The sequence below is a fragment of the Urocampus carinirostris genome, chromosome 3 (assembly GCF_059441175.1).
Source record: "Urocampus carinirostris isolate Australia breed hairy pipefish chromosome 3, RoL_Ucar_1.0, whole genome shotgun sequence".
In the NCBI taxonomy this organism is placed as follows: Eukaryota; Metazoa; Chordata; class Actinopteri; order Syngnathiformes; family Syngnathidae; genus Urocampus; species Urocampus carinirostris.
The window spans coordinates 63,919,601-64,053,614 of record NC_142351.1 but is presented as its reverse complement, the minus strand read 5'-3'; the positions used below and the strand labels follow the sequence as shown (position 1 = coordinate 64,053,614).

Sequence of the window (134,014 nt, the reverse complement as noted above, 5' to 3'; positions counted from 1 at the left end):
TATTACATGGCCCATAATAAATACCCATAACTAATTCTTAATTATTGCACTAATACATACTTTATAGTGGCCTGTTTAGGTGTAGCATTCACCTGTCCTCTTGGGGGTGACCATAGGGGGCAGTGACGCCTCATAGGACAATGCCATATGAACTAATGCAAGCTGCTGTTAATCACGACAGAAATGCAATGGCAAAGTAAAACCACCAGAGAGAAGTGTAGGCATCATATTCAAACAGACTTGTTGAGCAACAATTTCAATCATTAACAAGCACTTCAACATAAATTCAAGGATTTCAAGCACCCGTACGAACCATGCGTGTATGAACTGGGTGATAATTTGTTTGCACCTACATTTTGCTGTAATGATTTTTGAAAAATAAAAGAAAACAAAAACGAAACAAAAAACATTGTATGCTTTATGTTTTTATGATTTTATTACAACACTAATATGTTGAACACAAAGAAATACATAGTGGTCAAGCTAGGCATGGATACATTTATAATTATAGCTTGTTTTCTTAAAAAGTGTCCCTGAATGTTTTTACTTTTCGAACATTTTACCAACAAAGCTTATCTTTTAAAAACGTTTTGTTCATAAACACACTCATCTATACTATATGAAGTTAATAATGCTATCATAATATCAATAACATACATAATTATTATTATTATTATTGATTTTCCCCATAGATCCCCTCTCCAACCTGATGGGGTGGAACATTTTTTAAGGTTACTAGTTGTAGCTTTTTAAGCTGAAACATTTGTAAGTAGAGTGTTTTGTATTAAAATGGTTCGACGATGTGTTTGCGGCGCTTGTAACTTTGATCAGAGGTATCCTGAACAATTGGTAGAGGTTCATCCCTTTTCCTCAGCCAAAAACTAATTTGGGGAAGTCATACCTGTCAACCTGTACGTTTTTGCCGTACAAAGTACGTTTATTATACATTTTGAGACGTGTACGACGTACAAGAAAATCTGTACGGAAAAACGCAAATTTGTCAATCATGAGTACCATCCAGTATGCACCGACTATCACGAAACGGCAAATCAATCAAGTCTAATGAGTTCGCCGCGGTAGTTTTTATCTCGGTATCGTTTTTTCGTTGCAAATGAAGCAAGCGGTTTGATGCTACTGTGCGCATGCGTCTGCCGCTGTAGTGCCTAGTTTTGACTCCCCTGCAAAATCCCCCCGCCCCTCGCGTGAACGCGCATTCTGCTGCGCTTCCGACAATAAAGATCATATTCTATATTATAAGCTTATAAAAACAATAAAGCTATTGTCGGATGCGCAGCAGAATGCGCGTTCACGCAAGGGGGGATGATTTTGCAGGGGAGTCGAAATTAGGCACTACACCGGAAGACTCCTCAACAGCTGCAGAAGTGATTTTTGCCATTTCATCGCAGAGCACAATATACCTCCAACTGTTGCCGATCACTTCACAAGGCTTATGAAAAACATGTTTACCAGTCACAAGGCTGCAACGGTTTGTATTTTCTGTCCCTGTTAAATAGTCTGTTTGAAATTTAAAATACAAGCATCAATGGTTGATATTGTGGTTTGGTTTACAAAATAGAAATGCCAACTCACTTTTTCCTCCCAAAAATAGCTTTATTTACAAATTTAAATTTAAAGTGTCATTAATGGATATTTTAGTTATGCTGATAACAATGGTTCCCGATCTTTTAACTTTTTTGATTGTATTTTTAATTATTAAGAATATGTACAGAATGATATACCGAAACACATGTACAATATAACATGTTAAACTACATAAATAAACACGTTTGAAAAAAAATACATAGTGTAAGATTTTTTTGTATTTTGTAAGGGAAAATACGACAGTTTGTAAGGGCATGGAGCCGTGGAGGTTGACAGGTATGGGAAGTGTTTGAAATGGATAAAGGCATGCGGGCTTCCTCACGGTCAACTAAACGTGCAGAGGATGTCATGGTTGCCACGGCGCCCAATTGGCCCCGCCCGTGTGTGTCACGGTTGCCATGGTGCCCAATTTGCCCCGCCCGTGTGGTGCCAGCTGCGGCTCGTTGAGAGATTGACTTTCTGTTTGTATAAAGCTCAGTGCTCTCTTGCTTTAGTGTCAGCCCGTCAAACGAATTTCTGTCCCACAATACGTGGGTTCTGACTCGGTCCTGTTTTCCGGTCCGGTATTGTTCCAGTTTATTTTTGTACTGTTTAATTTCGGGTTTCAGTTTTGTTTCAGTCTGTTTTTGTCCTGTCTTCTTATTTTCTCCAGTTTTTGTTCCCGTCTAATTTCTCCTGTTAATTTTCGATATCCTGATTCGTTATCTATCCTGTCTGTCAGTTTCTGTCCTGTATTGACCTCATCTGTCCAATATCAACTCGGGCAATTGGAATCGGTCTTGTCGGTCACTGGCTTCCGCTCTTTGCACACCAGACCGGCTACCTAACGTGCATGACTCCCCATTTCCCGTAAAATAAAGGCTTGTGTGAGAACGTCGCACGATTGGGTCCTGTATCTGTTCTGGTTCTGACAGAGGATTGATGGGAACCGGAACAAAGTTATTTGTTCCACAGCAAGTGTTTTATTTTCATTAAACCAAATTTTACGCTGCTGTTGGGTGAGTTATAACATCAGCCTCATAGCATGACGTGTAGCTCCTCCCGGCCACGTTAATTTGGTATATTACCGTGAAATATAAATCTGACCTCACCTTAAAGAATTCCGCAAAGGGTTCGTTCTGTCATCGGTTATGCACTTATAAAGTTATCTGCAAAGACAGCATAAAGAAAACGGTGCTTATTTTATAGTATTAGATACGCCAAGAAATAAGAGTGATGTGAGATATCTAAAAGTCATGAAGGTATGTTAGAAAGGAAAACAATAAAGCAGGGGTCCTCAAATCCAAATCTTAAAGGTCCACAACCTTTTTTTCAAACATGCATGGGTCCATTGCAAGGCAAGTCAACAAAAGTATAGTTGGTTCCCCTTTTGTCCAAACACATAATTCGGCATTTCTTATGCCACCACAGAGGTGTTTGTCACATAATCAGCCAGTACTTCAGTGTGTCTTGTGGTTGATAAATCTGAGAGAGGGATTTGTTTAATTTTTGTCATTTTCTCCTTTTCTTTTCCTTCGAACATTGCTGCCATTACCTCAGTCATACACTCTTATATTATTTCTCCATCGGAGAAAGGCTTCTTATGTTTGGCAAATACCCACGACCCTCTGAGTGAGCACTCCATTGCTGGACTGTTGATATGACTGCTTCAACCGGTCAATTTTTCGCCTTTTCAGGTCTGAATTAAGAGGAAACTTATTTTCAAGAGCCGTGCTTTTTAACATAATGGCGCTTTACATTTTCAGTTTTTATTATAGCAACCTTCTTTAAGGGTATTAAGCACATTGGTTTTGTACTTGCAGGTGGCAAATGGAAGCATATTTGTCAACAAGTAACTGGTGTCGTGTGAGACTGACATTTACCATCTATTTTGCAGATTAGGTAAAAGAACAACAAAGCCAAAAGAAAAAAAAAAAATATAAAACAAATGTGTAACACCAGCTGGAGCTAGATCATCCACCTGGGTCTCGTTACACAGGACCATAGGGGGAAATCAAATCAGAGAGATAAGAGGGTGCAAGTCCATGCACACATTTATCGAGTTTGAGTGCCTTGAATTAAAGTGAAATATCAAAGTACTTTTAAAATTATTTTATATTCTATTTTATATTTGCCAATTTTAGAGAAAACATAGGATGAGAGAATGATGCAGACACAAAATGTTGACACAGAGAATCAGCTATACATGACAATGCATTTTCTCCCCAAAATGCATTTAGCACCACAGCAATCAGTCATGCCCGGAGCTGTCTTTCCTGCACAACTGCAACACATTACCCGAGTTCCATTCCGAGCGAAAGAAGGTTGACCCCGGCAGGTGTTACAGCAACAATAAAAGAAAAAGGAGCTCAAATGAAGAGGTAGGCGTACACGCAAGACTGGAGGCAGGGCAGAAGACCAGACATGCCGGCTTTACAGCGTGCGTAAAAGAGATCCCCGCAGGCCAGACAACTAAATAACGTTTAAAAGATGACAGAACTGTTCCAACAGGAAGGGGGAAAGGTGGAGAGTGCAGGGAGTGGGAGAACATGCAGGTGGATGCCGCTCCACTGTGTTTTGCATGTGTTTGCAGAGACTCCCTTCCTTCTCTTTGAACTGTCAGAATATTTGCTCAAAGGGCTTTGCCGTAAATAGAGCGCACATAAAGCGCAGCATATTTAAAATGACACTAGACAGAGGGAGCAAAAACAGACATTCCAACACAAAAGCGGAAGAAAAGAGCGAGCGGGAGACCGGGAGACGGCGGAGAATGGCTCTGAAAGAGGTTTTGTGGGGCCGCAACAAAGGAGCCTCAGAAAACACGGTGACATAGGAATGTTAATTAATTAATGAGAAACTACTGAGCCTCGGAGAATGGGAAAGAAGGGAGGAATGGATTGGCAAGGACGAGGCTTGGAGGTACAGGAATAACAAACTTACACAATTCTCTCGATTTTCAAGATTCATCGGTTCCATAACCAGTGTTGGGCACGTTGCGGTAAAAAAAATAATTAGTTATACTTACTCACTACTTCTTCCAAAAGGTCACTGAGTTGGTACCTGAATTACTATATAGTGAAAGTAACTAGTTACAAGGAAAGTTACAATTCCCCTTAAAAAAGGAGTTGTTGTTTGTCAAAGGATTTGAAATATTCTGAGCAGTATTCAAGCCAGTTGAATAGGGGGCGGCAGTAGCTCAGGAGGTAGAGCGATCGTTTTAGGATTAAGGGATCCCAGTTCGAATCCCGGCTTGTCCGTGTTACATGTCGAAGTGTCCTTGGGTAAGACATTGAACCCCCAATTACCCCCAATAAGCAGGTTAGCCTTACATGGCTGCACAGATCACGGCCGCTATTGGGAAATGTGAAGCACACTGTAAAGCGCTTTGGGAAGTCATTGACTTGAAAAGCGCTATATAAATGCAGATCATTTCAAAAAACAGATAGGTAGTTGTGCTATAGAACCTTGTAATATGTGTTGTACCCCACCAGCAACAGATTCATCGTATCCTTGAAGTGCAACGAAAATAAACACCAAAACAATATAATAAAATAACAATCACCAGCAAAGATTACTATGTGAGTTTAATTGATAAGGATGCCTCCTGGACGCCTCCCTCGGGAGGTGTTCCTGGCATGTCCCACCGGCAGGAGGCCCCGGGGGCGACCCAGGACACGCTGGAGAGACTATGTCTCTAGGCTGGCCTGGGAACGCCTCGGGATCCCGTCGGATGAGCTGGAGGAGGTGGCTGGGGATAGCGACGTCTGGGCTTTTAAGGCTGCTGCCCCCGCGACCCGACCCCGGATAAGCGGAAGACAATGGATGGATGGATGAATATTATTGGCTCGCTACATCCTGGTTTGACTCACAGCAGTGTGTACACAGATTATAAATTACGTCAGATTAGCTGATTCACAGCACAGGAAATATAATTATAATATTTACAAATTTATAAATAAGACAAAATACCAACATTTTGTAACCTTTTTATGCTCAACAAATTAAAAGTCAGACAGAATCCCCCAAAATGCATATTGACTAATCAATCGCACAAGCACATTTTATTTCACTGTGACGTTTGATGCCAATTTAAATATGCTACTTAAGATCTGTCTCCCGCAGTAATTTAAGAGTATTGAGGCTCATTTTTGTCCTAAATAATCGTTTCAAAACCAGGTGTGAGCAAAGTTCTTTGGTAAAAGTGTCACAAAATACTGCAGACGAGGATACTTACGTATTTACCTTTAGTACAGACCACCCTGGGCGGGAAGGAGTACACATGTCCTGTCCTGTGTATAGCTAAGGGATTATCTTGCGATTTACAGCCAAAACGGGGTCAGTTGGTGTGACACCTTGACTGTAAACTGTTGTCTAAATTGTATCCGATATATACTGGACTAAACCCCTAGGCAGTCAGATTCCTTCTGGCTTTGAACGTGTGATGATTGGCTGTGAAAGTAACAATATGTTAAGCATTTGCACCTGTTACTTATAATTTTATCTCAGAGTCATAAGTACTTGTGAACAGAGCCATATATGGCTCGCAAGCCATAGGTTCCCTAGCACTTGCCCAATAACTCTAACCCCCTAACCCTAACCCTAACCCTCCAACCCTAACCCAAACCCTACCTATAACCCTAATTCTAAAACCCTAACCCTCTAACGATCTAGCCCTACCACTAACCCTAACCCTTTCTAACCCAACCTTTTACCGTGACCAATACATTGCTCTAATAGTTTGAAAGTCCCTCTTTTAGATGATACTTCGAAAACATCAAGTCAAGTCAAGTCATGTTTATTTGTATCAAAGAGTCTCAAAGGCTGCACAGACCACAGATTATTGCAAACCACTGACTATTTTTACACCATTGTCTTATCTAAAACCTACATGAGGGCAAGGAAAAACTCAAAAACCTCAACATGAGGAAAATGAAAAAACCTTAAGAAGGGAGCGCACGTGAGGTAATCCCTCGTCCAGGATGACGAGGCTGCAATGGATGTTCCAAGATCAAATGATACACTGTCACAAGCCAGATACGGAGAAAGGACCCAATAGCGTTCGTTTAACTCAGTTTTATTGAAAAAGAGAGCAGTGTTTGCTTCCACAATCCGATGAACGTCGGACACGGGTAGCAGATGGCAGAAACGCGGATGTGGCACTTCCGTGTCGAGCGGGGATGGTCGTGGGTGGCAGGAAAACTAGTCGGTAGCCGGGACAGGGAAGCAAGGGCGGTAATCGAGTCCAGAAAAAAGGTCGGCAACAAGTACAGGCAGGAAACAGGGCAAAACAGTTCGATGGCCGGGACGGAAGAGCAGGGCAGACACGGGTCCAGAAACAGGTCGGAAACAAGTAACAGGCAGGAGAAAACAGAGCAGGAGATTTTCGGAGGGTATGGTGCTTGCCTAGCAAAAGCGTAGGCCCGCTGGACGGTCTGACGCTGGTAACAGGGAGCCGGGGGGTTTAAAAAGTGGCAAAGAGCCAATTAGCGACCAGGGCTGTTGGCGCCAACGGGGTAGCCGCAGGTGCCCCGAATCAGTAATCTTGACATACACAGATATTGTCAACATAAAATATAGTTTATTCACATACTATAGAATAGAAGTGTGTTTTAAGCTTAGATTTGAACATTTCCACTGAAATTGCAGATCGAATCTCAGGGGGAAGAGCATTCCACAGCACCGGGACCTGAATGGAACCTGTGGATCTCTTCTTGGCTCTTGGGATAAATAGTACACCAACATTTTCCAGAGCGAAGGCTCCGAAACATAGGTGGAAATTAAATCTGAAAGATATGAAGGAGCAAGTCCAAGCATGATTTTGTATACTACCAACAGAACCTTAAAATCACATCTTAAGCCAACAGGAATATTTTAATGTTTTTGAGTGAAGGTTACATGACGAAATTTCACCCAATAATTAGAATGACCCAAAAACTTTGACCTGTATCTATTTTTTCTGTTAGATTTTGTGTATAGGTACTAGAATACAATTTATGTGTCTTGTAAAATGCTCTAAAAGAAAAAAAAGAAAAAAGTATGGCATTCATGATTTTGTCTTTAGAAAGAGTTAACCTAGCTTTACATGCATGAACTGTATCTGCATGCAATATACATTCAATTTTCTTTTTTAAACAAATCAAAGTTTGTTTTGGAACATCTCCTTTTTGTAACCGGCAAGACTCTTCTCAGAAATATAGGCTGCTTCCTGACACAATTGTGCAAGTCCTCATACAGCAGATGACATTTGAGGGTCACAACAGCACTTATGTTGTAACAAAGAAGCAAATCATTATCCCAATTACTCCCGTCATCTCACTCATTTTTTTTGCACTTTTTTTCTTTTTAAATTGAGGAGATGTGCCTGTACAACTCGTTTGTAAAAAATAATGTTTTAATAACAGTTATAACAACAGGAATTTGTCTGCATATAGACAAGATGTGTGCAAACTTGTTGACTTCTTAAAGGAAGAAAAAAAAATGCAAATTTTGTTAAAATGATCTACCAATACAGTCTTCTAGAGATGCAGTAACTGATTAGCACAAAGGGCTACCCGTTCGATTTCTGAAATAACTAATCATTTTATTACTATGTTGTTACTATGTTAGGCGTATGTTATAAACAGGTTTTAATTAACAAAAGAAATGTTAAAACAGGCTCAGTAAACTCCTAAAACCTCTGCTTTATGCAAGGCATTGCTGTCTAACATGTGGCCCGCGGGCCAGTTCAGGCCCATTGGCAAATTGATTTCCGTCCCGCGAGACAAGGCTGATGAAATATAAATAAATATATACATATATACAGACAGATAGATAGATATATAGATAGATAAATAGATAGATAGATATACAGTGTCTGAAACTCATTCGAAAAAGTAACCGGACACCAGGGCAGACAACTCTGAAAAGTTGCCTGCCCAGCCATAAAGTTGCCTGCTTCATTTTTGATAACTTGAAACACAATAAGACTACTAATCGCAAAAAAAACATTGTTGCAAAGTATTAAGGATTGATAATCAGAATATATATCAGAACAACATTTTAAAATTAAGTCTATTATAAATCTACTTATACCATTCATTGCATCTAAAAGCCATGTGAACTCCTCTTTCCACGATGCTTTTAATGTACGTTTACGTTTTGTAGCGTCATAAATGTTGTTAGCTTCTTTTGAATATTTCTTCTGGGGCTGAGGTTTTGGCTTGATTCCTAACCACTTGTCCATTTTTTTGTGTTCTCTGTTTATCTACTTTGGAAAATGATATGCAAATGCACGACCCTAAAAGGCTCGGGAAAGTCCGGAAGCACAAAGTTATTCGATGCAGGCTTCTAATTGGCTGCCGAGTATGCAAATTGCCAAACAAACTGAAATTTCCGAACCGAACGAAAATTTCAAAATCAGAATAAAGCAAACGTTTGATTTGAAATAAAATCTGTCTGTTTTGTTTTTTTTTCCTTGAAAAAGTTGTCGGCCACTCGGGCGGAGACTTTTTGTAAGTTGTGCGCCCGACGTAAAGATGCACTCACCGGGCGTCCGGCAGACGGTATTTCAGACGCTGATATATATATATATATATATATATATATATATATATATATATATATTATATATATATATATATATATATATATATACATTTGTTATTTAACTGCTTGTCTAATACTTATCCTTTATCAGCACTACATTTAATAAAATGCATTGAAAAATACTATAGGAAAAGCACAGAACTAATTACAGGACATTGGATTTTTGTGGCAAAACACTTTTTTAAATTCTAGGCAAACTTTTTAAGCACTTTCAAGGCCAATTTTCATTTTTTCCAGTACCTTCAAAGAAGGATGCGCTCATCAAAAACCGTTTTTTTTTTTATCGTTGACTTGGATGACAAAAATACATCGTTATCTTGCTGCTAGCACATACTTCTTGGTATAGTGAGCTGTTCCTATCTATGATGTATGATCTTTTTGACATGAATTCTGACATTCTGCTTCAACAATAAAGGGCAGCTTGGCTACGTCACACTTGTTTACAAACACGGAAAGGGCTCTATAGGTGTTGGGGAATTATTAAGATCAGTACGGAAGACAAAAAAAAAAAAAGAAAGTATTGTATGAGTAATGAGCCAAATTTGGATTCATTTTAATCACATTGATTGCTCTGAAGCACAGTGCATTCAATCTTCTAATCTTGCTGATCTTTTGTTTACTGTTTTACTTACGGTACGTTAACTATTTTTGCATGTTTTATCCATGTCTGAATTGGTTATAACAGAATTGTCAATGGTTAATTTTCTTGGATTTTATCATTTTTCTATAGCACTGAAGAGTTAATATTTACCTTTTTTCCATTGTTTTGCATTTTCCATTTGTTTTATTGTTTGAGTTTGAATCTGTTCAGTGTGTAAGAAGCTAAAATTGCTTTGTATTTTACCAGTTTTTTTCTGTGAATATTTTATCCCTGCAAAACACAAATTACTATTGAGTAAATAATATGGTGGTGCATTGAGTTTTACTATTATTAATAATATATTATTTCAAAAAACTCACATGGACTCCATCCATCCATCCATTATCTGCACCGCTTATCCTCAGTAGGGTCGCGGGAATGCTGGAGCCCATCCCAGCTATCTTCGGGCAGTGGGCAGGGGACACCCTGAACTGGTTGCCAGTTAATCGCAGGGCAAACAGAGACAGACAACCATCCACTCACTCATTTACACCTAGGGACAACTTGAACCGGCCAATTAACCTGAAATGCATGTTTTTGGAATGTGGGAGGAAACCGGTGTGCCCAGAGGAAACCCACGCAAGCACGGGGAGAACATGCAAAGTCCACACAGGAGGTTCGATCTTATGACCTCAGAACTGTGCCGCACACGTGTTAACTACTGCGCCGCCATGCTGTCCCCACATGGACTCAAAAAAAAAAAGAATTCTAAGGAGCTGTTTGGGAGCCAAAGAGATGGTTTTCTAAATAGAACTGTTCTCTTGAGTGTGACCAGTAGGAGGCAGTGACACTTCACATGAAAATGCTATCATAACAAGCTACTAAAGCAGTGGTGTTGGCGAAATTTTTACACACTTTTCTAAAATAATGGCATGGCACTGGCGACATATTAAAACACTTTCAAGGACTTCACCCAAAATTCAAGTGTTTTCCTGACCTTAAAAAAAACATTAACATTCAACCATATTCAATGATTTTAAGCACCCGTCTGAACGGTGGGTGGTAGTGCACAAGGGCACGCCGGGGACAAGCGTGAAACGCAATAGTCTTGGACTTGTAGTCGATGTCATAATAATAAATAAACAACTGATTTATGATCTTGTTGAATGCCACCAAGCGTGCGTGTCATTAAACAATTACTGTTCATTTAACGCTCTTTTGAATTTAGGTGCAAGGCAGCCGCTAATTACCTTTATGATTTTTCCGTCAACTCTCAAATATTGTTGGAGGGCTGTCCGGTATTGTTTTCTTTCCTCTGCTTGTATTTACTGAAATGCCAAACAAAAACAAAGTGAAAAAAGTAAAAACAGAAGCTTTGCTTGTAAACTCTATGTTCAGGTTACACGAATGCGCCAGAGCATCCGTGAAAGTCTCAATGTAGTTCCGGTTGTACCGATATGTGTCACCGATTGTGCAGGTTGGGTTGGATGATGTAGACCAGGGATGGCGAACACGCATGCGGCTCCCTGCCTCATCATATTTTCTATATACTGTGGCTCTTTACCTAGTTTCAAGTTTAGTTTTTTTTTGTGTGTATTGAGGGTGGACACTTTCCTTGAAATCAACACAAGAACAATACTTGTTGCGACCACAACTAATGGCATTTTCACTTTAGGATGCATTTCGGACCTTCTTTATTGCATTTCCTCGCTATATGAAATAAACAACAAATTACTTGCGTGGCCAAAATCCATGCAGTGTTCGTGCATGTAGAGTTATGCCTCTATGATGCCTATATGCTTATGGTTGACGTAATATAAAATGCTTTACTCCAGTTTGTGTCACAGCAGGAAGAAAATACCGATATGCTATCGGCGCAACTACCTCTCATGATGCCTTTCTTTTCCTTCAGTTCAGAATCTTGTGTGCTTCGGAAAGACTTTGCAATATAATACAGTGGAATTAGAATTAGAAATGTATTGTCATTGATTTTAACGTCATGAAACATTGTATGCAACAAGATTAGACATGGCACTCCAGGATAAAACATGTAATAAAAAGACTTAAGTGTAAGAAAACATAAAAGACTAACAGAATGAATGGACAAAACAGTAAATACAACAGAGTGCTTGGAAAAACTGGCCTTAGTTGTAAAAAGATTGATGCAATGGAGAATAATTGTGCATTGTAACAATAGTGCAATGTAAATAAGTGCAATAACATTTAGCAGCAGTAATTAAAAAAAAGTGCAAAAGTGTATGTATTTTACTGTATTTTACTGAGTTATGGGATCCAAGACTTGCAGTGATGCTAAAGAGGGAAGCAAAAATCACAGTAAGCATGGAAACAAAGTTTGCGATCATCAAGGAAAAGGAGAAAAATCCAAGAAAGACACGCAAAATAATGTGGTGGTAAAAAATAAAAGATTGGGATAACAATTAGAAATAAGGAAGTGGTTAATGCAAGAAAATGTTCTCACAAGTGTAAGTTATACTCTCACTTTAATATATAATCTGTTATCCTAGCCCCTGCCCCCTCTGGATTCACCTGCAACTCCACTCGACCAGTTCAAGTCATATTACACCAAAGGGGAAATAGTATTGCATTTGGCTTTTACAAGTATAATTATTTAATCCCATACACATAAATGACAACTAAGTGGTACTTCCCATACCCTTTTTGTATTTTACCTTTCTATCTGGCGTACTGGGGGTTTGTAGCTAGTTATCATAGGTTTTCTTTATTACTTTGCAATACTTACCTCAGAAACGATTCATGTCATATCCGGAGGGTTTACTGGAGTACTTTTTCTTATTATTTTTTGTCCGTAGAGCTGTATTAAAAAGGCCTGTAGGCTGTATGTGGCCGTGAGCCACTGTTGCTCATTCCCTATCATTGAAATCCACCTGCACGTACTTTTTAATAAGCTCCTTTCTGTGCTGCACTAATTATATTTTCCATGTGTTAGCACACATGCCGTCAAATGATCTGCTCTTCCACAAGTCCAAAATCCCAACAGAAACTTGAGAAGGTGCGACTTACAGGACCCCACAATCGGATCTTTCCAGTGTGGGGGCTGCCTAAGTGTCAGAATGTCAATTTCCTCTGAGCAAACCCACTCAGATTCCTCTCATCTAACTTGGACGCTCTCTCTCATTTCTATTCATGAGGTCTCCTCTTGTCTCACACCAAATTATACCACCCGCCCTATTTGTCCCCCACCTCTACCCAAACAGTCGTTCCCTTCACATCGAGCCTCCAAACAAAATAAAACGGGCTGAGAAAAAAAAGTGAGAGTTTTGGACTCACGGGCCCCTCCTACCTCCTAGAGATGCTCCGGCCCATCCCTAAATTCTGAGCCAATGAGAGGAGCTCATCTGCCACTCTTGCGCTCCTTCTTCAATAGGTAAAGAGTGGGAGGCAGAAAGCGCCAGATATATTTACAAGAGAGAAAAGGGAAGACGGCGTTCTTTTGTTTTGGGGGTCTGTGATGAGCAATGGGAAGGGATTTCAAGTGGGAGAGTCAGAAGATCAATAGGAATTAAGAGGTTGTGACTTCGCAAAGTGTGGAATTCTGGAAAAAAACAATTTTGATGAAATATTTGATCAGGATCCACCATAAAAAAAGAAAAGAAAATTCAGATTCCCCCCTACAACTGCTATAACAGAGACCAGAAGAAAGTTTGCAGCAGGAGATTGGTTGCAGAAGAAGACAGTTGGACTCTCCAACATGTTGCCCGTCCTCCTTCTCCTCTGTGTCGTGGATGGATCTGGATCGTCCACACCTGGACTCAATGACCAGGACAAGCAAGATGCCATTGCCAAGCCATGCTCGTTGCCATGCCAGTGTGAGCAAGACGCTATCTTCATGGTGGTGGACTGCTCAGAGTCAGGCTTATCGTTCGTGCCGACAGATATGAGTCCTCTTACCACTTATCTGTAAGTACAATATGCTAGATACACAATAATTCCCTGTTTCATTATCTTTTTGATAACATGTGAAAAGAAAAGTCAGAAGCATTCAATTGTTGTTGATAAAATAAATGTTGAGCTGCTAAGAAAGGAAAAATGGACGTCCTTTTTCAGTGGGTACGTTTACACAAAGTCAATATTTAGATGTATGCAAAGCCATGTAAACATGCACGGACATCAGATTCAGGTCTTAGTTCGACTTAGAGTATTCTGATTGAAAAGGTTGGGTTAGTCCAGGGGTGGCGAACAAGTTTGACACAAAGAGCCGAGATTTTTAACTATGAGAGTCAAGCGCCACACCACGCGCTGACCTGCCATGACAGACAGACACAAAGAAAACACACACAATTAGAAACATATTATTTCTCATAACACACTCCTCTCCTTACAATCCAACATGTATTGTTCTTGTGTTGATTTCAAGGAAAGTGTCCACCCTCAATACACACAAAAAAACTAAACATGAAACAAGGCCAAGAGCCACAGTATATAGAAAACATGATGAGGCAAAGAGCTGCATTCTTATTGGCCAAGAGACGCATGCGGCTCTAGAGCCACGTGTTCGCCACCCCTGGGTTAGTCCTTTAATTTTCCGATTACTCGTGCATATAAATTAGGGGTGTCAAAGTCAAATGGACGGAGAGCCAAATAAAAAAAAATTGGCTACAAGCCAAAGATCAGACTAATTGAATGTTAAACTTTTTTAAGTGACACATATGCTCTAGTAAAGGAATCAGGAAACTTTTAGACCTAAAGAGCCATAAAAGAAAATTATTTTGATTGTTTTTTGGGGGAGCGCCATACCTTATATTGCAGTGGCTCAGGAGGTAGCGCGCTTGTCTTGGGATCAAGAGATTGCAGTTTCTCCTCCCTGTTACATGTCGAAGTGTCCTTGGGTAAGACACTGATTCCCTAATGCCCCCAATAAGCAGGTTAGCGCCTTACATGGCTGCACGGCCGCTATTGGGAAATGTAAAGCGCTTTGGGAAGTCTTGACTTGAAAAGCGCTATATAAATGCAGATGATTTCATTTCATTTCAAGACAAAATTCTTCAAAACCTCCAAACTGGCTCTCCAGACTAAAGCAAATTTTTCAGCACATTTAATTTCACTGATAACATGTATAGAATAAGAATAATGTCAGAGCCTGTGTCCCGTAACAACAAATATTCCACTTTAAACTTGTCTCCCCCCTAAAGTGACTTAAGGCCGTTGAGGCTCATTTTGACCTTCATTTATTTCATAATGTATGATTTCAATAAAGTGTCTCAACAGTGGACATACACTTTATAATGAACTTCCAAGTAAAGGATTCTTTAGCGGCATACAGCCAAAATGGGGTCTGTTGGTGTGACACCTTGACTGTAAACTGTAGTTAAGACTGTGCTCTTTATGTACTGAATCGAACAGCTTATGGTATTAGGTATTAGTAAGGTATTAGCGTTGCATCGACCATGCATGAACCACATACAACTATTAACTTATCAGAATTTGAATGCTACAGAGGAAATTTGCACTGGTAGCATTTTATCTTCGAGTCATATGTACTCATGAAAAGAGCCATATCTGGCCCGTGAGCCATTGATTCCCAACCCTTGGTCTAGTGGAACTAATTTGAGCTTATTGAAAACCTATTAAAAATATCCTACAATGGATAAAGCAATGTTTTCTTCTGGCTCTTTCAGTAACAAAAAATAATTCACTTAACCTAATTTTTTATTTAAATACAGTTGGGTTGAAATACAAGAAAATAAAGTGCAAACAGGGCTATACAAATAAATGTCACTTGACTTGTCATTGACGAATCAAAATTTTCTCAGTGACCGTAGAAATCCTTCCATTTGTGATGTTTATGCATTCAAGTAAAGTAAACCCTCGTTTATTGCAGGTTATGTTCCAAAAAGACCACGTGATACTTGAAATCTGTGATGTTGATGTATTTTTTTTAAACAATTGATGCATTACACAATGAAATACTTTTTTTCAGTGCAGAATTTGTTGTTGACACAAAACGTTTTTGAGAAATTTGAAATCACAAGAGAATTTGCATGTACAAAACACAGATCTGGCAAGGGTTTTTACGTATAGTATGAGTACATATTAAATGGCAAAGGTATTGATGCCCAAGTAGAGAAGAAAAGAAGAGACTGTTTAAGCCGGGGGTCGGCAACAGGCAGCTCTCGAGCCGCATGTAGCTTTTAGGTGGTATCCAGTAGTTACCTGGCGCTTTCAAGAATGTAATAATGGAAAAATATATGATATATGGTTTCTTTAGGAAGACAAACATGACTACATTTTGATGTTTTCTATATATATATATATATATATATATTATGTGGTGCCTTCTTCATAAGGCTTATATGAGGCTAAATATTTTGGCAGCTCCAAGCATTTGCTTTTTTTTTTTTGGACTCCGGTATGGCTCTATCAACATGGCTTACCAATCCCTGGGATAAGCCAATCAGAATGCAGAACAAAATTTACAATGCGAAACAGTCTTGTACCAAAACCGAGAAAATGTCTTTGCTATTCATAAATAGTAATATTTAGAATTAGAATAAAGTATCTATCTATCTATCTTTCTATCTATCTATCTATCTAGTGTAAGTCCATGCAGCTGCCAAGCCACATGTGAGCACACCTTGTAAACACACGAGACACGGCATTTGAGCACACTTTTGGAGTGAGTAAACAAGCACATTAGTTCATTGAATTGTGTGAGTAACATGAATGAAATCATCGTTTCTTTAACGTCTAAAGTTAAAATACTAAAATGATGTCTACGCAACTAGTCTCTCCTGATCAGACCTTGTCGTCGTAATACTCTCAAAAGCCACGTATATGGGGTTATTTATCTCCAAGTTTGTAGACAATTCATTGTGATAGCTTCAAAAATCCGACTTCTGCTCGCAGTCGACTTTTCTCTGCAAGTGAACGTATTCCGTGTCAGGTGTCTAAGGAGCGACTGGGGAGCAATTAAGCTGAGGTGTGAGTGATGGATAATATCCTGCACATGAGAGTACACTTGATACAGCACATAAACTTATGACTACCGTGTACCTAACATGTTAAAGTCCAAATCACAAGCAGAGTTGGCTAAATGTGTTTGACGTTTAATCAATGCTTTTATGTTTCAAGAATGCAATAATAAATACCTTCTTCAGGGAATTACGGCGTCACTTTTAAGGCGCCTTTACATGCTAACTGATCAAGGAACTGCCTTCTGTTTCCTGAATTCTTTACATGTTTAGTTACAAACGAATTACCCAGTGACATGTCTAAACCGATCAGGGGTCAAGCACGAGCGGCGTTGTCACGTAAATAAACGTTGTTTCCGCATTTAACTTTTGACATTAAAGAAGTATTTCATACGTGTCAATCATCAAAATCAAATTCAAAAAAGCACTGTGCTTGTTTGCTTTCGCTATAAAGAGTTTGGTTGCTGCGTTCCTTCTGTTTGCAAGGTGTGTTGTATTTGGTTTGCCAGAAGCATACACTTTATACTATATATGAATGGATAAAACTGTGGCATCCACAATATATAGATGAATACAGTTGTGAAATGTTCTGTAGAAATCAATCGATACACAAAAGGGGTTTTTAGCAAGTAAGTTTACCTGTTTTATTATCCTTGGAGTACAGTGCTTTGCAGCATAAAAATATCCCAGAAGAGAGAAATTACACATAAGCACATTTCTTGTGTTATGCAAAGAAGTACTCAGCAAGTTGACTGGGGATAATGGATCGCGGTCAAAACAGTGGAGTTCATTTTAGGGGGGCCATAACAGCCAGTTTCATCAGCTTGAACCGAAAAAAAAGCACTCTGCTGGCCCCTACTTCCAGCAATCGTGAACTGTGGATAATGGATCGCAGCAACAAGTGTGCATTTCTTATCAGGCTGGCCAGAATGGCATGCCTCCCGACAATTCTGATGGCGTGCCTTGTGCCATTCACCGCTTGCAGCAATGTGGGATTGGGGATAATGGTTCACAGCCGCACAGACACGGTACATTTTAGGCTTAAAGAACAGAAAAAAAGAGCCGCAGCAACATACATTTGCTGTCTTGGTCCCCGCTCTCAGCAAGTCAACAATGGCACTCCTCCTGACAAAAGTGCCTTCTGCGGTTTTACAGCGGCACGGGTGCAGTTAAGTTTAGGCAGAAACAAAGTATCTGGGTAAAAAAGGGCTGCCATGCCCACGAGAACTGTGCTCTGCCATTCCCTGTTTGCAGCAAAATGCATTCAGGAATAATGCATCGCGGCTGCACAAGTGCAGTTCATTTTAAATTTTAATACAGTTATGGCAAAAAAGGAGCTAGCTACCAGGCTTGAAAAAAAATGTTCTTTTGGTCCCTGCTTGCAACAATATGCACTTGAGAATAATGTACTGCAGCCGCATGAGTGCAGTTAACTTTTTTGAGGAAAAAATGGCAAAAATGATCAGCCAGGCCCGACAAAAATGCACTCTGTCGGCCTCGGGTGCAGCTTTATGCGCTCGGAAATGATGAATCGCAGTTGCATGAGTGCTGTTCACTTTTTTTTGCAGACGACACAGCAAAAATAGAGCTGACAACAATGCGCTTTTCCTGCAGCCGCTCGAAGCAATATGCGATTGGGGATAATGGCTCGTGAAACAGTTGTAAACTGGGGAAATCGAGGGAATACTGTACCAAAAGAAAACGCTTGCTGGACTTACTGCAATGCAACAGCCCACCATGATAATTGGCAAAGGCGATGTAGCCGTTTCCAATAGGGACTGTCAAAGTGAGAGCAGATATAATATACAGAATGTCGAAAACTTTCTTCCGTTTTCCAGACCCTTTAAATCGCCTTTTGACACGGGTCTCTGTGGACCGATTAGAGGCATGTCTCGATAACCGATATCGAGGTGACTGAGGGAAAATCCAGGAAACTGCTATGAAGCAGTTACTCACACAAAGGGGATCACAAGATTTTATAGAGTTGGGGAGAATGGAATTCCAAAGAAAGATCAAAAGTGTCTGTCATAAACCAGGCAGGATACGATGGATAAATCTGCGTGAATGATGCCGGACTTGACATCTGTGCAGGTTGCATCCAATTTCCACATTATTTGCCGAATCCGTAGGGTCGAATCTATCCAGGAATCACTCAAAGAGACGCATCCACCTACGAGCGCTCCAGCCTTGACCTGAGACCCGTATGCTACTGTGTTTTTACCCGTGCCTAAGACGGTTACGGCGTTTTTCTCCGTCTGTGAGACCTCTTTGGGGTTTTTCTACATCTATACGACGTCTATGGCGTTTCTTTCAGTGCTTACATCAGCCATGTTTTTTTTTCTCCGTCCCTACGATGGCTTCTGCATTTCTCTCAGTCTCTACGACAGCTATGGGGTTCCGTCCCTACAAAGGCTACAGCGTTTCATCTTGCCTCTACGATGGCTAATGTGTTTTTCTCTGTGCCTACGACACCAACGGCATTTTTCTCCGTCCCTAGGTCCACTAGAACATTTCTCTCCGTCCCTACGATGGCAAAGCGTATTTTCCCATCTTTACTAAGTTTAAGGCATTTTTTCTCCTTGCTTATGACAGCTGCGGCGTTTTTCTCTGTCACCTCGACCGGCCCGCGCGCACCCAGATCGTTGGCTACCAACAGCAGAGTAATTGTTCATTTCCTCTAATTACCTAACAGTGGAACGGGACCAATTAGTGAGTATGAGGGGGTGATTTAGAACAAGATAAATAAACTTCGAGACCAACCGCACACGCCCACACGCAGTCACACCACCACAGACGATTACTGAGTAGGAGCGCCGCAAAGCATGAAGATGGCAAAGTAGGGAGAGTGCAAACAGGCCAGAAATATATGGGAGTTCAATAATACTCCCAATTCCAATATACCAATTATATGCAGCCTGCAGATTTATCCAAAGCAAATACAATAGACTCCAGGGACCCCCAGGGATACGGCATAAATAAATATGAGATGAAATAGCCGCAATACAAACACATTGTTGATTTTAATTAGTGAAAAATAGTGTATAGTCAGTATTACCTTTATACAATGTACATGTGCTGTATTTTTCAGACTACAAGGTGCATCTAAATAAAAAAAAAAAAAGTGTAAAAAATTCAAAAGTGCACTTCATAATCTGGTGCGCTTTAATGACAGGAAATATGGTATGTAAAATCGTAAATACAAAATTACAATGAAATGCTTATACATACAGTAACTATGTGTTGCTTAATCAAGTTTATTTAGTTTTGAAACTGATTTTTTTAAAAGAAATGTGTTTTATTTTATTGTCTGACTTTTTTATGCCATTGTCCCTCTTACTCTAGTATTGAGCTCGAGGGCCTTATCAAATTTCAAAACACATTTTTTGTAGAGCACTTTTCAGGCAAAAAGTGCGGTATAAAAACATAGCATATAACAAGACATTAATATTCTCACTAATATAAAAAAACGGACTTTCAGGCCCATAAGTAAAACCTCTGTTTTGTCCTGGTTAATCTGTTGGAGGTTTTCTGCCATCCACGACTTGATATTTGAAATGCAATTTAAAAGAGTATCTATAGGACTTGTGTCATCAGGGGACACAGCAATGTAGAGCTGGGTGTCATCAGCGTAACTATGGAAGTTGAATCTGTCACCTGACGACATTCCCAAGGGGAAGCATATACAGATTAAAACGTACTGGGCCTACCTAAAATTGAACATTGGGGTACCCCACATGTTATTTCATGGGTTCTGGAGGAACCATACCTACAAAGAATTGTCGGTCTGTCAAATATAAACAAAACCAGTTTAAAACACTACCAGACATGCCCAACAGGTTTCTAAATCTGTTTAATAAAATGTGGTGATCTACTGTGTCAAAGGCAGCACTGAGATCCTGTAGCTCCAGAACAGTGTGTTTATTAAAAATCTATATTATACCTGATATTATTTAAAATATTTAAAAGGGCAGTCTCTGTATTGGGGCTGCTCCTAAAACCAGACTGATATTTCTCTAAAATGCTGTTTTCTCCCAAAAACAAATTTAGCTGAATAAAAAACAATTTATCTAAAACTTTGCTTGAAAACTGTAGGTTGGACACTGGACGGTATTTATTAAAAATGCTTGAGTCTAAATTGCTCTTCTTCAGATGGGGCCTCACTACCGTCGTTATAAAGGGGGCAGGGAAAACGCCCGTTCAGAGAAAGCAGTTCACCATATTTGTTCCTCGAAGAATCCATAATATTTCCTTAAAACAGTTGTGGGAATTGGATCTAAAAGGCAGGTTGTTGGGTTGACTTGGGAGACAACTCGACCAAGAGACCTTGCATCAACCAAGGCCAATCCTTTCCAGTGTTTCCTCAGGAAAAATCAATTGTCCAGCTATTGTAGATCTTATATTCTGATAGGCTCAACCCTTTTTAATCATTTTACTTCTAGGGTAGTCTGAAAAGTCTCTACAAAGAGCATTGCCGGCTCTTGTAGTAACTTTTTAAAATCAGCTTTAGTTGAAAGTTTGAAGGTGGAGAAAATAAATTTGGGGTTATTTTTGTTTTTAGAAATAAGATTTGAGAGGCATGTTACTCTTGCCTGTTTACGGCTTTTATTGTAGGTTTTGTTGAGAGAATATTTCCCTCTGTACTGGATCATAACTTTTCTCCACCTTATTTTAGCAATCCTGCATTGTCTTTTGCGGATTCGGATAATATTGTTTCTCCATGGAGGTTTGGATTTCCTAGTTCTTGTTTATTTTAACCAGTGGAGCTACGTGATCAAGCCCTGATTTTAGATTTCTATTAAAATGATCGACAGTAAAACAGCGTGCAGGTAAGGTTATAGTCCCGAGCATTTTATAGATACAAATTCTTCATAAAGTAATATTTTGAGAGTATGCCTTATAGTCCAGAAAATATGGTATATGATTAGATAAGGTTATGCATAGAGGAAAAATTAAATTTTAGTGACCTTTGGTGACGTGACTAGAGCTGGTACAGTGGAGTTAGTTGGTGGATACAGAGAAGGGAGGAAACAGCAGATTAATATTAAAACTGATTTTAAAATTTCTACTTCTGAGGATTGTCATGCTTTTGGAAGCCTTTGTTGCTTTATTCATAATACCTGTCACAATTCTGGATTCGTTACAGCCGTAATCTTTCCCGAAAATAACGATCGGTACATTTTTTTTTAATTTCTTGATTATCTTAAGCTTTGTTTCTCTTTTCATCATGTTTTTGCTTCTCCCTTAAGCATCACTGAAACCATAGCCTAATCACAAAGAAATATAGTACAAAATATACAGTTTTGTATCACCAACGTGCAAAGTCAATGTGAAGCTGCCGACATTCTGAACTGAATGAAGGGAAATGCATTGTGGAATGTAGTTTAGCCAATAGCATATCATGATGCCGTGACACAAACAAATAACTTCCCAGCCTTTTATAGCAGACTGGACTCTTAGAAACGCATAGTTACTGGTTGTAACTCATCTTCTTACTTCTCTCTTTAGCCTAATTTCAAGTCTTGAGACCATTGGCTTAGTAAATTTAAATTAGTTTCAAGATTCTGAACCAAACGAAGAGAAAGGCAATGTGGGAAGTAGTTCGGCCAATAGCATATCGGCATTTTCATGATGGCGTGACACAAACCAATAGCTTACCAGCATTTTATGTTTCGACCAGTGGCAGATTGGCATCTTAAAATAATCCAGTTACTTTAAGGCTTATGAATATATGCCATATGATCTTATCTTCTTCCTTCTCTCTTTAGCTTAACTGCAATTCTAGTATTTACCGTATTTTCTGCACTATAAGGCGCACCTAAAAGCCTTTATTTTTTTCAAAAGCTGACCATGCGCCTTATAATACAGTGCGCCTTATATATGGATCAATATTAAGTCGCAAAGTCTTGCAACTAAGGCAAGCAGCCGCCGACTAGATTTTCCCCCGAAGGCGAAGTAGTCCGCGGTGTATGCTGGGATTTATATACCGGCTTTTCATTTCCTAACCAATGTGTCAATCATCATTTGAATCAGTCACTATTGGCTAAAGTTATTCGGAGGTAAAGGGGGCGGATCCTTTTTATCATTTACAGGCTTGCATAGGCTAAAGGGGCGAAACAAAGCCTGCAATTTGCTGAAAAAGATGAATGTGAATCACACGTTGGGTTGCACTACGGCATAGAGAAAACATTTTTTACTATTCTGTATTTGTAAATATTTTACTCTCCTGGATTTACTACACCCAAGGTTGTAAGAAGACCATGGTTACGTATCATTATTGAACGTGATGGCTGCAAGAGAACTTAGGTGAGCTATGCGACCAGCTCAGTAGCCTAGATGGTAGGGCGCCCACTCCGAGACTGGGAGGTCGCTGCTTCAAGCCTCGGCCGAGTCATACCTAAGACTAACAACATTGGTACCCATTGCCTCCCTGCTTGGCGCTCGGCATTAAGGGTTGGAATTGGGGGATTTGGTCACCTAATGACTCCCAACACAGCAGTTGGGTCTAAAAACCCGGCGCCGATCGGAGGCGACGAGTCACGTCGATAGCTTCGCGTGACAAAATGATTTCCGGTAGATATCATGTTGATGGTTGATACTGGCTGAATAATAATACCGTATTTTCCGCACTATAGGGCGCACCGGGTTATAGGGCGCACCCCCAAAAAAATAGTTTTTGGTCCTATATCTTCCATAGATAAGGCGCACCGGATTATAAGGCGCTACAATGGGAACGTCGACAAAACAGTCAGATGATTCAGTCCAACTGATTACCCCCTTAACATTCCCAAAGCTTGCAAAGAAGCAAATACGTGTCGTAGACACGTGCGGATGCGGTGTCCGTACGATGTCACTCAAATGCATCATTTCAAATATCATTCGGAAGGTTAAAGTCTTGGATTCAAGAAATGCCAAACATTTCTTAATTTCTATTTTCTTTTTCGCTCGCAACTTTACTGTGCATATGACAATAAACACTTGGAATTGAGTTTAATTCACTCAACTCATCACAGCAACATCAAGATTGTTCTAAAACAAGATACCGGGAAAATATAAAGCCGCATCGCTCACCCAAGTTCTCACGTTCAATAATGATACGCAATCATGGTCTTCTTACAACCGTGAGTGAAGTAAATCCAGGAGAGTAAATTATTTGCAAATACAGACTAATAAAACGTGTTTCTTTATGGTGTACTTTAGCAAGCTTGCTAAGCTTGCTACGCCATTGCTAAACTCGGCCAATTGCAGGGTTTGTTTTGGCCATCTAGCCAATCCGAGGCTCCGAATAAATTCAGCCAATAGCGATCGATTTAACGGATGATTGACACATCTTTTTCGGCCAATTGCAGGGTAAGTTTTGGCCCTCTAGCCAATCCGAGGCTCTGAATAACTTCAGCCAATAGCGATCGATCCAACGGATGATTGATACATCTTTTTCGGCCAATTGCAGGGTTTGTTTTGGCGCTCTAGCCAATCCGAGGCTCCAAATAACTTCAGCCAATAGTGATCGATTCAAATGATGATTGACACATTGGTTAGCCAATGAAACGCTGGTATATAAATCCCAGCATACACCGCGGACTACTCCACGTTCGGGGGAAAATCGAGTCGGCGGCTGTGGCGTAAGTTGCGAGACCTTGTGATTTAATGTTGATCCATAAATAAGACGCACTGTATTATAAGGCGCATGGTCAGCTTTTGAAAAAAATTAAGACTTTTAGGTGCGCCTTATAGTGCGGAAAATACGGTAAATAAAAATGCGGCTTTATATTTTCCCGGTATCTTGTTTTAGAACGATCTTGATGTTTCTGTGATGAGTCTATTTTTAAACTAAATTCAATTCAAAGTGTTTATTGTCATATGCACAGTAAAGAACCCCGTTTCCCTGCACAATAAAATTCTTACTTTGCTGTCCACACAGTTGCCAGCAAAAAATAAAATGGAAACTAAGAAATGTTTGGCATTTCTTGAATCCTAAGACTTTAACCTTCCGAATGATATTTGGAATAATGCATTTGAGTGATTGTTGACATCGTACAGATACTGTTTCCGTACATGTTAAGGGGGTAATAAGTTTGACTGAACTATCTGACTGTTTTGTCGATGTTCCCATTGTAGCGCCTTATAATCCGGTGCGCCTTATGTATGGAAAATATAGGACCAAAAACAATTTTTTGGGGTTGCGCCCTATAACCCGGTGCGCCTTATAGTGCGGAAAATACGGTAGTTCCTCCTACTGTTACAATAAACTTTTATTCAGTAAAAACAAGATAAAACATGGATTTGAATATTGCGCAAAAATACATGAACTATCATAACAATGTTAATTTCTAAAAGAAATCATAGGTCAGGAATTTTCGCCATGTTTGTCTGCTGTCTTGTTGCTCGCTGATGCACTAGTTTTTGTTCGCATTAGACAAAAGGGCCATCTAGTGGTAAAATATTACACACTGGTGCCTTAACAAATTCAAGTTTGTTATGAAATTCTGAACTGAACTAGGAGAAAGGAATTTCGGGAGGTGGTTCAGCCAATAGCATATTGGCATTCTCATTATGCTGATACACAAACCAATCACTTCCCACTATTTAATATTATAATGACAAATAGCTGACAGGCTTTTTAGAGATGTATGAGGCACGTAATTTGCACGATCAGACACATGAACACTTGATTGACAAGTTGATTATTTTTTGTCCAAGTTGTTACAAAATAATGTATTTATCTAGATAGTAGAGTGTGAAGAATGGCATAACAAATGCCTAAAATACATCAAATTCCATTTTAGAGGTAAGGTCAGGCCCAGAAAATTCAGTGTGACTCAACCTGGCCCGCGGGTATTAAAACGTCGCCCAGCCGAGCTTGACAAATTGTTGCATATTGCGGACTATAAGTCACAATTTTTTCATGGTTTGGCCGTGGGTGTACGTTATACTAAGGTGCAACTTATATATGTTAATTATGCATTTTTGGGGCTTGTGCAACTCCTAGTGTATCAATATTGCCAGTTTTTTTTGTACAAATCAGACAAATATAAAACAAAGGCCTGCATTCAAATCACATCTTTTCTGTAGTTGACACAACAAGAAAAATGATGTCTACAACAGCGTTCTGCAATAACTGTGAGAAAAATGTTCTTACATCTCATTTGGAAATATTATAACACAAATCTGGTTTTCAAAGTAATTAAATGTTCTGCAGGCTTTAGAGAAATGGTTTGTGGGCCAGGTCCTGTTACAGTTCCTCATTTTGCTCCAACCCATGAAACGTTACAAGATTGACTCCCAGCAATGCGTGTCGATTTTCAGGTCACAAGGCTTTGGTTGAGAACAGTCCTATATTGCGAACCTGATGCACACCAGGTTGGGAAATAGGATGACATCATCCAGTCGTGTCATCAGAGAGCCCTTCAAAGTTTGCCTCGATGTATATGCCGGAGGCCAATCAAGCTACAAGTGCCTCATCATATTCCCGGGTGTTTATTTGCACACTTGGCCGAGCCCCCGATAAACAGGTAGAAGCACGATTTAATTGTAATCACTCCAGTATCCTGTTTTCCAGGTAGACACCGGAGAGGTAAATGGTGCTGTGAGCAAATTCGAACAGAGGGGAAAAAAAAAGGAAAACTGACAGAATGTATTTCTCGGGGCGATTTACGAAATGAGCTGTCGTGAGAGACGCTAAAAAGTTCTTTGATATTTGATCAGATAAGAGCCTAAGGGTGCGTGTCTGTCTACTGGTGTGTATTTTTTGTACAGATAAAATAAGAATGGAGAGATTTGGGGGTGAGCTCAATATTTTCCTTTTCTCATGTTTGCTCATAGACAATAGCCATCTTTCTTCATGATACCAGTGTAATTGTGCAACTGTCAGAGGAAGTCTGCACTGGAATCTGGCATGATTAGGTGTTTTGTGTCCGTGGTGGGTTAGCAAACTCCTAATGGAAACTACAGCTAGTACAGTACAAGACAGATGAAAAACGTAATGTGTGTGTGCACGTACGTACAAGCGCCTGTCAAGACCACCCAGACTGTTGAGGAAATTATGTTTTCCAGCCAGTTGAAATGAAGCAGGACCATAAAATGAACAGGAGAATGAAGAGGAAAACCTTAGGCAGAAGAGAGGTGAAAATTACAGAATTTCCTCAATTTCACAGTTAATCCGTTCCATAATCATTCGTATTTAGTGAATTTCCCCAAAGTAGGTAACCTACATGCATAAATACACTTGTATACACACACAAACACGCATATATCTGTATATACATTTTTGGAGCAAACAAGCACAGCACTTTGCTTATTTGTCTTTTTTCCCTTGAACTTGAAAACAATTCATTTTGAAAGCTGCAATCAGGAAACAGAATACAGTTCTTCTGTTGGTTTGAGAAAAAGGCGCTTTTAAAGTAATCTACCTAGGACACAAAAGTCCAAACACGAAATTGGCGAGGAAAAACTGTAAAACATGTTATTTCATTTTCAGTGAATCTCTCCAACAAAGGAAATTTCATAGAATTTATTGCAGGAGAACACAATGGCACCTGTGTAGTGGGGAAAGGGAGATGTTCAGATCCACAGAAGCACTCACATACATGCAAACATTCCCATGAACTCCCAGGACTGGAAAGGGGCAGAATAGGAATCTGGGCCATGTGGGCCTTGTGAATTCGCTCAGTGTGAGGCACCCCTCATCCTAACGTCACAAGCAGCACATTCCATTCATGCGTCACTCTACTGTGACTCTAAACCAGTGCTTCAATTATTTTCAGTCATGGCCCCCCTCTTGCGCCCTCCCAAGATGGATCACATAATATTGGTGGTGACAATAGTCAAGTCAAGTAATGTTTTTTGTATAGCCCTTAATGACAAGTAAAAAGACTGTAATGACTACAGACTTTTATTCCACCATCCCCTGATCTAAAACCTACATGTGGGCAAAGAAAAACTCAAAAACCTCAGCATGAGGACATTAAGAAATCTTGAGAAGGGGCCGCACATGAGGTAATCCCCCTTCCAGGATGACCAGGCTGCATTGGATGTTGCAAGGGGATCAATAAACAATACGCAGACATCAACATGAATCATATGGTCATTCATAAGCCTTAAAGTATCAATCTGTTTTAAGCCTAGATTCAAGCAGCTCCACGGAAATTGCAGATATAATCTCAGATGGCAGAGCATTCCATAGTACCGGGGCCCAAATGAAGTCCATCTCAAACCTGCTGATTTCTTCTTGGCTCTTGAGATCACTAGTTGACCAGCATATTCTGAGTGAAGAGGAAACATAATACAATACAGACGCTCCCTTACTTATGACCATTGGCAGACGAAAAACTATGGATCTTTTTTTTTTGGGGATGACGACAAATATCCGGACATTGCTGTCAGTTAGATTTTGTAGTGTGTGCACCTTTTTCAGAGTACAGTACAGTAATGTAGTGCTTCTTTCTGTCGCTGCCGGCAATTGGCGCTGTGAGAGGTCACCCAGCATCCACCAGGAAGGGAAAAAATCTGCTTCCTCTTCCTAGTTCGTGTGTAAACATTCTATACTGTATGTCCAGTGTGCTAGGAACTTTGACATTTTTATAGTTTGATATGTCGTGCATCCATTCAATATTGTTGGTGTAAAGTGTAAAGAAGAGGCGAGCCGTTTTTTTTTTTTTTTTTTTAAGGAATGTGGAATAAGAAAGCTTGATGCGGTTGAGAAAATGGTTGGATCGCTTTTTATCGGCCACTTTCTCCCACGGAGGAGGACGTCGCCTAACCCCTAAACCTCATCTTCCTATAGTAAGTTTTTCTTTATTTATCTTTATAGAGCATATTATTTTATGAAATTTTTATTTTTTAGTAAAAAACAATACAGGTTACTTACAAAAGCCTTAAACATACTTATATAAATCTTAAACACACATTCCATACAAAATATAGCACTGAAGCAACTTACCAACAAAATCATCTTACGAACGATAGTCCAGAACCTCGTTCGTAATTAGGGCAGCGTCTGTACAATACAATACAATGATTGCTTGGCATTGGTAGTAACACGTCACCTGCGTCCATGCCAAATCTACGCCTTTCGGGGCATTTTCGCTAAAGGAACTCAAGCGTCTTATCAGCGTTGTAAAGTCTTTAGGTAGCAGCTTTATTGGTTCATCTCCCTCCATGGTTGCAGTGAAGAACTGCGTATGCTAACGTCAAACTTCCGTGTCTTAGCTTTCGGGAGGAGACTTTTGCTTGGCTCCTCACCCCGTCGCTTTTCATCAGTCTCCACCTTCATGCTTAATATTTTTTTCATGGCGCCTGCTCCACTTCGTGTCTACACTTCATACTCAATGATTATACTCTTCTATATGAACTGCGTGGAGGCTAAATGTAAACAAAACAGTCTGCCAATGAGAACACAACTGCACCCTGGTGTAGTAGAGGTGCAATTGCACTTTATTCCGGAAAACACAAAAGAAAAAAAGGTCCCCGAAGTCAAACGTGCCTGCACCCTCCTTGATGGAGCCTTGGGCGTCCCCAGGGGTCTCCGACCCAGTATTTGAGAACCTCTGCTCTAAACAAACAAGAAAAGCCTTTAGTGTTGGGGATGTCACCTAATAAACTTCAATAGTTTAACACCAGACCGTCATTATTTGGGGTTGTGAGGTTTGGCCAAATGCACAATTGAATCAGACTACAGTTGAACCCCGGGTTACGGCGTCCCTACTTTACGATGCTTTTATGTTACAATGTGTAATAGACATTTTTCAGCCTCTCGTTAAAGCATTGTCCCCATCATACAACATCGACAACATATCATTTTGCGTGCCCCAAAACACAAAATTTGTGGTATTAGTACGTTACATCTTTACGATTTCTGTCTGCAACTGGTCGACTGTAAAAAAAGTTGGTGGTCTGCTATTGGTTTCCTTCACAACGTCTTTAAGATGCCGATATGTCATCGGCTGAACTTCCTCCCACAATGCCTTTCTCTCTGTTCGTTTAGTTTAGACTCTCATGTGCTTTGTAAATACTTTACGATACAATACTGCATTTTTACTGTATATACCGTATTTTCCGCACAATAAGGCGCAGCGGGTTATAGGGCGCACCCCGAAAAAATCGTTTTTGGTCCTATATTTGACATACATAAGACGCACCGGATTATAAGGTGCTACAATGGGAACGTCGACAAAACAGTCAGATAGTTCAGTCAAACTTATTAGCCCCTTAACATTCCCAAAGCTTGCGAAGACGCAAATACGTGTCGAGAACACGTGCGGATGCGGTGTCCGTACGATGTCACTCAAATGCATCGTTCCATCATTCGGAAGGTTAAAGTCTTGGGATTCAAGAAATGCCAACCATTCCTTAGTTTCTATTTTTGCTCGCAACTTTACTGTGGATATGACAATAAACACTTGGAATTGAGTTTAATTTAAAAATAGACACTCCATTCCATCCATTATCTGCACCGCTTATCACAGAAACATCGAGTTCAGTCTGAAACAAGATATAGGGAAAATATAAAGCCGAAGTAGCTCACCGAAGTCATTGCGTTCAATAATAATGTGCAGCCATGGTCCTCTTATATCGGTGAGTTTAGTAAATCCAAGAGAATAAAATATTTACAAATACAGAATAGTAAAAAAATGCTTTCTGTATGCCTTCAACGATGTGCTATACGCATTCAACTTTTTCGGCCAATTACAGGCTTTGTTTTACAGCTTAAGCCAATGCCAGCCTGTAAATGATAAAAAGGATCCGCCCCTTGACCTCCGAATAACTTTAGCCAATAGTGATCGATTCAAATGATGATTGACACATTGGTTAGCCAATGAAACGCCAGTAAATAAATCCCAGCATACACCGCGGACTACTTGGCGTTTGGGGGAAAATCTAGTCGGCGGCTGCAAGTTAGTTGGAAGACTGCGATTTAATATTGATCCATAAATAAGGCGCACTGTATTATAAGGCGCATGGTCAGCTTTTGAAAAAAATTAAGACTTTTAGGTGCGCCTTGTAGTGCGGAAAGTACGGTATTAGGTATGGGTTCCAAAGCTAGCAGTGATGCTAAAGTGAGCTGCAAAAACATGATAACCATGGAAAAAAAGCCTGAAATAAAAAGTAAAATCAAAAGAACGCGAAGGAACAGGGCCACAAATGGTAACCACTTGATTTAAGCAAATATTAAGGATAAGAAAGCAATTAAAGCAAGGGATTCTTGTGAAGCAGAGCTACCAAACATTGTAATTTATATTTCAGAATGTAGAAAAATAATTTTAAGGTTTTGGAATGTTTTATAATAGCATCTAAAAGCATCATTTTTAAGTTGAAAGTGGTTCTTAGACTTGAAAAGAACCAGTACTGTATATCAAACCTGTTGTTACTGCCCGTGTCCAGCAGACAGCACTACTACTCCATAAATTGGCAAGGAACAACCAATGTTGTCAATACAAAAATTGAACATTGCTTGATTTTATTCCCCCCAATTAATATTGGTAAATTTAATATTTTGTATTTTGCTATGAAATGGCAAGATAAACTATGGAAGATTAATAGTATTTGATAGCGTTTCAATCAATCAATCAATCAATCAATCAAAACATTTGTCCCCAAGGGGCAATTAAAGGCACACTGAGTAGCATACAACACCCACCCACATATATACAATGATCCAATGTTCCAATGTTTGACCGTAAAGTGGTGAAGTGCTGAAGTCGAGTACAATTACCGTAAATTCCGGACCATAGAGCGCACCTGATTATAAGCCGCACCCACCACATTTAAAGAGGAAAACCGTTTTTGTACTTACACAAGCCGCACCTGTATATAAGCCGCATGCGCCCACATCAAAAAATGTAACACAAACACAAAATTTACCCAAACCGGACATTAAGTCCCGCGTTTGAAACTGAATGTCCTTTATTAAAGTACACAGTCCAATATTCACAGCTGGCAAAATGAACGGAATATGATACTGGTACTTAAGGTTTGATGCAGACCTGCAGAGTCCGGGTCTCGTTGAAAGTAATACAAGGAAAAAAGTGTATATTTCCAAAGGTAAATGTGGGAAAAATATATATCCACTATTCTCCGCCGCGTCCACAAACACGTCTCACGTTTACTCCACTTCCCGTCAGCCCCCGTGGTTTTCGCTCTTTCTTTTTTATTCGCCCGTACAAAACATATCAGAATAAGTCTCTAAAATAAATACATTACAAAAATATACAGTTGCAAATACATATTATACATGGTTACACGTATTTACAAAGAAAGACATAACACCGAGAGAGTTTTCAAAGCTTTAATAATAATAATAATATAACTTTCATCCCAAACGGTGCCTGTGACAGGTAGCAACACGCTAGCAACACGCTGGCAACACAGTAAACGGGTCTGTTAAAAAAACATACCGTACTTGTAAAAATCACGGTAAACCGTCTTCATCTTCCTCCTTAGAACTGAAGCCATCAAAGTCGTCTTCCTCAGTGTCGGAAAGAAATGTTGTCATTTAGACGTCGTCCCACACTCCCATCCACTCCTGATTTTGTGCCCTCCTATCCGACCGGCTTTTAGGATCCCGTTGGTGATGGTGGACTTTTTGATGCTGCCCCACGCTGTCAGGATCCATTGGCAGACTTGCGAAAAATTTGCCTTTCGCATGCGGCCGGTTTTAGTGAAAGATTTCTCACCGCTATTCAAACCAAGAAGTTGCAGTCTTCCTCTGCGCATTTATTCCACCGGTCTAAATCTTACCTTTTGTACTCGAGCACCGCTGGCGGTCGTTAGAAAAAATACATAAATTGGCCGCATCACTGAATAAGCCGCAGGGTTGAACGTTTGGGAAAAAAGTAGCGGCTTATAGTCCGGAATTTACGGTAATACGACTGAATAAAATGTTTGAAAGTGAATAAGGGGCAGAACACAACTGAACACTATAGGGGGGGGGGGAGTTCAGGTGCTAAACAGTCCTGGGGATGAAGTCAGTCTTCCTCCTTTAAGTCCCGCTACTAGGGCAGCAAAGTCTTCATCTTGACGGCAGCCAAACAAAAAAATGTGTGTCGGGTCCTGGAGGATTCTGCGGGGTGATTTGGTGGTTTGTTGCTCACACAGGGTTTTGAGAGCTCTTAGAGGCTGGCCTATTATTTTGGAGCAGACTTTTACAGTGTTCATCAGGTGGTTTCTATTCTGTATACTGATGGAGTGGAATCAGGAAATGAAGGAGAAGGTGATTACACTATACATGAAGGAGTAGTAGAAGGTGGTGAGGATGTCACTACTGACCCTGAAATATTTTAGTTTTCTGAGCAGATATAGTCTTTGATGGTATTTTGTGAAGATCTCTTCAACTTTTGAAGAGAACTTCAGCATGCTGTCAAATGTGGTGCCCAGGAATTTGTACTACTTTCCCTTGGATGTTGGTGGTGACTGCCTCAGCCAGCTTCCTCTGCTTGGGGGTGAAGGTCATTATCATCTCCTTCGTTTTGTCAACTTTCAGCTCGACAGAGGAGCTCTCGCACCATTCTACAAACTTCTGTAGAGCTGAACTGTGATGTTGTGTTTGACCTGACAGCAGAGATAGGAGGACTGTGTCACCGAATCCCGAATGCCCAGGTAGTTGCCTTGCATGGCTGACGCTGCTATTGGTTAGTGTGTAAAAGGGAAAAGGGTGAAAAGCGCTTTGAGAGGTCTTCATTGACTTGAAAAGTGCCATATAACTGCAGACTATTTACATTGACTACTTACATTAACTTACCTTTGACTATGCGGCAATGTGGCTGGGAGGACCTGCAGTCATCAGTGAAGACAATTAAGAGGAGAGAGGACACAGCCTTGCGGGGAGCCAGTGGAAGTGAAGATGACGTCCGAGAAAGTGTTGTTGACCAGCACTCTATGTGACCTTTTGGTGAGAAAATCAATGATCTACAGAATGAGCTGGTGGGTCAGGTGGAAGCGGGTGATGAGTTTCTCGGCTAGGAGGTGAGGCTGCATGGTTTTGAATGCTGATGAAAAGTCTCCATACAACAGTCTGCTGTGGTACTGGGGGTATCCAAATGCCTGTGGATGGTATTGAGGATGAAAATCTTAGCGTCATCAAGCCTGATATGCGAACTGAAAAGGATCCATCAACAGGTCGGTTGCTTTGGTGATGTGACCTTATATGATCCACTCCATGGCCTTCATCGCCAGGGATGTGAGAGCCACAGGTCTTAAATCGTTGAGGACCTTGCTGGTTTCTTCTTCGGGATTGGGATAACTGTGGAGTGTTTCCATGACCCGGGGACTGTGCTGCTGGTCAACGAGCTTTGGAAAAGATGCTGGAACACACCTTCCAGCTGCTCAGCACAGAACCTTAGGGTCCGCCCACAGAGGTTGTCTGGGCCCGGAGCTGCGGTAATTTTGGTTCTCTTGAGGGCTTTCACAACCTCTTCTGTGCTGATGCCGAGGGCAGGATGAAGATGGTCGGATGTTAGTTTGGAGATTGCTGACTTGTGTTGGGCCATGTTGACTATTTCAAATCTGGTGAAGAAAGGGTTGAGGTCATTGGCGAGTGATGTGGGGTTGCTACCTGCAACCTAGTTGGGTTTGTGGCTGGTGTACACATAGTTCACTCCTGCCATGTTGAACGGAGGTTCCCCTGTGAGAAAGACTTCTCTACCTTGTTTTTATATCTCAACTTGGCAATTCTAATGGCAAGTTTGACCTCTTTGTTAACCTCCTTCTCAGCTACAGAGCCAGTGAAAAAAATATTTTTTTTCTTATTCAGAATTTCTTTCAGCTTTTCAGTCACCCAGGGTTTGTTGTTTGGATAAATAGTCACCTTTTTGACTGCAATAACATTATCCACACAGAAGGAGATGTATGCCAACGTTGTTTCCACCTACTCACAGATGCTGTATAAGGGTATAACAATCCCTGCAAGTTTTGAAATCCATTTTCATTTTAACCCGCTGCACTTCCCCTCTGCATCCACCCACTTACTGCATTGTACCAGCTACGTCAGACCAAAGGTCAATCAAGTTTCATTTCTCCTGTACACATATATTTTTTATAATGTAAAACATTTCCACATACAAAAGTATTTTTAGTTCTATTTTGTTACCAATGTTTCAAATGCATATACAATGTTATTTTTTTCTATCTGGGATAGCAGGGTTTGGCACACATTTGCCAATTACCAAAGGTTTCTTGTGATCCCCTCCTCTGAACTGATTGTTATATCCTGAAACGTTTAGTGTATTTTAAATGTTTTTTTTTTCTTTAATTGACTTGTGAACACACAACCAGATCACATAAATAACCTCCCTAAACGACATGCTAACTTGGGTTCCCTTTCAAGGCATTGCATTGAGATTATTTTTGGACAGTGCGGCCGCTGTCTCTTCTCTTCTTACTACTTCCCTTATTGTGTCCATTCTGCGTCTACCTGCCGTTTGCCCCCGAGAGACACTTAAGAGCTTTCCAGTCTGATTTCTGGAAACCGCAAGCCGGAACACTAACTGCCCGCTACTCTCTAACACCCCTCTGGCTATCAGCTAGCTATCAACTTTCTACCGGACGGAAGTGCTTGTCATGTTCTCTGTGGGAATGTAAGGAAGAGAGATGAGGAATTGCTCCTATTGTGTGCGCCAGATTCTCTGATTTTAATTAATATTTGCTTATTTTAGCAAAAACAAAAACAAAAAGAACTGAAAAAGTGAAATGGCGTAAAATATTATTTGGTTTCACTGGCATATAAAGTTTGCTCATTTATAGTGTTATTTTGGAGTAAAAAAAAGATACAAATACACAAAACATGACAAACACAATTGAAAAATATTGTAAATTCCTAAATTACTACCCAAATTAATTAACCAGTATTACCTCCTGAGCCATGATGACCACAAAAACGTTATACTGTCAATTTAGCGCTAGAAACAGTGTGTCCCGAGATTTTTTAATTAAAAAAAAAAGTGTGCTTTGACTGAAAAATGTTGTAAAACACTGCTTTATCTAATGCTAGCTTACCATCAGTGTAACGAAAGAGAATAAAGAAAAGACAATACATGAGTGAGCGCAGAGGGCAAATAAGACTTGTTACTCTGCAGCTGTCTTGAACCAGCGATACCGATTTTAGGTCAGATAGCAAGACAGATGGCCCTCAGCTGACAGTTTACAAAAACAGCTCTTTTTTTTCGTTGTTGTTTTATTTCTTATGTTTGCTTTTTCTACCTCAAACAAATAACCCCTATTGCCTATTTGCCTGTCTGCCTCTGTCTTTTTCTGACTGCTTGTCTCAGACATGATGTTTACAGTGCAATCCCGGTTGCTCGTGATAAGAATCATTCCATCAAGATAATGGCAGAATGACACGTACACCACAGTTGCATTTAGTGCCCGGCACGAGAGGATGAGATCTGCCTGTTTCAAACGGTGTAAGAGACAGTATTCCCTTGCTATATCGCAGTTCAACCTTTGATTTATTGGTGGATCGCGGACCCTCATTATTCATACGTTCCTTGGATAAATATGTACTTTTTGGAACCACGACATAATTTTCATGATTAACAGATGCCTTAACCGCCTGGATCACCCGCAATACAATCAGTAAAATGAAAGCTAGTGAGATCTTGTTCCCAATGCTGACTATACCTTTATATTGGTCCAGAGCTTTGGTCATGACCCACTCCACAAATCTGTTGAATAAAGTTGGCGAGGAAATGCAGCTACAGGTCCCTCAAAACAAGGACAAACACGTTTAGAAGCAGCGTCTTCTTCAGGGCCATCACCGGCCTAAACGAGCGCAGAAAACTGTGACCATATTGTGCAACTTTTTTTCCTTTGTTTTTTACTGCTGCTAAATAAAACAGTGAAATTAAACACTATTACACAAAACTGTGAAAATATATACCATGTACCATATTAAAGTTTTTTGTTGCTGCTAAATATTATTGCACTGCTTTTCATTGCTCTATTGTTACAATGTACTATCTTTTCTCATTTACCAATATTGCACTTATTGTAACTTAAGCTATTCTCTAAGCACTCAGTGTAAAAATGTGTTTTGCCTCATATCGTAATAGCTCATTTTTACTCTTTTTTTAAATATGTATTACAGGATTACCCTGGAGAGCTATGTCCAATCTTGTTACATTCAATGTTTGACAATGTGGATATCAGTGACAATAAAGACAACTAAATACAATCCTAGCGATTTTGTCAATGCAGATAGCCACTTTCCTGTTTGCCAGATCAAGATAACTATATCTAGTTCACCACCATTGTGTATGAGTTCTGACGGGATGTTGTTGATTCCTGGAGACTTTACGTTCTTTAGTGAGTTAATTGTTGCCTCTATTTCTACTTGGAGGTTGGGGAGGTCATTACTTTCCACTGGGCCTATATTTACAAGTGCCTTTGCAGATAAACCAATCGTCGAACGATCCTTTGTTCTCAAGGCGTTAATTGGAGCCACCTCAATTAATCGTTTTCAAGACTAGTTACATTTGAATAACCCCGTGAATATGCCGTTTGCAAACACATCGGTGCTGTGCTAGCACAGATAACGTCATCATGCAAATAGATGTTATTTCTGCATTTATCTTTTGACTTTAATTGAAGGATGATTTAATTCATGTCACTCAACAAAATCACTTCAAAAGTGTATCAATTTGTGTGTTCCTTCTGTTTAAAAGTTGTACCCATTTACAGATTTTCAAAAAGATTGATTTACTCTATAAATGAATGGATAAAAGCTGTGGCATCCACTATATGAGGGTGGATGCAACTGACATTTCTGCCGAGAGGGAAGGCAATAAAATTGAAATATCTTGGATAAATCAACAAATATACATGAAACTTTTTAGAAGAATTAGAATAGAATTTACTATTATTGTCATTCTTTGTAACCATGGACACAGAACGAAATGTCGATACGCCTGACCCGTACAGTTAAACTGTACGGGTCGATGCAGCCGCAGCCAAACAGGGCGCAGCCATTTTAGTCATTGGGTGACCAAACCCCCCAATTCCAACCCTTAATGCCGAGCGCCAAGCAGGGAGCCAATGAGTACCAATGTTGTAAGTCTTAGGTATGACTCGGCCGAGGCTTGAACCAGTCTCGGAGCGGGCGCACTACCATCTAGGCTACCGAGCTAGTAGGCCGGGATTTGCATGGGTTATGTGTTTTCTGTACTTCAAATCCCAGAGCAACCAAATACCAATAATCTTCTGTAATTTACTATGTGTCTAATTTTCTACCCTGAAAATTCTCCTATCTATTCTAAAATATTATTTTCAATATTTTGCAGCTTTATATATATATATATATATATATATATATATATATATATATATATGTATGTATATATGTATACTTACTTCACAAAAATTCACATAATACGGATGGTTATGGAATGGATTAACTGCCAAAATCAAGAAAATACCGTATTTGTGTCTTATGGCTTATAAAATAAATTAAACAATTAAAAAGGAATAAACAATGAAAGAATAAAGAATATAATTTCCTGAAAGAGACAAACAAGAAACATGTGACCATAATCTTACTCTCCTACCATTACCCAATTTGATCCTGTTACTCAAGTAAAATGATTTATAAATCTCAAGTAAAATGATTAAGCAAGACTCCCACAAACCACGCAGTGATTAAGGGAGGTCTGACGTATGGTGCTGACTTGGTTTCTTCCTGTTTTCATTGTGAGAACAAGTTGTTACTTTGAGAGTGATTTTTTTCCACATTTCAACCTCTGGTAATAAAAATATGAAGGATGGTATGCGCAAACAATTGAATTTTTGAAGCTATGAGTTAGAAATTCAGGAGTCATGTACACAGCTAAGAAGGCAACAGCATTAGAAACTGTAGCCGCTAATTAGATTCACAAATCAAAGAATGCATAAAACTTGAATCTTACCGATGCAAGTGGTACTCCGTTTCGTTCAACTGTCCAACTGTGGTCTTTGAATCAGTAGTGTCCAAACTTTTAATAAAGCGGGCCAGATTTGATTAGCTAAAAATGTATGAAGGCTGAGTATTCAGCCTGGCATTCTTTAAACACTCTTTAATTCCCCATGAAAGGTTTGCAGTACTTGGCGATTAGCGTCATGTAGCTCTCCTTTGCAGCATTTTCAATTGACTTGCGGGGTTTCGTGAAAAAGTGCTGCTGTGCCGTTAAAACAGCGCCCAGTTGCTTCAGCCTTTCAGAGCGTCCGTTTCCAATTAGCTTTCTGTTGTCAGCATGGTTCGTCTGGCAGTCCTTCTTAATATCATATTCTTTGAAAACAGCCTCTTATCCGCTTATTCCACTTATCCTGGCAGCGGTGGCCCTCACAGTCAACTTTCCTTTTTTCACTTACAGTTGCCATGTCAGAAATGGCGTGTGCCAAACCTTTTACAGGAAGCTAAGGGCAAGGTGGCCAAAATGTTAATGCAGCACCAAGGTACTGCCGTGATACGCAAGGTCTATTTTGAAGGACTTGCAAATAGTCTTTTTTTGGGCTGTATCCAGACTAAAATGCTCTGAAACCTGAGAAGTTTTTGGTACGCATACTTAGTGTTAACATTGCTGCATGTTATTGTTTGAGACAGAGACAATATTGCGAATGAGCAATTCTCAGAAGAGATTATATTCATGTGCCTCACTCTGTTGAAAATTTGTGTCTGGCGAAAATAGTCGACAATAAATTCCATTGTTGACGATTTCTATCACCGATTTTTGTCAAAAACGTCGGCTAATTGCTGCAGCCCTACAGACGACGTGAAAATGTAACCGTGATATAGAAAAGTGCAGAAAGGAGGCTACAAAGCTCGCCTCTATAGATGTTTTCCTTACGTTTTCATTTTCTTCTCCACTTCCTGGGAGGTGTAGTTTGCCCTTTGTGTCAGAAGAAACTCTTTATCAGTCCTTCTCTAATTCTCTTGTGTCACTAATTCATGGGGTCACAAAGAGCAGGGGCGTGGGTGAGGAAGTCATTCACCTGGACAGGAATTTCCACGGGGACAACTCAGATACAAAAGGGCGCAGGAAACAGATAGGCAAGAAGAAAAAGAAGAGATAATGAGGCAGAAAGGGGAGATTGTAGTATTGGGGAGAGTGACAGCCGGATGTGGGGTGGAGAAAGCGGCTGTATAGTCTCGGGTCATGTCATGAGAAATCCGTCAGTGCCCTGTGGGAAGTCTTCATGGACGAGTACAGAGTGCATAGGGCCAATGCACACTTTTAAGTCGACTTCTTGTCCTCCCACACATAAGACGGCGGGGAAAGGGGGTGAAAGGTCAAGCACTTCAGTAATGGAACAGGAAGTGTTGGAATAGTGTGAGCTCAATGACATACAACTGTGGACAGGACTGACAGGCAAGCTGTTGTGGGTCGGCAAAAAGAGCTTTAATAGTTCATTACGGTTTGATGATCTTTGGATCACATCTACTATTCATCTCTTTATGGGGTCTTTGTAAATCAAAGTTGTGAGTCATTCATTCAAGGAATACATGGTAAAAATAGTGTGTCTTCAAGGTTAATACCCAATTGTTATATAATTTTGCTCGTGCAGTATTCCGAAACCATTGTGCGGTTCGACTTTCACTTCCATGGTGCTTCGAGGATTTTTTATTACAAAGTAAAACGGACAAAATTATGCAGTCAAGTTACAAGCAACTTTCCACTCAAACCAACCGGTAAATTGTCTTGTTTTCGGATAAACCGTTTGTAGGTCTAGTGACAAACAAATATGACAGTATTCTGTTTACAAGTGCGAACCACAAACAACGTTATCATGCAAATAGACGTGGTTTACCCATTTATTTCCCCAACTTATGACATTAAATAAAGGATGATCTCATTTATGTTACCCATCAAATTCAACCACGTACCGTGCTTGTTTTTTCTTGCTTGAAAGGTGTGCTTCATTGCCCAATCCATGCGTTTACAAATTGTACTTGTTCGTGGCTTGCCCGAAGCATAGATTTACGCTATATATGGATGAATACAGCTGCCACAGTTACTGTGGGAGCAGAAAATGAAATGGAATTGTCCTGGAGAATCAACCAATACACATGAGGCTCTATAACAAGTAAGCCACAGTTGTGGGATTCTTTCTCTCTGCACCAGAAGTCCCAACGTGCTTTGCGACATAGAAACATCCAAGATAAAGGCGATGCACACACACACAAACTAATTATTTGTAACACACACACACAAACACAACAAACATATTTTATTTGTAGTACACACACACACGCACGCACAAATATGGATACTGTAATCCCTCGTTTATCACAGTTACTGGGGATGGGAACCCCTCGCAATATGCTAAAATTTGCAAAGTATACGCCACCCACTCGCATTTTAAAATAAAGCACCGTCTCAGCCCCCGCTTGTAATCGACTGCAAATAATGGATTGCAGCTGCACATGTTCTGTTAATTTTAGGTGGATAAAATATTTTATAGAAGCGTATCTGCAAGGAGTGCTTGCCTTGCGCACAGGGCCCGAGTCCTTTTTTTGCTATGCCAGCCACACTTTGCTGACTTTGACTGTCACTATGAGGTATTTGGTCAACTCCAAATCCACATTGAAAGAGGATCTTTTATCCTGAGTAATGTAACTGCTACTTAATGCAATTTTGCTCTTGTAGCTCTCAGCAATAGTCGACTGCGGATAATGGATTAAGGACAAAACAGTGCACTTCTTTTTAGGCGGGCCACAAAGGCATGCTTCAGCAGCCTGACCTAGGAAAAAAAGCGCACTGGCCCTTACTCTCAGCAATAGTAAATCGGGGATAATGGATTGCAGCCATTTAGCCCTGATTTAAAGAAAAACCCTGGCATCTAATAGCAGTTACATTACTCAAGATGAAAAAAATCCTCTTTCAATGTGGATTTAGTTGTGACCAAAGACTTCATAGTCACAGTCAAAGTCAACAAAGTGTGGCTAGCATAGCAAAAAAGGAATCAGGCCCTGTCGGCAAGGCCAGCACTTCTCGCAGATAAGCTTCTTTGAAAGAAACAAATCTTCCATTAGAAGCTGTTTGTTGCCTAAGTAACTATGTCCGAACAAAGGGTAAAGGATTTGCTGGTATGTTAAATGAATGAACAATTGAAAACTGACGGAAACATTTTTGTGACTGGGTTAGGTTATACAATAGACCCCAGGATACAACATTCATCCATTCCTACTAAATACAGTAGACCCTTAGGATTCTGTGTCCGTAACTTATGTCATTTTCACTTAACGATGGGGAATAAATTGTTTTAACTCATCCTCACTACAAATTTTCCCAAGTCTACAAAACATGAAATTTATTTGCGTATGCCTGTGCAATTTGCACGTTTCATGTCTACATATGTCTGCTATTGTTAGCGTCACGGCATCATGAAGATGCCACAAGGCTATTGCAGTCCTTTGAGACATTTTTGTGATTAAGGGCTATATAAATAAATGTGACTTGACTTGACTATTGGCTTTATTGCTTCCCACAATGTATTTCTCTCTTCATTTAGAATATGTTGTGCTTCTTAAAGACTTTGCGATTTTACCTTACGATCCCCACCTCAGAACATATTCATGTTGTATCCTGAGGGTCTACTGTATCCCCAAATAAAAAAAAAATCTCACCTTTTAATAAGGTTTGTCAAACATATGGCCCGTGAGCCGGAACCGGACATTTGAATGATTTAATCCGGCCGGCCATAAATATCCAAGTATGAAAAAAACAAGTGAGTTTTTAGAATATTTCCATAAAAAGTTTTTTTCAAATGAATACAAACCAAATGCTTCCTCTGGCCGCTAAAGGGCAGTGTTGAGTTTGCATAGCGTCATGAGTTGGTGAAGGTGTAAAACTGCATTTACCGTATTTTCCGCACTATAAGGCGTACTGGGTTATAGGGCGCACCCCGAAAAAATAGTTTTTGGTCCTATATTTGACATACATTAGATGCACCGGATTATAAGGCGCTACAATGGGAACGTCGACAAAACAGTCAGATAGTTCAGTCAAACTTATTACCCCCTTAACATTCCCAAAGCTTGCAAAGACGCAAATACGTGTCAAGAACACGTGCGGATGCGGTGTCCGTACGATGTCACCCAAATGCATCGTTCCATCATTCGGAAGGTTAAAGTCTTGGGATTCAAGAAATGCCAACCATTTATTAGTTTCTATTTTCTTTTTCGCTCGCAACTTTACTGTGCATATGACAATAAACACTTGGAATTGAGTTTAATTTAAAAATAGACACTCCATTCCATCCATTATCTGCACCGCTTATCACAGAAACATCGAGTTCAGTCTGAAACAAGATACAGGGAAAATATATAGCCGAAGTAGCTCACCGAAGTCGTTGTGTTCAATAATAATGTGCAGCCATGGTCCTCTTATATCTGTGAGTTTAGTAAATCCAGGACAATAAAATATTTACAAGTACAGAATAGTAAAAAATGCTTTCTGTATGCCGTCAACCACGTGCTATACACATTCATCTTTTTCGGCCAATTGCAGGCTTTGTTTTGCCGCTTCAGCCTATGCCAGCCTGTAAATGATAAAAAGGATCCGCTCCTTGACCTCCGAATAACTTTAGCCAATAGTGATCGATTCAACTGATGATTGACACATCTTTTTCGGCCAATTGCAGGCTTTGTTTTGCAGTTTAAGCCTATGCTAGCCTGTAAATGATAAAAAGGATCCGCCCCTTGACCTCCGAATAACTTTAGCCAATAGTGATCGATTCAAATGATGATTGACACATTGGTTAGCCAATGAAACGGCGGTAAATAAATCCCAACATACACCGCGGACTACTTGGCGTTCGGGGGAAAATCTAGTCGGCGGCTGCAAGTTAGTTGGAAGACTTTGCAACTTAATATTGATCCATAAATAAGGCGCACTGTATTATAAGGCGCATGGTCAGCTTTTGGAAAAAAAAAAAAAAGGCTTTTAGCTGCGCCTTATAGTGCGGAAAATACGGTACTCAACTGATTAAAATAAACCATTACACACATTCAATGCCAAACATGAAACACTTTTTTCCCCCATAGTTTGTGAATGTGTTGCGTTTAGAAAAGAACCCATGTCATCCGTGACTATATCCATAATAGGTTAATAATGAAAGCTGGATAATGAAAGGATAATAATGAAAAACAAAGCTAACAATCCTTTACTGATATGGCCCGCCTGAGAAAAGAAAGTCTGGAGCTGGCCGCATCGCTGCTGTCGATGCTCACATCTAAAAGAGAGCACAGTTGTATGCAAAGACACATTCCATAATATAATGTTTTTCTCTTTTCTACATTCAACTGTAATCCAAACTGTCATTGTAATTGGACTGTTTACGGCTTTCAGATAACGCCTACCCACTCTTGTAAAGCGCCGTCTGTCCGACACATTTCTCATCTATTGCTCGACACAAACACAATCCCATCTGAGGGCGTATTCACTCACCAGGGTGGTCTCTCGTGCACCTTACAACACGACTGATTGTAATACTGTTGAAGGTTTTTCAGGTGGGCCTCGGAGCATGAGGTAAGACCGCTTGTTTTGTTGTGCTTAATTATCGTTCTTGTCAAAAGAAGGATACCAGCCTGAAATGGTCCACAAAGGCGCTATGGGCACATTCACACCCACACACATAGGAGCCTTTGATCGGAAGCTTGATAACATCTGCTGACGGTGAAAAAGGAAATATGATAAATAGTGATATTGTAACTACAAGTCTTTGTAACTCCACGCTCTGGGTAAAATGGGGCCAGAGTGACACAGGATTAGAAGAGACGAAGGGGCAAAGGAGATTCTTGGAAAGATCCTCCTTAGAGCAAATACCTTCCCACAGTTACTGAATACATATTTTCATAAGGACATACTGTACAAGTATAAAAATGATATGCACATCAGTGGAAAAATGACAATGTGTGTTGACACACAAACCCACACAGCAATTCAGTATTCTTACTTTTTTTTGCTGATAATACGCGGATAAAATACAGATAACCGACGGGATACGACATGAATCCGTTCCGAAGTGGGGATAGCAAAGTGAAATGCATTGCCAATGTTTTTCGAAACCCCAAAGGGCAGGAGCAAACATTAAAAATAACAAAAAAGTATAGAACAGTGCTTCAATTATTTACTGTCACGCCTCCCCCACCGAAGAAGAAATCCTCTCGTGCCTCCCCCAAGAAGTCTGTCTCCTAATCTGTCATACTCAATTTTTATACTCTGCGCCTTATTCACAGCGTGGAGGTTAACTGTAAATAGAACACTGCCATTGAGAGCGCCACTGCCCCCTGGTGTAGTGGAGGTGGAAATAAACTTGATCCGTGGAGAGGTAAAAAAAAAAAAAAAGTTACCTTAAGTCAAACGCGTCTGCTATAGAATAGATGTGTGTTTTAAGCCTAGATTTAAACAATTCCACTGAGGTTACAGACCGAATCTCAGTGGGCAGAGCATTTCACAGCCCCGAGGCCCGAATGGAGAAAGCCCTCGAACCTGCAGATCTCTTCTTGGCTCTTGGGATCACTAGTAGATCAGCATTTTTAGAGCGAAGGCTCCGGACCTGAACATAGGAGGAAATTAAATCTGAAAGATATGAGGGAGCAAGTCCATGCATGATTTTGTATGATACCAACAGAACCTTAAAACCACATCTTAAGCTAACAGGGAGCCATTGCAGGTTAGCTAAAATCCGGGTAATGTGGTCAAACTTTCTTGTCTTAAATAAAAGCCTTGCTGCAGCACTTTGTCCCAGCTGCATGCTCTTAATTTTTCATTTCATGAGACCAGAGAGTAGTACATTACAGTAATCGAGACGGGAGGTAACAACTCAATGAGTGAGGATTTTATCCACAGTCAGTGTCATTTTTATGTACCTTTTTTAATTTTTCTTAATTCAAAAGCATGGTCTATCAAGTCAGACTGCCAGGAAACATGGTAATCCCAACAATTTCAAGCATTTTCAAGCACTTCACCCAAAACCCAAGCATTTTACTGACCTTGAAAACACAACATGAAATAAAGCATTTCGAAGGTCTTCAAGCACCCGTACAAACCTTGCACCCAAATGGTGTGCTCCTCATGGAAAATATTGACCACTTGTAAGTCGAAATACACATTAAAATAGCAATAACGTAATCACAGCCCACACCATTCTGCAGACTTAGTGGCAAACAACAAGGTGGTTAAGTCACTGACAAAAAAAAATCTCTCCACACGGACCCCCTCTTCCAACAAACATCATCCTCATTGTGCAAGATACACAACAGGAACACACAAAAATCCTCTAAAACCAGAACAGAGAAAAACCTCAGCTCTCATTAAAACCTTGCATTTACCTTGCAGAAGCTGCAAAATATTTCAGCTCTCGCTTTCTCGTTTTTCTGTTGCCGCTCGCTCGCGTCACAGCACCAGCCGACAGAATGCACATATGGTAGTCATCAATCATAATTATCATGGTTTAAAAAAGCCACAGCTGTTATTTGATTTGAAAAACAAGCCATTGCGCAGTGCCTTCCAATGATACGTCAAGTTGTCAGCGGAGGCCTTGGCCTGCACAGGAGAAACGGCTCTCTGTCTCTCTTCGGTGAGCTGGTTGGGGAGCCACGCTCAACCTTTCCCCATGACTCACTGCTGTGCCTTTATCTGAAAACATTTTCTCCACTTGAGCCGGTTTGTTCTGTCCGAGCTATGTCGCTACAATGGCCGTGCTTATGACTTCCTTAATCAGAGGCAGATAATTGGAGAGTTGTCTTCATCAGCAGTAATTCAACTTTCAATTGAATTTAACTCATTTAATGCCATAACGTATATATACGTCTTCAGAAGCATTAAAAAAACACTTTCAAGGTCAGAATTCTAGATGGTACACAGGTGTTCAAATACTTATTTGCAGCTGTATCACACAAATAAATTGTTAAAAAATTATGCATTGTGATTTCTGGATTTTTATTTTTAGTTCATCTCTCTCACAGTGGACATGCACCTACGGTTAAAATTTCAGACCCCCTCCATGGTTTCTAAGTGGGAGAAATAGCAAAGTGTGTATATATATATATATATATATATATATATATATTCATATGGATATATACATAAATGAAACACTATAAAATGTTTCACATTTTATGTTCTAATTACTTCATTGGTTTGCATCGTGCACTGCATCTCAGATAAACAATCTCTCTGCTTCTCCTTTACCTGTGCGTTAATAACATTGTGGTTTAATATGTACTCAAAGGTAAAAGAAACTTCCTAAATTAAATTTACATACTTGCAAATTCTTAAGCAATTTCAAGTTCCTAAAACCCATGATGTCCACAAAACACTCTTTACAAACAAAGGTATTTTATTGTATTTAAAAAAAAAACACACAAAAATAAAGGTTTCTAGTTTACAGATTTCACCTATCAAAGGTTGTTTTCAGAATGTTACCCCAGTGATAAATGAAAGTTCACCAATATCATTATAAATTTACCGTTTTTGTTTGGCAAGCTGGATTATCAATACTGATATGCTGTATATGACCCGCGGGCCATAGTTTGTACACCCGTGCTTTGGTGTTTGGCCATTGGTAAAAGTGTGGTGCATTTCCTCTGGTTTTAAATAAAAAACACTTATTTTAATATGAATGACTGGAACATTAGTGAATTATTAGCATGTGGTCATTAGGAAGAGCTCTAGATTGCTGGTCAAATGCTATCTGGGAGTTTTGTACCACAAAAAATAAAATAAATACAAAGCATGTGGATAGAGATCCCATGAAAAAAAATCTACAGTCAATGGGACCAGCTACACAGAGGAAGAAATACTCATACTGTCGGATTTTGGCTCCAATTTAATTGAGCCTCCATATGGGACAGATTGCAAATAAGATTTCAACTTTTTACCTATAAATTACAATTGAATCTGATCACCTCCTACACGCCTCATTACAGGTTCCACTGTTTTCATAATCAGTCAGGTTGAAGGTCTGATGTTGTAATGCGAAAGATGAAAAGCATTTCTCATGTAATTTGTAACCCTGTCATTTGCAGAAGTTAGCAGCCCTCCCCGATATTTTTTGTTCTTTTTAAATAGGCCCATTGCTACCTTTTATGGCGCATTGCCCCGGCATGTCAGTATGCATCTGCACTCTGATGCAAACCTTTGAAGCACCTTAAAAGGTATACAAACAACTCAGAGTCTCATTAAAACATAATATTGGCGTGCAAGTATTGTGTCGTAATGGTCGTGTAATTAGTGCAATGAATAGCCAACTATGTAGGCTGACAGATTGTTGTTAGAAAAACTGCTACAGTGTTTCTTTGAGTTTTGGGTTAATCCGTGGTTTAACAACACATATGAAGTGAATTTCAATGAACTATGAAGCAAATTATATATTATCAGTGTTGGGCACGTTACTTTAAAAGAGTAACTAATTTTAGTTACTCACTACTTCTTCCCAAAAGTAATTGAGCCAGTAATAGGATTACTCCATAGTAAAAGTAACTGTTTACGGGGCAAAGTAACTATTTTCATTACTTTATAAAGAAGTTAATGGGCGTCGAAAAACTTGAAGTTTTCTGGGCAGTATTCGAGTCAGTTGAATAGAGAGGAACAGATAGGTAGTTGTGTTCTAGAATCATGTAATATTTATTGCACTTCGCTAGCAACAGATTTATCCTGCACTTGAAATGCAACAAAAATAATGAGGAAACAAAATAAGAAAATATCAGCATGTACATACATGCACAAAAACGTACCCATGAAAACGTACGCACAAACCATACGTAATTGCATGCACAAAATCGGACGTAGACACACAGGGAAATGTAGGTAAACGCGCACAAAAAGTACATAAAATGCATAAAAATGACTTAATCACGCACAATAATGTATCTAAAAAAGTACAAAAAACTTACGACTTTTGACAATCAGGAACTGTAACGGCATTGGAACGGCAGAAAAAATAATTAGTTGATTTTCCCGTTACTGAAAAAATAATGCCATCACGTAATGGCGTAATAAAGGTGTTATTCCCAACACAGTTGCCCGTGTTTATTATATATACCGTAAATTCCAGACTATAAGCCAGCGACAATGAGACTGCGAGTCCGGCTGCGGGAGCGTGGGACGACGTCTATATTACACTGTTTCTTTTCGACACCGAGGAAGACGACTTTGATGGATTCAGTTCCAAGGAGGAAGATGAGGACGGTTTACCGTGATTTTTACAAGTACGGTATGCATTGCTTTAGCAAATAAAAGTACTGTGCACAGTACCGTAACCATTTTTTAATTTTACCGATCATAATGCAGAACACAATGCAAATCTGTGAAGTAACGAAACCACAAAAAGGGAACCACGTTGAAGTTTCCCTCATCTGGGATATTTTGATGCAAAGCACTGTTGGACATGTTGTACAGATACAAATGATCCACGCCAGGTGTCTCCAGCATGGTGCCCCTTAAGGACAGCTGAGGTGCCCATGGACCTGTTCTGAAGATAGATCACCAGTAGGGAGTCATTAGGATTTTCTAGTAAAATGATTTTGTTAGTGGTTCACTGAGTCTATTTAACCCTACTTCCAATAATTATTAACCTGGTAATTACACGGTAACAACTTAGTAATATAATGCTTGTTATTTTAGAAATGCATATGAAACTAAGTGTCCTTTGCGCTAATTTGAAACAACAAGCAGAATTAGAATTGTCTTTATTGTCGTTATATCAACGTTGCGAAACATTGCATGCATAGATTAGACATGGCACTCGAGGGTAAAATATGTAAAATAAAGACTTTGAAGACAAAAAAATAAAATATGAATAGGCAAAAAAAAATAATTACAAGAGCATGGTAACAATAATGCAACCCCCCCCCCCCCAAAACAGGGTATATATATATATATATATATATATATATATATATATATATATATGTATATTTGTTTTTTTTTGGCACCAACAAAAGCGAAATGAACCCAAAACGGTCGCATATATGTTTTCACAGCTACAGTATTCCCTGGATTTTTGGGGTTGATTCGTACATAACAAGTAGCTCACGGCTTGAAAAAGGTTGGAGACCCCTGATCCATGCAAACTCTTTCTAAAAATAGACTTGGTTAATTTCTCTGGGACATTTCCAATTTGTTAAGCCCCCACAGGGGAAATGCTCCAATTGTATCCATCCAAAAAATAGTGTAAGTCCATGTTTCTGGCAAGCCACGTACCATCCTTACTGGTAAACGCCCCCACAGGACACAATAATAAAGGACTCTTTTGAAGCGGGCACAAACACGCGCAATTTTTGTTGATTCTAGTGAGTGGTACCAATTAAATCATCATTTGTTTCATGTCAAAGTAAAATGCGTGAGCGGCATATAAATATGTATTCTCGTCGCTCGTGCTTGAAAAGATTACATAGGGAATTATTTGATTATATCTTTTTTTGAAAAAGATCCACTCACGGTTTCTCCAATCGCCATTCAGGAAATGAAAGGTAGTTCTCCGATTGGTTTGAGAGAGAAGGTGACTCCGTAATTTCCCCAAGTACATATCTATCTCTACAACCTATCAGTAGAAAAGAGCCACAAAGCACTAAGGCTGCTAAAGTCCCACCGTGAAATGGTGAGAGAATACTGTATTCATTACTTTACCCACTCAGGGTTTCATAATGAATAGAATAAGCCAGAGGAGCTATAAAAAAAAAAATCAACTTTATTACGATTCAAACGCTTTTCCTGGCTAAGTCTTTAAAAAATGTCGCAAAATTATCACGTGGAAAAAAAGGAAAAGCGACAATGTTGAATAGACTAATTCACATGAGCTTTTATCCTTGACAAGGTGTTGGAACACTTTGATATAAAAGACGGAAAATAAAATAGAGTTCAGTATTATTTTCACAGGCAAGATTTATCAACGGTCGAAGAACTTAACTTTTTATTGACCGGATATCATACAAGCCTCCTGGATTTTTTTTTTTTAATTTTGGCCATGAAAAAGTCAGAAATCATATTATGAGTGATTACTTTTGGCCTTTATTTACAGAAATGATTAATATCTGGCAATATCTACCATAAATATGTGTGGATACAATGTATTAACAGTCTAAAATGAAGCGCAAAACAAAAAGCAGGCATGGATTTTTCAGGATTAAAATGAAGAGGAGAGTGAAGCTGAACATGAACACATTGTAAGACAACATAAACTTAAAATACAAAAAGTTATAAATATATCACAAAAACGTTTTTGAGTCTTGCTCTCTCAGTTTTCCATATACCGTAACTATTTTTCACCATGAACAGGCATTTTATGGGCCTGTGTAGTAGCTGGTGAAGCAATTCCTGGAAACCTACATTATACACGACCCATCCGTACCCCAATTATTTGCCCCTTTGATAATCAAACTAAATAATTAATGTTCAAAGGATTCAATTTTTTTTGAATTGGTTACAAAACACTAAAAATGTTTTACAAAATGCATTAAATATTATAACCCCTTTGTATTGCCTGTGATTGGCCCGTTGCAACACGAGGATGCCTGTGAGATACGATTGTGGGAAGTCGTGGGTGTTTTGGAGAACTACAGTACTGCCCGACTTACGAACGAGATAGTTTCCGGATGATCGTTCGTAAATTGAATTTGTTTATAAGTTGCTTTAGTGCTATATTTTGTATGTTTAAGGTTTATATAAGTATGTTTAAGGCTTGAGTAAGTAACCTGTATCATTTTGTACTAAATAAGCAAATATTTCTTGAAATAATATTCTCAATAACCATGAATAAAGTTTAGTGTAACTTACTTTTGGAAGATGTGTTGAGAGATCCTCCGTGGTAAAAAAGTGGCCAAAAAAAACGTTACGACCATTTTCTCAACCGTACCAAGCTTTCTCATCCCACTTTCATTTCAAAAGAAACTGCTCGCCTCTTCTTTACACCAACCATATTGAATAGATGCAAGAGATAATAAACGATGAAAACGTCAATGTTCTGAGTGCGCTGGAAAGTCAGTACATGTAGCACTGTATGTTTACGTACAAACTAGAAAGAGCAAGCAGATTTTTTTACTTCCGGGTGGATGCTGGGTGACCTCTCATAGCGCCATACGCCAGTGGCGGCGGAAAGAAGTACTACAATAATGTCCTGATGTCGGAAAAAGGAGCACACAATTAAAAATTTAACTCACAGCAATGTCCAGATATTTTTCGACATCCCGAGAAAAATGTTCGTATCTACCGCTTTACGTTAGTCGAATGGTCGTGAGTAGGGGAGCGTTCATGCCTTAATTCAACATGATTTCTTTATATGTTCGCGTAGTTAAGGTAATTCAACTAGCGCTAAAACGGGGGCGCCGGTGCATAGAGGGTTAAGAAAAAGTCAGGATGACTTTAAGACAAACAAAAAAACTAGCATGGTGTCAAGTACAAATTCTGACTTTGACGGGCTTTCAATACTTGCTTTTCTGGTGGTCTGGCGTCATTAAAAATGGTTGGTATCATGGAGACAAAATTCTTGTCAGTGTCTTGAAGCTCCGGCGAGACCCTGAGGACTATGAAGGCAAAGAATAGGGATGACGTAACCATATTTCGCATGGTGTTTGTCAAAAGGCTCAGCATGACCCTGGAACAAGGTTAGATATGCCTTCATCTGCAGGCTGACATTGAAGTTGTCGCTGTTCAATTTCTTACTTTTGCTCACAAAGATCTGAGTATTAACCTCCTCAATGTGAGTGAACCCACCTAGGTCAACTTTAACCCTAAAAACGTAAATTTGTCAAAGCTTTACAAACATAGTGTGTCTACCTTGCATAAACCAGAAAGGTGCAATGACAGAATATGTTTAAAAACAGGTATCAAATGGAAGCAAAATCTTGGATTTCTGGAGCATTCCGGATAACCCAGTACACATGGCGTTTGAGCATCAATATGCAAATGCATGTGGTTTTCACTTTTAACATAAGAAATTAAATAAAGAATGATTTCATTAATGTCACTACCCAAAGTCATCAAAGTACTGTGCTTGTTTGCTTCAAAAGAGAGAGCTCTGATATATCTTATATCGGGGGTCTCAAACTCGATTCTCTTGAGAACCGCTTAGATCTGGGTGATGTTGGGGCGCATCAGGTTTTCCATGAGAAAATGATTAAAAAATATCTATGTTCTCAAATATTTTAAAAAAGAGGTTTCTGTACTAATTATGTTCTGAAAATAAAAATAAAAAATAATAAGAAAATAAATCCGTCTAAAGACTATGTATGTGAATCTAAAAATGTAATCATAATTCAGATTCTAATGTATGCTCTGGGCTTCTTGAAAACTATTTTATTGGAACTTCTGTGACATACAAAGAAGAAAATACAGCCAAATTGTGTGTTCTAACCATATAGAAGATAAAAAATGTTGAATACACTGCAAAAAAAAAAAAAAAAAAACAATAAAAGTTATTCGGGAGGTGAAACCATAGTCCTTTAAGCTTTAGTTCAACAACAATGATAATCTTTTCCAGTAAGAAACATCTATACAGATCTATGAAATTAAACCTATACATTAAATAGTATATTCACAAATATAAGGCCCTGTCTGTTTCAGACCATTGGTTAATATAGTGTACTCAGACGTAGCCAACTAGAAGTATGGATTTACACTATCTATGGACTAATACAACTGTGGGGGTGGAAAACAAAAAGGAAATGTCCGGGAGAAATCACCGGTACACAGAGGGCTTTTTTTAGTTTATAAACGTTAGTTAACGTGATCATTAGTCTCTGTACTACATGTGCCACTGTGCATAAAAATATCGCCGGTGAGGAAAATCGCATCTATATGAACATTAATTAGCCATGAAAATCAAAGGAATACTATATTTAGGTTGGACGACATACAGTGCATCTGGAAAGTATTCACAGCGCTTCACTTTTTCCACATTTTGTTATGTTACAGCCTCATTCCAAATTGTATTATTTTAACCTATTATCTCAAAATTCTACACAAAATACTCCATTATGACAATGTGAAAACGTTTTTTTTTTTTTTTTACTTTTTTTGAATTTATTAAAAACAGAAAACTAAAAAAATCACATTCACATAAGTATTCACAGCCTTTGCTTAATACTTTGTTGATCCACCTTTGTCAGCAAATACAGCCTCAAGTCTTTTTGAATATGATCCCAAAAGTTTAGCACACCTATCTTTAGGCAGTTTTGCCCATTCTTCTTTGCAATAAGTCTCAAGCTCAATCAGGTCGGATGGGAGACGTATGTGCACAGCCATTTTCAGATCTCTCCAGAGATGTTCGATCGGATTCAAGTCTGGACTCTGACTGGGCCACTCCAGGACATTCACGGAGTGGTTCTGAAGCCAATCTTTTGAGATCTTGGCTGTGTGCTTTGGGTCGTTGTCCTGCTGAAAAATGAACCTTCGCCCAGCCTGAGGTCAAGAGCGTTCTGGAGCAGGTTTTCATCCAGGATATCTCTATATATTGCTGCATTGATTTTTCCTTCTATCCTGACTAGTCGGCCAGTTCCTGCTGCTGAAAAACATCCCCACAGCATGATACTGCCACCACCATGCTTCACTGTAGGGATGGTATTGGCCTGGTGATGATCGGTGCCTGGTTTCCTCCAAACATGGCGCCTGGCATTCACACCAAATAGTTCAATCTTTGTCTCATCAGACCAGAGAGTTTTGTTTCTCATGGTCTGAGAGTCATTCAGGTGCTTTTTGGCAAATTCCAGACGGGCTTCCATGTTCTTTTTACTAAGGAGTGGCTTTCTTCTGGCCACTCTACCATACAGGCCTGATTGGTGGATTGCTGCAGAGATGGTTGTCCTTCTGGAAGGCTCTCCTCTCTCCACAGAGGAACGCTGGAGCTCTGACAGAGTGACCATCGGGTTCTTGGTCACCACCCTGACTAAGGCCCTTCTTCCCCGATCACTCAGTTTAGAAGGCCGGCCAGCTCTAGAAAGAGTCCTGGTGATTCCAAATGTCTTCCATTTACGAATAATGGAGTATTTTGTGTAGAATTTTGAGATAAGAGATTGAATTAATACAATTTGGAATGAGGCTGTAACATAACAAAATGTGGAAAAAGTGAAGCGCTGAGAACACTTTCCGGATGCACTGTATCAAACAAATTTACCAATCATCTCATAACCTGTATCCAATGTAGAACATAATTTCCTAAAAATAGGAAGATGAGAAAACTAGAACCATAATCTTACTTTCCAACCATTCTCCAATTTGATCCACTTACTCAAGCAAAATATTTATATATCTCAAGAAAAACGATTTATTAAATAAGACTCCCAGAAACCACGCAACCCACACAGTTATCAAGCAAGGTCTAACATACACCACTGCCTTGGTTTGATTTTCCAATTATTTTTTTTTTATGAGTAAGCAAGAATCTGTGTGGAGCATTCGTCTCTGTACTACAAGTCCCACAGTGCTTTGTGGCACAAACAATTCTCGAATGAGGGAAAGCGTATGTACCTTTGGATTACTCAAATGCGTAAAAAAAAGAAAGGACTAAACCAAACAATGAAATCTGAATACTAGCAGTCGGACTAAGACCTTAATCTGATTTATGTGCGTTTAGGCTTTATATAATTTGAATACGGATATCCCTTAGTTTTTGCCGTTAAATGGGACCAGAACCACCAGAAAAAGTGGAAAATCCATGAAGTAACGTCGCACCTTCATGAAAACCCCTAACGAGAAACTTAGTTTAAGATGACATCATTATCAACTGAAAGTATAGGACTAACAAAATAACAATTATAGATCTACAAATAATAACACTCAACACATAATGTCAGTTGAATGTATGTTTTTTTTGTCATTATAGAAATGTACAATGAAATTGGCTTCTCCTTTCAGTGTTAGAAAGCAATTTAGAGAGCAGCTGGCCTGCTGGGCGCTAGCATCGGGTGTCCTTGAATTGAGCCTTATCTCTGCAATGAATAAAATAACACTGTCCTGCATGTACAGGTTTCCCACAAACTGTAGCTCAAGGTCATTCATTTCATGGCTAGTGGACCTGCTGTTGGAAAGATACAGGGTACGCAGTAGTGGCTTAGCAGAGTTGTTAGCCGTTAGCAGTAGACTGGACCTGCAGCCAGGCTATTGCTTTTGCTTCCGAAGCCATCTCAGTCGATTCCCGGATGGAATAACAATCCACAGAGCACCGGCTGTAGTTTCTTTGCGCTCTTCTGACTTTTCTTAGAGTCCGATTTAATTGGTGAATTCCTTTCCGGTGTTACGAGACGCTAAAAGCCAGCTGTCGCTGTGCTTTCTGGTTTGTTTTAAGAGTCAGAACCGGCCCGCTTTTTGAGAGCTTACACCAACCTAACTCAGTTTTGCGCAAAATCACACCAACCCAAACAGAGCGCCTTCCCTAATCAGTCCCCGCTTTCTGCATAACACAATGCACGATACGTTGATATCAATGACAAAAAGAACAAAATCAATTCAAAATCCGGGAAGGGGATAACTGAAGTGCGAAGTAGCAAGGGGTTTCTGTACTGGCAGTGTTCCATTTCCAATTGGATTACTGCCTGCATGTAAAAACGCCCATAGTTTCATGGGAACAAGGAAAGGGACGGCTATGTATTAGAGCTTGTAGATCACAGGAAAGTCAGAGTGAGACACCTGGAAAAGAGAAAGAGTCATTGGTAAGCAGGAAATTAACTGCTCAACAAAAAAATCACCGAGAAATGTTGCTACATTTCCCTTCCTCCCCCTCTCACCTCTAGCAAACCTCTCTTCCCCTCTGAGCCTCACTCCCGACTACGTCTGATTTATCACCATATGAATTACGGCACCTCAACATATAATTTACAAGACATGACAATCTTCAAAGACCATTGATAAGGTAGCCGTTGCATTGATTAATACTTTCATTCTGTCGTTTCTCTTTCCTCTCCGCAGGGATCTAAGCATGAATAACATCAGCGAAATCCCGCCGAGAGCCTTCCACCAACTGCACCTGTTAACAGAACTGTAAGTATGGAATCATCTGGCTCATGTTCAGCTATTAACTGGTGGCTACAACTCATACGTGACAAGGAAGTCGTAGCCTGACAACGGATCTGAGCTCTCCTGCGTGACATTGATTGATGGATCCTGCCGGCCTCTAGTCACTCCTGCTGAGAAAACCGCCCGAGGAAAAACTTAGTGCACCCTTGGATGAATGCTCAAAGGAATTTGATATCCACCAGCAAAATATTTTGCTCTTAAAAGCCGGTTCCGTTTATGGCTTGAAAACCACCCTGGTGTTTTTCGGTCTTACTACATGGGCAGAACACGGACTAGTCAGTTAGACCTATGTCTGATACACAAGGAAAGTTAAGAAATTGAAGAAGCACCAATACTTTATTGGCCAAAAAAGAAGAAAAGTGCATTTTTTTGTTTCTGCCTAAAGAGGTGTCAAACTCATTGAGCTCAGGGGCCACATGGTAGAAGAGAAAAAAACTAAGAACGCTAAACAAAAAACTAAGCTGTTGCTAGAGGGTCTTTTCGGAGGCTCTCATTTAAGTTATGATTTAGGGATCGTCCTTTTTGCAAAGATAAATTTGGGTCATTTCCTGCGGCAAACTAGTTGCAAAACACTGCGTTTTTCTAGCAAAATGGAGAGCAGCTGATGTGCGTGCACAGTATTCGCTGATAACTACAGAAGAGGGCAGGACTACGCATGTTGTGACTGGTGGAGTGATTAATTGTTTGATGTTTGGCTTTACGTCTCTACATTCCCACCATCTCTATAAACACATGAATAGAAGCACGCACCTCCATTCCAATTCATGTAAAATGACTTCACTACTATTGCAAGTCTATGTTAATTCACTGTTCCCACAGTTTGAGAGGTTTTCTCATACTTAAAACCTAAAAGACATAAGTTTTGACTTTCTTTCCCCAAGCCACATACTTGTGCAGTAGTTGCTTTAGGCCCTTGTTAAAACCCAGTTGTGTGATACTGATTTGTATATTTGTCAATATTGATACATGATTTATGTTAACATGAATAAAACATAATCTCATAATGTCTAGACATTAAAAATGGTTTCTTTGCGATAAACAGTCATACACATTTAACATGAATGTACCGAAACTTTCCATTTCTCTGTAGTTTTATTACAACCCTCCATTGACCTAAAAACGTCCTTTCAGTGATAAGCCTGACTGATTCCACATTTTTCACATTAAAACATTTTGAGTTGTCCAATTAAACGAATGAATTACTGTTTGCTTCAAACACCTGCGAGCAACTGTCAGTCAAACACAGGATTAAAGGGAACTGTTGCAGATCAACAGATCAAAGATTCAAGTTTACATTTAGCACAAGTAAAACGGATTATACAATTCGTGGAATTATAAAAACTGTTGTTTTCCTTTGAATCAGGGGTTGGGAACCTTTTCCAAATCAAACACCGATATAGCAAAACATTTTCCTTTTTCTGGAGAGTCACACAATATGTTTTATTTGGGCGGCATTAGCTCAGGAGATAGAGCGCTCATCTTGGAATCAAGAGGTCACAGGTTCGATTCCCGGCTCCTCAGTGTTATATGTCAAAGTGTCCTTGGGCAAGACACAGAATCCCTAATGCCCCCGATTGCAGGTAGTTGCTTTGCATGGCTGACGCTGCTATCGGTTAGTTAGTGTGTAAAAGGGAAAAGTGTCATTGACTTGAAAAGCGCTATATAAATGCAGACCATTTACATTTAGTCAATGTTCAACAAAACCGCTAAACTCACTCTCCAGACAAAAGCTTATTCCTCGGCGCATTTTATTTCACTATGTGACATTTGACAATTTGGTCAAATCTATAAAATAATAATAATAATAATGCCAGAGACTGTTCCCCATATAAATATATCACTTAAAATGTGTCTCCCTCCCGCAGTTGCTTAAGAGTTTTAAGGCTTATTTTGACCATCATTTTTTTCAATGATTTCAAGGTGCAAACGAAGAAACAGACTTCTTTTCCTTTAGTACAGACAGCACTGGTCGAGAGACAGAAGGGAGTAGCTGCGCTCTGTGTAAAGCTTCACCTATCCCTACTGCTCACCCAATGAAATTGCTACGGGTGTTTTCCTGGCGTTTTGGGTTGTAAAGTAAAAATTGGTTCTGTGGGTTTTTATCACAAAGTGTCTCAACAGTAAACATGGATTATTTAATTTTTTTCCAAATAAAGTATTCTTGAGCGATGTAAAGTCTAAACGGGGTCTGTCGGCGTGACAGCTTGACTGTAAACTGTAGTTAAAAATGTGCCCTATATATACTGTACCATTTGGATTATCATTGCTGTTACCGCTTCATGTGCATACATTAGGCTTAGGTCAAGTCATGTTTATTTGTATGAGCCCTTAATCACAAAGAGTCTCAAAGTGCTGTACAGACCAAAGATTATTGCAAACCACAGACTATTATGACACCATCCCCTGATCTAAAAGCTACATGAGGGCAAATAATACAGATATTGTCAACATAAAATATAGATTATTCATATGCTAATGAATAAAATTATGTTTTAAGCTTGGATTTAAACATTTCCACTGATGTTGCAGATCGAATCTCAGGGGGAATAGAATTCCACAGCACCTGGGCCCGAATAGAGAACGCTCTCAAACCTGCGAATCTCTTCTTGGCTCTTGGGATCACGAGTAGACCAGCATTTTCAGAGCGAAAGCTCCAGACCGGAACGTCGGGGGAAATTAAATCTGAAAGATATGAGGGAGCAAGTCCATGCATGATTTTGTATACTACCAACAGAACCTTAAAATGACATCTTAAACTGACAGGAAGCCAATGCAGGTTAGCTAAAATCGGGGTAATGTGATCAAACTTTCTCGTCTTAGTTAAAAGCCTCGCTGCAGCATTTTGTACCAGATGAAGGTTCTTGATTTTGGACTTCGGGAGACCAGAGAGTAGTGCATTACAGTAATCGAGACGGGAGGTAACAAACGCATGAATTATAATCTCCGCATCAGACTGAGACAGCATAGGGCGAATTTTAGCAATGTTGCGAAGATGGAAAAAAGCTGTCTGTTTGAAAGGACAGACCGGGGTCAAATATGACACCTACATTTTTTCACTCTGGGTGATATTACATTTGTCAATGTTCAGGGCCATTTTTGAGAATAAGTCACGGCATTTAGATGGACCAATAACTAGCATTTCGGTCTTTTCAGAGTTAAGGCGCAAGAAGTTGAGTGACATCCATTCTTTTATCTCAGTGAGGCAGGCCTCCAAATTTCTAGTTTAGTGTCGCAGATTCCTCTATCGGAAGATATAGTTGAGTGTCATCTGCGTAGCAATGGAAACTGATATTATACTTGCGAATATCACCTAATGGAAGCATGTAAATGCTGAAAAGAAGGGGGCCAAGTACTGAACTCTGTGGAACACCACAGGGAACACTAAAAGGCTCAGATGTCATTTCACCATATTTAACACAGTGCGTCCTATCTGAGAGGTAGGATCTGAACCATGAGAGGACGGTTCCTGAGAGACCAATCAATTTTTTCAACCGTTCTAGTAAGATATTATGGTCCACAGTGTCAAAGGCAGCACTAAGGTCCAGCAGCAGCAAGAGTGATGAAGCGCCGGAGTCCATTGCCAGTAGAAGATCATTGGGGACCTTAATCAGTGCTGTCTCAGTAGAGTGGTTAGCCCTGAATCCTGATTGCATGGATTCAAAAAGATTGTTATCGGATATAAAATCATTCAGCTGCTGTGCCACAACTTTTTCAAGTACTTTAGAAAGATACGGTAGGTTTGACAAAGGTCTATGATTACATAAGCTTTCTGGATCGAGGTTGGGTCATTTCAGTAAGGTTTAATAACAGCGGGCTTAAAAACCGCTGGAACTACACCTGAGGAGAGTGATATGTTTACATTTAGAATATTTGGGTCACGTTAAAAATTAAATGACAGACAAAATTAGCATGTATTGAATTTTGTTTCCCAAGCCAGATGTTTCAATGCAAAGAGTCATAGGTTTCAGACCCCTGCTATAGAAGCTTCAGAGGGTAATGTGACCTTAAATAAATGCTAAATGCTGACCATGTGATCTTTTAAGTGTCAGCTATATTGGCTTAAAATAAATTTTGACTTTACCCCTAGGTTTCTGTGTGAGTCGGACCATGTATTTTATTATACGAACAAAGGCAAGCCATTTTGCCAGCGCATCTGGGAATTTCTAGACATCGTCTGTCATTTACACCCAGAATATTCTGTAAGTAAACCTCACAAAGCCCTGAGCTCCTCACTACCTGGAATCAAAGAAACACGCAGAAGACTGTGCTTGGTCGTTAAATCAAGTTATTTATATTGTCCAGGTCTGAATTTGCAGTTAAAATACCAGGGGGGGTTTGGGGTTTTTAAGGGTTATTGATCTATCTTCGTTATTCATTATCCGTTATCGGTCAGTTCATTATACGCTACAAAGCCTAGGAGCCGGGACACTTACTCTCAGCCAAAAGGCTAAGCTAAGGTCCTAGCCCTAAAGCCTTGTTGCGATCATTGCGAATGCACCGATCCCGGAGGTACTGCAATACCGGGCCGATGCGTGGAGTGGACAGAGCAAGCTCTTATTCCATCTCCGGAATGCAAAAATCAAAAGGCCAACAGGCCAGGTTACGCAGTGCGCGTTATGTGCGTTTGCGGGGCTACGGCGCCGTCTACGTGTGCCAATCTAGTCATGATGGTAGATATTATACAGTAGCGGTTTAGCTACATAAAATACCAGGACCTGATGACAATTGTTCTTTTTTTTTTAAATGAAATGCATATACTTTGATACTCCGTCTTAACTTCTAAAGTACTCGAAACGATTCATGGTTGTGTCTTCTCCCATTTTTGTTTGTAATTTATTATAGCGGCCACTTTAAAGTCAGGTGACCCTCAAAAGACTCTATATCAAAGTGATTAAAAGGAGGATGTGGTTTAAAGCAGTAGTTGTTGAAGAGCATTTTAATTGTTTCCTTTCAAACATATATACAAAAAAAGTGTTGTTTGCCAATATGTTTGTTTTTTTGGTTCAAATATTTTCTGTTCATCCTTCAAATACAGTACTTCAATGCTGGGAGTTCACAAGCAGAAGCCTATGGTACAAATAGTTATTGTAATACTAAATTTTAAAAAAACCTGCACCCTTAGTTAGGAAGTTGGGAAATGTTGGCCACAGTCTTGCTGGACCTAAAATATTCCTCAACTAGTATTGGTTAACATGTCAACTTCCCGACAGTTTTGCAAGTTCTTAATTTTAACTACAGTAATTCCGGACGTTAATGACGGGTTAGATGGTTGACCCTAAGGCTGCACCTTTGCATGAAAAGAGGGCTCATATTTCTGTTGATGTATGAAGGGCGTGAAAAGCCTGACGTGCTTGCACAGACACTGAAAACCAAGATCCTTTATCAGAACGGTAGTCCGTTGAATACATTTACATGCAGAGTATAGTCTGACTAGGATCAAAAGTCGGATCTTAGGAGCAATCCAAATTTATTGCATGCTAACTGACAAACGGATAACATGCCATTTCAGAGTAGTCTGATAACAGGTACGAAGGGAAAGCTACGTCATTACGCAACTTTACATCATTTTCACACTAGACATTAAATGAAATATTTTAATCATGTCACTCACCAAATTCAATAAAGTACCTTGCTCTTTTCTCGGCCTCTCCAAAACTTGTCTTTCTGTAGGTTGCGCTCTTACATGACTTGCCAGGAGCATAGGGTTTCACTCTATTAGCATGAATACAACTGAGGTGTCCACTAGGTGAAAAAAATAAATAAATGGAAATGTCCCTGAGAAATTATCAAACAAATAACTCCCATATACATGGTATTTCATCAAAGTACCGTGACGATCTATTCTCACTTTTAAAGTGAGCTCCTTGGCTGCATCCTATGTGTTTGCACTGTGTGGTCATATATGGCTTGCCAAAAGCAAATACTTTCACCGTACATAGAAAGATACAAATGTAGCGTTTTTTTGCCATTGGGGCAGAAAATAAAACAGAAATATCCAGGAGAAATCATCCAATACACATGAGGGTTTTCTGGCATTTTAACAGGAGTTTTCTAGAATCTTGTTTATCTGTACTACAAGTCCCACCGTGCTTTGCAGTAATAAATATGGAACTCTGCGTTCACCTGAGCAATTGGACTACTCAAATGTGTATACATGCACGAGTAATCAAAACTGAAAAGACTAACCCAACCATTGCAATCGGGCTATGAATGTAATCAGATTATTGTGCGCGTTTACATGATTGAAAAACTGGCAATAGTCAGTTTCCAATAAGATTTTTGCTTGCATTTCAACTTTTCCATTGATTTGGTAAATGCCCGTACACTTTATCCAAAGAGGGAAGGTTATTCAAAAAGTTATCAGAAAATGAAAAGACTTACCCAACCGTCGCAATCGGACTATGGCTTTATTTGGATTAGCGTGTGCGTTTACATAATCAGATAACTGGCAATAGTCTGTTTCCAATCGGAATATTATTTTTATGTAAGCTTTTCCATTGATTTGGTAATGCCGCCACAGTAAATCCAAAGAATTAAAGTTATTCAACGGGTATTTAGAAAATGAAAAGACTAACCCAATGAAAAGACCAACACAACCATTACAATTGGACTATGAATCTAATTAGATTATTATGTGCGTTTACATATCCGGAATACAGGAAATAGTGGGTTTTCCAATCCTATTATTGCCTGGATGTAAACTTACCCATTGATTTGGTTATGCCGCCAGAATAAAGGCTATTCTTTACGGACAGAAATAAAAAAATTGGTCACTCATTTTAATCAAATTGAGGTAATTTACCGTACTACTTTTGTAATGCGAGGACAGATTCATTGCTTACCAGCTATTTATATATATTATATATATATATATATATATATATATATATTAAAATTACCGCAGCCTCATGTTTAAACTAAAAATCAGCGGTTGGCGTGAACAAGTCCGAAGCTTTTGAATTTTAACTTTGCAGCCTAAATGGGCCACTGCAAGTCAAAACCATCCTGAAATCAAATTAAAGGGGAAAGAAAAACAGCTGGGGCAATGCTTTGACAAGAGCAAGGCGCTTTTCATTAGAATGAGATGGATTTGGAACGGTTACGAAAGCCAACGTGTGGAACATTTGCCTGTTTGTTCACATGCGTAAGAATATGCTGATTGATGCTATGGAAACTCTGTATCAACAGAGCGAAGGGTGTTTGGCTGATGTCGATCAAAACCATCAAAACACATTTTTGCAATCCGTCTTAACTTTTGATACAATGATCATTTAAATTAAGTATTCACTCTACTCTGATGCAATTTAGGCAACAGTTTTGCAGCTAATAGGGAAAGGCTGGTTGGACGGGATACTGGCGCATCATTTCGATCATAGCTGAAAAGGACAAACCATGATTCAGACGGTCTTCACTGAGATGTAAAATGCTTTTGTAGCTGATACTTCACCTTCAGCAACAAATTAGCTTTAAACCCAGGGTTTGGGAGTTATGGAATACACGTAACGGCGTAATGTAATTGGGATACAAAAAAAAAGTAATTGTATGTAGTTACTGTTGCAGAAAAAAAGATGTAATAAATTGCATGTACATTTAATTAAGGATTCTTTTGCAGAATTACAATTGTATTTAAAACTATATTTGCCTTTGCATAATGCACTGATAGATTAATTGTGTCTACAGTGGGGTAAATGGATATTTAGTCAACCACTATTTGTGCAAGTTCTCCCACTCGGGAATATCAAAGAGGCTTGTAATTGTTGCCAAAGGTATATAACTCAACTATGAAAAACAGTATGTGGTTAAAAAATAAAATAAAATGACACCAGAAATTCGCTGCCAACCAAGTATTTTGTACTCTAACTTGCGTCTCTATCCTTGTTGATAAACAACCACTCAAAGAGTGTGAGAACTGGCAGGTTCATGCAGGGCTGAGCGATTCACCAGTGCCCGACACAAATTCGACAGGAGTATCAGCTTTCGGAGAGAGTTTCCTCACAGCCCTCGTCCGTTACCATCTGGGTGATAGTGGTGATGGTGGTTTGGAAGCTATTCAATCCGTACATCAGGCCGTCTGAGCAAAGAAGCGAGAGGATGCCATTGTGTAACATGTAACGGTGTACTTGTGTGTTTAAGAAAACTGGGTGGTCTCCAGCTATGAAGCGCAAATCTGTGTTTAAACTGTGATTGTAGCTTCTGACCTTGAGAATTACTCTGCTGGACTTCATGCTATTTATTTGGACGTCTTATACACACTCACAAATGACCATTAGGTGCCGTGTTTGATGAACAAGCTGATTGGATTGCTTGTATGAATGTGTGTATTTTTTTTCTGTGTTGCGATGCACAAGACTCCTTAGACAGAGCTCAGTCTAAATCAAGGACGTAGGAAATCGTGTGAGCTGTCACAGTACTCATATGCACAAAATTAAATACACTTTTCTATAGAGGTCACAAAGACTTACAAGTGACATCATCACGTGAATCAACATAATTTTTCCATTTACATTATATAGGGTATTTCATTCATGTCACTTACAAGGCACTGTGTTTGTTTAATCAAAAAATGTGCTCAGTTCCTGCGTGCCATCTGTTTATAAGGTGTGCTAGTACATGGCTACGTGCCACACCATATGAAGATGACTACAACTGTGGCATTCACTGTTTGTTTTTTGTTTTTTTTTTGGTTTGAACAAATTTATTGACACTAAAAACAGAAAAAAATCATGACAATCTCAACAGCAATTAAGCACATTCACAATATTATATTCCAATATTACGTTTTTAACAGCGAACACAAAGTGAGGTTTGAACAAACCTTCTCGAAAATCAAACATATTCACAATTTCATTAGACATAGCTGACATTTTCGCCGTGAGGGAAGAAAACTGAAATATCCCGGCCAAGAGTGGCATGGTGGATGATTGACTAGCACAGTGATGGCGAACAAGTTTGACACAAAGAGACGAAATTTTTAACTGTGAGAGTCAAAGAGCCACACCACGCACTGACCTGCCATGACAGACACACACAAACACACACAATTAAAAACATTATTTCCCATGACACACTCCTCTCCTTACAATACATTAAGTATTGTTCTTGTGTTGATTTCAAGGAAAGTGTCAACCCTCAACACACACACAAAAAAAAAAAAACATGAAACAAGGCAAAGAGCCAAAGTATATAGAAAATATGATGAGGCAAAGAGCTGCATTCTTATTGGCCAAGAGCCGCATGTGGCTCTAGAGCCACGTGTTCGTCACCCCTGGACTAGCACGTCCAACAGTTCAGAGGTCCCTATTTCAAATCCAGCTACAAAACTCTCTGTTAGAAGTTTGCATGTTCTCCCATTGCCTCTGTGAGTTACCCCGGGCCCTCCACTTTCCACTCAAATTACAAAAATGTGAATTGCGGGTTGATTGGTGACTCCAGATTGTCCCCAGGTTTGGATGCATGGGTGAATGGTTGTATCTCCATTTGTGCCCTGTGATTGTTTGGCAACAAATCTAGGATGTCCCCCGACAACTGTCCCATGTCAGTTGGGATGTATATTATGAAACAGAACAAAATCCAGGGAATAAGTACCCCTGAAAGCACTTAAAGGGACTTCGATTCTTTGATACTTTACATTTTCAAGTTAATCTTAACAAGCATAAATGAAAAATTCTGTACTTTTTTTTTTACAACAATAAAAATCGTTAACAAACACCACGGTTTGCACACCTTTTTCATGGGCAAATTCAAGTACTTTTTAAGACCGGTCAAGGCCAGTTCTCATTTTGCCAGTAGTATCAAAAGAGGAAATCCGGTCTGAATCATGTGTTTTGCAGATCCCCTAATATATCTGCAATTTACAAAGGCAATTTTTAATCTTGCTTGTACATTTATCAAGACATATGAATATTGGATATTGAGAAAATCCCTAATATAATTGTTGATCTTACAAATACGTGTGTAAATGTTTTTGAGACCATATAGGTGTCGGGTAAAAATGATGGTATCATGTAGCTTCGTTTTTAAGTTGTATGAAATTCTTCCCGTTAATTATTTCATGGCCCTTTATGAATGTTAAGGACTGATACATAATCCTTGCACTAATACACATTTCACAGTGCCCTGCTTAGGTGGAACATGTAGCAAACCGTAAGCAAAAAAAACAAAAGTTATAGTTAAGGAAGTCATATCCATGACTTATCTTTCCCATTGTGAAAAGATGGACAGACGCTGCACGACTTACAAACGAGTTAGGTTCCGGACGATTGTTCGTAAGTTGCTTCTGTGCTATATTTTGTAAAGTTTAAATAAGTATGTTTAAGTCTTGTATAAGTAAACTGTATTGTTTTGTGCTAAAAAATAAACATTTCATAAAATAATATGCTCTTTGAAAATAAGTTAAATGTAAATGTGTATATATATATATATATATATATATATATATATATATATATATATATATATACAGTGCATCCGGAAAGTATTCACAGCGCTTCACTTTTTCCACATTTTGTTATGTTACAGCCTGATTCCAAATTGTATGAATTTAATCTCTTATCTCAAAATTCTACAAAAAATACTCCATTATGACAATGTGAACGTTTTTTTTTTTTTTTTTTTTTACTTTTTTTGAATTTATTAAAAATAAAAAACTAAGAAATCACATTTACATAAGTATTCACAGCCTTTGCTTAATACTTTGTTGATCCACCTTTGGCAGCAAATACAGCCTCAAGTCTTTTTGAATATGATCCCACAAGTTTAGCACACCTATCTTTAGGCAGTTTTGCCCATTCTTCTTTGCAATAAGTCTCAAGCTCAATCAGGTTGGATGGGAGACGTTTGTGCACAGCCGTTTTCAGATCTCTCCAGAGGTGTTCGACCGGATTCAAGTCTGGACTCTGGCTGGGCCACTCCAGGACATTTACGGAGTGGTTCTGAAGCCAATCTTTTGAGATCTTGGCTGTGTGCTTTGGGTCGTTGTCCTGCTGGAAAATGAACCTTCGCCCCAGCCTGAGGTCAAGAGCGCTCTGGAGCAGGTTTTCATCCAGGATATCTCTATATATTTCTGCATTCATTTTTCCTTCTATCCTGACTAGTCTGCCAGTTCCAGCTGCTGAAAAACATCCCCACATCATGATGCTGCCACCACCATGCTTCACTGTAGGGATGGTATTGGCCTGGTGATGAGCGGTGCCTGGTTTCCTCCAAACATGGCGCCTGGCATTCACACAAAAGAGTTTAATCTTTGTCTCATCAGACCAGAGAATTTTATTTTTCATGGTCAGAGAGTCATTCAGGTGCTTTTTGGCAAATTCCAGACGGGCTTCCATGTTCTTTTTACTAAGGAGTGGCTTTCGTCTGGCCACTCTACCATACAGGCCTGATTGGTGGATTGCTGCAGAGATTGTTGTCCTTCTGGAAGGCTCTCCTCTCTACACAGAGGAACGCTGTAGCTCTGACAGAGTGACCATCGGGTTCTTGGTCACCTCCCTGACTAAGGCCCTTCTTCCCCGTTCGCTCAGTTTAGAAGGCCGGGCAGCTCTAGGAAGAGTCCTGGTGGTTCCAAATGTCTTCCATTTACGAATAATGGAGGCCACTGTGCTCATTGGGACCTTCAAAGCAGCAAAATTTTACTGTATCCAAAATTGCCAAAGGTGGATCAACAAAGTATTAAGCAAAGGCTGTGAATACTTATGTAAATGTGATTTCTTAGATTTATATTTTTAATTAATTAAAAAAAAGTAAAAAAAAAACTTTTTCACATTGTCATAATGGAGTATTTTGGGTAGAATTTTGAGATAAGAGATTAAGTTAATACAATTTGGAATGAGGCTGTAACATAACAAAATGTGGAAAAAGTGAAGCGCTGTGAATACTTTCCGGATGCACCGTATACACACACAGTATACACATACTTTATACATTTTGAAAACTCTCTATCTGAAAAACAAAGCACTCTCAAGTTTTAGGCATGGAAAACAATAAATAAAAAGGATATGTAAAGTACATTGCTCATCCTCAGTCAAAACTGGCAAATAACTACTAATTCCAAAGAACATTTCTGCTACTTTCACGAAGCATTTTTATCATGATGCACGAAACTTCACTAAATCTTTTTAGTTAAAACAAACATAAATCTTATAGGTTAACATTTTAATACTTTCAAAAAATTGGATCCAAGTAATTTTACGGCGCTATTTTTAGAATCATGATTTCAATGGCTTTTTAGACTTTTCAGGAATCCGCGGGAACTCTGTGGCAAAAATTTCAAGCAATTACAAACACTTCAACCAAAATTCAAGCACTTTCCTGACCTTGAAAACACAGCATTAAAATTCAAAAGTTGAAGGATTTCAAGCATCTGTACGAACCCTGAAACACACTGAAACGCTCTATATCAAAGAATGTGACAACATATTAAAATGAATGGGTGGATTTAAATAGATGTTCCTCTTTTATGCAAATTCACTTAATACGGGTGGTTATGGAACAAATTAACAATGAAAATCAAGGGAATTCTGCTTTTGCATGCACTTGCTTTTGCCAAAAGTACCGAAAGTAGCACAAGGCAAGATCTTCTCAGGAGACTTCTAAACTTTTATGTGCTGTATATGCCTGTGCTTCATTTTTTCATCTTTTTCTGATCTCTGTTTTGGCCTTTAGGCGACTCTCTGGAAATCAACTGAGGTATATATCAGGCCATGCTCTCCAGGGTCTTCTCAACCTTAAGGTTTTGTGAGTAATTCCTTCCTTTTTCCACACCACTTTTATGGCTTCAGTCTTTTTGGGAATACTACAATGGATGTACAAGGGTTTCGGGTAGAGTTTTCCTGATTACTTCACACATGCTAATGTATCAATAAATGCAACAAAATGATGTAATTAATTCCTGTATTTTTTATGTAACTTGCACTTTGTTGGTGTACTGCAAGAGGTCAACCCAAATCACAACGATAACAACTACTTTTTACGCATTCCTTTGAATACCCCTTCGGATATGACGGAGATACCATGATCTGGCAGGGGAGATACCATGATCAAGAAGGTGGTTCACCCAGGCTGTAAGTTTTGGACTGTGCCGGCATGTGCAGTTACAGCCTAGTACTTGATTTTTGCAATTGGGAGATGGAATAAGAGCTTGTTCTGTCCACTCCACCCATCGGCCCGGTATTGCAGTACCTCCGGGAATGGTGCATTCGCACTGATCGCTGCCCGGCCCTTTGGCTAGGACCTTGACCCAGCCTTTTGGCAGGGAGCAAGTGTCTGGGCCTCTTGGCTTTGTAGCGTATTATGATTTGACCGATAACGGATAATGGATAATTGATAAAGAACATAGAACAATAAACCTCTACAAAATCCCCCCAGTTGTAAGGTAAAATTTGCCGCATGGCAGGAGAAACCTATGGTAAATATCAAACATCAGTCACAAAATAGCAAATTGTAAGTACTACATATATGTAATATAAGTGCATATAATTTATACATTATAAATAAAAATACATGTAAAGGGCAAATTAAATGTTATTTAAGTTAACTGACTTGAACTGATTTGAGCTGGTACAGTGGAGTTAGTGGGTGAATACTGAGGGGGGGATAGATTCAAATTCAAACGGATTTTAAAATGACTGTTTTTTTAACCGCCTCCTTATTCTTGAAAATGTTCCCAACCATTTATTGTTTACGGCCATATTCCTTAGCAAGGGTAACAATTCATGTGCCTTAGTTTGTTTTTCTTGACAAATGTGAGCTTTGTTTCCATGGTTATCATTATTTTTGTTTCTCCCTTTGGCATCACAGCACGTCTTGGGATCTATAGCGTATAAAGTACAGAAAAAATATACAGTATTGTATTGTACCAACTGGCAAAGTTTTTATGAAGCGTTCGGGAATTCGAATTGAACAAAGGGAGAGAAAGGCATTGTGGGAGGTAGTTCAGCTCATCTTAAATCTGCATCTTAATGAAGCAAACCAATAGCAGATCAGCTTCTTATATCACATCAACCAAAACCAGACAGGCATCTTAGTCATTGGCACCAACAACAGAGCAACACCAATGGCTCTCGTTTTTTTTTTTTTTTTTTTTTTACATTCTTGGGCAAACAAAATCATTTGATGTAATATCTAGGGGGAAATGCTGTGACCTATCTATCTATCTAGCCTGGTCATATCCCTCGAGAGGGGTGACCGACAGCAAGACAACCACATAAAAAATGCTGCGATCAGGAGCCGGAAATATCGTATTCCACATTGTAAGGTGAAATCATTGTAAGCTAGGGACACCGTAACCTGTGGGTCTTTTAGCATAATACAAGTAAAAAAAAATATCCATAGCAGCTATAGAACATACGGCTGTGTTGAGTGGGAATTTAGAAGACAAAAGAGAATAAAATGCGGCCACATATTTCGTGTTCAACAAATCAGATCTGTTGGAATCACCCGAAGTACTGTATCCCTTGTGCCAAATTTTCCAGGGATTCAAAATCGTTTTAAAAGTAATTTCCTTCTCCTTTCCACACTCGTTTTATGACTTCAGTCTTTTTGGCTTACTTTTATCAAGACATTTGGGTGCGGCTGTTCTTTTGAATAGTATGTCTATTCTACTGTAGGTCATTAACTGCTCCACCATGAATTCATTCATTCCGCCCAACCGCCTAGTAAATGTCACTTGCACGTTGTGAAAGGTGCGCTGCAAGGACCTGTTCACGCCACCCACCATGACCACAACAGGTGTCGGAGAATTCACCATCTAAAACTATTTATGTTCGCTGTGAGTACATTACAAATAGAAAAGGGTAAAAACACGTACAGCAAGCCGAAAAGAAAAAAAAATATATATATATATATATTATAGCTGTGCCTGCGAACATTCTTATTCATAGAGTCTCTTCTGGTGAAGAGTCCAGGTGCAATCAATTCAATGTCTTGAAGGAGGGAAAAATACCCAGTAGAACTGGGTCGCAAAGCCAAAATCCACAAATTATCATTTGTTTACTGTTCGACCAGTAAGTCTCAAATAGACAGGAATGGATTTATAATTTTACATTGGGTGGAAAAGATGTTTAAAAAAAGAGACGATAATCATTTTCTTAAGTTTTCTCTTTTGAGTTTTGCAAAATATAATACACGCTCTCCATATCAGTATGAATTCTGCATCAATCGTGCATCGCCGTTTTCTTTGTTTTTGTTTTTTTTTAATCAATACTTTCCATTAATAAATGTGTACTTTGCGTGATTACGGCATCACTTCAATACCACCTTTTCACTCAAATTGAAGAGCTTCCTACTGTTTTATGGGTGCTGATAGAAGCAATCCAAATCATCCTTTACAGACTAGTGACACTCGAATAACCACTAATAAAAATGCCATTTGAAAGCTGTGTTGGCCACTTTACTTTAAAAAAGTAATTAGCTATAGTTACACAGTACTTCTTCCAAAAAGTAACTTAGTAACTAAATTACTCTATAGTAAAAGCAACTAGTAACTGTTTACGATACTTTAAAAAGAAGTTGATGTATGTCAAATAATTTTTTTAAAATGTGAGCGGTATTTGAGTCGGTTAGATAGCGAAGAACTGACAGGTAATTATGTTATAGAACCTTGTAATATTTATTGCACCTCACCAGCAACAGATTCCACACTAGAAGTGCAACAAAAATAAAAAAATACATGTAATAAAATAACAAACAACAGTGAACAACATAGAGTGAGTTTAATAAATTAAATCTAACTCTCACAATTTGATGCAACTAGTAAAGTGGACATCGGCAACTGAACTTAAAATATTCTTTACAACAAAAGTCGATAGTAAAACAATATGAAGTGAGTTTCACTCTGGAGCATGTATCACGGTCTCAAGTCAGACAACTGGTCAGGTAGACATATGCTACAGTACTTCAAATATTTTCCAATGTGCTTTGTGGCATAAAAATATCCATGATGAAGGAAACTGAGCAAAATAGATTGGGTTACCTTATAATATATATAGATATATTATATGCAATAATGAATATGGTTACTACTGTGCAGAAATGTACTTAATTTAAATGAGTTTCAACTTGAAAGGCAATAACATTTAATTTTACATCGAACATTAATTCTATCCAATATTTAAAATGATAATTTTTACCGACGTAATTGATTGCTCTTAAAAAGGTTCCTACTATCCTATTGCTCAGTACTATATAATTTATATTCATTTTGTATTGTTGGGTTTATATGTATTATTTGCTGTCAAGAATTTTCTTGATAGAATTCTCTACAGTTTTTAAAACAATTTCTAAGAATGCACTCATTCATTGACAGTACCCTGGAGGCAAACTAATTAGATGATACAACAGACCTGGACCTAGTCTTGAGAGGTAAAAAAAAAAAAAAATAGAGGAAATGCACTGTTCATTTTGTTTGCTCCCAATTTCCTCAACACACTTTTTCTTCTGAGGATGACATCAACAGACCACCCATGTAGCTTCTACTTTGCTACCTCTGCCCAATTTTTCCTATGTTGAATAACCATGAAATGTTAGTGTTGTCATTGTGTCTTATCAATTTTTCATTAAGTTTACTATTGTTCCTTTCAGAATGCTACAGAACAACCACCTTGAAAGAATTCCCGATGTTGTTCCGTGGGACCTACCCAACTTGCTATCACTGTGAGTCACATACATGCAGACAAACCCATTGGTCAGGTCATGCAATAAAAAGCACGATCTCCAATCATACTTATCTTGGCTAAGTAGTTGTGAAATATTGCAGAACATACAACATAACTAAAGTACCCCCGAGTTTGGACAGAGTCTCAATTTGCACTTCATTGTAGCATCTGGAAACCATGAGGGGAAACAGCAGACACGGCAGGTCAGGGAGAACATCCCCAATGAGCTGTGAAACAACCTCATTTTCCATTAATTCCCCCACTCTTCCTCTTCCAATCATCTCACCACCCACACTGCTATGCTCTCGCTAATGAGTGTTTGGTGGCTTAACTGTTTGGTCCGTGGGATCAATGTCCATCGGTAAACATGCGGGCTTGGCTGTGTGGACCTCATATGCGATTCATCAACCTTACTAGTCAATCAAACAATCACAGAAAAACTCCACATGCCTTATTTCCACATAAAAGCTTTGTGGGTTTTAACACAGAGCATATTTCCCTTTGGTAGCATTGGGGGTGGGGGTGGGGGGGTGGGGTGGGGGGCTTACCATTAAAAGTCATAATCTACCTGCAACGTGTGGTTTGAAAAACAACCTCACACTGAACACCACAAAAAGCAAGAAAGGCATATTTGATCCCATGAGGAAGCGTCTCCATTTCGCGGGAGTGTTCAGGTAAAACTATCGTGAACTGTAGAGACTAGTGTCCAATGGAGCCACAGTGAAGAGCATACTGAAATATAGATCACGGTGGGTTACCCTGGGTGCACAGCAGCTGACAGGAAAATTTCCCGGACAGTATCAACACAGCCCAGAAAATCATCGGCTGCTCTCTTCCTAGTCTGGAGTACATTGCCAGTTCCCGCAACAACAACAGCGCCTATAACATTAAAGAAGTTACAGAAAACGTTTGGCTTCCAATATTGCCAACAAAAAGTACATAAAGTATTGGGATGGATATTTAGTATTAACTAAATACTTATTTTCCACCATGAATTGCAAATAAATTCTTCATTATTCACACATTCTGTATCTCATGGTAGAGGTTCACCAATATTGACATTTACAGGTCTTTAATATTTTCAAGTGGTTGAATTTTGAGAATTATTGGTTGACTCAACACTTGATTGCCCCACTGTATAATCATATATATATATATATATATATATATATATATATATACAGGTATATATGAGGATTGATTTCGGTTGGCCATGGTCACATTTTTAATCTGTTTTTTTTTTGTTATTTTTTCCTTTTTTTCTTTCTTTGTTTTTGTGTATGTGTTTGTCTTGCTGTCAGTCACCCCACTTGAGGGATATGACCAGGGTATATTCAGTGGGACCTCGCTACTTTGCGGTTCGACGTTCGCGGCTTCAGAGCCGGAACGTCAGCAGACGCAGGACAAGGCGGCCGGTGTTGTGCCCAAATCTGACTCCTGTGCAAAATCCCCGCCCCCCTTGCGTAAACGCGCATTCTGCTGCACTTCCAACAAAAGCGATCGTATTCTATATAAAACGCATATTGAAACAATAAAGTGAGCTAATTAAAACAATTAAGTGATCGTAGTCTATATAACGCGTTTATTTAAACAATAAAGCGCAATCGTATTCTACAAAATGCGGCGGGGGTCACTCCCGGGCCGCGCGACGGAGCGAGTTCGGCGGACGCGAGAAAATGCGGCGACCGAACGGCACCCACGGTGCGGCGCAAATAAAAACCCTGTCGTGAAGCGGTGCAGATAATGAGATGAGATTAGATTTTTTTTTTTTAAGGTGCGCCGCTACTTCGCGGATTTTCACTTATCACGGGTGGTTTTGGTCCCCATTAACCGCGATAACCGAGGTCTTACTGTATATAGAATAGATAGATTGATTGATTTCAAAAGACCTTTTCTGAAAGGTGAGGTATTTTCATGCCTGCTTTAAGTCTTTTATAACGGTTATCCTCAAGTGCCACGCCTAACCTTGTTGTAAACAACGCACAGTACGCTGGAATGTCAATTACAATGAAGACAACTCTATTCTCAGATGCTTTGGCTTATTCCAGAAACTCTGAAGAAGACCTGGCTTCAATATGCAATGCTTATGTAGTAAAGCATTGCATATGCAAGTTGGTGGTCTTATAGAAATTACTCTTCAAGTCGAGAAACATGCATACACAATCAACCCCTACGTTGAGACTCAGTACCTTGTCATTACAGTAATGATAAGCCCACCATAGAAAGATTAAGGTGAAAAGGCTTCAGGAACCCAATCTAGCCGGCGCCTTTCAGTCAAGGGTAGCACGTGATTAAAAGAATCACAGCAAAAGGAAGCGTTCATCTAAGTCAAATTTTACACTTGATCCCAAACAAGACTTATCTTGTCCATATAGAACTAACAACATGGAGAAAATGGGGGGGTATCATATATCAAAGTCAATGAGAAACCAGGTGAAGCAATATAATAACTAAATTGCCCTCTTTAAGAGACAGAGGAGAGTACATTTGGTCTGGAGAATTCAGACAAATAAGTAGGAGAATGTTAGACTTCATTTTCCTATAATCATTCTTCAGACTTCGATCTAACAGACAGGAAATAGCTGCCGCTTTATTGGTTTTCTGTGAAACATTCCTAGTTCTGACAAGACTTTGTGGAGACCTGTTGGGTCCAGTCTGCGTTACAGCTATTTTAGTCTGGAAAGAAGTCCAGAGATCGTCAAAGGTCTTCCACAGTTTTCATCTGGTGATCGGGTCAAAGACGAACATGTCCAACCTTAGAAACTAAGAATTTCCCATAAAAGTGTAAAGATTTTTAGGATGTGGTAATTCAGAATGGCTGGTTGACAAAAAGTGATTTGAAATAAAAACAGATGCACTACTCCAGGTTCTTGTTCGAAATGTGGTCATGTTTCCTTTACCAACGACCCCAGCAGTTAAATGTACGAGACCAGGCTGCTTCCAGTGTTTTTCAGGATTACATTATTTGGTCTTAAGCCCAGCTTCGCTATGCTTTGGCTAGCCAATGACGATCACAAAACCCTAGTGGTGAGCATACTTGCATAACTGTTAAATATGTCGGATGCATGACAGGAGAAATGAAATTATCTGCATTTATATCGCGCTTTTCAAGCCAATGAAGACTTCCCAAAGCGCTTTACAATGTGCTTCACACACCAATTGCAGCCATGCAAGGCGCCATCCTGCTTATTGGGGGCATTAGGGATTCAGTGTCTTGCCCAAGGACACTTCGAGATACAACACGGACCTGCGATCCCTTGATCCCAAGACGAGCGCTCTACCTCCTGAGCTAATGCTGCCCCCCAACAGGAGACAAGAATACCTTAGAATTGAGAGCCACACCATATATTTTAAGACAAAAATTCAACCAAACCACCGAACCCGCTCTCCAGACAAAAGCATATTTTTCAGCACATTTTATTTCACTGTGTGTCCTTTGATGGTTTGATCAAATCTCTCAAAAAATTATAATGCCAGAAACTGTGTCCTGTATCAAAACAAATATACCACTAAAAAAATGTTCACCCTAATGCAGTTTGACTGTCATTTTTGTCCTAAAGTTTTCAAAAGAAGGTGCTAGCAAAGTTCTTTTGTATCAATGTTACAAAAAACTGCAAATGGTAAGGATACCATAATATTTACTTTCGGCGGGTAACACACTGAGCGAGACTCTGCTGTGTGTAAAGATCCACCCACCTCTACCGCTCACCCAATCAATTTGCTCAGAATGTTTTTCTGGCGTTTTGGGGATATTTAAAGTTTGATCTGTGGATTTTCATCATAAAGTATCTTGAGAGTGCAGATACATAGTTTAATGAACTTCCATTCAAATAATTCATTAGCAACCGACAGCCTACTGAATAATGTTGTTGGTGACACCCTGACTGCAGTTGAAAGTGTGCCCTTTAAAATCTAGGAACGCTACAGAGAAATGTGCACAAATTAAAATTGATCTCTGAGCCAGATGAGACACATATGGCTCATGAGCCATAGGTTGCTGACCCCTGCCTTAGAGAGTCCTCAACACAGCCAAAACTAAATCATCGTCTGCTCTCCACCAAGACTTTTCTAACCCTGGCCACCACATGTTTGACCTGCTGTACACAGGCAGATGCTACAGATCCCTTAAAACAAGGACTAACAAACTCAGTTTCTTTCCGGGAGCCATCACCATCCTTAACAAACACACAAAACTGTAAGAAAAATATCTTGCCAATGTATAGAAACGTGCATGCTCATTCTATTCTTATTTTTGCACAATGTTTCTGCTAATGCAATATTTTAACATCACTAATTTATTATGTACTTACAACTTAAGCCACTCTACTAGCATGACCTGGTCAACATTGCCTATCGATCTATGTATACTTTCTTTCTATTTTTATTTTTAAAGGGACATTGTATAATATTTTGTGCCTCCTAGTGGTACAAAAAAAACTTTTATCCAGGAAAAAGATACAAACAAAAAAAACAACTTTGATTTGAATACGAGGCAAAATACAAAAATATCATATCAATGTCAATATTTAGTAAAAAAAAAAAATCATAAGTCAAGAAATTTGTATTTTTTTTAAACCGTGGAACCCCCACTTGAGTCGGCGCCATGTTTGTTTGGTATCCTGCCGCTTGTACCAGACTGTTGTCTGTGCCATCAAGTTGTCAAATATGACACATTGGGACTTTAAACACTTTATGACGTAAATCCTGCAGTGCCACGTCGAACATTTAATGAACAACGTACAATATATGGTAATCAATGACAATGAAGCCAATTCTATCGTTATTCTATGCTGCTTGTTACAGTCCAGGCATGTATGAGCACTTTTGAATCCTAAGGCGTATTAGACTATGAATTTGCAGTTCTAGTCAAAAGGGCAATTCTTTAATGTGTGGAGGGACGAAAGAAAAAAGCGCCCTTGAATATCTTTTCTGCCCTTGGGGGACTATCAATCAGCACGGACAGTAGGTTTTAGTACATTTTCTTTCGGTTTACATCAAACTCATGCCAAGAGTTTGAGGAGGACAAAGGTCTGTTAGATCTAGTCGGTTTCAAAAGATGAAAGTGTAATTTTTTGAATGGAATGTGTCCAGTATCATAAATTAAGCGTTTCAAAAGATGGTGTTTGTGTTTCAATAGTCATTTTCCATATTATGACGTGGGAGCAAAATAAAGACACTCCCTTCTTGACATATTTCCTGGAATAATGGGGGATTAATATTAAGCACATACTGTAATTAAATAGCTACTGTCCAGGCTTGTAGCATTGAAGCAGAACATGCTTTCTTTCTCATGTAAGAAATTATGAGCTTTTAGAATGGTAGGCGATTATGTATAGGTGTAATCCTTATTATTATATTCGTGGAAGTGCCTGCGTTTTACTACAGCAACAAATCAATTTTCTGACCCCACAGGCGTCTGGATGCTAACCTTCTGTCTGAAGTTCCCGCCGGTGCCTTTAAAGGTGTTAGCGCTCTAAGACACCTTTGGCTAGATGACAACTCCCTGACAGAAATCCCAATAACAGCCCTAGATGCTCTACACTCCCTTCAGGCCATGACCTTGGCCCTCAACCAGATCACGCACATTCCCAATTATGCGTTTTCCAACCTTTCTGCGCTTGTTGTACTGTAAGTACAGAGAAAATCCATCATGATAGTTGAAATTGTGATATGAGCATGGGTCAGATTATCTTAACAAGACGTGTGGCTTTTACCTAGACACCTTCATAACAACCTGATCCAGACCATGGGAAGGAGAGCTTTTGAGGGTTTACATAGTCTGGAGACCTTGTGAGTATACTACACATCTGCATTTGCTAAAACACAAGATAAATTAAATTCAAATATTAAGTGAAGTTTTATTTGTATGTATATATATATATATATAATATATATACAGGGAATGCAGAATTATTAGGCAAGTTGTATGTTTGAGGATTAATTTTATTACTGAACAACAACCATGTTCTTAATGAACCCAAAAGTCTCATTAATATCAAAACTGAATATTTTGGAAGTTGGAGTGGGGCTTTTTTAGTTTTAGCTATTTTAGGAGGATATCTGTGTGTGCAGGTGACTATTACTGTGCATAATTATTAGGCAACTTAACAAAAAACAAATGTATACCCATTTCAATTATTTATTTTCATCAGGGAAACCAATATAACAGCTCAACATTCACAAATATACATTTCTGACATTCAAAAACAAAACAAAAACAAATCAGTGACCAATATAGCCACCTTTCTTTGCAAGGACACTCAAAAGCCTGCCATCCATGGATTCTGTCAGTGCTTTGATCTGTTCACGATCAACATTGCGTGCAGCAGCAACCACAGCCTCCCGGACACTGTTCAGAGAGGTGTACTGTTTTCCCTCCTTGTAAATCTCACATTTGATGAGGGACCACAGGTTCTCTATGGGGTTCAGATCAGGTGAAAAAGGAGGCCATGTCATTAGTTTTTCTTCTTTTAGACCCTTTCTTGCCAGCCACGCTGTGGAGTACTTGGATGCATGTGATGGAGCGTTGTCCTGCATGAAAATCATGTTTTTCTTGAAGGATGCGGACTTCTTCCTGTACCACTGCTTGAAGAAGGTGTCTTCCAGAAACTGGCAGTAGGACTGGGAGTTGAGCTTGAGTCCATCCTCAACCCGAAAAGGCCCCACAAGCTCATCTTTGATGATACCAGCCCATACCAGTACCCCACCTCCACCTTGCTGGTGTCTGAGGCGGACTGGAGCTCTCTGCCCTTTACCGATCCAGCCACGGGCCCATCCATCTGGCCCATCAAGACTCACTCTCATTTCATCAGTCCATAAAACCTTAGAAAAATCCGTCTTGATATTTTTCTTGGCCCAGTCTTGACGTTTCAGCTTGTGTGTCTTGTTCAGTGGTGGTCCTTTTTCAGCCTTTCTTACCTTGGCCATGTCTCTGAGTATTGCACACCTTGTGCTTTTGGGCACTCCAGTGATGTTGCAGCTCTGAAATATGGCAAAACTGGTGGCAAGTGGCATCTTGGCAGCTGTACGCTTGACTTTTCTCAGTTCACGGGCAGTTATTTTGCGCCTTGGTTTTTCTACACGCTTCTTGCGACCCTGTTGACTATTTTGAATGTAACGCTTGATTGTTCGATGATCACGCTTCAGAAGCTTGGCAATTTTAAGAGTGCTGCATCCCTCTGCAAGATATCTCACTATTTTTGACTTTTCAGAGCCTGTCAAGTCCCTCTTCTGACCCATTTTGCCAAAGGAAAGGAAGTTGCCTAATAATTATGCACACCTGATATAGGGTGTTGATGTCATTAGACCACACCCCTTCTCATTACAGAGATGCACATCACCTGATATGCTTAATTGGTAGTAGGCTTTCGAGCCTATACAGCTTGGAGTAAGACAACATGCATAAAGAGGATGATGTGGTCAAAATACTCATTTGCCTTATAATTCTGCACTCCCTGTATATATATATATATATATATATATATATATATATATATATATATATATATACATACACACACATATGTGTGTGTGTGTGTGTGTTGTAAACAGACGGGACGCAGCAGTCGAGCTCATATTGAAAACTCGGAGGAGACATTTTAACTTTTGACATGAAATAAAGGATGGTTTTATTCATTCATTAAGCAGATTCAACAAAGTACTTTGCTTGTTTGTTCCTCGCTCCAAAAGTGTGCTCCATTGCTGCATCCCTTCCATTTACAAGGCGTCCTCTTATATGGCTTGGACTTACTCAATATATGGATAGATACAACTGTGGCATTTTTATGTGGGGGCAGATAATAAATTGGAAATGTGTGAAATAGACAGAAATCAACAAATACACAAGGTTTTTTTTAGGCGACTAAACCAGGTCTTTTGTGTATCTTCACAAATCAAAGACTGTTGCAAACTATTATTACAGACTATTATGACACCATCCCCTCATCTAAAACCTGCATGAGGGCAAATAATACACATATTATCAACATAAAATATAGATTTTTCATATACTATAGAGTAGAAGTGTGTTTTAAGCTTAGATTTAAACATTTCCACTGAGGTTGCAGAGAGTGGGTATGAGTAAGAAATTAATGTATACAGGCGAGGTACACTTTACTTTTATTTACTAAACACATACTTAGGGCTGTAAAAAAGCTTTTTAGTTCTTTGATTTCTTTGTATCGTAGTGAACTTTATTGTATGATGATTGGAAAAAATCAAAAGTGGAATTTACGAATTTTATGTATCACAGGCTACTTTTGACATGTGACCCCGGTGAAAAGCATACAAACACGGTTTACAGTACATGCATAGTACTGAAAAACAAAAGGAAAAGTCTGACCATTGCAGTTGAAATACTCGCAGTCGAACTAAAACCTTAATCGGATTATGGCGCGTGATCATCAATCAGATATGTAGTAGTAACATGAAAAAAGTATTCGCCCCCTTCCTGAATTCTGTGTGTTTTGCAGAGATAACGCTCACAGAAGGTTTTACATCATCAAACCAATTTTAATATAACATGGAGACAACCCAAAAATGTACAAAATGTAGTTTTGAAATGTTGAATCCATTCAATGAGGCACAAACAAATGTAAAACCTAACTGGCCTGATTTGAAAAAGTAATTTCCCCCATTTGTTAAATCACAAAGTAACTGTGATTAACCACAGTTTTGGGAAAGGTGAGTTCAATCGCACAGACCACACCCAAAATGGATTGTAACTACCCGTTTTGAATCAAGAAACCCCTCCAATGGAATCTGTTAGACAAAGTTAAGTAGGTCACAAAATCTCAAAAACACAATTGAGATGCCACGATACAGAGAAAATCCAGAAAAAGATGGGAAAAAGTGATTGGAATTTATCAGGCCAGAAAACCATCAAAAAGCCATGTTAAAGGCCGTAGGGTTCCAGCAAACCACTGTCAGAGCCTTTATCCACAAATGGAGAACACTGGAAACGGTGGAAAACCTTCCCAAGCGAGGTTGGCCAACTAAGATTACTCGAAGAGTGTGATGCCGGCTCACTGTGGACGTTACAAAAAAAACCCTAAAAGAATATCCAAGGGACTGCAGGCCTTTCTGGCCTCAGTTAACATAACACAACATAACATAACATAGAAAGTTGCCTCACATTGCCAAAAAACATCTTAATTATCCTCAAGACTTTTAGAGAAACAAAAAAAACGTGATGCCAACAGTAAAGCATGGTGATGGCAAGGTGATGGGTTGGTGCTGCTTTGCTGCCTTAGGACCAGGACAACTTGCTGCGGTTGACAGAATAATGAGTTCTACTGTTTACCAGAAGATGCTGAAGGAGCACGTCTGGCCATATGTTAGTGCTCTCAAACTCAAGCGCTCTTGGATCATGCAGCAGGACAACAATATGAAACACACTAGAAAGTCCACAACTAAATGGCTAAAAAAATATATGACATTTCTCGAGTGGCCAAGTCAAAGTATGGATTTAAATCCAATTGAGATGCTGTGGTGTGACCTTGAACGGGAAGTTCATGATAGAAAATCCTCCAATGAGGTAGATATGAACCAATGTTGCAAAGAAAATTGGGCCAAATTTCCTCCATAGCATTGTGAAAAACTCATTTTCAGTTATTGTAAACGTTCGATTTCTGTCTATGCAGCCAAAGGTGACCCAACTCGCAATTCGGTTAAGAGAGCAATTACTTTTTCACCTAGGTCCAGATAGGCTTAGATTTTTTTTGTGCCTATATAAATTGAGTCAACATTTCAAAAATGCATTTTGTTTTTCATTTGGTTGTCTCTGTGTGATATCAAAATGGGTTTGATTATCTGAAACCTTTGAAAGTGATAAATATGCAAAACACATAAATCAGTAAGGGGCAAATCCTTTTTCATGGCACTGTATATAGTTCTAAATTGTTACAAATTCCCTTAATACAAGTGGTTAGGGAATGAATTAAATGTAAACGTCAAGGGTGTACTATAATATATTGTAAAAGATAGAATTTCCAAGCAGTTTACATTAAAAAAAAAAACACTCGTTACCCATAATTATCAATAGATTTATTGTGATTTAACATTTCTGTCTTTTCTAGGGATTTAAATTACAACAAACTCGATGAGTTTCCTGTGGCCATCAGGACACTGAGTAAGCTGCAGGAATTGTGCGTACACACACAAACACAAACAAGCACCTGCACACAATCACACCCACACTCTCTCTAAATAACACTGGCTCAACATGACTATCATGGTTGAGTTATCCCCACTAATCCTGTTAAGTAAATTTAATGTGGCATTCGGATACAATCTCTCTCACCCAAAGCAGGTGCTGGGTGCACTCAACCTCTCACCCACCTTCCTGCACGCACACACACATAAAGAATGTCTTTACTCAAACTTAGCAGATGTTCCGTAGTGCACACATGTGTCACAGATACATGTGGCATACGTGTTGGCGTTCAGATCTCTCGTATCCCAAAACGTTCCTCAGCTGTGTGATGGCAGGTGCTACATGACCTGACGCTTTTGGACAACCACACAGCCAACAGCCAACGCGCTCACAACAGCCCCCCTCCCCAGACAAACAAGAGCCATATTAATAGAATAACTATATATTGCAACCTTGACTTTCATTTGCAGGGGCTTTCATAACAACAATATCAAAGCTATTCCAGAGAGAGCCTTTGAGGGGAACCCTCAGCTACAAACCATGTGAGAGCTTCCCGCTTTTGCTATATTGAAGACTCAACTACCATTCTCTTGTCGAAAGCCTAAAAAATCTGTCGAACCTATTTAATCTTAACAACCATGTAACTACTTTGTTTTTATTTTTGCAGCCATTTTTATGAGAACCCTATCCAGTTTGTGGGAAAATCCGCTTTCCAGTTCTTACCAAAGTTGCACACACTGTAAGTATGTGGTCAGTAAAAAAACGGTTCTGGTGAGTTCACCTCCCCAGCAATATTTCACTCATTTTACAGCCCAAGCAGCAACAGCAGACATGCATAAAGGTGTATTGAATGATTTTGTTAGAATTTGCAGTGGTGTGTCCTGTTGTGGTTGAAAAGATTGTATTGTAAGAACATGTTAAATGGTGTGAGTTATGTTTAGTGAGACAACCTAAACAGCCGTTATTGACGTTGGATGAAAATGTGATGGTTGAAATGAGCTGTTAGAAACAGTCTGGCAGACAAACATATGTGTGCATGAGCCATTGAGTGAGCTTTTTTTTGTTGCGGAAATAACACCTGCTTTTTCCCTCTCAATCTGCAGTTCGCTGAATGGTGCTACCCTGATTCAAAGCTTTCCTGAACTGAAAGGAACAACCAGCCTAGAAGTTTTGTGAGTAAATCCTTGTGTCCTAATTACAGTACACTCTGGCAAAACCTCAATCTGCTTTGAGGTGGGGAAGGTTAGGTCAAATTCCCGTATGGTGGAGGATAGAAACTTATGGTAATTAGCTAATGCATTCTAAGCCACTGGTACCCAAGGTAAAAATATTAAAATTGTAAATATATATGAAACATAAGCGACAATATAGTACTACTCATCTGTAGAGAAGGCAGCACATTCAAGAAAACCCTCGAATATGGCAGATTTGAAACAATTTTGCAGAGTGGGCCATATTTGTCACTTTGTTTCCTTATCCTCTCTGTAAATGTGGAACTGGAGTCGTCCAATTTCGTTGTCACAGCATATCCCATGTTGTAACAATGACAATAAAGGCATATTCTATTCTATTCTATTCTATATGTCCTCCATAGCATTGTGAAACATTATCAGTTATTGTAAACGTTAGATTTCTGTTATTGCTGCCAAAGGTGACCTAACTCGCAATTAGGTTCAGGGAGCAATTACTTTTTCACAAACGTTTTGGTTTTTTGTGCCTTATTAAAGGAAATCCACATTTCATAACTGCATTATGTATTTCCTAGAGTTGTCTCTGTATCATATAAAAATTGAGTTGATGATCTGAAAGCCTTGTGAGTGATAGCTATGCAAAAAACACATAAATCAGAAAAGGGGGAAAATACTTTTTACGGCACTGTATGTGTATAGGAATAACAGGTAAAGTGAAATGACATTTTATTTAGCTAGGGTGACATAAATTGAGCTGGTACAGTTGAGTTAGTGGGTGGATGCGGAGGAGACAGCTGATTAAAGCAAAACTTATTCTTTACTGCTTTGTTTCCATTGCTATCATCTGTTTACTTCTTCTTTTACGATCACCGCAAGTTCTAGGACCCATAGCTTAAAAAAATGAAATTCGAGATCTTGAACTGAAAGAAGAGAACGAAAAGGACCCAATAACATATGGGCATCTTCATGAAGCCTTGAAGCAAACCAAAAGCAAACTAGAATCGTATATAATGTCGACTAATAGCAGACTGGTATCTTAGTGATGGATGAGACACTTAACTCGCACAGTCATACGCACAAGGCATTTTTTTAGTTTTCATGACCAACTTTCATGATTAGAGTGTTCCAAAAGATCCTAGACATACAAAGCGTCCAATAAATTACCATATATTTCATGGGTTTTTCTGGACTTTGTCCTGGTCTACACTTGACACTCACATGGAAAGGAAATAACCATTACTAACAAACAGTGATCCAATCAAATAAATCTTTAGTTCAGCAAAGGTCAAACAAGAAAGTAAAAAGCAAGAGAGAAAATCTCAGAATCAAACTCCAGTTGGAATTTTGGAAAACAATTGGCTTGTTTGTCTCATTCTAGGACACTGAACCAGGCTGGTATTTCGACTCTTCCAGTTGATCTTTGTGAACAACTGCCTCACCTCAGGGTCTTGTAAGTCTATATTCAGTCAGAATGCACTTGGATTGAAGTCAAATGGATGTCAAGTCCTAAAAATCAATATTTATTTGTGGTGTTGCAGGGAGATGTCATTCAACCAAATAGACCATCTGCCGAGCTTTTATCAATGCTCTGCACTCCAAGAAATGTGAGTCATCATCACCGCACTCACGTCGATTAATATTCGCAAAATCAATTCACCTCGGATTCGCTCAACAGAGAGCTTCAACACAACCAAATCACAAGACTTGAATTCAGTACCTTCCAGCAGCTCACCTCGTTAAAAACACTGTGAGTTACACTTTTGTTTTGTCTGTATCAATCGTATTAAGAGTGCAAACGGGAGAACCAACTAAGATACCGTATTTTCCGCACTATAGGGCGCACCGGGTTATAGGGCGCACCCCCCAAAAATAGTTTTTGGTCCTATATATTCCATAGATAAGGCGCACCGGATTATAAGGCGCTACAATGGGAACGTCGACAAAACAGTCAGATGATTCAGTCCAACTGATTACCCCCTTAAAATTCCCAAAGCTTGCAAAGAAGCAAATACGTGTCGTAGACACGTGCGGATGCGGTGTCCGTACGATGTCACTCAAATGCGTCATTTCAAATATCATTCGGAAGGTTAAAGTCTTGGGATTCAAGAAATGCCAAACATTTCTTGGTTTCTATTTTCTTTTTTGCTCGCAACTTTACTGTGCATATGACAATAAACACTTGGAATTGAGTTTAATTCACTCAACTCATCACAGCAACATCACGATCGTTCTAAAACAAGATACCAAGAAAATATAAAGCCGCATAGCTCACCTAAGTTCTCACTATCAATAATGATACGCAATCATGGTCTTCTTACAACCGTGAGTGAAGTAAATCCAGGAGAGTAAATTATTTGCAAATACAGACTAATAAAACATGTTTCTTTATGGTGTACTTTAGCAAGCTTGCTAAGCTTGCTACGCCATTGCTAAACTCGGCCAATTGCAGGGTTTGTTTTGGCCATCTAGCCAATCCAAGGCTCCGAATAACTTCAGCCAATAGCGATCGATTTAACGGATGATTGACACAGCTTTTTCGGCCAATTGCAGGGTTTGTTTTGGCCCTCTAGCCAATCCGAGGCTCTGAATAACTTCAGCCAATAGCGATCGATTCAACGGATGATTGATACATCTTTTTCGGCCAATTGCAGGGTTTGTTTTGGCGCTCTAGCCAATCCGAGGCTCCGAATAACTTCAGCCAATAGTGATCGATTTAGGGATTATTGACACATCTTTTTCGGCCAATTGCAGGGTTTGTTTCGGCCCTCTTGCCTATCCGAGGCTCCAATTAACTTTAGCCAATAGTGATCGATTCAAATGATGATTGACACATTGGTTAGCCAATGAAACGCCGGTATATAAATCCCAGCATACACCGCGGACTACTCCACGTTCGGGGGAAAATCGAGTCGGCGGCTGTTGCGCAAGTTGCGAGACCTTGTGATTTAATGTTGATCCATAAATAAGACGCACTGTATTATAAGGCGCATGGTCAGCTTTTGAAAAAAATTAAGACTTTTAGGTGTGCCTTATAGCGCGGAAAATACGGTACTTGTGAAAAATTACAGTTTAATCCCTAGCGGGGGTCACCAACATGGTGACACCTGGCACCAGGTAGCCCCCAAAGACCACCCGAGTAGCCTACAGACCTGGTTTGGAAAAAAAAAAACACACCATTAATGGGTTCATGTGATTCTCTAGGGAATTGGGTTTTTGACTGATATAATCAGTATCATTAAATACATGATGAATTCTTCCAAAATTTTAAAAATTACAATATATATATACATATATATTAGGCTAGGTTCACACTGCAGGGAAATTGGATTTTTTGCACGAATACGACCTGAATCCTCTGTCTGAACGGCACATATCGATTTTTTCACATCAGACCAAGGCCACTTTTAGATGTGGTCCTAAACATGATACATACAGTATCTAATCTTTTGGAATGCGACTGTTGTGTGAACGGACGAGTCGCTCAACGAGGCAGAAGGAAGCAAACAAATTAACAACCATGGCGGATGAAAACACAGCGAGCATTCAATGAAGAAAAAGAGGTTTTGGATTTTGTTGGTACTTATGGGGACGACTCTGTGGGGACAACATCTGTTCAGCCTTTGGTAGCAAAATAACTTTTAAATTACTAGATACTCTACGCCATTAGCATCTATTAGTACTTCAGCAAACGATGAGCGCATTGCCTGTGACGTCACGTGTCCTCATCTGCGCATGCGGGACACTTGTGGCCATTCACAATCACGGGAAAGTGCATACAAGTCATATTTAGTTGGAAATGTGAAAGAGCTAAAAAAAAAAATATCCGACTTCAACAAAAAAAATCTGAATTGAACATTAAGCTCTGCAGGGTGAACACAGCCATAAATTAATCATTGCCTTTACACAAGGCAGACTTTTTAGTGATTGACTGGGACTATTTTAACCCGACTTCTGATAAATACAACCCGGTAATATAATGACACAGTAATGGTATAGGTCGTTAAAGTAATCCCTTGTTTTTTACCGGGTGAAGTTCCAAAAATAACCCGTGACGCATGATACATTTTTCTTACACAAGGATTACATGATGAAACGCCCCATTTAAGATAGAAATCGTAGAACAAACCCCATTTTTAAGCCCAGGCATTCCTTTACCGAATAAAAGTACAGTACAATGTGCATGTGAACATTTATTGTTTTACCAATAATCTCTTAAGAAACCGATTAACCAATTATAATGCAGAACACAATGCATGATGAAAATCCGTGAAACCGAAATTGTCAAATGTGAAGCCCATTATAGCAAGAGTTTACTGTATTTTTATAAGTGCATTTCAAATTGGTGGCCTTCAGAGCTAATTAGTAATAAAGTAGCTCTCCGCTTCAAAAAAATTAGGTCATCCCTTCTCGATAGGTCTTCATTTTAAAATAATTTATATTACACAACCAAATAAATAGGTCCTCTTTGGCAGACTCTCAACTCAATTGGAGGGTTAACAACTCTTAATGTGAAATGTGAAGCTTTACGGACCTCTACTGGTCAAAGACGTACAGTACTCCAAAATGCAATTGTTGTTTTCTTTGTTGGCAGAGATTTGAGCTGGAACAAGATAGAGTGGATCCATCAAAATGCTTTTGTGTCTTTGAAATCTTTAGTCAAACTGTAAGTGACATACAATATCATTGATGTTTTTCAGTTCTTTGTCTCTGACGTGATGCCCTTGTTCAGTTTTTACAATCTTAACCTGGATTGTTCTGATATTAATCCCAGTGACCTGACTGAAAACAGAATTAACGCAATACCAACAACAGGACTGGCAGGTCTCACACATCTCAAACTCAGAGGAAACATGGAATTATATGACTCGATCAGCACTGATCACTTTCCCCATATGAGGTAAATGACACATTTGCACTGTTGCACACATAAAACAGTTATAACCACTCAGCAAATTCTGACCTTTAAGAATTTCATATTCGAGGTTCTGATTTATAAGCACAACTGGACAATATTAATAAAATCATTCACAAAATAAAACCACTTTTAAACTAATCACATGCACACACACCCACGAACAACCACACATTTGGTGCTTTTTACGAGATTCATACCTGTCTATTTGAAAATCAAGGTGATGATTCACACTTAATTTGAATATATAACAAAACATTGTTAAAAATTATAGAAATAAAATTAAAGTTGAAAAGATAGTGTTCCCTTGTCTTTTTGCGGTTTGAATTTCGTATCCCTGGTGCATCGGAAATGTAGGTATTTCGTGGAATTACGGCACCGCTTTACAACCACCTTTACGCTTAAACCAATAGAGAAGTTACTTCTGTTTTCTGGCAGCAGATTGGATAGGAATGAATATTTTTCTAGCGTAGTGACAAACAAATAACTGTTTTACATGTCATTTGCAGAAAAATCAATCAATGCGGGGCAAGCACCAGGGACGTCAATAGACATTTCTGTATTTCATTTCAAACATAAAATAAATACTAATTTATTTCATGTCACAACCAAAATCCATAAAGTACCATGCTTTCTGCTCCCCGCTGCAAAAGTGTGCTTCCTTGTTGTGCTCATATGTTGCTTGCCAGAAGCATGAACTTACACTACAGTATATAGCAGGGGTCAGGAACCACTTGGACCCAAAGAGCTATGAAAGCAAAAATATTTAAAACACTTTTGAAAGAGCCACACCATATATTTCAAAACAAAATTCAACAAAACCACCACCGCTCTCTAGAAAAAAAAAAAAAGCTAATTCTAATTAAAGAGCCACGACAGTGTTACTTTGGCTTGCATGTCCCAACATCAGATGATAACCGCTCAACTTTAGAACACCAGACAGAATAGTGCTATGGTCAGATTTTATCTCCAAACCATATGTACTCATCGAGAGTCATATATGGCTTGCGAGCCATAGGTTCCTGAACCCTGCTATGCAAGGATAGACTGTGGTATTTTTGCAACGAGGGAAGAAAATAAAACGCAAGTACAACAGACAAATCAGCCAATACGCATGAAGCTTGTTAGCAGTACCGTATTTTTTGGACTATAACTCACAGATATTTTTTTAATAGTTTGGCTATGGGTGCAACTTGTACACTCCGGTGAGACTTATCTGTGAAATTAACAAATTATATCATTGAGCTTTAAACTTTTATTACCAGTACTTTTTATTAATATACGGGGCGGCGCGGCAGATCAGTGGTTAGCACAGTTCTGAAGTCATGGGTTCAAATCCAGATATAAGTGCGGAGTTTTCAAGTTCTCCCCGTGTTTGCATGGGTTTCCTCTGGGCACTCCATGTTTCCTCCCACATTCCAAAATCATGCATGTCAGGTTATTGGCATGTTCGAAATTGTCCCTACGTGTGAGTGAGCGAGTGATTGGTCTGTCTCTGTGTGCCCTGCGACTGGCTGGCACCCAGTTCAGGGTGTACCCTGCCCACTGCCTAAAGATAGCTGGGATGGGCTCCAGCACACCTGCGACTCTGCTGAGGATAAGCGGTGCAGATAATGGAAGCATACATCAATATACATGTTTTTAACACTAAACCGCAAGAGCGTGCTTCAGGCCTGTGTTGGTAATTTCAACCTTGACCACGACATAAAGTGGGGGAAGAGCTTTTATCTACCTCCCGAGTTAGGGGAGGAGATCAGTAAACGTGACACAGAGGATGAAGATTTCATTGGATGTAGTGATTTGGAGTGAAGCTGATAGTTTGGTAAGTGAGTTATCTGATTAACTTTTAATGTTAGGTTGTCACTGACATACAGTAGGAGTGTGACTAAAATGTGCACAAACATGCAACGTCAGTATACCATGTTCTCCATTTTATCTTTATTTTGAATTGCCTTTCAAATTGTAATATACATTTTCGGTGTTGAATTTTCTCAAATAAATTTCCCTCCAAAATACGACTTTTATACTCAGAGATTGACTTTTACATGTTTTTTTTCTTTCTTAATTATGCATTTTTTGGTCGGTACCTTTTAGACTCCGGAGACCAGAAAATACAGTAAACCAGAGTTTGCCTATATTATTTGTCTTTGTACTGCAGGTCCAAAGCGCATTGCGGCATCAAAAATATCCCATACATGGAAAACTGTATGAGCAGCAATGCAGAAAATAAACAGATTGTGTTAAGCAACAATATTATTTATGCAGGGATCAGAATGGAGATTTTCATTTTCAGCTGAAATAGCCAGCGTCCAGGAATAAACCAGGGCGGAGTTCAGTTCCTGCGGCCAATTTATGCAATTTTTCTAACGGCCGCCAGGGTGCGCCAGAGCAATAAAGGAAAGAGTGAGACAGTCGGATTTTGAATTTGTTTGCTACGCAAGAGAAAAAGTGAAAGTCGGAATGCCTTTGGGGTTCAAAAACAGCGGAAATCCGCGGATCCGCGGAAAATTCTGATCCCTGTTTATGTTAATTTCAACAAAGCAGGAACCTAACTTTATACGGGTAGTTATGAAACGGATTGACCGCAAAAATCGAGCGATTATTGGATGTTTGCAGCAAGCTAATTGTTGTTACAATCTTTGAAGGCAAAGGTTATGCAAGGTAAAACAAAGACAGTAAGAGATAATTTTGGGTATTATATCAGCAGCGTTACATGTAAGGACCTTCCTTGCCTTCAATCTTACTTTTGTAAACTTGTCGGTGAGTCACTGATTATATTGATTCAAGATGAGTAATATTTGCCGTCCATTGCAGGGTTATCGAGATGCCATACGCCTACCAGTGCTGTGTGTATTACTCTTGTGACAGCTACAAGCCAGTTAGCCATTGGGACAACGACCAAGGCAATAGCGTTGACGACCTTCACAAGAGAAATGTTGCAATCTACCCACACCTGGTTGACACACAATGTAAGAAATAACATTTTAAGATAACTTGAACTCTGAAGGGTTGAAGCAAAATGCTTTTAGGAGACCCGTACCCCAAATATCTTTAGACGCTTCTTTTATCAATCATTGCAACTCTTTCTCATGTCTTATATCATCTAACAGTTATTTAATTAATTTCAAAATGATGAAATAGTTTAATCCAGAATACAGCATACATTTGACATTTTCTGATAAGTCCCCCCCTTTTATCCTTCTCACTTTAGAGAGAATATAGTCCATAAAACCTGAAACAAATGGGTTCAACGGACAGCAGTGCCATTTTTCCATTTGGGTCGAATAGTTTTGTAACAATGATTATGTTTACATGGCAAGGACTTTCACTGGGTCTCATCACACGATCGCGGCTTGTTCAGTTGAAACATGTCCATTCCCATTTCATTAATTTCCATATGAAAATGCCTATTTGTCTTAGTGTTTTTGGACTATATTGTTGCTAGAGTGAGAAGGATGTAGATCTTTAATAAACTGATTGTGATCATTTCTGAATTGAACAACACATGACGGTCATACTGAATAATCTGTCTATCTATCTATCTACTTACGTGAGACAAGATAATGAGTTGAAATGATTGATAGAAGTCCACAACTTTAAGATATTGGTCTACTACAATCTTTTGGCTGCAACCCATCATCCATTTTTTATATCAGGTCACGTGAATTTTTTTTTTGTAACATGCTTGAAAATAAAATACACATGAAGAAAAAGCACAAGTGCATGATTATAAATCCAGCCCACAGTGCTAAAAATGGGAACCTTAATGTTTCTAGATGATCCAGACCTAGCGGAATTCCAACTAGAAATAGAGGAGTCAAAACTGCAGACCAGTGTCCATTGCAGCCCCACACCAGGTATTAATTTGCATTGACCCAATCACGGTTTTAAAATAGTTGTACTCAATTTATTAAATTTGATCCGTCTGTGTGTATGTGTGTCACAGGTCCTTTCCGTCCTTGTGACTCTTTGATGGGCAGCTGGTTGGTTCGTGTAGGCCTGTGGATTATCTCCCTGGCGTCCCTGCTGGGGAACTCTCTGCTGCTCCTTTCTCTGTTAGGCTCCCCCTGTTCCTTGTCGCCGTTGAGGTTCACGGTGGCCTGCATGGGTGCCTCTAACCTGCTGACAGGTCTTTGTACGAGCACGCTGGCCCTTGTGGATGCTTTAACCATGGGAGACTTTAGCCAACATGGTGCACCCTGGCAAGGAGGCCCTGGATGTCAGGTGACAGGATGGGTATGGGTCCTTGCGTCAGAGGCAAGTGTGTTTTTGCTGACGCTGGCAGCTGTGCAATGTGGCACAAGTGTGACTTGTGCTCGTAGCTACAGGAATGCACACTTGCTGAGAAGTGTCCGTATATTTGCACTTCTTTGTCTTAGTCTTTCATTCATCCTAGCCTCATTTCCTCTGCTCGGTATTGGAGAATACGGATCTTCGCCACTCTGTATACCAACACCGCTACCACCTTCAGCCTCTCAGCAACCAACTTCTTTGGTCTTCCCCCTGATGCTCATTATGATAAACACGGTGTGTCTACTGATAGTAACATGCTCGTACATCAGACTATACTGGGAATTACTTAGAGACTGTGAAGGCCTGTGGGACTGTGCGATGATCAAACACGTAGCCTGGTTAATATTTACAAATGGCCTCCTTTATGTGCCAGTAGCCTTCTTTTCCATTTGCTCACTCCTGGGTCTCATACTTCCAGGAGAAGAGGTTCTCAAATACATTATTTTGCTTCTTCAGCCTCTCCCTGCTTGCCTCAACCCATTGCTCTTCCTCCTCTTTACAAGGCACCACTTCCAGTATTTTTCATCAAACCGCCCCAAAGCAGTTCTTCAGCTTCGTCGTGACCAGATCGCCGACTCGCTAGTTTCTGTGGATACAGAGAAAAGCTCGTGCTCTGAAACATCTACTCAGCTGTCTCTCACTGATGTTGACACCCTGTGCAGTAGGGCTGCTTCTGTCCACTCTCCGATGGACAGCGTTCGATTGTCCCAGTGCTCATCTACATCTGCAGTGCCTCTTATCGCTTGCAAGACCCCCGTCGCCAGAGGTAAAGACCGACAGAGAGAACAAGCAAGTCTTGAAAACAAAAGATGTCTTAAGATATTCAATCAAGACAGACTGCCAACTTCATTACTCAACCAAAACTGACTGCTGCTCTTAACCCCTCCCATAATAACCACTGCATGGAAATGACACAGAATCTCCCCAAAAAAAAAAAAAAAAAAAAAAAAAAATCATAACAGGGCCCGAGTTCACCAAGAACCTCTTCTCAGCCCCGTTCTCACTGCAGAGAAGAGTTTTTGCATGTACCCCGGTACTAATTATTTTGGGTGTGTTCTACCAAAGATTTCGTTCTGCCGAAAGAAGCTCCCAGATGCTTTTGGAAAACTATAATCCACTAGGGTCTTCAGTTGAGTACCAAGAACCATTTAAGGGAGGGAAGGCTGCGCTGATTTGGGGGCATGTTGCTACTAATGGTAAAGCCTGTCGAAATAAATTACACAAGTTTTTTGGTCACTTGGCCTTCATTTGGTTACTGCCAAATGCTGAACAAGAGAACTGATTCTTTTGTTTTTTACCACAACAGCTTACTTCATTCAACTGATTTGAATAACACAGTACTTGCATATGGAACATCGGGTAGGCGGTAAAGGAATTGTTGGGTCAGCAATATTTATGTTGGTGGAAAAGAGGCTAATGAGACCACCGAGAAGAGTTCTCTTGAGAAGCTGCAAGTGGCAGAGTGCCTCCAAAGGGAAAACGCAACAAGTTCCACCTGCATATTTGACGTGTTATGTTTTACTGACCGAAATATATGTATAACCGTTGTATAAAAATGTACACATTTCCGGGTTACAAAGAAATATATCAGTGTCTATTTTCATTTAAAATGTGTTTGGAAACAAAGGGGATTCTTTATCAATCATATCAGGGGATTAACCAGAGTAAGCTAACAATTTCAAATGTGTGTACATTCTTGACATTCATATTGTTCTGCCTATAATTTCAAACCTTGAAAATAAAAAAAATATATATATTTTGTATAAAATTTCGCATCTATCTAGAAGCTGAAGGGTAGGCAAAGTATGTACAGTGTATGCAATGTAACTACCTCTGAACTAGCATGGTTTTGACGATGGATGCACGGATACCAGTGATTGGCAACCATGAGTTGAAAAAAGTCCTACGCCACATTTGTCCTCTCATATTCAGCACATTTCTTATTTGTAGATGGTAATCCAAATTTTCAATGGTCCAAACAAGTCCTAGCATAAATTGATCTATACAGTGATAGACAATGCTGTGAATTACCATTGATACCTTGTGAGAATAGCAATACTTTAATATCTGTGAAAGTTCTAGAGCTAATACATATAAAAAATATATCCTTTAATCAAACAGATTTGAAATGTTTAAATACATATTTTCAGTTTGGTCTAATATTACTATTTGCAACAAATACATGAAACATGACAATATAGGACCAACAACAACAAAAAACATACATAAGAGGTAGAAACTCTTTTTAAAAAATGGTTAGTTGGTACATTGTTTCAGTTAAATTTAAATGAGACATGTTCATGAGAAGCACAAATATTTTGCATTGCGATTTCGCAAATAATCAGGCTACTTTTTGTACTCCGGTAGAATAAAGATAACAGAAATCTGGTATCGGTGCATCCCTAGTTGTGACACAAAAAAAGCTTCACTTCATTTTCTTTGATACAGCACCAAATATATACCGTGAATTCCGGACTATAGAGCGCACCTGATTATAAGCCGCACCCACCACATTTCGGGAGGAAAACCGATTTTGTACATACACAAGCCGCACCTGTATATTAGCCGCAAGCGGCCACGTTGAAAAAAGAAAAACGCAATTCAAACACGAGATTTTTGGTTTGAACAAATTTATTGACACTAATAACAGAAAACAATCATGACAATCTCAACAGCAATTAAGCACATTCACAATATTATATTTCAATATGACGTTTAACAGCAAACACAATGTGAGGTTTGAACAACCCTTCTCGAAAATCTTAATAGCAATCAGGCATATTCACAATTTCATTATATAACATCTTTGTTAGTGTCAATAGATCCGTCCAGGCCAAAGTCAATTGTCTTTGGTCTGAACCATCCCACCGACACCAACAGCAGCAAAACAAACACGACAATCTCAACAGCCATCAAGCATATTCACAATTTAGTTATATCTGACAATATGACGTGACGATATGACGTTTTACCATTTTTCCCTGACATTTTCAACATCAATTAAACAATTTCAGAGTTATTATCTTTTAACAGTAGTTAACCAACGTGTAAAGGGCAATACTATTGTGGAAGGGCATAGCTCTGCCATCCCACCCTCCCAAGCAGCATCCTTCCAGTCCTCTGTGTGGGTCCTCTCCCTTCTTACTTCTACTTTCCACAACCCAGGCCGTTGCTGCCGGGACCCCCACAGTGTAGCTACGGTTCCCCCCTCCGGGTGGGTGCAGACAATTCTTCTTTATGGCTGCGTCCTAGGCCCGCCGCTCGCAGATTGTATGGTATCTGCAGCCATTTGGAGCACAGCCACGGGGGGGATCTGCCTGCACCTCCATACCAGCAGGTTTCTGGAGGTCCAGATGGCGTCCTTGATGGCGGCGAGAGTGAGCCAGTCCCTGGCAAAGTCGTTCCGAGACCTTCTCGACCAACTGAACCCGTAAAGCACGTACTGTGCATCAGGGATCTCCCCTGCTGGCAAGTCCGGGAACTTTCCTAGTTGGTGGGCCATTGTCCACAAGTCCTCGGCAGCGTGGCACTCACAAAAAAGATGCCTCACCGACTCCTGGGCGCCACAGCCAGGTCGAGGGCACGTCGAAGTCGCTGACATTCCTCGGTTGTGCATTACGGCTCTGACTGGGAGAACCTCATGAGCCACCATCCATGACAAGTCTCGTAGTCTGTTTGGGAGGGCAGGATGATTCACGTTGCTCCAAACCGTTGTAGGTTCGCCAAACGCAAGCCCCCGCACAGAACTTACTGTTGCTCGCTCTTGCACAATAGCAATAAGTGCCCTGTGGTTTTGTAGAGTGTGATATTCTTGTGTTTCCAAATCAAACTTCTTTAAAAAAATCCCGAATAAAGAGATGTGTTGGTGGCAAGTTAAATGAAACTGGAATCAAACGATTGTTTGGTTCAAGCATTAGCTTCCGCAAATTTTTTTGGGTTTGAACAAATTTATTGACACTAATAACAGAAAACAATCATGACAATCTCAACAGCAATTAAGCACATTCACAATATTATATTCCAATATGACGTTTTTAACAGCAAACACAATGTGAGGTTTGAACAACCCTTCTCGAAAATCTTATTAGCAAACAAGCATATTCACAATTTCATTATATAACATCTTTGTTAGTGTCAATAGACTCGTCCAGGCCAAAGTCGATTGTCCTCTCCAAAAACCCATACGGGCACTGGAAAGAGGGGTAAAAGTAAGACAAAATTGGGAGTGGTGAAAACACCGGAAACAAAGAGAAGAGATTTAGAAGAAAGCCGATTACCGATGAATAAGCCCACAAGTAAACTGTATGAAGTTTAGACGGAGGAAGTCAGGGACGGAAAAAATCTGACCCAATACCCGATAAAGTCCAAAAAACACAGCCGGCAAATTAAACCGGAAAATGATACCAGTACTTAACATTTAATGGAGACCTGCAGAGTCCAGGTGCCCGTAATCCAAGGAAAAAAGTGTATATTTCAAAAGGTAAGGGTGGGAAAAATATATATCCACTATTGTCGGGCGCGTCCACAAACACGTCTCACCTTTACTACACTTCCCATCAGCCCGCGTTTGCCCCGCCCCTTCTTTCTCATTTGCTCGTACAAAACATATCAGAATATGTTTCTAAAATAAATACATTACAAAAATATACAGATGCAAATACATATTATACATGATTACACATATTTACAAAGAAAGACGATACACCGAGTTTTCAAAGCTTTAATAATATTATAACTTTCATCCAAACCGTGCCTGTGAAGGGTAGCAAAACGCTACTAGCAACACGCTCTCAACACAGTAAACAGCTCTGTTAAAAAAACAGAACGTATTTGTAATAAGCACGGATGGCAGAGCTATGCCCTTGCACAATAGTATTGCCCTTTACACGTTGGTTAACTACTGTTAAAAGATAATAACTCTGAAATTGTTTAATTGATGTTGAAAATGACAGGAAAAAATGTTAAAACGTCGTATCGTCACGTCATATTGTCAAATATAACAAAATTGTGAATATGCTTGATGGCTGTTGAGATTGTCGTGTTTGTTTTGCTGCTGTTGGTGTCGGTGGATTTGTTCAGACCAAAGACAATCGACTTTGGCCTGGACGGATCTATTGACACTAACAAAGATGTTATATAATGAAATTGTGAATATGCTTGATTGCTATTAAGATTTTCGAGAAGGGTTGTTCAAACCTCACATTGTGTTTGCTGTTAAAAACGTCATATTGAAATATAATATTGTGAATGTGCTTAATTGCTGTTGAGATTGTCATGATTGTTTTCTGTTATTAGTGTCAATAAATTTGTTCAAACCAAAAAACGTTAAACCGTCCTTATCTTCCTCTACAACCGACGTCAGAAAAGTTGTCTTCCTTCAGAATGGGAAAGAGACTGTCACATAGACGTCGTCCCACACTCCCTTATTCAAAAACACACTAGCATCACGCTCGCAGATTAAAGTTTACGTGCGATAGCTCTGTCTCCTTCTACATCGGACTGCTCGATTGCGTTTAATTTGAAAGTTGCGTCATGTGCCTTTTTCATTGATGAGGATATGTTTATGCTAATTTGATTTGTGCACAAGCTAAAAAGTTGCAGTCTAAATCTTACCTTTTGTACTCGAGCGCCGCTGGCGGCCGTTAGAAAAATTCCATAAATTGGCCGCAGGGTGGAACGTTTGGGAAAAAAGTAGCGGCTTGTAGTCCGGAATTTACGGTGATTCATTATTACATAACTCCAGTTTGTTTGAAAAGAATGTTGCTGACTTGCTATGTAGATTGTACATACTGTTGTATACAAGTAAAAAGTCTGAATAAAAGTATTCTTATATTGCGAAAAGAAATCACTTTGCCCTATTTTTTTAAAACAAGCAAACACTTTATTAAAACACAAACATGTATAATATAAATATATATAAATACACTTCGAATCAAAATGTGAACTGTTAAAAGTATGCAAAAGACAATGAAAAATGTGTCAGGGGATCAGGTTCCTGAAACAATGGCACTTGAGACTATACAGCAGTTCTCTTTGCCTGCTGATCTCGATCCTGTTCATCACCGGAAGACACTCTTTTGCGTGATGGTACATTTTTATGTGCTAGATTGTCCACGTGGCTGCTCTCCAAGACTCCCTAGCACAAACACATGTACAGTAGACCCCTGGTTAAGCCACCTCTACTGTATGATGGTTTTACATTACGATGTGGAATAAAAGATTTTTTGGGCCCCACATTTCTTTTTCCAACCATACGACATCTTTTGTCTTCCCAAAAACTTTGGCTGAAATGGCTGAAACTAGGGCTGCACGACTTTGTAAAAAATATAATAAATAAAAACTAACATATTTTCCGCACTATAGGGCGCACCGGGTTATAGGGCGCACCGGGTTATAGGGCGCACCCCCAAAAAATGTATTTTGGTCCTATATCTTCCATAGATAAGGCGCACCAGATTATAAGGCGCTACAATGGGAACGTCGACAAAACAGTCAGATGATTCAGTCAAACTGATTACCCCCTTAACATTCCCAAAGCTTGCAAAGAAGCAAATACGTGTCGTAGACACGTGCGGATGCGGTGTCCGTACGATGTCACTTAAATGCGTCATTTCAAAGATCATTCGGAAGGTTGAAGTCTTGGAATTCAATAAACACTTGGAATTGAGTTTAATTCACTCAACTCATCACAGCAACATCAAGATCGTTCTAAAACAAGATACCGGGAAAATATAAAGCCGCATAACTCACGTAAGTTCTCACGTTCAATAATGATACGCAGTCATGGTCTTCTTACAACCGTGAGTGTAGTAAATCCAGGAGAGTAAAATGTTTACAAATACAGACTAATCAAACATGTTTCTTTATGGCGTACTTTAGCAAGCTTGCTATTCAATCATCTTTTTCGGCCAATTGCAGGGTTTGTTTTGGCCCTCTAGCGTATCCGAGGCTCCGAATAACTTCAGCCAATACCGATCAATGTAACAGATGATTGACACATCTTTTTCGGCCAATTGCAGGGTTTGTTTTGGCCCTCTAGCGTATCCGAGGCTCCGAATAACTTCAGCCAATAGCGATCGATTTAACGGATGATTGACACATCTTTTTTGGCCAATTGCAGGGTTTGTTTTGGCCCTCTAGCGTATCCAAGGCTCCGAATAACTTCAGCCAATAGCGATCGATTTAACGGATGATTGACACATCTTTTTCGGCCAATTGCAGGGTTCGTTTTGGCCCTCTAGCCAATCCAAGGCTCCGAATAACTTTAGCCAATAGCGATCGATTCAAATAATGATTGACACATTGGTCAGCCAATGAAACGCCGGTATATAAATCCCAGCATACACCGCGGACTACTCCATGTTCGGGGGAAAATCGAGTCGGCGGCTGTTGCGTAAGTTGCGAGACCTTGCGAATTTAATATTGAGCCATATATAAGGCGCACTGTATTATAAGGCGCATGGTCAGCTTTTGAAAAATATTAAGACTTTTAGGTGCGCCTTATAGTGCGGAAAATACGGTAATTACAAATTTTCAGACCTGTATTGCAATATAGATGTGACTTTCGATTTTAAAAGAAAACTGCATTTTCTGCTAGTTTGTTTTGTGAAAACCTGCAAACTTACCTCAAGATGACGTCATTAATGACAGTATACGACTAACAAAATAAGAACTTTAGATCGACAAACAAAACCAGAATTGCAGTTGAATGAATGGTCATTGTCATTATACAAAAGTATAAGAAATTGGAGGGCTTCTCCCTTCAGAGTAAGATCGGGTAACTGCGACTTCAGCAAGGTCTCCACAACGTTTAAAATACAGAGTCACGAATGTAGCAGTTTCCTACATGTTGTAGCTCCAGGTCATGTGTTTAATGGGTAATGGATTTGGCATTAGTGGCTAACAAGGTTCGGCAGGGGTGGCTTGTGGGGGTTATTAGCCTAGCCCTAGCAGTAGGCCAGACTTGCAGCCTCGCTTGCTTTCTCTCACCACACACCCTCAGTCGTTTGCCGGACACGATGACAAACCATGAAACACCTGTTGGTGATCTTCATTTATTCACGCTCTTCTGGCTTTGCTCAGGGACAAATTTAATTAATAATTTATTTTCAATTTAACGGCACTAAGGGTACTAGTTGTTACGTTGCGCCGTCGTTTGTTTTTATAGGAAGTTGTGCGCCCACCAAACCCGGCTGTTTAACTGAACGCATACACAAGTCCAGGGGTGGCGAACAAGTTTGACACGAAGAGCCGAAATTTTTAACTGATCTGCCATGGCAGGCAGAGAGAGAGAAAAAGAGAGAGAAAAAGAGAAAGAGAGAAAAAGAGGGAAAGTGAGAAAAAGAGCGAAAGTGAGAAAAAGAGAAAGAGAGAGACACACACACACACACACACTTAAAAACATATTCCTCTCCTTACAATACAACAACTATTTTTCTTGTGTTGATTTCAAGGAAAGTGTCCACCCTCAATACACACAAAAAAAACTAAACATGAAACAAGGCAAAGAGCCACAGTATATACAAAATATGATGAGGCAAAGAACTGCATTCTTATTGGCCAAGAGCCGCATGCGGCTCTAAAGCCACGTGTTCGCCACCCCTGCACTAGTCAATCTCAATCGTGCACACACTGCTTGCAAACTTTGCCTGGCCTTGATTGGACAGTCTCATTAAAAGTTGCCTATGATAGGCCGACACCGTCAAAAGCCTGAACCATGACAATTCTGGTAGGCCGAACGATCGATCACTTATATAACAAGGAGAAAAAAACGTGGAATTATAAATCCTTGAAAAAGCTGCAGTGGCTATCACACTACGTCACGTTGCAATATTGATTAGTTTTGGCTAATTGTGCAGCCCTGGCTATAACCAATCCATGATCAGGATAATTATTAAGAATAACGAGGCGAGTAAAGCAACAATGTCTTTAAAGGCATGACAAGCCTCCCAAATAGAGGTTTTCGAATCAGTTTTAGATTGAATCAGTCATTTTCTCCGCCCACCCTCTAACTCCAATGTACCAGCTCAAGTCACAACACACCAAAGGTAAAATAAATTGCATTACATTAGAAAAAAGTATTTTTACTATATGCAATTTTGTTACTAATGTATGTAATTTTAATGTTTTTACCTGGGGTACCGGATGTTTGAATCTTATTGGCTAATTACCATAGATTTTAATCCCAGGTACACGACAATTTCACATTGCAATCCTTACCACAGAACTGTCTAATGACTTATCAAAGAGGTCTAACGTACACCACTTTGTAATCTGATCACCAACCAATGGTTAAAGTAAATATCTAATGAATGTATAGCATGCATCCAACAGTTAGAGGAAAGATGTCTTTAGTCGCCATAATTAGCAATAGCTGTTCAATTCAATCATTGCATAAGCAAAGAAATCCATAGCTACTTGTTTTGAAAAGTGCCTTAAGGAAATTGTTCCAACATTGACCTTAAAGCACTGAATTATATGCCTTACCGTAATCTTCTGCACAGCGTGTTCTTCTGTCCATTTCCTGGCCTTCTGGGTAAACAGCTGCTTGTTGTGTTTGAACTCTGATGCCTGTGTTTCAACACATTTAAAGCTTAGCGTTACTGTGAACTGTTACAAACGTCTTCAGTGTCACTGACGCATGATTGAGTTAAAAAACTATGTATTGACAAATCTACATATTTTTTTAGATTTGGCGAAACTGACATGAAGTCCAACTGCAGAGTAGATACAATGGTAAACACACCAAAAATTGTATGCCAACTAAAAATATGTAACTACTATAAATTACATAGCAGCAAACTTAGTAGTAATGGGAATGCACAAAAACCGTTTTTCCCCCAACCGATACAATCCTTCTCAAGACAAATACTGACAACTTTTTATTTTTAAAACTACAAGCTAATGTATATTTAAAGACATACAAATTATCTTGGCTAAGCTCTTCGGTGGATCACGCACATGATGAAAAAAATAAAGAGGTGATGCAACCAAACTGTGCTACTACCTTTATAGAAAATCAAAAATTGTTAAAATGAGGAACATAAATGCTTGGGATCTTTTTGACAACAGCGGATTGAATATTATAGCATGGAGGTGTCAATTGACTAATTATCAGGTCTTTTTTTTTTAATGGCGCCAATAACTGACGTCATATTTGGCCATTATCAGTTTGATAACTAGCAGCCTGATAATTATTGTACATCGCTAATTATCAAACAACAAAGCTATATCACAAAAAAAACACTACTCACTATATCAGCCATAAGAGGATCATCTGGATTTGGTTCAGCCATCAGAAGTTGGATGGAGGTAAGAAGTGTGGAAAGGTTTAACGAAGGCCTCCATGCTCCCTGACAAAACATAAAACAATTTGCAATCCGTATAGACAACAAAAACACAACAGAGACCCACATTTATTTTGTTAAGTTTGCAATAACCTTTGGAGGGAGTTTGAGAGCCTCATAACAGATACGCCCTGCAGTGTCAATGTTAGGGTGGTAGATGGGTGTCAAAAATCTCATTTTGGGGGGCTCGAACGGGTACCTAAGAAAACAAGTGTGACCGTGACTTATTAAAAGAAGTGGACACTATCTGAAAATGTTTATACCTGCAAATGTTACCTTTCTGGAATTTTGATCTCGATGGAAAAGAGACCACCTTCATATGGTGTTCCTGAGCCACCAGATATTTCTGGAAACACCGCAAAGCAAAATAAGCACACAGAATCTTTAGAAAGGGCTCGGCTGTTGTAATTGATTGTTATTTATCTACTTAATTTCTATGAAGAGCATGAGTGCGTTTGGGAAGGCCTATTAAGGCAATCTAACTGACAATAGAAAAAAAAACTGTCTTTCCCTGTCGGTTATTTTATTTAGCTTGTCAAACAATATTTTGGGATTAATAAAGCGGCAAGACAAAGAATTTGCACAATGTTGCGTGGATTACATCAACATCACGACATTAAGATCCACGCAGACAAGCAATGGGAAATAATAGCTCACAGTAAACTAGTAGAGGCAGCTTCCGTTTGAAAAACCAAAACCAAACAAAAAACCAATATGAAACAGCTAAAGTCAATTAATGGTAAAGGGAAAAAAATAAAAAATGAATCAACCTTAGCACAAGATAAACTTTCGTTAGCAAATCACAAACTGCTAGATGTCGGAAAACGCTCAGGGGGGATCGGATTACACCAGTGTTACAATCCATGCATTGGATCAACTTGCGTGCCATTACTAGTTTTTAAATTTGATTCCTCGAGTTGAGAGCCTGCGGACTAAGGTGTGTGGTTGCCTGGCTGAGAAGAGCAAAGCTTCCAACTCCTTGCTGCAACCAACCTTTTTTATCAGTGCAGATAATCCTCCCTTAGACCCCTTTTCTTCCATTGTTTATCTGTGCTTGCCATGTTTACATATAACAATCTTTTCTCTGGCTGGTGGGAGATAGACTACCTGGTTTAGCCAGGGGACCAGAACGAAAACCTGGACCTTAGACATGTCATCATCTGTGTGTACTAACAGACATTTTCAACACCTCGCTAGACCAAGCCAAAGTACCATCATGCTTCAAATTTGCCAACATCATCCCAGTGCCAAAGAAAACCCAGATCTTATCACTCAACGATTACCGGCCCGTTGCACTGACTCCTATCATAATGAAGTGCTTCGAGAGACTGGTTAAAGAGCACATCACCTCCAGTCTCCCCTCTTCATTCGACCCCTTTCAGTTTGCCTACAGGACAAACCGCTCCACCAGGGATGCCATCTCCTCTGCGCTTCACCTGAGCCTGACACACCTAGAGGAGAAGAACACCCATGTGCGGATGCTGTTCCTGGACTTCAGTTCAGCATTCAACACCATCATCCCACAACATCTGGTAGACAAAATGGGGCTTCTGGGTTTCAACACCCCCCTGCGGAACTGGCTGCTGGACTTCCTCTGTGACAGACCCCAATCTGTGCGGATAGGTCAGAACAGTTCAGATGACCTCGCTAGACCAAGCCAAAGTACCATCATGCTTCAAATTTGCCAACATCATCCCAGTGCCAAAGAAAACCCAGATCTTATCACTCAACGATTACCGGCCCGTTGCACTGACTCCTATCATAATGAAGTGCTTCGAGAGACTGGTTAAAGAGCACATCACCTCCAGTCTCCCCTCTTCATTCGACCCCTTTCAGTTTGCCTACAGGACAAACCGCTCCACCAGGGATGCCATCTCCTCTGCGCTTCACCTGAGCCTGACACACCTAGAGGAGAAGAACACCCATGTGCGGATGCTGTTCCTGGACTTCAGTTCAGCATTCAACACCATCATCCCACAACATCTGGTAGACAAAATGGGGCTTCTGGGTTTCAACACCCCCCTGCGGAACTGGCTGCTGGACTTCCTCTGTGACAGACCCCAATCTGTGCGGATAGGTCAGAACAGTTCAGATGTCATCTACCTCAGCACGGGCTCCCCCCAAGGCTGCGTCCTAAGCCCCTTGCTGTTCACCTTGATGACACACGACTGCGCCCCTAGGTCCGCCACAAACCACATCGTGAAGTATGCTGACGACACAACGGTGGTGGGCCTCATCAGGGATGACAACGACCTGGCCTACAGAGAGGAAGTGGAGCAGATGGTGGGCTGGTGCAAGGACAACAGCCTGGTCCTGAATGTTGACAAGACTAAAGAGATCATTGTCGACTTTAGGAAAAACCAGCCCAACCATGCCCCACTTTGCATCAACAACAAGGCTGTGGAGGTTGTCAGCAGTATCAAGTTCCTAGGGGTGCACATCACAAACAAACTCACCTGGTCCGTGAACACTGCATCTCTGGTTAAGAGGGCACAGCAGCGCCTGTACTTCCTGCGGAGGATGAGGAGAGCCCACCTGCCCCCACCATCCCTCATCACATTCTACAGGGGCACCATAGAGAGTATCCTGACCAGCTGTATCTCTGTGTGGTGTGGAGGCTGCAGCGCTACCGACTGGGGTAGTGTGAGGAGGGTAACGAGGACAGCGGAGAAAATAATCGGGACTACACTTCCCTCCATTCAGGACATTGGCCAGAAGCGCTGCTTATCCCATGCTAAGAACATTACCGGGGACCCCTCTCACCCCCATCATGGACTATTCACTCTGCTAGCCTCTGGGAAGAGGTACTGCAGTGTGCGGTGCAGGACCACCAGGCTCCGCAATAGTCTAGTCCCCCTGGCCATTAGACTGTTAAATGGTCAATCTAACATATAGTTAACTTAAATCTAAACGGCTGCTAATTTGACTTTTGCACTAGTGGCAGTTTTTTTATAGCTTGCCACTCCTTGCACATTTGATCTCTGCACTATTGTTACTTACAGTGTTATTACTTACAGTGTTATTGTTTACAATATAATGGTACTGTGTACCTGACTTGTTAACCTGACTGCCCATCTTGCACATCTGGTTAGCGTCTCTTCTTGCACTATCGGCACTATGGTAAATAACACAATACAGCTTTATTTATATCTGTACACTGAAGGACACTGAGGGAAACTGTGGGAGTCAGATCCATCGACATTTCGTTCTGTATACACGTGTACTAGAATGACAATAAAGTAGATCTGAATCTGAATCTGAATCTGAATCTGCATTGACCACCTTGCTGAGATGGAAGCTCAGTTGTAGCTGAATCTGGACTTCTTGAACAATTTTAATTATTACCTATTTTATTTGTTGATGTTGACTACGTTGAGTGTATTGTCACACAGTGCAACATCTATTGCAGCCTGGTCAACCTCGAAGGGGAATACCTCTTATGTGGACCCTTCTCAGGGTCTCGTTCTTTTTCTCATGCTGAGATATTTTCCTTTTTCCTTCACTGCATGAAGGTTTCAGAACAGGGGATGTTGTAATTGTGATTAAGTGATTGAGCTACACAAATAAATAACTTGACTTCTCTATTCATACGTATATCATTGTTTGAGAAATTTGATTGGGAGAAATGCAGTGTTGTATATGGTTGGATTGAATGTTTACATACAGCACTTTCGAGTCGCATTTCATTGAGTGAAAGATTATTTTCAGGTAAATTTGATTTGGTTCAGAACCACGTCTGAGATTAGCGTTGCACGGACGTAAGGAGTTATGAAGCCCAACCGACACAGATCCAAACAAGCAAATTAAAATTACCGCTAAACCTTAATAAAGGAAAGTAAAATGTGACCTACGGGCCTGCAAATCGTCAATGCGTTCTTCTATCTGCCAACATGAAACCCCTGGAGGGGGCTCAGTGGTCAGCATGTGAAGTTCTCTCTTCAAACGGGAGGCTCTCTGCATTCTATAAAACAAATAGGAGCGTCAATTGACTTTAAGCATGTGCCATTGGAAATTATAAGAAAACAATAATGCTATCGATAAATTCGACGGACAGCGCGTTCTTATTTGGTTTTAAGTTACAGACAAAACTAGCTAGCTAGGTTTCGTTAACTAGCAGTAACCGAACTCGCACTACTAGATCATTCAAAACCAAATTGGAAAAAAAGACACATGCTGCTTACTTGGTTCGAGGATATATTTGTTTTTATGTATCTTTATGTTCGCTTTTTGTTTTATTCTAAACAAAAAACAAAGTATCTGCTACAAAAATATGAAGCACTGCACATTTATATTTCCCTCTCACTGGGCGCTACGTCAACAGCGGTTCTTCTTCGTTTGTAATAATAAACCGTGTGAACGATCGCGTCACTTACCGTCCACCATAGAAAATGTGTGCTTTATCCACTTTAAAACAAATTAACATAAAATAAAATTAAAAATGGAATACTTACCTATTTTACTTGTTTAATGCCTCATGTTTTGAATATTTGTATTATGGAACGTATCGTGGTGAAGAGTCAAAAGTTTGCGTTTTACTCACGTTAAAAAAAATCAATTAAAAAAAAGAAAAGAAATACCTGGCGATTTTCGCTATCCAAAACTTCAGATTGTAATCATTTATTCAATTATCGTGGGACGCATGGTGTTGGAGGTTTCAACAGTCAAGGTGCTTTGCATACATTTGGTTTTTCTTTCATTTTTCCTTTCCCGGAAGCGTGGGATTCGAAACAAGAAGGGTTGTGTTCTCGGCACTAAATTTACCGTAGTTGGGTATTATAATTTTAACAGGCATGTCGACAAATAACATAGATGTGTCACCGTTGGTGCAGGTGAGTCAGTGCGTCTCGTCGGAAAATAATATTAAACGTTTTAAGATAAATAATTTTTTTTTTGTTTTTTTCAATATTGATTTGTTTTCAGCAATGGCCTACCAAAAGTAATTCAACAGCTGTAATGATTGGAAAGCAAATTGGTGGGCATTTCCCTCCACCAAACAAGATTTCAAAAGTCGGCGAAAATAATTTGTGTGGTCTTCCTGGACAACTACGTGAGTGCGGTCTTTTATTTTACCTAAATTGTTCAAAATTTGAGAGTAAAATGTACTCGGTCCTTCCTCATATTTCATGCTCGAAATCCAAACCGAACCCTTGCACATTAAAGCGTATAGGCTAATCAGGGGCGATTTCAACTTTAGAGCTTTGGGTGTCTGGCTGGTTAAATTTCTGTTTCCATCTGACTTAAAGTGAGTTCGGTAGAAATTAATATAATATAATACAGTATATATCTACATCTACCCTGGTATCCATTGAGAGGGGTGACCGACAGCAAAACACATACACAAAAACAAAAAAGTAGCAAAAACCACAAAAGATTTGACCATGGCCAACCAAAATGCCCAAACATCCAAACAAGTTAAGCACCACGGCACCCAAGTTGGTCATGCTTTTGTCCCTCCAGATGAAACGGGACACGAGAAAGCGGCCATGTCACTTGGGTCAGGGCAAAACTACACACTCTTCTGTTCAACAGCAGGGCCCGACAGCTTTCAACGGGTTTACCCCTGCCGCATCATACAGGTGCCCTGCCTATCCCTTAGACCAGGGATGTCAAACTCAATTGCACAAGGGGCCAAAATTCAAAACACACTTAAGGTCACGGGCCAACCAGGATAAACATTTATTGAACACACTTAAACTTAATGTTTTTGGAACATAAATATGAATATAAACAGACAAGAATATTAAATTTAAACCTTAAATCACTTATAGAGTATTTATTATTTTGCTCTAAATAAAAATAGCTTGTTAAATTATACAACTTAGAACTTAACTTAAACAACTTAACATTAAAATAACATTCAAATTCCTTTGCTCCTATGTCAATGTATATATGAAAAAAAACCTTAAATATCCCAAAACATTTGCTCTCCTTAATATATCTCCTGTCAAAAGTAGAATTATGAAAATGCTACAAAACCTGGAAATATACATAAAACATGTATTTTTCAGAAATAACAATTCTAATCATTCCATTTTCTTTGCTCTTATGACTCTGATTTGATCATTTGCTCTGATCGCAACCGGCCACTGTGTAGTTCTTTGCAGTATTGTGTTTTCAACGCGGCGAAAAGGGTATAGTGTGTATATATATATAGTATGTAGCAGGGGTCGGGAACCTTTTTGACTCAAAGAGCCATAAAAGCAAAATATAATAATTTTATTTTGGGAAAGACCTTTATATTATGAGACAAATTTACTAAATTGCTAAACCCGCGCCCCAGACAAAAGCTTAGTCCTCAGCACATTTATTTTTGATGATTCAATAAAAATTATGAAAAGAGAATAATGCCAGAGACCGTGTCCTAAAATCAACAAACATAACACTTTAAACATGTCTCTTTCTTGCAATTACTCAAGATCGGTTAAACTCATTTGGACCATTTTTTTCCTACATATTGGTTTCAAAACCAGATGCAAGCATTTGTTTTGTAAAAACGTCACAACATTCTGAGAACAGGGAGCCCGATGTGCTTACTTTTGGCACAGACGGAGTAAGGCGAGAGATGGGAGGGAGTGCTTGCACTTTTTGCATAGCTCCACCCAGCCCTCCCACTTACCCAATCAAATAACTTTAAGTTATCTTCCGGTGTTTTCGCGTATTTACAATTTGTTCCGTGGAATCTTTAAAATGCATCTGAACACTGAACACAGATTATAAAGTGAGCTTTTATATAAAGGATTCTTTAGCGTTGTACAGCCAAAACGAGTTTTATTTTGTGTGGCACCTTGAGTGTAAATTGTAGTGAAAACGTGCCCTATATATTCTGAATAGTACTGTTGCACTTTAAGGTTTTGGTTTGGCTTTGCTTGTATCTGAACAGTATAAATGGTTCAAGTTTTGAATGAGATGGAGAACGGGCCATTAATAATGATAATGTAAAATGGTCTTTCGGGCCGTATATGATTACACGGCGGGCCGGGAGTTTCGCACATGTGCCTTCGACCGTGTGTAAATATCCCGCTGTCCTTTCACAGCACCTCTCCACTCATTCGTATCACCAACAAGAGCTCTAGCTTCCACTACATTTTGACCTCTTTTTTCCAGTGCACTCATAACACCATCTGTAAAAGATGGACGGAGTCCTCTTTAAACCCAACATGAACTTGTTTATTTACAGAACACGATATAGCGTCTTTGCTAGTTTACAAACATGTCTCCACATCCCACGCGGTCTTCCTGTGTCTACCGTAATAACGCGTCTGCCGCGCAGGCACAATCAATTACCGTACATGACACCATCCATCCATGTCAATTGCGGTCTTCCTTCCATTTACTTCTGTTCTGTAGATCCTCTTCAACATTTGCTCCTCATCCATCCTCTCCATGTGTCCAAACCAACCGAGTACTCTGTTTTCCACATGATATAATATGATATAATGTTATATGACATGATTATAATTATAATATGATTATAATATGATTATAATGTAATATGATTGTAATATAATTATGATATTATATGATTGTAATACAATTATGATATGATTATAATATGATTATGGTATGATTATCATACAAGTACAATATAATTATCATATAATGTGTGTCAAAAAAGGCTACAGTTCCGCTTTAACCACAAGTATCAGTCATGAGTGCAAAAAAGGCAATTACAAATTCTTGTGTGAACACCATTTTTTTCATCCCGATGTTATGTAAAATAAATGCAAATTTTTTTAACCTACGAGGATATATGTATTTCTGCTTATTGTTTGGATTAAAGTTGTTCATTTTTAGTGATTAAAGTTTTTCTTACCGTTAGGGGGAGCTAAATAATAAACACTGTCCCTTTAAGGTGGGCAACTAAGTCCTATGTTCAATGTATATTTTATTGTATTAGAATGTGAAAATTACATTTGTATAAAATCTGATAATACTATACAAAATAGACCTAATTTATAGTAAATTGACCTTTTGGGTTCAATGTTAGTCATCAGTTTTATTTTTAATCGTTAGAAAATAATATTATGTTGATGTAGTGTCCATAAACATCCATCAATCCATCCATTATCTGCACCGCTTAACCTCAGTAGGGTCGCGGGGGTGCTGGAGCCCATCCCAGCCATCCTTGGGCAGTGGGCAGGGGACACCCTGAACCGGTTGCCAGCCAGTCGCAGGGTACACAGGGACAGGCAATTCGCTCGCTCATTCACACCTAGGGACATTTTGGACCGACCTATTAACCTGACATGCATGTTTTTGGAATGTGGGAGGAAACCAGAGTGCCCGGAGAAAACCCACGCAAGCACGGGGAGAACATGCAAACTCCACACATGAGGTTCGATCCGAAACACAGTTAAAAAAAGCCAGAATTAGCCAAATGCTATTATTTTTCTGTAGTCCCTTGGCCATTTTGGAAAATGAGAATATTGTCAAATGAGCATATCAACTGTTGGTAACAGTTACAGTACAGTTATTATAATAAAATAATCTTTATTGTCATTGATTACAACATAATGTGCGTTGTTTCACAACAAGAATAGATGTGGCACTACAGGATGAACATATATACCCCCCACACACAAAAAAAAATATCAAAAAACTTAAATCAAAGGATAATTAACTCTTAGTTAACAAAAAAACATAAATAAATAAGGATCTGCACATAGAAGGAAATAAGAAAACGACAAACATCATTTGGAAAAAAAATCAGGACTGTCAAACAATTAGGAAGTCCAAGATTGATCAAAGTCAGGTATTGATGGGTTGAGAAACATACAAAGTCAGGAACATCAAAAGGACAAGCTACTAGCTGACAGTTTATGCTGTCTGCACAGTCCTTAAATACCCCTATCCCTGATTAGAGCCAAGTGCAGGTAATTATCAAGAGGAGTGGGGTCCACTAGTCCGTCTACCCGTTTTCACCCTCTGGAGAACGTTGACGTTTTGGATTCGTACAATTTACTCTATTGTGAATCTTACGCCAACAGGAATAAACCCATTTTTGTGGGACAGAGAAGACGTCTCACTCTGGCTTGACTGGGCTTACAAGGAGTACTCATTACGACGGCCTGAGAAAGGAAGCTTCGAGATGAACGGTCGAGCTCTATGCCTCCTCACGAAGGACGACTTCAGACGCCGTTGCTCGAGTTCAGGTATACTATTCTATATGTATTTATACCAAAAGTCTTTTAGGTGGATGTGGGTGACTTTTACACCAGCATATTTAACTTTTACAGGTGATGTTTTGTATGAGATCTTGCAGAATGTGATCAAGAAACCGAGGGCTGTTGTTTGGAAACCCCCAAACCAATTTCAGCCATCTCATGTACAAAGCATGGACCAGCCCCAGATGGCTGCACCAAAAATAGAAGAACCAAGGTCTCCTTCAGACAATACGGAAGGTCAGTAACACAATATCTGTCCTGGTTACATGGGTGGGCCTAAGACGTGGGAAAGCACAAAACAAGGCAGGATGGATAAAAAAGGATGGTGTTTAATCACAAAACCCAGGTACAGAGTATCGAACACAAAAACAAATGGTCTCAAGACAAGTTTCCAAACAAAAAACAAACTGACATGACCGTTCATATAAGCCCATAATCACTGCTGTCAGGTGCAGTCAATATAAAGAGCTGGAATAATTAAGTGCAGGTTTGGAGACTAATTAGGCACGGGTGGCGCTCTCCATCCACACCCCCAAAGTTGGCGCCCTCGCTGATGGGAATGCTATACCAGATCTTGCTCACCACTAGCATTAAAGGGACGGTGTGTAATATTTTGTGCCTCCTAATGATAACAAAAACCTTTTATTCAGTTAAAAAATCCTTTGAAAACCAGGCAAAATTTCATTTCGTTTATGTAGTGGAATCCCTACTCACTTCACAGCCATGTTTGTCTGCTGTCTTGTTGCATGCTGTGGCACTGGTTTTCATTCATATTAGACAATATTGCCATCTAGTGGTCAAATATTGCACACTAGGGATTTAAGTGAATTTCCACAAAGTAGCCACAATATCTTGTGTTTCAGACAAAATGATTTTTGTGATATAGTTATTTATTTTCTGTAATGCATTATTTTTTAAAAGCATACATTCTGGTTTCATTATAAATAATCTGAAATATTGCGTGACTTTCGTTATTGCTGCATTGCTGATTATGGCTGATTAAAGCAATACAAGACCTGCAATAGTTCAGTTTATTTGTAATGAATCCACAATGTATGACATTTTTGATTTTTAAATGAATGACTGAAAAGAAAATAACTTCATCTTAATGTTCTAATTTTTGAGACAATTCTTGTGTATACATATAAATATACAGCACATATATATATATATATATATATATATATATATATATATTACAGTAAAACCTCGGTTATCGCAGTTAAGGGGGACCAAAACCACCCGTGATAATCCGCAAAGTAGCGACGCACCTTCAAAAAAAAAAAAAAAATCTCATCTCATTATCTACACCGCTTATCCTTATTAGGGTCGCGGGGGGGGGGGGGGGGGGGGGGGGGGGGGGCTGGAGCCCATCCCAGCCATCTCCGGGCAGTGGGCAGGGGACACCCTGAACTGGTTGCCAGCAAACCACATTAGTTCTCGCAGCTAGCTGCGTTCTTCATCGACGCATGAGCCGAGTGATCCACGGCTAAGAGTCGTACAGCGATTTTACGTCCGCCCGGGACGTTTGGAGACAAATTCACGACAGGGTTTTTACCGCGGGTGCCGTTCGGTCGCTCCCGCGAGCGAGCCCCTAATCCGCAGCGCGGGTACTTTGGGTCGCGATACGCACGACACCGACACAGTTACGGGGGTCCCGCGCACGTCCGCCACCTTTCGCCCGCCGCGCGCGGACGGCCGCCTGTCGTCGCACCGAGTTACTGGGGACGTCGGACGAGCAGGCTACCCCAGTTACATGGGTAGCCCGATCACGCCCGCCGCCTTTTCTCGCGTCGCGCTGTGTGACGCCGCGTCCGCCGTACTCGCTCCGTCGCGCGGCTCGGGAGTGACAGTAGCATTAACAGAGGGTGAGCCAGTGCACAATTTGCCAGACTCCCTTTTCCTTAGTAACAGTGTTCGTGTAACCTTTTTTTCCAATATTTTTTCACATCTTCATACAACTTCTTACGGAACTGTTGTTCAACAACCATAAAAGACGATGAGCAACACTTTTTCACTATCCAATATGTGATCCTGGGATCGATCCTGGGGTATATTTGAGGAAGCTGGCTTGAGGTAGTTCGGCCTCTTTGTCCTGACTGAGAAAACGTGCTTATTTAGTTAGCCTGGATTTCTTTATTCCACTTTGTGCAACACCCCCCCTCTCCGTGTAATAAGATTTTCAAATACTTTTATTTGAACAGAAAGGAAACCAGTGTGTGATTTCATCTATAAACTGCTGTGTGATAACGTATATCAGCGTTTCCTCTATTGGGAAGACCGTGACAGGCTTGTGTTCCGGGTTGTGGATCCAGACGGCCTCGCAAAATTGTGGGAACATCACAAAGTGAGCAAAACATTGCTAAAATTTACCTATGGCTAAGTCAAACGCAATGAGCCAATTACAGTGCGCATAGCCAACCAAATATAGTTGACCATTCTTTGGACACACCATTAAAATGCATTGCAGTTTGTTAGTTTTCATTCGTTTTTTGTGTGTTTTTTGACATTTTAAATTTAAAAATGGCCAAACGGTGTGTATGGGGTACATGCAAATCCGATAGGAGGTATCCTGAGAGGCTGTGCGAGGGGTGCATTTTTACTGTTTACCAGGCCACATTTAAATCGAGACAAGAATCTGCTTTGGATAAAGTTATGCAGTCATCCACATCAGCAACTTGGCTGTATACAGTTAATAAGGATGTCTACATCTGTTCTAAGGTAAGTCAACATAGTATTTAAAGGAACATATATCACTTTGCTGAAGAGAAATTAAAAGTTATTTTAACATTAACGTCTCTAATGTTAGGCTAAAGTTAGGTAATGTTAGCTCTTGTCTGCGTTGTACATCTTGTCACTTTGTTTACTGGGAGTTAAGTGGCCTGTTATGTGCTAGTTTTTGTACTTTGGTAATCATAGGTGAGTGAAAAAAATCTAGCTAAGCTAACATAGAGCTTTAGACTTGGTTTCGACCAGTAGCAATAACAAAGCAAATTTTAGAATTCACGTCCAGTTAGGTTAATAGTTGAAGGTAAATACCATCTCTTACCCTGCAGTTAACAAATCTGATCCTCTTTCTTGTTGTTTAAGAAGGTAATGAAAGGGGTAAAGTTTATCACGCTAACATTGTGACCTGTATATTTTTTCCTAAGGCTGAAGCATTTCATCGACCTTCCGACAATTAAATCATTTATGCAGTATAACGTACTGTGACACTTGCCATTGCCTTCTTCCCAGAATATTGAATGTTTGTGCGAGTGGGTAAAAGGGGCGGTGCTTAACCATAGGTCAATCAATCTGATCGTACCCGCCGCACTAATAAACACACATTCCCAACACAGAACCGAGGAAGCGTAACCTTTGAGAAAAAGCAGTCGCCAGGACAACGACTTGCCCCCAGGTCTTTTTCCATTCACTCTTTCTGATCTTCCTGCGATTTGGTTTCCTTATTGATTGTTCTCGCTCCCTAGTTTTCTGAAAACGCTGCAAGATACCGGGAAAGGGTCGGATCACCCCCCGGAGTCTTCTTTTGAAAACAGCAGTCCTTCTGAACTGAGCGATGATCGTTTTGAGGTTTCACCTGATGGATCTCCAACGGTGCCTCCTTGTTGAGGTGGAATGTGTTATTTAGATGTTTAGGGCTATGTATTTTTCACAGCTTCATTAAAGTCAAGTCAAAAGGACATTGTGAATTACTTAAAGCCACCTAGTTTTGTTTTATAAAAAAAACAAAATAAAACAATGTATTTTAATAATAAGCCAAATCTAAACTATCATATACATTTGCATATGTTTTATTCTTGAAGGTCAAGATTTGTTTTTCTCTTTTTTTTGTACTCCTATGATAAAGCGCTATACAAATAAAGAGGACTTGACTTGTTGGGACCTTGTGGTATCCGGCCCTTAAGGGGGAGGTTATGTTAAGGTCTAGAAAGCCTCCTACTAGAGGGCCCCACTCGGCTTTGAAACTGGGCACATGTGGTGTCCAATCCCCACACACCTAAGCCTGATTATCAATACCTTTATATTTTATTGTTTGGACAAGCATACTTGGTTGGGTCATTTTCATTTTTCATTTTGTCTGCCATCGTCATCCTGGTTTTCATTGTCATTTTCATATCCACCTTTTTTACAGCACGCCTGCCTGCAGTTCCTGCCTACCTCACATAGGTCCATCACCCCAAAAACTTAACGGTTGCACTACACGGTGATACCTAGTGGTCAAATGTTACGCAGTGTCCCTATAAAGGAAAAAAAAAAGATAAAAAGAAAATCTGGACAAATAGACAAAAATATTTAAAAGGTAGTGCTTGAGACTGGCAAGACTGAAGTAGTAAGTCAAGTCACATTTATTTATATAGACTTTAATCACAAAAATGTCTCAAAGGACTGCACAGAATTACAATTACCTGATCTTAAACCAACATGCGGGCAAGGAACATCTCAAAACCTCAGCATGAGGAAAAAGAGAAACCTTGAGAAGGGGCCTCATAAGTGGTAATCCCCCTTCCAGGATGACCAGGGTGAAATAGATTTAGAACTACAGTACACAAACATAGTAAACACTAGGTAACATGTTGAAAACCGGAAAGTGCATGACAGTAAGTGCATTGTAAAAGTGCAATGAAAAATAGTGCAATAACATTTACAGCAACAACGTTCCAAAATAAGTCAATACATTAGATATGAATACCCATTTGTCTACTCATAGGCTAGATCTATACTTTTTCACAAAAATGTGTGTTTGTTTATTGTAATGGGAGAAACTGTCTCCTAGCCTTTTAGTTTTTCATATTACTAAAGGAAAACTGTTTTTGTCTGCTTCAACGATTGACTATTTCCATTGACTTGAATCCCCAACTTTCCTATCATTTTATCACATGGGGAGTATTTTCAGAGAAAATAATATAAAAGGAGCTAGAACATCAACAGTAAAAGTGTTGTACGCTCAAAAGCATCACATGTGCCTGACTAATGCACTATGGCTAATCGAGACATTTTTAAAAAGGGTTCATTACAAAACCTCCTCTTACTTTTCACCGGATTGTATCTTGAGCGAAACGCAAAATCTTAATAGCCTTAAGATGGTTCTTGAGGTCTCCAGCGTGAATTTTCACGAAGCGCCATCTTCAATTTCCTTCTCGGGCTCGGGATTTTTGGCCACCTACCAGTTGGGAGTTGCACAATGTTTTGTGCATCATGCACCGTGGATGCTGCGCAAGGCTCCGTGCGTCCTCGGCGCCTCTGCTGGATCATTGGTAGCCGCGGCCGTGGCCTGCGAATTGAATCTGAGTGAGTCATTTTCTGTGGGGATGCGCGATAATAATTGCACCAATAACGGACAAATATGATTTTACAGTTATCGGCCTAATTGAAATTAAAGACCAGATAATTAATGACTCTCCCCTAGGCTATAATACAGTGGTCAGTAACCAGGGCCGGCCTAAGGCTTCTTGGAGCCCTAAGCAAAATCAATTTGGCCCCCCCTTATTACTTGATCATTTGTGTACCTACTATATCTGATTCCATGTTGTACTCTGTCATTACGAAAAGAAAAAATAAAGAAATAAATATATGTGTGTTACATTATATATCCCGTGCTTGCCAAATTTAGTCATTTATTTAAAATATATTGTTTTTTTCCTCCTGTATTATATTCGACAAAGGAGGGAGATATTGGTCAGAGATCCAAAAATGTATTGACCAACTAGTATTTTTAAAAAAGTGCTTTAATTTAATTGTTCGAGTAATTTTCCTTATTATTTATATCGATCCTCATTTTTTTTAAAGAAATCAGTTTTTTTACCAGTAGGAGGTGCTAAATAATACACTCACAAACACTAACCCTTTTATTCCGATTGGGAGGCTGGAGCCCCCGTTTTAGAGCACTATTTAATTGTTCCTGGAAGAAAGAAAGGCGGGCTTTGTGGCAAAGTTAAAAAAAATCAAATTAGTTCTCCAAAACACCCACTCGGTGGGAGCAACTTCCCTCAATGGTAGCTCCCAGGCATCCACGTGTGGCAACGGACCAATCACGGAGCATAATAAGAAATGCATTTTGTAAAATGTTGTAAAAAAACATTTGAATCCTTTCAACATTACTAGTTTTGAATGTCAAAGGGGTAATGAATTGGGGCACCGATGGGTCATGTATGATGTGGGTCTCTGTCACCAGGAATTGCTTACCATCTACCACACAGGGCCATAAGGCACCTGGTCATGTTGAAAAATAGTTGACAATATATGGACAACTGAAAGAGCAAGACACATTACATTTTTGGGATATATTTATAACCAAACGTATTTCCAGTTTATATTGTCTTACTTCGTGTTCAGTTCGTCTGTTCTTCACTATAATGGGAAAAAATCAAATTCAGTTTGATACTTAGTTAACACAGGGTTAACCAAATAGAGGACACATGAAAATCACAAGATTTCATGTGTGTTGTTTCCTAAATATTGTATGCAGTTATCGGTTGTCAGTATTCGTCACCAGAGGCAAGATTTTATCGAGTATCAGTAGGAAAAAATAGTTATTGTGCATCCCTAAATTTATGCTTTCGCTCAATTTGGAAATGGTTTAGTTTTTGAACGATATTGTGCATCCCAACTTTTTTTCTTCCTTGCATTTTGAAAATTCTGGTTTAATTGGTGTTTCCTCCATCCCCTCCCAGCTATCATGAAAAACGAGATGTATCAGTTTGCCAAAGCCATGAAGGCCTTCACTCTGGGACCGTTTAACCCTTCGGTGGACATTTTGCTGTGGTTAAAACACGTCTTGCACAAATATCTCCCTTCTGATGCGCATCTGCTTGCCAATGGACGCTTGGTTGTGGCTGTGACTCGTCTGGCTGATGGAGAGCCCATTGTTATCACTGAGTATCGGTCCAAAGATGATGTCATACAGGTGAGACTAGAACAGTAGTGTGCAAACAAAAGCCACACACGGCCCATCAAGCGTTTTAATCCTTCCTATCCAAAAAGAGGGGAAAAATATGACGATACAGTGACATGATAAAATATATGACTCCTTCCTCATTTCTATGTTTTTTGCATATTTATCACTTACAGTGGTTTCAAATCATTAAACAAATTTTAATATCATACATTTTTATTCCATTTAATGAGGCACGAAAATAAATTAGACACCTTGCTGACCCCGGGTGAAAGAGTGATTTCCTTCTAAACATAATAGTGAGTTGGGCCACATTCGGCAGCGATAACTGAAATCAAATATTTACCATAATACGTAATGAATCTTTCACAACACTGTACCCGAATTTTGCAACACACTTCTTTGCAAAATTGTTTCAAATGTACCATAATGGAGGGTTTTCTAGCATGAACTGCATGTGTAAGGACACATCACGAGCCAAAATAATAGCAGTAGAAATGACTTTTAAAAAATGTATTCTCTTATGTTTCTTGTATGATTTCTTAATGGCTGGTCCCAAAAATGCAGGAACTTGAAACAGGGACAGTTCTACACAGTTTATTACAAGTTGAATGCTGGCAGGGAGCAAGCTGGCAAGTGTCAGGAAACCAATGTAACAGGAACCAGATCCAGGGAGACAAGAAGCAACATGTAAGAATAAAACATACTGAAACAAAATCTTTCTCAGAGCTGTGGTCCAAGGCAGAGAGTCGAAATACAATCTGGACAAAATTTACCAGGGCTGTGTCTCTTTGAAGGCCCAGCTTAAATAGGGGGTTGATGAGCAGATGAGAGGCAGGTCTGTTTCGTCAGCAGAAGCAGCCAGCCACTGCAATGAGGAAAAACAGAGAAGAGCACATAACAAAGACAAACCCCATAACATAACATTCTGCTGGCCTCAGTTAAAGTCAGTATCCATGACTTCTCTGTAAGAAAGACACTGAACATAATGGCACCCATGGGAGAGTTCCCGAGCAAAAACTACTGCTGTCACAAAAGAACACAAAGAGTCGTCCCACATTTGCCAAAAAGCATTTTGATTATCCTGAAGACCTTCGAAGGCACATTCTGTCGACTAATTAGTCAAAAATGTAACTTTTTGGAGGGCATGCGGTCTGTTAAATCTGGCGTAAAAAATGTCGCAGCATTTGACAAAAAGAACATGATGACAGTTAAGCATAGTGGTGGCATTGCGAGGTCTGTGGCTGCTTTGCTGCCTCAGGAGAAGGATATCTTGCTATGGTTGACGGAATAATGAATTCTATTATTTTAACAGACGTTCCTGAAGGAGAACATCCGGCCTTCAGTTTGTGCCCACAAGGGCTCGGTAGCCTAGATGGTAGAGCGCCAGCTCCGAGACTGGGAGGTCGCTGGTTCAAGCCTCAGCCGAGTCATACCTAAGACTTACAACATTGGTACTCATTGCATGCCTGCTTGGCGCTCCGCATTAAGGGTTGGAATTGGGAGGTTTGGTCACCTAATGACTCCCAACACAGTAGTTAGGTCTAAAATGGCGGCGCCCTGTTTGGCTGCGGCTGCATCGGCTCGCTACAGTTTAACTGTACGGGTCAGGTTTATCGACATTTCGTTCTGTGTGCATGGTTACAAAGAATGACAATAATAGTAAATTCTATTCTTCCATTCTATTCTATCATGCATCATGACAACAATCCGAAACACACCAGCAAGTCCATCTCTGAATGGTTTAAAAAATAATAAATTGAAGGGACTGGAGTGGCCAAGTCAAAGTCTGAATTTAAATCCAATTGAAATTCTATGGTGGGACCTTAAACGCATCGTTTATGCTAGAAAACCATCTGTCAGACCATGTGTCAGATTCTAAACAATTTTGAAAAGATAAGTGGGCCATAATTCCTTCACAGCCTTTTGAAAGACTCATTACCAATTATTATAAATGTTTGGTTTCTGTTGTTGCTGCCAAAAGTGGCCAAACTCACTATTACGTTCAGGTGGCAATTACTTTTTTCACGTTTGGCCAGATGGGTTTTGATTTCTTTTTTTGTGCCTTGAGAAATGGAATCAACATTTCAAAACTAAATTTTGTATTTCCTTTGGTTGTCTATGTGTGATATTGAAATTGGTATGATGATATGAAACCTTTGTGAGTGATAAAACGCGTCAAATACTTTTCACGGCACTGTATGTCTGCATGTATATTTCAGTGTTCATTTTACCTCTGAAAAGTGATGGGTCCCGGAGACTCGCATGCTCAAAAATCTATGGGTCCCAACAGAGATCTATGGGTCCCCAAAATTTAGTGTGCTCCATGCCCTTACAAACTGTCGTATTTTCCCTTACAAAATACAAAAAAAATCTTTTTTTTTCAAACATGTTTATTCATGTAGTTTAACATGTTATATTGTACATGTCTTTCCTTATATCATATATATTGTTAATGAACATTTTGTTGTGAGACACTGGGTTGCTCGACATGAATGACATTTACAGTATATTAAAAAAAAGTTCAAAAATGAAGTCGCTTGGACGTTTACTGTAGAAGGAAAAAATACATGCAAATATAATTGAGTAGAAAAATACATTTCCTTATTCAAATTATTAATTCATTTTCTGCATTAAATTATTGTTGGTAATATACTGATTAAAAGGGAACACCACAAACCTGTCTTTTTTCATTATCTCCTTTTATACTTCCTTTTTTTCTCAACTTCTTTATACAACATAATCATTCGTAATATAATGCATCAAAGCAAGTGAGCCGTTTGAGAGCCGGCTCTCTTTAATGAGTTGAAACGAAAAAGCCGGTTCTCTAAAAAGAAACGGACTGTCACTGATATTTATTTATAAATGCAAATGAAAAAAAATTCGATAGGTTTTCAGACCAAGGCCCCATGGTCCAATTTTGCGACCCAATGACCTGATTCCAAATGTTTACCCACCAATTATGATATGCGGATTTTTAAAAACAAATAATTGACCAAGCAATTCACAATTTTTTCACAGGCTCTACTTTGTAGCTGCTACGTACCGGCATTTTGCGGCTTGCTACCTCCGTCCCTAAATGGAATTGTAAGTATTTAACTGCCTGCCTGCCTGCCTGCCTGCCTAATTTATGTGCGTTTGTGTCTTAGTATGTGGCTTATAGGCTCAGAATCGGCTGAACGGATTATTTTGAACATTTACACAGTAGTACTTAAGGCCTCTGGTAGTGTCTTTGGCTAGGTTTTATGTCATTGCACCCCCAATAAATACCAACAACATCGATAAAAATCTGATTTTGTGTATGAGTGGCTCTAGAGCCTAATGCGGTCGTACTTGTCATGATTACCAATTTGGATCACCTGTGCCCGCTCATTTGGCACCAGCCGCTGCGGGCTATCTGATTGGGTCCTTGTCCCTTTTTAAGCCCGGTCCTGTCAATCTCTGTTTGTCAGTCCGTCTACGAACCTCTGTTGTTACAAGGCGAGCCTTTTTGACCCTGACTCCCATCTGTTCCGTTTTTTGCACCCTGTTTTCTACCTGCCCGTTCCTGATCTCCCCGTTTGTCTCCGGCTACGACCTGTTTTTGATGCCGTCCACGTCTGTTCTCCCGTCCCGGCTTACGACCCGTTTTTGATCCCGACCGCGTCCGCTCTCCCGTCCCGGGTTACGACCTGTTTCTGAGCCCGACCACGTTTTTGCTCTCCTGTCCCAGCTATCGACCTGTTTTTCCGTCCCTGACACTGCCATCGCCCGCTACGGGAGATCCACTTCCGTATTCGGATCACAATCCGATTGCGAGATCGACTTGCCTCCCGCGTCCAGCGAGCACCAGATCGTGGGCGCAGCCCTTCCTCTTTCTTTCAATACAACTTGTGGTTAACGTTACGCAATTGGGTCTGATTCCGTTCTGGCCGTGACAGTACTGCTCTTTGGCACTCCCTAAAACAAAAAAGATACAAATAAATAAAACTAATTATAAAACAACAAAGAAATAAATGTGTAAAATAAAGATAAATGAATAACAAATATGATGAAAAAATGCATGACCTCAACAGGGAATATATAAACAATCATAAATCGATCCATAAATGAAGTAATAAATTGGAAAAAAAACACATCATTGGAAAATTAAGTGGATACATAAAAAATACATAAATACATACATACATACATGAATTCATCCATCTATCCATTCATCCATTATCTGCAACGCTTATCCTCAGTAGGGTTGCGGGGGCGCTGGAGCCATCCCAGCTATCTTCGGGCAGTGGGCACGGGACACCCCGAAATAGTTGCCAGCCAATCGCAAAGCACAAAGAGACAGACAACTCACTCGCTCATTCACACCTAGGGACAATGAGAAGATTGATGCTCGAACCTGCCTCATTGGAGATGGCTGCTAATATTCAGTCACTATCAGAAGCCAAAAGTTTTCATTTTAGCAAAGGTGGGCTAAATTAACTTACAAGGAAAAAATGATTCACCCTGAAATATATTTTTAAGTAGAATATAACGTGTAAACATCAATTAACAGAAAAAATACAACACTTTCTTAGAGGAGAAGTGTCATATATGTCAATTATGTATCAAGATCATCTGAGGGGCCATAGAAAATGTACCTTGACTGTGACATATGTGCTCTAACGGGTCAACTTTTATATTCCAGTTCTACATGGACGGTGGTTTCAGCCAATTTCAACCCCTTATGACACAACCAAGCCGTACCTTGACAGTGTCTCCATTCTCTGGAGAGATAGACATCTGTCCACAGGACAAACCTTGCATGTTGGACATGGTGGTGACAGGACAAACCTTGAAAGGAAGCTTAACAAATATCCTCAAGTTCTGGAATGCGCTCCACCCGTCGCAGCCGGAGGTGGGTGGTTTTAAGTGTTGACCTATCTATAAATGATCAAATTCATCCTCTGGATCAGGGGTCTTCAACATGGTGCCCACAGGCACCAGGCTGCCTGCGGGCTACAGGGTGCCCTCTAAGGACCAGTGAGATTCCCGCGATTTTGAAAATAGCTCACCAGTGCTGGGTCATTGTGGTTTTCTCGTAAAATTATATTTTCTAGTAGTTTAGTAGTAAATACATAGTAATAACGTAAAAAAGGGTGGAGACTCCTGCCCTGGATGCTCCCAGCAGTATTAAGCAGTATCATTGTTTCCAGCGTGATAAATCAGCATGATGTATTTCATTACTTAGAACCTTGTGATTCCCTTCCAGGATGTTGCTACTTTAAATTTATAGGCATATTCTTAAAGCCACAATGAGTACGTTAATATTTTACCACTAGATGGCACTGTGTTTTCTGATGCAAGCAATATGGACTCATATGGACATTTGATGGTGCCAAAGCACAGACATCTGGTGCAGAGACATATACACGCAAACTGGCTTACTCGTTAAAAAAGCCTAATGTGTATTGGTTGGTATCATTTCCATTTTGTTTCTGCCCACACAGCAACAAAATCCACAGTTGTATCCATCCGTGTATAGTGTAGGTCTTTGTCGTTCTCTTCTCACTGCAATAGTCGATCTGGGATAATGGATCACAAGCACATTTGTGCTTTTCAATATTGGTGTAAGGGACAGAAGAGCTGTTACACATGACACAAATTTACTTTTTCAGACCCTGTTCTCAGCACTACTCAACTGGGGATATTGGGTAGCAGTCATAACCGTGCAGTTCATTTTAGAGGACTACAATAGCACACTTCAGCAGCCGAAATCGAAAAACAAAAAGCCTGCCCCTGTTCTTAGCAATATTTGAGCGCAGATAATGGACGCCGGCCAGAACCGCCCATTTCAATTTACCGGTAGTTAGGCCTGAGTGGCACCCCTCCAGACAAAAAGGCCTTAGGATAGTCCCCGCACACAGCAATATGCAAGTGTATATAATAACACCGTTGTATAGGTGCAGTCGGTGCTTGCAGAATTATGCAATCAGGGATAACGTATCGCTGCTGCACGAGTGCAGTTCACCTTTTATCGGACAAAACGGCATTATACAAGTCCTATAGATACCCCCTTAAAATGCATTTAGGATTTTAGTTTATGGATGGCACAACATTTCCTACTGCTCAACCAGGAAATAACAGAGGTCTTAATCATTAGTCCTAAAAGTCAGAGAGAGGAACTTTTAGCAGAACTAAAGATTTTCGACTTTAAGATTGCATAAAAAAATTTAGACTCCGAGTTCAATTGTATCCCACATATCCAAAAAATTGTATTCCACATATCCAAAAACTAAAATGGGGTTTTGTCATTTGAAGAATACAGCCAGAGTCTGCCCATTTCTCTCAGGCCAACACTGAAGTGCTGATGCATGATTTTACATACTCTTGTTCAGATTCTCTTAATGCCCTGCTCGCCGGTTTTTCCAAAAAGAACATTGCTAGCTTACAGCTACTATAAAATTCAGCAGCTCGTGTGCTTACGGGGGATAGGGGAACAGATCTTCTCATACCAGTTTTAAAATCGCTGCATTGGCTCCCTATGAGTTCCAGGAATGATTTTAAGGTGCTTTTACTAGTTTTTAAATGTCTTAACGGTCTTGAGCCATCCTATCTGTATGATTTACTTTAGTCTAACAGCCGCTATGGTCCCTGAGGTCCTCTGGCAGTAGTTTGTTGACTTTTCCCAGGGTGAGGACCAAAACGTATGGTGAAGCAGCATTCAGTCAGTTTCATAGTCACCTATGAAACAGTATGCCGGAGAACATCAGGTCTGCGGGGACTCTTGACATTTTTAAGAGGCTCAAGACCCACTTTTTGATATGGCTTTTAACTGACTTTACCTTTGATTTGTTGAACTTCTAATCTTTTACTGTAACATATTTTACTTTTTATTTTATTTATGGACCCTGTACCGGTCCGTTGGGAACCCTGTACTGGTCTTTTACTGACCCTGTACCAGTCTGTTGTGATGACGAAGGAGGTGAGCCAAAAGGCAAAGCTCTCGATTTACCAGTTGATCTACTGTATATTCCTGCCCTTACCTATGGTCATTAACCTGGGTCATGACAGAAAGAACAAGATTCCGGATACAAGCGGCAGGGTGGCTGGGCTCTCTCGTAGAGATAGGGTGAAAAGCTCGGTCATTCGGAAGGGACTAAGTGTAGAGTCACCTCTCCTGCGCATTGAAAGGAATTGGATGCCTCCCTCGGAAGGTGTTCACAGCATATCCCACCGGCAGAAGGCCAGGAGACGACCCAGGATACGCCGGAGAGACTATGTTTCTTGGCTGGCCTGGGAACGCCTTGGGGTGCCGTTGGATTGGCTGAATGAAGAGGCTGGGGAGAGGAAGGTCTGCGATTTCCTACTGAGGCGGCTGCCCCAGTGACCCGACCCTTGATAAGCGGAAAATAATGGACTTGAAGAGTGTGGTTCAATGGTTAAAAATCTTTAGGCCATCTGTTGCCATCCCTATTATTGTGGATAAGACCCTCAGGTCCTTTTCCTGACACGATTAGTCTGAGCCCTGCGATAATCACATTTCATTCCCATTAACATTTATTTTGTTTTAATCATTTTTTAACCATTGTTTGTGTCTGTGTATTAAGTGTTTTGCGTTGTTGGGTGGGGATAAAGGTGAGGATTTTATTGTCTTATTGTATGCTGAATGCTTTCATTGGCACTTAACTGCCTGAAAAGTTATCTACGAATAAATTTGATTTGATTTAGAAGTATGAAGTGCAAGGTAACGAGGGAGTATAGTTTTGCCTGCATCTAATTGTCTAAATTTTGTTATTCATTCAGATTGTGGAGGAAGCCTTTCACAGTGGCTACAAAGACGCCTTTCAATTCCTTCTCAAAAACGGTTGGTGAACAAAATCCAGACACAAACAGAAACCGATCAGTGTTACTTTTTTCTTCTTTGTATGCAGAGCTCGTGTTGAACATGAAAATAATGTCAATATCTCAAGAACTTAACTGCACTCCCAGCAAAACCTTTGAAAACTGCCATAAGACAGAGGAGGAAGATGATGAAATGGAGAAAACAATATTGTCGTTTTTTCATGGCAATCAAAGCAAGTTGATGGACGAGTCTGCTCTGCTTCAATCTACGAAAGGAAAACTGGCAGTCCCTGACCTTTCCCCTATTTTTCACACAGTAAACAATGGTGTGTATTGCACTGGAATCGTATTTTCACAATTTTCATGCACTACCAATGACGTGTATAGTCCTCATAGGCAGGATTAAAACTTATTTTAAAACTTCCACTTGAAAGAATTATCTTGTCCTTAGACTTAGAATTAGACTGAAGCTTTATTATTGTTAATAATTGTCCCAATCATTGATTGGTTACGGCCATATTCCCTATTTAGGGTAACGATTCGTGGGCATTCTTCGTATTTCCTGATAGTCACAAACTTTGTTTCCTTGATTAGTATATTTTATTTCTTTCCTTGGCATCACTGCAAATATTGGGGCCCATAGCTGAAAAAATTCAAGTTTGTAACATGGGATTCTGAACTGAATGAAAGAAATGGAACATTGTGGGAAGAAGTTCATCAAATAGCATAGTGATGCTGTGACGACAACCAATAGGAGATCAGCATCTTATATGGCATCGTTCAATAGTAGACAGGCATCTTAGAGACGTAACTTGTCATCAGGGTTGGGTAGGGTTACTTTAACTTAATTACTTTCAATTACTTTTGGATTACTCCAATACCAAATATGCTCATAAAAGACAAAAGAAACAAAATATGAATAAATTTATGACTCACAACACGTGGTAAGCTTTCTCTCCTGGCTTTGATCTCCGGCAAAACTAACATAAAATGCGACAGAAACAAAATGAAAATAAATCCTAACAGCCAACATCATTTTTGCCGTTCCATGTATTCCGATACTCCCCAAGCCTGCACAACATTTAGTCATTTTATTCATATTTAGTTTCTTTGGTCTTTTATTAGCATATTTGGTATTGGAGTAATCCAAAAGTAATTGAAAGTAATCAAGTTAAAGTAACCCTACCGAACCCTGCTTGTCATACACGTGAACACTGCAAAGTTTGAATTTTTTACATTCTTGGCATGCAAAGGAATTTGTGGTTAATGTCAAATAGGGGGGGGAAATGCCTTAAAAAAGGTCTTAAAAAACATCATCTGCCGCATTGTGACGTAAAATAATCTTGATGTGGGGATGTCATAACTTCTTTTTTGAAGAAGATTCAATGTGAATATTTGTGTTGCAGGTCTTATGGGCAACATGACGATGTACGCTAGCATGCTAGGACCTTCTGGATTCCTGACATACTTGGTGCCACCCTTGTTGCTGCTGTTTCATATACTGGTTGAGACCATCGAAATGTAAGCTGCCAGTATCTTTATAGAGCAACTGTGTTTGTTAAAATGTATGATAAAAAAAGATATTTATATACCAAATGCTATACTCCATTTTTTTAAACTGATAATTTTTATTTGAATAGTTTTGGAGTTTTTTTTTCAATAATCAAATTATTATTATTGTTTTTAATTGTCATTATTATTACCAATATCATTATTATTATATATTTTAAAATTGTTTAAAAATAATATACAATAGTTATTTTTATTAATTATTATTTATTTATTTAGCTAGGCAGCACAGCAGCGCAGTGGTTAGCGCGTGTGCGGCACAGTTCTGAGGTCATGAGATCGAACCTTCCTGTGTGGATTTTGTATGTTCTCCCTGTGATTGCATGGGTTTCCTCCGGGCACTCCGGTTTCCTCCCACATTCCCAAAACATGCATGTCAGGTTAATTAGCCGATCCAAATTGTCCCTAGGTGTGAATCAGCGAGTGAATTGTCTGTCTCTGTGTGCCCTGCGACTGGCTGGCAACCAGTTCAGGGTGTTCCCTGCCAGCTGCCCGAAGATAGCTGGGATGGGCCCCAGCACCCCCGCGACCCTACTGAGGATAAGCGGTGCAGATAATGGATGGATGGATGAATGGATTTATATAGCTATTTATTATTGTTTCGGTCAGGTTCAATTAAATATGCTTGATAAGAAATAAAAAATAATAAAAATTACATAAAAATAAGAATAATTAGTATTTTATAAATAAAGTTGTTTAATAAATCAGATTTTTTGCTATCATTTTGCCTATTTCAAATATGATTATTATCAGCATCACTACAATTGTTTTATTAATTCATATGTTTTTATTTTGTGGGGTTCCGTTACATTGAGAAAGATTAAAAAAAATCTACATTATTATCAATTTTTTTGAAATACATTATTAATTTGTTTATTACTATTTAGGGGTTTGATTATGTAAATAGTTTTTTTTCTGTAAAAATAAAAAAGAATGATAATAGAGTAGGCACCACGGCGGCGCAGTGGTTAGCGCTTGTGCGGCACAGTTCATGTCATGGGAACCTGTCGTGGGTTCAAATCCAGCTCCAGACTTCCTGTGCGGAGTTTGTATGTTCTCCCCGTGCTTGCGTGGGTTTCCTCCGGGCACTCCGGTTTCCTCCCACGTTCCAAAAACATGCATTTCAGGTGAATTGGCCGGTCCAAATTGTCCCTAGGTGTGAATGAGCGAATGCATTGTCTGTCCCTGTGTGCCCTGCAATTTGGCTGGCAACCAGTTCAGGGTGTCCCCTGCCCACTGCCCGGAGATGGCTGGGATGGGCTCCAGCCCCCCCCCCCGCGACCCTAATGAGGATAAGCGGTACGGCTGATGAGATGAGATGAGATAATAGAGTAAACTTATTTAAATAAAAATAAAACTCTGAAAAATGAGATTTCCCATTTCGTATATTATTATTGTATGATGTCAACCAATAGCAGACAGGCATCTTGCAGACCTACATATGCATGAACCACATTTTAATTAATAAATTTTTGGGCATGTAAAATATGTTGTTAAAGTTTTATGTTTGGGTAAATGTGGTAAAACTGCAGAAAAAGTTGGGTCGCTGTATCGCGAGGTTCTAATGTGCATATACGTAAAACAGCAAGCTGAATTTACGTTACGTACACGCAGATTCCCTTGCAATTCTCTCTAAAACCCAAGACGAAGTAATAAATGTAAAAACAAAAAAACAACATTGCCTTTCACAGGGTCCTTTTTGAAACATTTTCCCTGCAATAAATTAGTGTTCACTGTACTCATGCTGTCCTCTACAGGGCCGAGTTGCTGTCCCAGAAGACCCCTCAATGGGCTTTTTGGGTATGGTGCACCATGCGAAATTCTGCTACCATGGTTTTGGGTTCAATGCTCTCTACCATCATGAAGAACCTGAAGGACAGGTTTGGTTTTCTATCAATTAAATGAAAATTGCAGCACCTACTAACACATTTTATGTTCCGCTCTTGCACGCAGAATCTATTCGCCACTAATACTGACGCTGCAGACGATGATGGAAGGTCCAAATGAGGTTCCGCAAAAGCCTATTCTCCCTCCACGTCACCAAAAAATGTCTCATAGTGCACTGTCTGAAAGTGTCAGGTTGGAAAGTTTGCGATCAGTATCTCCTCTTCGCAGTTTGTAAAGTAAACTAACGTTTTTTTTTTTTAAATTAACATTATACAGAGTTCATATCTAATAATATATGCTTAACTCTTCTCTTGTTGGTCATTATTATCATTTTCTTACCACTGTATATGTGTTTGTGCAAACGATGGCACGGTGGATAGGTGGTTAGCGCACAGGCCTACGGTGCAGAAGTCCAGGGTTCAATTCCAGCTACCGACCTCACCGTGCGGAGTATTGGTTGTTCTCATCGTGCCTGCGTGGGTTTCCTGCCAGCACTCCGGTTTCCTCCCACATTCCCAAGACATACATGGCAGGTCAATTGGCGACTACAAATTGTCCCTAGGTATGAATGTAAGTGAATGCTTGCATATAGAGGTAATATCTTAAGCCCAGGCTTGAACCCGGCCTGAACCTGAGTGCGCCCCAAAATTGGGTTCAGTTTAAGGTCCGCCGTGTGTTCATCGAGCTGGTATTAAATCATCTCGTCCTCCAACCCTCCAAGCCTGCAGAGGCTCGCTATATCACAGAGTACAGCGATGTAATGGTGGACCGACCCACTGGGCCACCGTGGATGCTGTGCTTTGCGGCCGTGACGTCACCCTGTCGTAGCATTACTCTGTGCACACTTGTGGCGCATTCGCGGCATGCTAGTACCACCGCTACCCTGTGTCCGACAGTGCCGGCGTGGTAATCGCTGCATTTGCGTATGTGTCACACTTTCTTCCTACTGCATTCTCCCCTCATCCTCAAAAATAAAATAATTCTGATTTTCTCCGGGCTCTGTCTCTCAAATCAAGTTAGCTTTAATACCCCCAGGCCTAGTCGGGTCAGGCTGGAATTTTTAGGCCTGATCTTACCTCTAGTATGTCTCTGTGTGCACAGCATCTGGCTGGAAACCAGTTCAGGGAGTCCTCTGCCCAATGCCCGGAGATGGCTGGATCGGTTCCAGCATCCCACAATTCTAGTGAGGATAAGCGGTGCAGATAATGAATGGATGTTTGTGCAAAAGGCTTTATTTAAACTATGTGTAAAAGATTTATTTCCATTATATTCTCTTACAAATGTGGTGTCTTACAGTTTTCTTTGTTTAGCTTTTCTCAAACCTTTTTGTTACCAATAAAACAATTGCTAGCAATCTCTTTGGTTATAATTATTTTACACTATCAGTATATAATTATATACAGTTGAAAACCATCTTTTTCTTCTTCCTTGTGTTCGAAAGTAGACTATAAAAATAAATGCTGGGGCGATGAGGAACTCCTTAGAAGGTTTTATTTTGAGAATATTTTGGGCAAGATTGCTGACAAGTGCGCAGGCAAAAAGGGCTTACCACATTTTTCTACTAACAGAAGGGTGGAGCCAAAACAAAACTGAAAAAATAGAATTTCTCACTCAACGAAAAGTCAAAACCGGTTATAGCAAGTAAAAAGTATGATTAAATAATGGCAAAAGTTAGGAATGACGGACATAATGAAGAATATATAAATGAAGTAATTATACGATAACTACAAATAGGCAGTGACATATTTTAATGTTACATTATGTTTGACATGGAAGTTTACAGCATTAAGCCACAATTACAGGCAATAATAAAAATGCATTCTGCAAGGAAGGACAAACAGCGAGAGGTGGAACCAGAAAATAATCTTTTCCCATTTTACCCAGGGACAGCTCACCTCCACACTTGAACGACTGTGAACAGAAATTGACGATAGTTATACCCAACTGATTTGTCGCAACACCTGACGTTGGGAGTCATTAGGTGACCAAAACCCCCATCTCCAACTCCTAATGCCGAGCATGACTTAGCTGAAGGTCGAACCAACAATCTTGTATAGAAGCGAGCACGGAGCTGATCCAAAACCTGTAAATAATGATGAACTTGAATTATATTCTAATATGGGACGTGAACCTTGTATCTAGTGCTTGCTGCACAGCTTCCAGCCCATGGCCAGGATATGGGGACACATGGAATGCTTGCAAAATGTAGACTTTTTTCATGAGTACATTTGGCTCATAAAATTAACTTTTTTTAACGCAATTAGTGCAACATGCAGCTCTTTAGAACAGCTGAGTGGCTTCTGGCGCTTTTCCAAAGATGTTTACACTTTGAAAAAGATGGGGACAAAAATTTATTTTATTTCGTATATGTTTTCTGTAAGAGGATAAAAATGACACCAAGACTTGAAAAATGTTGTCAATTTATATTAAACCCCTAGGGGAGCTAGTATGAGCTCATGAGAATTTCAACATGTTGCGGCTTCCAAC

General features: G+C 39.6%; 4 protein-coding genes and 2 pseudogenes across 4 annotated transcripts; 4 read left to right on the top strand and 2 right to left on the bottom strand.

The window, feature by feature from the left end:
* The first annotated feature begins 13,236 nt into the window (after positions 1 to 13,236).
* Positions 13,237 to 96,602, top strand: lgr6 (leucine-rich repeat containing G protein-coupled receptor 6). Its single transcript, XM_088332949.1, has 18 exons — positions 13,237 to 13,684; positions 56,559 to 56,630; positions 69,327 to 69,398; positions 73,242 to 73,313; positions 78,728 to 78,943; positions 79,034 to 79,105; positions 83,392 to 83,460; positions 83,939 to 84,010; positions 84,136 to 84,207; positions 84,572 to 84,640; positions 86,037 to 86,108; positions 86,197 to 86,262; positions 86,334 to 86,405; positions 89,250 to 89,321; positions 89,430 to 89,555; positions 92,385 to 92,539; positions 93,347 to 93,427; positions 93,517 to 96,602. Exons 1-18 carry the CDS (start codon positions 13,476 to 13,478, stop codon positions 94,728 to 94,730), a joined length of 2,853 nt encoding a protein of 950 aa, XP_088189075.1. The 5' UTR covers positions 13,237 to 13,475; the 3' UTR covers positions 94,731 to 96,602.
* LOC148370436 (U2 spliceosomal RNA) lies at positions 61,154 to 61,269 on the bottom strand (annotated as a pseudogene).
* LOC148370435 (U2 spliceosomal RNA) lies at positions 69,767 to 69,857 on the top strand (annotated as a pseudogene).
* A 3,111-nt stretch (positions 96,603 to 99,713) lies between the features above and the next one.
* ube2t (ubiquitin-conjugating enzyme E2T (putative)) lies at positions 99,714 to 108,559 on the bottom strand. The gene is made up of 7 exons (XM_088332947.1): positions 108,391 to 108,559; positions 108,061 to 108,170; positions 104,486 to 104,555; positions 104,303 to 104,408; positions 104,117 to 104,215; positions 103,350 to 103,433; positions 99,714 to 99,999 (listed from the first exon to the last, which is right to left on the bottom strand). Exons 2-7 carry the CDS (start codon positions 108,167 to 108,169, stop codon positions 99,880 to 99,882), a joined length of 588 nt encoding a protein of 195 aa, XP_088189073.1. The 5' UTR covers position 108,170; positions 108,391 to 108,559; the 3' UTR covers positions 99,714 to 99,879.
* Positions 108,560 to 108,826: 267 nt separating this feature from the next.
* etv7 (ETS variant transcription factor 7) lies at positions 108,827 to 117,056 on the top strand. Its single transcript, XM_088332948.1, has 6 exons — positions 108,827 to 109,038; positions 109,130 to 109,256; positions 113,197 to 113,361; positions 113,446 to 113,610; positions 116,715 to 116,773; positions 116,844 to 117,056. The coding sequence occupies exons 1-5, from the start codon at positions 109,000 to 109,002 to the stop codon at positions 116,735 to 116,737; spliced, it is 519 nt and encodes a 172-aa protein (XP_088189074.1). The 5' UTR covers positions 108,827 to 108,999; the 3' UTR covers positions 116,738 to 116,773; positions 116,844 to 117,056.
* A 337-nt stretch (positions 117,057 to 117,393) lies between these two features.
* pnpla1 (patatin-like phospholipase domain containing 1) lies at positions 117,394 to 132,518 on the top strand. The gene is made up of 9 exons (XM_088332946.1): positions 117,394 to 118,665; positions 120,048 to 120,280; positions 123,290 to 123,355; positions 124,935 to 125,144; positions 128,033 to 128,093; positions 128,161 to 128,397; positions 129,478 to 129,592; positions 131,398 to 131,520; positions 131,594 to 132,518. The coding sequence occupies exons 1-9, from the start codon at positions 118,254 to 118,256 to the stop codon at positions 131,760 to 131,762; spliced, it is 1,626 nt and encodes a 541-aa protein (XP_088189072.1). The 5' UTR covers positions 117,394 to 118,253; the 3' UTR covers positions 131,763 to 132,518.
* Positions 132,519 to 134,014: the final 1,496 nt, after the last annotated feature.

Bases quoted from the DNA above. Each gene is read 5' to 3' on its own strand.
- lgr6 (XM_088332949.1), top strand. From the start codon at position 13,476: ATGTTGCCCGTCCTCCTTCTCCTCTGTGTCGTGGATGGATCTGGATCG. The intron at 69,399-73,241 runs GTGAGTAATTCC...TGTTCCTTTCAG, and splicing joins CTTCTCAACCTTAAGGTTTT to AATGCTACAGAACAACCACC. The intron at 84,208-84,571 runs GTAAGTATGTGG...CTCAATCTGCAG, and splicing joins TTACCAAAGTTGCACACACT to TTCGCTGAATGGTGCTACCC.
- ube2t (XM_088332947.1), bottom strand. From the start codon at position 108,169: ATGCAGAGAGCCTCCCGTTTGAAGAGAGAACTTCACATGCTGACCACT. The intron at 104,409-104,485 runs GTAACATTTGCA...TTGTTTTCTTAG, and splicing joins GAGATCAAAATTCCAGAAAG to GTACCCGTTCGAGCCCCCCA. The intron at 103,434-104,116 runs GTGAGTAGTGTT...GTTGAAACACAG, and splicing joins ATCCTCTTATGGCTGATATA to GCATCAGAGTTCAAACACAA.
- etv7 (XM_088332948.1), top strand. From the start codon at position 109,000: ATGTCGACAAATAACATAGATGTGTCACCGTTGGTGCAG. The intron at 109,257-113,196 runs GTGAGTGCGGTC...TTACGCCAACAG, and splicing joins TGGTCTTCCTGGACAACTAC to GAATAAACCCATTTTTGTGG. The intron at 113,611-116,714 runs GTCAGTAACACA...TTCCCAACACAG, and splicing joins TCCTTCAGACAATACGGAAG to AACCGAGGAAGCGTAACCTT.
- pnpla1 (XM_088332946.1), top strand. From the start codon at position 118,254: ATGGGGAGTATTTTCAGAGAAAATAATATAAAAGGAGCTAGAACATCA. The intron at 123,356-124,934 runs GTAAGTATTTAA...TTTATATTCCAG, and splicing joins CTCCGTCCCTAAATGGAATT to TTCTACATGGACGGTGGTTT. The intron at 131,521-131,593 runs GTTTGGTTTTCT...TCTTGCACGCAG, and splicing joins ATGAAGAACCTGAAGGACAG to AATCTATTCGCCACTAATAC.